Raw genomic sequence first — 120,546 nt, 5'->3', positions numbered from 1 at the left:
TTATAACGCCCCCACGGCTGAAAGGGCGAGCATGTTTGGTACGACCGGGATTCAACAAACCCGCGACCTTCAGAGTACGAGTCGAACGCCATAACCCACCTGGCCATGTCTTCAAACTTCAGGAAATGAAGTATACATATTCTACGTTTATGGTAAAAATCTATTACCTCTATTATTGTGTGGATGACGTATAAAGTACTGCATAAACCTCTATTCATGAAATAGCGAACTGTAAAACTTATAGCGCTGTTGTGGCATAGTCGTTATAATGCGCAATGTAAACCATCGTGCCTGCTAAATGATAGGCGAACTAATACATGCAAGGGTTGTGCACCTAATACGGTCATAAGTTTCAACAATCTTTTTCAGACACAAGTTCGTTCATGTACAACGTATAGCATTTTAAGTCGTAATATATTTTTCTTAGCTTGGTGTGTATAGTTCTACGTATGACAAATAATTACGTATATCACGGTACATTCATTTTCTAATTGTGACACGATCATTAGACATAAAAACTCTAATTAATACTTTTATTGTAAACCAGATAAATCATATATTTGTTTAATATGTCAGTAACTAATTCTGATTTATATACCTTCCAGTGGTACAACTGTACGTCCTTGGATTTACACCGCTAAAAACCGGATTTCGACACACATGGTGGGCAGAGCGCAGATAGCCCTTTGTGTAGCTTTGTGCTTAATTACAAACCAACCAACAAACTTATTTATATTTTTGAAAAAACTTATCTGAGCACTGTAAGAGCCTGTTTGTACAACTATGGATTGCTATAAGAAATATAAGCTTTGGTTCTTGATACTTTACATACTGTAGGGAATATCAAGTGTTGTATGGGTTGTAATTGTTGGTTCTTGATACTTTACATACTGCATAGAATATCAAGTGTTGTATGGGTTGTAATTGTTGGTTCTTGATACTTTACACACTGAAGGGATAATCGAGTGTTGTATGGGTTGTAATTGTTGGTTTTTGATACTTTACACACTGAAGGGAATATCGAGTGTTGTATGGGTTGTAATTGTTGGTTCTTGATACTTTACACACTGAAGGGAATATCGAGTGTTGTATGGGTTGTAATTGTTGGTTCGTGATACTTTACACACTGCAGGGAATATCGAGTGTTGTATGGGTTGTAATTGTTGGTTCTTGATACTTTACACACTGCAGAGAATATCAAGTGTTGTATGGGTTGTAATTGTTGGTTCTTGATACTTTACAAACTGCAGGGAATATCGAGTGTTGTATGGGTTGTAATTGTTGGTTCTTGATACTTTACACACTGTAAGGAATATCGAGTGTCGTATGGGTTGTAATTGTTGGTTCTTGATACTTTACATACTGTAGGGAATATCAGCTGTCGTATGGGTTGTAATTGTTAATTCTTGATACTTTACATAAAGTAGAGAATATCGAGTGTTGTATGGGTTGTAATTGTTGGTTCTTGATACTTTACATACTGCAGGGAATATCGAGTGTCGTTTGGGTTGTAATTGTTGGTTCTTGATACTTTACACACTGTAGGGAATATCGAGTGTTGTATGGGTTGTAATTGTTGGTTCTTGATACTTTACCTACTGTAGGGAATATCGAGTGTTGTATAGGTTGTAATTGTTGGTTCTTGATACTTTACATACTGTACGGAATATCGAGTGTTGTATGGGTTGTAATTGTTGGTTCTTGATACTTTACATACTGCAGAGAATATCAAGTGTTGTATGGGTTGTAATTGTTGGTTCTTGATACTTTACCTACTGTAGGGAATATCGAGTGTTGTATAGGTTGTAATTATTGGTTCTTGATACTTTACACACTGCAGGGAATGCCGAGTGTTGTATGGGTTGTAATTGTTGGTTCTTGATACTTTACATACTGCAGGGAATATCGAGTGTTGTATGGGTTGTAATTGTTGGTTCTTGATACTTTACACACTGTAGGGAATATCGAGTTTTGTATGGGTTGTAATTGTCCTTTTATTGTGTTTGGTGATTTATCCATGTTTGACTGGCATATTCGATCATTGGTCGTATCTATCATGCGTATATTTCAATAATGTTCTGCGGTAAGGTTTCTGGGTTCTCACCTCACAGACTCTTGAGTTTGTTGGATTAGTTCTGATCTAGTTAATACGTATTTTCCTGTTTAATTGAGAATCATATTTAATAACAAAGAATTTAGCTGATGTGACAATCTGGAAGATGTTTCCATTCATATACGATCTGGATGGGTTTCTTAGCACGTTTATCTTTTGAAAAATAAAACTGCCTGTATTTTATGGATGCTAATTTTAATCCAATGTTGTTGTTTTTTACCCAATATTCCAACTATTTGATTTAATAAAGGCTGTAAGCTTATGGCTGCTATTTGTCGCTGGTATGGGAGAGCTCCTTCAAATTGTCACGCCGCTTACAAGTTGTGAGATGAGGTAGAAATATGCGTCTGTTAATGGCATCTCACCTATATACATGATAAATAAAATAAAGCTAACCACCCCTCTCTGGGAGAAACGTGTCTTTGGAGTAAAGTACTCTGAGTAGATGTTTGCACCCCATACATTCTAAACCTGAAACCACTGTGTCATACAATATCGAATGATTTCTCTATATCGAGAAAACATGTGACAGTGCATTCATTTCTAGTTAAACTCTCAGTGGTTATTTCTGCTAATATAACTAGGTGGTCAGTTGTTTGCCGAGATTGTCTGAAGTCGTTTTGCACTTCGGATAATTTTAAACTATTTTTCACAAATATATATATATATTCTATTACATATTACTTGCTCTTATATTTTCCTATACAACTGGTCAAGATGGAACATACTTCATTCTTCGATAGAACATTTGTCTGCCTTATATATGCAAAAACGGCTCGTTTGGGTTGAGAAAATATTTTACATAGAAGAGCGAATAACGTTTCGACCTTCTTCGGTCCTCGTCAGGTTCACAAAAGGTTCTCAGTTACACAACCCCTTCCAAACATGTGGTCAGCTTCCGGTCAGTTACCTCTTTCTTTGTGAACCTGAACCCAAACGAGCCGTTTTTGCATATATATTTCTCTACAAGTGGGTTTTCTCGACATCACTGATTCGTCTGCCTTCCCAAGGTATGTAATATGCTTCACTATGGACCTGGCATGGCCAGATGATTAAGGCACTCGACTTGTAATCTGAGGGTTGCGGGTGCGAATCCCCGTCACACCAAACACGTTCGCCCTTTCAGCCGTGGGGTCGTTATAATGGCACGGTCAATCCCACTATTCCTTGGTAAAAGAGTAGCTCAAGAGTTGGCGGTAGGTGGTAATGACTAGCTTTCTTCCCTCTAGTCTTACACTGCTAAATTAGATACAAATTTGTTAAATTCCCAAGGTATGTAGTATGCTTCACTATGGACCTGGCATGGCCAGATGATTAAGGCACTCGACTCGTAACCTAAGGGTTGCGGGTTCGAATCCCCGTCACATCAAACACGTACGCCCTTTCAACCGTGAGGTCGTTGTAATGGTACGGTCAATCCCACTATTCGTTGGCAAAAGAGTAGCTCAAGAGTTGGCGGTAGGTGGTAATGACTAGTTGTCTTCCCTCTAGTCTTACACTGCTAAATTAGGAACGGCTAGTGCAGATAGCTCTCGAGTAGCTTTGCGTGAAATTCAAAATAAACAATGTGCTTCGCCATGAATAAAGAAAAAAATCATTGTGCTTGTAAATCGTTGTGTGTCGATCTTTTGATGTATCAGTGTAAAGCACTTCCTTTCTCAAATGTAAGCCATGTGCTTGTTATCTTAATGGTTGTGCTGAGGTGTTGTTGTTTGGTATTGGAACAACTGAAAGAAGTTCTTCACATAAATTAGTGCATAGTAACTTTTCTTGTTCTTAATATGAAGCTCATTCTTTGATTATTTATTTTTTTCTTTAAGAACAAAGCCGTATTAGATTATCTGCTATGTCGACCGTGGAAATCGAACCTCGGATTTAGACTTGTAGATATGTGGATCTAGCGAATATGATAGACGAATGTTCTAAATAAATTAGTGATTTAATTAATCGATATTTAGTTTTTTAGCTTACAGACTATTTCTATTTTTCCCTCATAAAGATCTTCCATTTAAATTAAATATTATGTGAAAATATTATTTAGCCTAACTCTAATTTATCTTTGCATACAGCAAAAAAACAATAAACAACAACTCATCCTCCAGCTATCACGATTAATGTTTTATTTCCTGTTAGTGGTGCGCTTCTCATCATATTAACAGATACGTAAGTACGTATTGATGTCAGAATACGATACTTAACTGAATACAAACGTTTGAACAATAGTTTGTTTCATAATTTCACAGTTTTGAATCTCAGAACGTCTAGTATGGGTATTAACACCTATATTGATAAGCAGAGAACAATGTTTCGACCTTCCTAGGTCATCTTCAGGTTAACATTTTTATTTCAAGTGGGTTTCTCGTCATCAATAATTTGATAGTTTTGTCTGTACTTTATTATCTATATTACTAACACTGATTTATTTAAGCATTTTACAATTAAATGGCAGCTGGCAAGAGAAGTAAAATAAAAAGTTAATATCTCTCGCTTTGAATCATTAATTTTTAGCAAATAATACTTTATTAGAAATTGTGTTTGTTTGTGCACAAAATACTTATAATTTATACAGAAAGCTGGCCAAATTTTGTGAAGATGCATAAATTGTATCCATTCGGACGATGTATCAATACGAACGTAAAGTGGCTTCATGATCCGGTATTCGTATCGTATCGCTGAATTGTCAAAATTGTAATTTCTATACTGATTTGTTTGTTTTCTCCTTGTTGTTGTAGTTGTTGTTAATCGTATGATCACTACAGGCCTAAGTTCACAAATAACGTTGTAACAGAAACATCGAGACTTACTATATTTAAGACAAACTTAGAGATAAAACGTTATTGTTAATAGATCGATTAACTAAACAGACACGATAACTCTTATGTTTAACACCGAATAACTTTTTTACATTGAATCACTCATTCACTACCCACTCAATATTTTACTGACTTCTTTTATTTATCCAAGTTAACATGAACTGTCTTTGGAAGTAATGTTGATATAAAGCCTAGGCTCTTCAGCAGGTTGAAAATTATTTTCTCAAATTACCCAGTTGGTCATTCTCTCATTAATGCACTTCCAAAGATGCTTGAGGTGGATAACTTCGGGTGTGGAGTGTCTGTCCTTTTTTAAAATCTGTTAGCTACATTCTTGATTCTTTTCAGTACAACATATGGTCCTTCCTAACACCTGCTTAACACTGGAGTTTTCATCCTTACTTGTGGCAGAGATACAGATTTGTTATGCTACCTCGATGGAATATAGTCTTATTAATATTAGCATTTCGTTTTATCAATAGCTTATTTAAACTATTTTTGGATAAATCCATATATGTCATCAACTGTGTTCCTCAGTCGTTTTTTGCATATTTTGTGTAAGTCTTTGTTGAGAAATAATCCTCTAGATGAGAGTACAAAAAGTGATAATAATGTATGGATTGTATCTTCATGTATAGGTAACTCATAATAAGTAGTAATCCTTACTTTTCAGATGCTCTTCCACGTAATTAGTTATTGTTTGAATGGTGCATTGTTATATATCTCCACCATAACATAGACAAAAGGCTAATGTCCTGTTTTTGGTATTTCAAGAATGTGATGCATTTCTGCAAAGAAGGCTGAGTCAAAGTTCCATCCCTGATTTAAGTAAAATTTTATGAGTACTTCTGAGCTTGCAAAAAAAAAATCACTGATTAATTTCGTTGCTGATGTTTCTTCTTCCTGGATAGGAACAACATGTGCCACAACCGTGATATACGTATTCCCACTATTGCTTTATGGCAGAGAAGCAGACACATTGATGGTAACTCTTTGAAGTGGTGATGATATTACTGTAGCTGTCAGTACTGTTTCTTTCATTGACGTTTTCACTCACAACATAGTTCACGCGATTTACACCAGTTTTCTATAGATTCTAGACATTCAACCCAGTAGAAGTATCTTCTTGATCCTTCCATTGTCTTGTTAATTCCTAAGTATCCAGCTATTGGAATATTATAGAGATAATGGAGTGTTTTGGAATTAGATACTATAGAAATATCATTTGTAGTTGCTGTCTTTGTCATTGATATCTTTTTATTTATGACATAGCATTTCCATCTTGTATACATAATGAATCTCATATGCTCAGTATATCTTCTTCTTCTGGTTCTATGGAGAAACTGGTTGGCATGCTATTTTTATAATCTGTTCTTAATGCATTCAATAAGTAGTTTAAAACTTTTATATTTTGCCTGAATATTTTTCAGTTGCGTGTTATAACATTATACCACATTATTGTTTCATCATCATTTATAGATGCCACATTTTGGACTTCGCTCGATTGTAAGATGGTCATTTTTATTATCTTGTGATACCTTTTTTTCTTTGTGTTTAAATTCTTCATGCACGCCTATTCGTCTAAATAATGCAGTAGCATTTTCACGGTTCCGTAAAAATGATGCATTATGGAATTTATACTTTTGAAGTTTCTAGAGCTATTATGCTATCTGGTCTTGTGGATTGTAAAAATTGGTTACGCAACTCAGTGATGCATGATTTGCTAGAGTTTAAACTTTTGTGTATATAGGTCACAACGAAGAAGTCTCAACTGAATTTTGTTTTTCGATGTCTGGTTGGCTTTTTATCGCTCCTTTGACTTTGGTTTGGAAATTCAGTTTCGAGGTATATTTTATTGGCTTATTAAAAGCTACCGATACCTCACAGTTTCAGCTGTAATAGTCAGATTACTCGCATCTATAACAGTTTCATTTTGATAGTATCCTGGAAGACAAAAATGCTAATGCAGCTGAATTACAAATAATAATATTTACCTAGAGCAAAGGGAACTTAAAAACATTCTTGAGAAATTTGTTATGGGGAAACTGCACAAATAACGTATTTTGATAAATTCGTATATTAATACCAGACGGTAGGGTAGAAAGGGTGTGAAACAATTATTACCACATAAGTAGTTCTCGTGTTTGGTCGGGAAATGCGTTACTGTTAGATTACGAGGTCTGTTCAAAAAATACGCGGACTGTTTGAATTGCGCGGCTCCAGTTGGTTCCAGGGAAATCCGCTTGGTGTTGCTAGGTTTGCACAGATCAGCTGATTACGACGCCATTTCCCGATTGCAAATATCTTAATTTGTGTATTAGCTACGCAATTTTAAGTGAAGTGCAATTTTTTCGTTTGGCGGATTTCAGAATGAATGACCTGAAGGAGCAACGACTTGCTGTGAAATTTTGTGCTAAACTTGGAAAATCTGCGACTGAAACTTTTGCTATGCTTAACACGGCTTACGGTGATGTGGCTATGAAGCGTACAGCATGTTTCAAGTGGCATGAACGTTTTAAGGATGGTCGACAGTCCATTGAAGATGATGAGCGTCATGGACGTCCTTCCACGTCAACTGACGACCCACACGTCGACAAAATCAACACCCTGGTGCGGGCAAATCGACGTCTGACTGTCAGGGAGCTTGCTGAAGAGTGTGGGATATCAGTTGGATCTTGTTACGAGATTTTGACCGAAAAATTGAAGATGCACCGTGTTGCTGCTAAATTGCCTCAGAACTCGTGAGTTTTTTGCGAAACACTTGATCACTGTTCTTTTCCACCCCCCTACTCACCTGACCTTGCTCCTTGCGATTTTTTCTTGTTCCCCAAACTCAAAAGACCCTTGAAAGGAAGAAGATTTGAGACGATTCCCGAGATTAAGGCAAATGCGACGAAGGAGCTGGAGGACATTACAAAAGAAGCGTAACAGGACTGTTTCACAAGTGGAAACATCGTTGGGATAAGTGTGTGCGTTGGGGAGGAGAGTACTTTAAAGGGGTCCCAGACCTGTAACTTCTAAATAAAGTACATTTTGTTTTATGACGTCAGTCCGCGTATTTTTTGAACAGCCCTCGTATAAAAAATAATGATTTAGTAAAATTTATTTCGTTATTTTTATGCCTAGATGGCAGTGATTACTTTTTGAAGGTATAGTATGATTATGTTTTTCTACGCGAAGCTACTAATAGTACTAATATAATACTTTTAAATGTAATTCCGTACGCGAAAGGGTATTGACGCAAATATTATTAACGAGTAAGCTTACTTTTGTCAGATAAATATCTGGTGAAAAGATATATATATGTATGTGTTCTATATTTTATTTATAGCTTGAGGATTCATAATTATATCGTAACTTGATTCTTCAGTCAAATTCAGGTACGTGTTTTGTAACTTGTATTTTTTTACTGACTAGTGATAGTAATACGCTTGTAATTACAGAATAAAACATGGTGCAATTGGAATTCACTGTCGAATACATACTTTCTTTTTAAAATGTTGTTTAAAATAAAAAGTGTCGCTCTTTTCGTTGTGTAGACTGAGACTATAGTTTAAATGTTATAATTTAAAGGCCTAAACTTTAGGATTTCTCATGAGTAAAATGTTAATAGCCTGGTGATTCTGAGTTTCCGTGTAATTTGAAATCATAAGTGCAGCGTTGTATAACATGCAGCACACATTACAATAAATTCTGATGCTTTCTGAACTAGACTAGCTTTACTGTACTATTAGTAGTACTAGTTGATTGAGTGATGTGATTTTATAATTATACTGCAAATTTGTTAAATTATGCAATAATATCTCTTTCCCAAATCATTTTTATCTTTAACTCTTGCAACCCCATCCTCATTAGTGGTTGATAATAAATCAAAAACTGCAGCTCCTGTGGTTGGGTCTCTGAAATCTTGTCTTGCTGCATAATATTTAAAAAAACAACCAAACAAACACCCAGAATCATTTCAAGAAACTTCCCTTCCAAGTTATATGACCCCATGCAGCCCCAATCAATACCAGTTTGTCTAATAGTAAAACACCTTGTAAGTATTGTATCATAAACTTAATGTTTTTCTTTTTGTAAATTCATCACAGCTGGGAGTATGATTGAACAGATGCAAGTATATTGTATTTTGAGAAACTAAATAGTTGTTTCCCAGACAAATACATTATATGATTTTTTGGGGAATTTTATGAAGTAGTGACAATTATTTTACTTTTTTTTCTGTATTTGTGTTTTAGAGAACATTTGTTTTAATCAAATATTTATGTAAATATAATTCTTTAAATATATTAAACATATTAAGTAAATACTTTGTTTTTACTGAAGATAACTTGTGTTTAATTAAAGAGCTTCTACAAGTAAAAGATTTAAGAATAGAAGTAATAAAGGTGGTAGTAGACTATTTAGCTAATCAAGGACATTCTTCTCCTAAGCAACACATCAAAAAGAAATTAAATACATGTGGATCATTTCAAACACTTTTTTATATGTACTTTTCACTTATTCAAAAATAGGTACGCAGGAAGTTTGGCTAACAACAAGTATCATATTGCAGACTTAAATTTGAGAGCACAAATAAATTTTTCTTAGTAAATTTGAGTCTTCACTGGAGCTGGGTGACTAGTGGTATTTGCTAATAATTTAATTAACAGCCTCATTTATTGATCACATTTGGTTAAACAATTAATACAGTGTTCCTCAAAACATTGTACATACAAGCATATAGCCAATCTATTTCCCTCAAGTCTGCAGTTCACCATCAATAACAAAACAAATGGTTGACAAAGAATGCTGTAGGAGTTCCCTGCCTTTTACTCAATCGCTTATCAACAATAAACAACAGAGAAATGTAACAAATTCTGCCCTCTAGTCAACAGTTAAAAGCTTGTGACATGTAGTCTTAGCAGCATTTCCATAACAAGGACAGGTCAGGCAAATTTACTGGTAATGGGAGTTGAATTTGGCACCCTGTAATCGTGAGAACCCCCACATGCACACACACATTCTCCAGCCCCATACTGGTCCAGGGTTTAGCAAGCTTTAACTTAAAAAAAAATGTATAGTGCCAAAAAATTGGTTTTAATAACTACAGTGGACGAAGCCATATGTAACTTTGTGCTTAACAGCGTCAGTATTTTGATTACTTGAGTTGGAATGATCAAGCACAGCAGTAATTGGTACAATTCACATTGATTAGTTGTTTATGTTGATGACATTCAAAGTAACTATAATGTCAATTCATTTAATCATAATTCAGTGTTAAGAGTTATTGAAAACAGTTGTAATTAGAAACACTATTTTTAATTTGTTTACTTGGTTATACTGATTAATCAATTAAATTACCCATTTCTATTGTACATGTTAAATTACCCATTTCTGTTGTGCATGTATCTTTTCAAAGTGTCAACCTCCCATGAGGTAATTTTATTAAATCAGTCTCCTAGAGAGATGTTGATAGGTATATTATCAACATCTTTAAGAACATTATAAATTTGGATTAAGGCATTTCTAATTCTTCTGAGCTCCATAATGAACAAGTCCAAAACTTAAAACATCCTATAGAGTGGTTTCAAAATATTATATTAAAAATTACACCCTACTCTTTCTAATTTATTGATATTCTTTTATAATAAGGGAGCTAAACCTACATCAGTAGTGTAAATTGGGCTTCATCAGAATTTCATACAGAGTTAAGAATGGCCTCTCTATTTCATAAATTGAAAAAAATCCTTTAAACATATCTAAAATTAAACCTTCAGCTGAATGATCCAATAATCACATCTGTATTAAATTCTTCTGTTCCACAGTGCCAGTATTTCTCATATGAGAAGTAAGTTTCCAATGTTCACATCCCAAGTATTCAACTTTACAGTTTACAATAATGAAACTTGTTTTTTCATGTTTTGGTTGAATTACCAAGTCTCAGATTTTAGGTCATTATGAACAAAGACTGAAGTATTGAGATAATTTTTCCTTTGTACTTTAGCATTATAAGCTCATTTAAAAATGTTACTTTCCATGAAACTGTTTTGTTTCTTTATATTAATAAATTACCCAAGTTCCAAATATATTTTGATGGACAATACTAATTACATCTACCAGTTGAAGAAATGTCTATTTATTATCTCTTGTAATTTTCTGCCACTAGGATTATTTGGAATCAGATGAAATTCTATATTTCAATGAAAAAAAATCATACTGCATGGAAAAGCTGGTCTTTTATTTATTGCATACATGTTTTTATTTTATGCTGACTGTTTTAGTTTTATTTATATTTCCAGTTCATGAATTTCAATGTTAAAATACTTGCTTTGGCTGAAGATTCACCCAATACTCTCCTTTTTAACCATAAAGTATTGAGTTAAAACTCTCCTAAGCTGATATGATTCAAGAATATATAACTTTCTATTTTCATATCATAAAATGTTTTCATTTAGAATGTGACTTCCTCAGCCGATATATAACCTGGTAGTATGAAATCAGTGTTATAACCTCAGCTTACCACAAGGCCAACAGTGCACACACAGATTCATACTTTCATTTTTATCTTGAGCCAAGAAAATGCATATCAAAGCCACCATGAAATTCCAAGCCTAGAATACACAATGATATATAATACTAAACCATACGCTATATAAAGCATGTACACAAAATATTTTATTCACTATATGTTAAACGTTGGTAGCAGAAAAGAACAAAATGATGACTAGTTGGAGATCACTGTTATGGATAAGAAATCTGAACTGATATGGAAACAGATGATTTGTCATTCTGATTAAAAAATTTTGAAGTGCTGTAGAAACTAATTTCAGTTACCACTGTATCATATAAAGATTTTTGGAGACACTTAAGAATGGAAGTGTTTAAAGGCTAGCTGGGCTGCGTACGTTTTCTGTTAGATATGAAATCTATGACGGGTGGAGGTTGTGCATATCACAAACTAATGATAGGCTGCTTTGAACATGAGATTTCGAGGCAAATGTTTGCTGATGTTTTCCAGTGTGTGTTGAAATGTGAATAATAATTTTCACAAGTTTAAGTTTTAACTTTGATGAATAAAAACCCAACAAGAATGCAATATAAGATGCATGTGGACTAGTGTTTACTTAATATCATATTCATAAATGTATACCACCAAAAGACAACTTCACTGTAGAATTTTATCTAAAGTACATTTCCAAATTTATTTTCATTCAATTCAATTTGTTAGTATTGTTATCATTACATAAATACTAATGTGATTATTTTTCTGTATTATATTGTCTTTGAAATATATGTTATCCAACTTTAACAAAAGGAATAATGAAGAAAGATTTGATATTTTACGCAATACTACATAGTTAAATTTTTAAGCTACTAATTTTGCCCCTATAAGTGAAATAAATGTAAAACTTCTTAAATTCATTAATACATCTACAAAATCTTGACAAAATCTAAAGTTCAACTGCAGGCCTGGACTTAAACGTATGGCTAGAGCTTTATTTAATAAAGTTTGCTGCTGCTTATACATCATCGGGTATATTTAGTTTTGTTTAGGATATTGAGGTATTGCAGATTAACTTTGCAAGTTGGACTGATGTTTAGCAAATGACCTTTAATTATAGTAAGTGTGAGGTAATGCATTTCAGCTATTAATTCAATCGTATGTTTACTATAGCTTGGAATTCACTTAGTAGTGTGAATGTAAAAAAGACAACAAAAAGTCTTGGAATGATAGTAGATAAATCACTAAACCATGAAGCAGTTGTTACTAATTGCAAACCTGATATAATTTTAGGGTGTACATTTGTATACGCACTGATTACAAGTCAAAAAAGGTGTTTCAGCACAAATAACTAACTACTTTAGAACTGTAAATAGTTACAAAAGGTGACCTCACCTTATTACACAGATAGCTTCTTTGCTATTTTAGTCAAATATTCTATCAAAGAGATTTGTAATCTACCAGTACAATGAAAATATTCAACTTGTGAATTTATGCCACTGCATGATTACATCATTATGTGGCAGAACATTCTCCCAGTATGAGTGTGACAAGCTTCCATGCATACTGACTCAATCTTCCCATTTTTAACTCAGCATTGAAAGGCATTGTTGTGTTTTGAGTTTTCTAGGATTTGTAATTTTTCATAAGTTTTCAGTTTTTATGTAATTGAATTTGTTATATTCAACATATTTACAACTTGATGTGAATACTTCTAAAGCTGATGTGAGTAAAGAATCTGATGCAATAGAAATTAACCATATTTCTGCTGGAATGTTCAATGAAACACATGATGGCCTTCCATTGTTTGGTGATGTCCACTTATACTTGGAACTTTCCATTTTCATCCCTTCTGATAACTTTCCCATTTATTTGCCTGAAACTGAAGAGACTCACTTTGAGCACCAATCTCCACCTACAGGTTTACATTGCGAACTCTTCCTTCTTTGGTCCCAGCTGGTTTCCTTTCACATTCCTCATGATATTTGCAAACCTTCAACGTCTTGAGAGAGGGTTCATAGGTCGCTCTATGGATTTTTTCTCTTACTTTTCTATTTCTTTAAAATCAGGGACTGGTGTCCGATGACTTACCTCTCTTCTCTCCATCACTTCTTAGTCGTAACACTTTATTGGATGGTGAGTTTTTTTATCTCCATTTGTGATTTCAGCCTTGCCTGTGGATGATCAAGGTTTATGTTCTAGATATCTTTCTCCACATCCTAATTCTCCTGTCCATGATTCTTCTTCACCCTGACCACATTTCTCTTTCACCTGGTAATTCTCTTTCACTAGTCTTAGCTGTGTCCAACCTTTCTACTTTTGATTACTAAATTTTTGTTTTCTAGTTGCTATGTTTTGCACCTTGCACTTACTTTATGTACTGAAAGTACCTCTGCTACTACATCCAGTGTTCTTTTACCTCCTCCTAAACTGGGCTTTCACCTAATTATGGATTCTCCTCTCTCACTCTGGATATATATCATCTCTGAATGATGGTATAACTTCTGGCTTTTAGTTCCTGAGAGGGTATTCTCTGCTTACCACACCTTTAACTTAATTACTATCTAAGAGGCATCCCTGTAATTCTTTCCCCCTCTTATATCAGCTGTCAAAGTAGCACATACTCTAGGTTTCCTTAGTTCCTGATTTTGAGTGAGTTTCATAACTAGTCATGTTCCAGGCTGATTGAACATTATCACAGGTTGTCTTTCCTCCATTCATATGTTCCCTGTTGATCTATTCTTAGCTTACTACTATAAATGCTTTTGTCACATCCATAAAAATCATTCTTCTTTTCTGGTGTTCTCCAACTCATCCTGCCAGGTTTGGTGTCATCTTTTTCTGTCCCTCTCTCCACCACCACCTCCCTTGGATCCTTACTCTGAGTTGGAACACCCTTTGCAGGATTCTGTTGGTTGCCCATCACTGTTAATCCCAACATCCTTGGTTTTCATAAAATATAGAGTAGTTTTGTAATGTGTTTTAACAGTGCGCTTAAAAATATCTTATTATTTCAGGTAAAGTCGACTATTGTAACTCTGTAATTATTTCTGTTGTTAATTTGTGTTAACAACTTTATGCCCATTTATCAAGACCAGTAAGATAATGAAGTATATTGTTGAAGATTGCTAGTTACTTTGTGTTAAAACTTTATTCTACAAGTAAGTTCTCTATACATTAAAAAAAGTTGTGAATTGTCTTTGTGTAAATACTGGCAGTAGTGTGTTAATATGTGTGATGTTATGATCACACTGTCTTGCTCATCATAGGATGCCAAGTGGGTCTGAGTAAGTATTTTATTCTTATAATGTTAGTCCTTTTGGTAAAATAATAAACAGTGAAATTAGCATTTAATTGTAATATAGTTACATTGGTCTTAAATAAAGTTGCTTTAGCTTTATGCTTATGAGTTTCAGGCTTTTCATATTGACATGAAGTTACATTTTTATGTATTTTGTTTTCTCTTTTGTGGTTAGATTTCTATTGTGAATATGGACTTGCTGATTTCTGTCTTGTTTAGTTTTACTAGTTTTGGTTACTTCATTTATTTCATATTTGGTTTCAGAAAGCATGTTTTGACATCTGAGGTTCTTTAAGTATAATGTTTGTAATTGTGACATTTGAATTATTACTGTTGGTACATATAGCTTTTAAATGTTTACACATAATGGTTTCAGAGTACTAATAATCTTTTAATTATAAACATAAACAATAAAAACAATAGCTGCTTGAAAGATTAGTTGTTGTTTTTTTTGTCTGTTGTCTTTTACAATCAATGTATATATCTACTGATAATATTATTTTAGAATAGTGTGCTTCAAGTTGCCTACTTTGGTAACATAAGGTAGAAATTAAGATTTATAAAAAGGTCAAACTTTCTTATAGCTTGAAAGTGAGTTCAACAGATTTTCTCCAAATAAGTAGTATTCCGTTTGATGATTTAGTCAACTGCCTTATTCATTCTGACTTCCTTTACATAAATTGTTCTTCTGTATTGAAGATCAAAACTAATACTGATACTTTTTCTGTGATTAAAATATGATAACATTTTAAATCAAAGTTGTTTAAATAAAGAAAGTTTTCCATGGGTGTTTGCTATGTTCTTTTCAGGTCATGCCTCTGTCATGTCGGTTCTACAGTCAACAGTATCCAGAAGTGGAAGATGTTGTCATGGTTAATGTTCGATCAATTGCTGAAATGGGTGCTTATGTACATTTGTTAGAATATAACAATATTGAAGGGATGATTCTTTTGTCAGAGCTGTCACGCCGACGTATTCGATCCATCAACAAACTTATTAGAGTTGGTCGAAGTGAATGTGTGGTGGTCATCAGAGTTGATGAGGATAAAGGTAATGCTGTTACAACACCAAGCATTTTAGTGTAATTTATCATTTTACAAAGTAGCCTGTTCTGCATTTAGTTTTATTGCTTTGGTTAACACTATTCTTGAACTCTCTTTTCAAATTCGAGAACCTATTAATTTACTACCTTGAGGCAACCCTGCTGTAATAGAATACATTTATTACACATCCAAAATGATTATATTGTAAGAACTACTTTCCTAAGAGGAATATTTTATCAGAGGCACATTGAGTTGTAAGTTCTACCCAGAACTATTTGGACATGATACAGTGTGTTCCAAAACTATGTTATAGTATGCACCTAAATTAGCTTTAATGTAACTTGGCATTGTTTTTTTTTCTTTTTATTCGGTATTTCAAAAATACAAGATTAGTGACAATAATAAAACCAGGATTGTTGTTTACTGTGCTGTGCAAAAATGGCAGTTGTGGCCCAGCACGGCTAGATGGTTAGGGCACTTATAATCTAAAATCGAGGTTTCAAATTCCCATCACACCAAACATGCTTGCCTTTTCAGCCATGGAAGCAGTATAATGTGATGGTCAATCCCACTATTCATTAGTAAATAAGTAGCCCAAAGTTGGCAGTGATGACAAGCTGCCTTCCCTGTAGTCTTTCACTGCTAAGTTAGGGAAGGCTAGCACAGACAGCCTTTGTGTAACTTTGCACAAAATTCAGAAAAATAAATAAACAAACAACAATGGAAGTAATATTTTACTCAAAAGATAATTCTAAAAAGAGGGTAGATGTCCAATTCCACACAATTGTCCTAAAATGTTAAAAAACTGATTTGTTACATCATGGAAACTACCTCTGTAAAACAAGATTCTTATTCAAACAGATATCTGTGGAAACAGAAATGAAGTTTGCTCAGAATACAAAAGATTAGGATGAGAAACATTTTGAGGCAAGGAGTGAAAAAGATGCTGCTCAAGATTTTGATTTGCAGATTTTTCACAAACTGGAAAATAAGGAAACAAAATCACTTAAGTCTGTAACTTCAAATGTCAACTTGCTGCTGAGGATGATTGATAATCAATCTTTGCAGTTCATCTTTTTGCGTGGCTTCTGGCCAGTTCAATAACTAAATGAAACATGGATACAAAACATCCTCTGGACAGACAGTGTGCATTGTCACCTTAGGGGGTATTTTCAATTCAAGAAGTACTATAACTTGTGTTCATAAACATCCACACACACAGTTTACCAGAAGCTGACTCATGATCAATGTATTACTGCTTATTATGGCTTCACCATCATTCTTCTCACAAGTCCTTATTTCTTTCTGGTTATTAAATGTTGAATGAAACTGGTTGTTCCCATGCTATTTTTGCAAATGAATTCCATTATGAAAAATGTTTGAAGTCTGCAACAAGGCAACAAAAACATTATTTCCAAATGAGATGAGAATCCTCTCATACCTATCATCCTGATGAAAAGCGTGTAACAATCACTTTTATTTGAGATGCATAAACTATTCATAGAGATTTAAAATCTCTAATATCCTAAAGGTGGCTTGTTGTCTTCTTTAAAATTAAAAATAAATATAAGTACAAGGCTTATAGATTTCAATGTCATAAATGTCATCAAACAATAAATATATTTTGAGCCATCTTAGTTTTTTTATATATCTTAATAATGTGGTTATATTATGTACTGAATTCTGCTAAAATACATCAGAAAGTCTTTCATTGAAGTCCATAAGTATTTAAATGATATATGTCAATGAATATTTCATTGTTAATTAGTTTTGTATGATGAAACAAATTCATTTGATTCTTCATCAGGATGACCCTTTCAAACTATCTTTCGTAGTTTCAATTAATGTGAAGTTCTTCACCTGTACTTGCCTCATGTTGAAATTTATTCATACTGATATCATATGTCAACTTGTTCAATTAACTCATTGGAGATATTTTCTTATTTCATGCCTTACACCAATGTATGATGTTTTTTATATATATAATGCTTTCTTATAATATAAATCAACTAGAAGCTGTAGTTACTTTGACTAATCAGACTTTACAAGATTTGGTTTAGAGATGTTAAAATGTGTTTTTGTAATGCATGAAACCAACCCAATGAACAGAAATATTGGTATGTTTGGATCTCGAACACCTTAGTAGTGCAGAGTTTTGTTTGCTTTTAAATGCAATGTAATACCAATTAAAATAATAATAACACTTGTCAGTAGCTATTACAATGAAACTGTCTTGTAGTGAAGTGTTATTGTTTAATAAATGAGGCCTTTTACATTAATTTTAGGTTATATTGACTTGTCTAAGAGACGAGTTTCACCAGAAGACATCATGAAATGTGAAGAAAAGTATGCAAAGGCTAAAGCTGTAAGTAATTTTACAAAACATAAAATTGATCTATTTATTACATAAATAACATTAATTTGAAACTTTAAGTTTTCACTTAAGAAACAAAACAGAAACTTGACAATGTGTATAGTGAGAAAAAGTGATATTCCGATATGGTATTTACCTCTTCACATGAGATTAGCTGTTCTTATTCAGTGCTGCTCTCTATATGCAAATGTTTTTTTTCATGCATGCCATATGCTTTCTGCTCTGCAGTCTATTGGAATAGAACAATTGCAACATGTTTCTCATGTAAATCTTCATGCATTACTTTACCACCAACAGGAAGGCAACATATTCACATTATGCGTGTGACTCCCTCCATATGCTTCTACCAGACTATTATTTTTTGTTTGGCAGCACTTGTGTTTTGATATGTTCATTTGTGTGTTTTACATTTGTCTGTGATATGCTTGCAAAGTGGCTTTCATTTGCCACCTTGTCTGGGTTAACATTTGTTCATGGACACATCCCTTCAGTGATGGGCTGCATGGGTCACTCACTCGAGGCTTTGTGTTTTTGGATTGGTGATAAGATGTCTTTGCATATCAGTGTCCTGGAACTTCTCACCATTTGTTAGTCTTTGAATTGCTTCCTTCCCCTTGCCAGACATTGTTTGGTGATGATTGATTCTCACTTCTTTAGTAGTGGCACATATTCATCACCAAGGGTCCAGATCTCTTTATTTTCAAATATTGAATCTCCTATGTTGATCACACATGCACCACATTAATCTCATTATTTGTCATGGTTTGGGTGTTTTCAGTCTTGTAGTGGATTGTTTTTCCCGTTTTGACAAACTTTCTTCAACAGAGTGGTATTTAGATCCACTTTATATTTCAATGGCTCTGCAGTCTGTGGGGTTTTCCTTATGTAGATGCATTTGCCACAGCTCTCAATTACACATTACCCCTATTTTGGTCTATAATTCCTCCCCATCAGGCTCTGGCTGTTAATGCCTTTAGTCAGGATCTCTCTGACAAGGTCTTTATATTCATCCTTTTATGCGATTATTTCATTGGGTGGCCTCTCTCATCCGTATTACCCCATGTCTGGTCTTCTGATCAATCCTCATTGGTTAGTGTACTTTGGTTTACACAGTTACACCAGCTGCAACATTTTTCTCTCATATTTCATCTTCATGCTTGGCTTTTATCTAGTTCTTGAATAGTAGATTTAGGTTTTTCTCATTAAGTAGTTTTTTTGTGTGGCTTGTTCCATATGTCCTTTTTCAGTGGAAATGTATCAACATGAATAGAAGGTGTTCCTCAGGGTCTGCAAGTTATGTATTATTTATGGACTGACCTACTGTGGCTTATGTGGCTGAGATTTTCAGATGTTTTTTGGTCTGAGAGTCTTTGGTCTTCTTGTTCTTAGGTTATTGTAGTTTCTTATATCATATCTTTCATGTTTGAAGATAATGTCAAGTTTTTACTTCCTCTGTCCTTACCATGTTACTACATTTTTTCTTGATTTGTTGTACCCCAGATGGCCTCATCTTCTGGACTTGGATATTAATGTAGTCCACAATTCCCTCACTTAACCTCCATTTTAACCTCTTTCCTCATGTGCCATCTTTTTCTTAAGATATATTTCCTTTTCCTCTTAGTCTGTAGAAGTAAAAGATCTGATGTGTTTGCCATTGATGTTTCACTTATGCTTTATCACCTTACCTATCTTCTCCTTCATCTGGATCATTCTTTCCTCCCTAAAACATTGGCAGCAAGGGAGGGTAACTTTTCCTTTTCCTCTGTTTCCTTTTCTTCCATTTTTCACCTCTACCCTTGTCCTGATCTGGACACACTTTTATGTCTGGTATGCACCCTTCATTACTATATTGCCAGCATGGCTTCCTTCGTTGGTACCCATTCACAACTCTCTACCCCTTTATTGTCTTCCCTGTGCATGCTCTTTTCACTTTTACCTTCACTAGCCGAGTTCATATTTTGATGCCATTGTCGTATTCTTCCTTGTCTTCTTCCCATTGGAATTTGTGGTTAGGATCACTATCACTGTGGTTAGGATCACCTATCACTGTGGTTAGGATCACTATCCTGAAACAATTTTCTCCCATTTGGTTGTGCTTCTCTTTTTCTGTTCCTTTTTTTCTCTTTTCTACCACACATTTTACAGATGGGTGAAGAGTATACTTTGCTTAGAAGTAGTATGGTTCCCAAATCAGATCTGACTCCCTCATTTCCAGAAGTATCCTTTGGTGGATGATTTTGGGGGTCACTTCTGACATTCCCTTGTATTCCTATTCATTGTGAAATTCCAGCTAGTCTTGTTAGTGGATGTAAGTACCATATTGAAAGATATAATTTTCCTATATTGAAGATATATTTCCATTAGGTACTTACCTCCTATTGCACTACTTCCCACTTTCCTTATGTTTTTTGCTAAACTTTGAAATGATAGTGCAGTAGAGGTATTAAGAGGGAGTTACATGCATAAGGTGAATATCGTGTTCCTCTTGGTGGAGAATTTACACACAATAACTTACATGAGAGACATGTTGAAATAATTCAATTCCAGTAGTAGGAAGTGGAAGGTTTGGGCTATGCTAACCAGGAGATTAAGCAGTTAGTAAATTACATTATTGTCCATCTCTAGTAAGGATGCACTGAATGATTTAATGTGAAGATAATTCACAAGAGAAATTACTTATTGTTGGTATTTATTTTCACTTGTCAGGTATGTCATATTTGTTTTCCTGTGGTAGGTATGGTTAGTGATGTATATCTGAGGTAATCTGTTCTGTTTGTTTAGCTGTTTTAACAATAAAATATTATTAGATAAAATTAAGACCACAATGTGTTATATTGAGTTAGAACATTTTGTTTGTTTTTTTAATCACTAAATTGACAGAAACACAGTTTAGAGAAGACATTTTATCTTAAGATTGTGTAGATATGAAAATAGAGAATGAAGTTTTGGAATATTGCAGTTTTAAACATGCCTGTTTAACCTATTCATTGTAGCTAGGATATATATCTTTTGGTTTAATGGGAAATATACATCTCAGGTACAGTGAAAGAGTTAAGCAAGATTGGATTATAAATTGTAAAGCAGAACACCTTAGTGAGTAGGCAACTAGAAGGAATTTTGGTCTTACATAACTTGTTAATTTTGAAGGAAGTTAATTATCATTAAGGATATGAAACGAAATTTAAAAATAATTTGGGTTCAATCTTGCTGTGAAAAATGTTATTGCATTTATTTAGAGGGAACAAGTAGACTTACACCTAATTGGTACTATTTTGATAAAACCCAATGAAATAGTTTATTAAAGGGAAGGAGCAACTGTACCAATGTTAGTGCATCTGAAGAATAGTTTGGTTAGAAAAGACTTCTCTAAGATGTGTAAGATTGGCTAGAATCTTTCTTTATTATGGTTATGAAGAACTGGAAAACATCAGTTTTGTTATAAAAGACTTGTCCAAAATCTTTTAGTAATTCTTTTTGTTTTCTTAAATGACCTCCATGCATAATTGGTTTAAAAACTGCTTTTATTTTATGTTTTTGTTTAAGGTTTGGCTTTCTGCAGTTTAATTATTATTCATATTGATAAATGGATACCAAGGTTGTTATGAGACTAAGAATGCCACAACAAGGTTTTTATTCTCTGAAAGTTTTAACCATAAGTCTTCAAGAGAATGCAACACCATAGATCTTCACAAGACTACGTACAAATTATTCTCTGATTAGCTTCCTGGTTGCTACACTGTACCATTCCCTAATTGGTTCATCATTGTTGGCTATCAATCACCACCTGACCAATCAGCATCCTGCTCTTGTGTCATTACGCTGACTGCTGTTTCCACCCACTTGTAGTCTCTCACTGTGTTATGTTATTTTTTAATAAGATGTAAGTAGCATTGCTTTCCTTTTTTCCTTTTCCATCCATTTGTTGATAATTTTATAGCCCTTCCATTTAAGTTGGTGTTTTGCTTCCTCTGCATGTGCTACTATCACTTTGATTGTATCATGTCATATGACATTTACTTTACCCTCATTTACTCTGGTTATCAGGCTTCTGCCAGTTTCACATATATCGACTGTACTGCATTCACCACATGGAATGCAGTACAGTATGCTGTTGTGTGTTTGTCTCATATCCTTTACTATCTCTGCTATTCTTATTTCTGTTTTTGTTATCACCTCTGTTGTTGTGTCTCATTAGTCTGTTGATGGGACTTGCATCCCAGTATTGGGGATCACTGTGAACTTCTTGTTTCTCTTTTCCTATCTGCTGTTGTCATTCCTTTTTATAGCATTTCTCAACTTCTCCTTTAGCTTTATAGAACATACATATAGGATATTACAGCTTCCATTTTGTGTTTATTTTCTTGATCTAAGAATTATTGATGACATATCCATAACACCCTTAGAGAAAAGCCAAATGCCATGTCTGTTTTCAGTACATTGTTATGTGGTGACAAGAAGTGTATGAAAACCTTTGTTTTTGGTTGGTTTTCTGTTCATGGAGAACTTGGGTTTCTTGTCAAGGAATGATATATTCACATCTTTTTCTTCTTCTATAGTGAACTATATGTTTTCAAGTATCCTTAGAATCTTGTAGTCAGAACGTTGAGAGAATAAAGATTCTGCTAAAGCATACTTGTCTTCATTGCTACCTTACTATCTATTTCTGTAGTTTGCAACAAACTGCTAAAGTTCTAGAATCAGAAATTACTTTTTTATGTATTAGTCTGTAAGAAAAGTCTTGTTTTGTGAGGCAACAAATTCTGTTTTTATTTCATTATAGTTTTGTTTAGAGTACATTTGTTATTCCCCTTGTTTTTCAGTTAAGCTGTGAATACTTAGTTTATATTTAAATGGTAGCTCACCATCTAGCTGATCATGTTGATTTTGAATAAGCTTGTTTGTGTTATGAGACTGACACCAATTTTCCATAATGGTGATGTAAAGATATCATTAATGAGTATGTAATTTATGGTCACCTGATATGTGTACTCTCATGATCTGACTACCAAATTAAAACCCTTTTATAAACTTTATCAAGTTAGTTCACGAGAGAGAGTTGAGAAGGTATTATTGGTCATTATTACTCAATATGGCTAAAAATTTTGTAGCTGTGTTAATAAGGAATATTATTATTGTGAAATTCATTTTTGTTTCATCTCAATCTCATTTTTTATTTTCCTAACTCCTCTATTTATTGAAATGTTAATCCTTATATTTATGGTATACAATTCTTAGATGTTAGTAGCAAGTCCTGGCTAGGCACACACATTTAATAACTGTCTTCTAAATGATTTAGAGTTTTAATTGTTTTTTATATGTTTATGGTAGGTAAAGTTTCACAAGTTTATATTAGGTGTTTGAATCCAGGTTTAAGTGGCTTTTTATTTGTGGTTTACTCTGTTACAGTTTTAAGTAGTATTGCTTTATATAGGTGTTAGAGCACAGACCCTGCTGCTGTAACACAAGCTTTTAATTAGATCAAGTGTGGTTAACTTCAATTTATAGTTAATAGAGAATACTAATAAAAGAACTAGAATATTTATTGTTGATTTTTGTGTAAATCTAACCTAAGTTATCATAAATTTTGGTATTTGAATATGCAACAATTTGTCTCAAAAGTGTTGAATGTAGTCATGGGTATTAACCTTATTTAATTAGGGTTCTTTCTTGCATTTATGAAGAGTAATGTAAATATGTTTGTTCTATTTTTTGTATCCTCTTCACGTGTTTCTTTAGTGGATTTGTATATGTACTGAATTAATGAAGTTGAACACACAAACTTTGTTGATCCAAAGTTTATTAATGTTTTTCTTTTGAAACATTTTTGTTATGATTAAATCACTGATATTGAAAACATACCTGTGTTTCAGGTAAACAGCATTTTAAGACATGTAGCAGGAATCTTAGGTTATGACAATGATGAACAACTTGAAGTTCTCTACAGAAAGACAGCATGGCACTTTGATGAAAAATACAAGAAGGCTGCAAGTTCCTATGATGTTTTCAAGCATGCTGTTTCGTACGTTACATTTGTGCTATTATTGTTTTATGAGGTTATAATAAGGCCTTCATTTCTGTATAATTTACATTCACTTTTGAATAGGATACCTAAAGCATTTCATACACAATGTACCAAAATCTGTGGCTTAAGTAGGAAACACCGGTATAGTTAAATTGAGAATATTTTAGTTACAAAATGAAAATTATCTTAAATATAAATCTGCAGCACAAAGTTATGAGAACATAAAGCTATGAAGTTAACTAAACAAGTAAACAATCCATTTATTTCAACAAAATGTATTTCTGTGCTTGTTAGTTACAAAAAACCAAGTTTTAAGTACTGTATGATATCTTTACTACATTTTAGTTGTGAGAGGTAATATGAATCTAGCTGACGACAATATTCCTCTTATAAGTAGTTTTGAAATTTGTATTTTATTTTTTATTGTTAGAAATATTACAAAATATTGTGAAAACTTTCTATTGATGTAAAAGGTATGAAAATTTAAACTATACTTGGATTTTGAAACTATGAACTACAGTATTAGTTTCAGTGTTTGGATGAATATGTGTAAATAAATTTTTACGTAAAGTTTAAGGTTAAAATGCAGTTAGTCTGTATTTTATCAACATTGACTTTAAAATGTTAGTAGTTTAAAATAAGAATTAAAAACAAATAAAAAATGTTCAAATAATGTGTGCCTTGTGAAACATAAATGTATTCCTTGTAATAGAATATCATGAACTTTTTGTTTTACCTTAGGCTTTGGAAGTAAAAAAAAACATTGTAGAACAAATTTTATACAAACAATATTTGACTTTTGTGCAAAACTTGAGTCTTCTTTCTTAATTGTTTTGTTGCAGTACAATGTGAGCATGACTTCCAGAATGATGTACATGTCATATTTTATTATATTTGTATGACAAGATGGGATACTATGTTAAGTCTTCGCGTACAGTATGTAATTCCTTGTGTAGTTAATACATTATTCAGCCTGGTGTATTTATTTTATGGCATGAAAACTTTTTACCATAGTTGATTTAAGAAACTAGTTGTGTACTTAAGAATGTGTTGATGAAATTTTCTGTATTGTCATTGTAATATTTCATTTTATTTCTAATATTATAGCAGTCTTTGATCAAATAATCCACTGAATAAAAATATGAAACTATTCAGCACTTTGTATTCTATTTTCTAGTGATCCATCCATTCTGGATGAATGTGAACTTGATGAAGAAACAAAACAAGTTCTCTTAACTAACATTAATCAGAGACTCACTCCTCAGTCTGTGAAAATAAGAGCAGGTACTGTGATTAGTTAAGTTAATTAAATTAAATTAAATAGAGCTAATAAATGTCCAATAAATGGTGGTGCTTTATATATTACGAAAAATAAAATAAAAAATATAATTTGATACCCCAAAATGTTACACACTGCTTTTTGTTTTTGCACTAGCCAAAAGAATCTGTCTGTTTTCCAAAGATATTCAGAGACCATTGTCATGGCTCCGACATTGTTTAAAGACAGAAGCAATTGTATTCAATTTTTCTGCAAGAGTAATTCATACTTGAATTTTTTTACTTGGTTCACTCACATGACGGTTAACTTTGTGTTTAACGTTTCTCACAGTTTCTGACCCCCCGCTAGTACAGCGGTATGTCTCCGAATTACAACGGTAAAATCAGGGTTTGATTCCCCTCGGTGGGCTGAGCAGATAGCCCGATGTGGCTTTGCTATAAGAAAAAAAACACACACACTCAGTTTCTGCTCATCTGGTCACCATTATTTATTTGTTTATCACTTAGGCCTTTTTAGAAATCTCAATAGCCTCAATACCAGTGGATTGCATGCAATGTTCAGTAGCCTCAACATCAAAATGTATCTCAGAACAGCTGGTATTGATAAGGAGAGAACAACATTATGACCTTCCTAGGTCATTTTCAGGTTAAGAAGAGAATTTGAATGTGATCGTTGAAAAACACGTCTTAGGAACAAGAGTATAAATGGCTACCGGATTGTAGGGGGCGTTGCAGGTGAATGTTAGGTTATTAATTAGTATAGGTATAAAGGTGTTCCTTTATATTCGTTTAATTTTGGCTTTAGTTGCTGTATAAGTCCAACTTCTTTGATTTTGGGTTTGTTAATATTTGTTTCCCTTCTTAATATCTGGGTGTTTTCTATGGTTATGTTGTGTTTATTTGATTTGCAGTGTTAGAAACATGTGAAGGTGTTTTTTTTGTTTCTTTGAATCTAGTTTCCTTTTGTCTGCTTGTTTCTCCAATACAGAAGTTGTGGCAGTTGTTGCATTATATTTTATAAATTATGTTGTGTTTGTCAGGGTAGTTTTTATGTGGTATGGACTTTAGTTTTGTACCTGGTTTTTGAATAAATTCGGTAATTACTGGAATGTTATGTTTTATCATAATTTTTTTCCAAATGTTTGTTATTTTTTCCCTACAACTGGTATGCAGCAGTGTAAGGTTTTGTAGTTTGTAGCATTTTGGGATTTATTGTTGTTTGTCTGTTGTTGATCTAGGTGTGTGCATATAATTTTTTCTACTGTTTTTTGAGGAAATTTGTTGATGCTGATGAAGTGTTGTTTTATTTTGTTGATTTAATCATTAATTATATCAGGTGAGCATGGTTTTGTGGCTGTGTTTATTTGGTTTTTAATATGTTGAGTTTTTGTTTTGTTTCGTGTGCAAGTCCTGGGGAATGTATGGTCCAGTATGAGCGATTTTTCTGTGAATTTCTGTTTTGAATTGTGTATCAGTTCTAGTGATTTTGACTTTGAGAAATGCTATTTGGTTAGTTTTTTTTCTGTTCACAGGTGAATTTAATGTTGGGGGGTATCGAGTTAATGTGATTGAAAAGACTAAATGTGTGTTCAGTAGATGTGAATTCAGCAATTGTACCAACATACCTGTACCAGTATAGTGGTGGGTGTAAGGCTGAATTGATCACTTCTGGTTCAATCTGTGTCATAAAAATGTTGGCTAGAACTGGTGACACAGGATTCCCCATACTAAGGCCATTTATTTGTAGATAGATTTTGGTTATCGAACATAAAGTTAGTTTTGGTGGTAGTGAATTCTATGAGGGGTTGTTAAATGATTGCTGGGGTTGTGTATTAATGGCTTGGGGTCTTGAATATAAAGTTCTAAAGCTGCCTTGCAGGCTTCAGTTGTTGGAACTTCTGTGAAGAGGGAGATTACATCAAAACTGGCCATTAAGGCTTTATGATTTAGTTGATTAAGATTATATTTGAAGTTGAAAGAGTCTTTGAAAATGGAGCCAGCTGATGTTACATATTTGGAAATGCCAACACTATATATTTACTGAGATTGTAGTTAAATAATTTCTAGGTCAACATTATGGGTTGTATTGGACAATCAGGTTTGTGAGGTTTAGGGGTGCCATATAGTTATGGTGTGCGTGAGTCGGTCTTTTGTAGGTAAGAATAAATGTTTTTTGAGATTGTGTTGTTTTTTTTTCATTTGTAGCAGTATTTTGTTTAACTGGTTTTCATGTGTTTTTTGTTGGATTTGTGTTTAGTAGTTTAAATTTGTTTGTATCTGACAATATGTTGCTCATTTTTTGAACGTATTAATTTGTGTTCACTATAACTATAGCAATACCTTTATCTGCACTCCTGATAAAATTTATGATGAAATCAACAAAATAAAACTACACTTCAAAATCAATAAATTTCCTCAAAAACCATGAAAAAAATTATACTCACACACCTAGACTAACAACAAGCAAGCAACAAGAAATCCCAAGATACAACAAACTACAAAACCATATCCTGCTGCATATCATATCTTCCTGACATCAATGAAGAAAATAACCAACATTTGAAAAAAATTATGATCAAACACAACATTCCAGTAAACACCAAATTTATTCAAAAACCAGGTACAAAACTAAAGTCCATACCATATAAAAACTACACTGACAAACACAACACCAACATAATTTATAAAATACAGTGCAACAACTGCCACAACTTCTGTATTGCAGAAACAAGCAGACAAAAGGAAACCAGATTCAAAGAAGACAAAAAAAAAAACACCTCACACGTTTTTGAACACTGCAAATCAAATAAACACAACACAACCATAGAAAACACCAGATATTAAATAGGGAAACAAATATAAACATACCCAAAATCAAAAAAGTCTAACTTATACAGCAACTAAAGCCAAAATTAAACCAATATAAAGGAATACCTTTATACCTATACTAATTAATAACCTAACATTCACCTGCAACGCCGTACCCTAAGATGTGTCCGTCAATGGTCACATTCAAACTCTCTCTTTCTTAACCTGATGATGACCTAGGAAGGTCAGAAGGTTATTCTCTCCTTATCAATAAAAGTGTTAATACCCATACCAGCTGTTCTGAGGTACATTTTTATTTCAAGTTGGTTTCTTGTCATCAAGAAAGCCTCAACATCAGTGAATTAGAAACACAAAATAAATAAATTAATAATAGTGCTTACACTAAACAGTGTTTTATATCTGACAGTGTGCGTGTCATGATCTTTTACAAATTACAACTTCATTATTGACTTATATTAATAAACTTAGCATCAAAATGTATGCAGATTTTAATATTATGCAACTTTTCTTGATACACGTTTCAATTTTCTTAATTTCAGAAAGAAATATTTAAATAAAATTCCTTTTTCTATGTATATGAAACAGGTTATACTATTTTTTTAAAATCTAAACTGTACATCTTAGATTACCATAGTACTGCTAATGGTCTTCTGAGTTTGACATTATGAAACAGATATGTATATTGTTATACTGGCCCGTCTTTTTGCATCACTCAAATGGAATCCAGAAAAGTCAAACTCGTATGACGTGACATCCCATGTCTTTAAGAATTGTCAGTAGTTTTTCTTTGACATTTGGTATTAGATTATTTATAACTAATAGAAAGAGAATACTGTAATTTATTTATTTCCATATAAGGCTAGCTCTTTTTATCAAAAAAGTTTTGAATTATTTAGAACATAGATTCGTTTGCTATCACCAAGATCATTGCAGTTAGATAAGGGAATTATTTCAACCTACTTGTAACATAGTTAGAAAACTGGTTAAATTATAATAGCTTTAAGTCAGTGAATCTTTTTGTGTGTTAATATTTGTATTTTTAGTTGCATATTTGAAGTAAATAAAAATATTGGGTTAAGTATGGGTGTCACACAAAAGTACTAAATGTTTTGTAGAAAGAATTAGGTTAAAAAATACTTTAACATGAGTACACCTCATGAGTGTAGCATGTCGTAATTTGATCTAGCATGCTGGTGACTTGAAGCTTCGTTTGTACAAGGCCATCCCACCACGGTAATTGGCTTTGCCATTGATCTATTTGGCAGTAAAATTACTAAATTACTGGGAGATTAGAATTTTATTGTCTTTGAATGCAATAATAACTGCTCTATAATTGTTTGTCACCATATGCAGTTATCCTAAAAATGAAATATGAAAACATTATTTTTTATTCTTAACCTAAAAATCACCTACTCAAACAAGTCAGACTGACTTTATAAACCAACAAACAGAATAATTAGTAAAAATACTTTATTTAGAAATCTGATTTTCACAGTGACTGAAAGTTGTTTATGAATATATACTTAGTAAATTTGATATTATAGTAAATCTTACTATATATATAGTTTAAAGAAATAGTTTAATGGTAGGTTGAATTCACCAATGCCATATATGTAAGGGTAAGGGGCACATATTTCCTAGATACATGCATTTACACATTATTTGTTTCCTGTTTTACTGTGACTGTCTTGATATTCCAAAATTATTCTTTACATGAAAATCATTAGGTAGAATATATATATATATATATTTAAATATGTGATAGTTTCACTACTTTTACTGTCTGTGGTAATTACTGTTACCAAATTTCTTAATTTTCTAAAAACAAATCATTATTTACCATTAAAAGTATAAGATTAGTGTGTGCACAGGCATCCTAAACTACATGCAATTAAAAAAAAACTTTATTTACATTTTTTGTTATGTTTTCATAGATATTGAAGTTTCGTGCTATGGATATGAAGGAATAGATGCTGTGAAAAATGCTCTTCGTGCGGGAATAGACTGTACTACAGAGAATATGCCTATCAAAGTAAGGTACTACTCCTGTATCCTTTGAAAATGTATTGCTAGAGATTATTATTGTTTTTTTTCCTTTTTCAGGGTTGATTATATTGGAAAACTATTTTTCTGATTTATACAAATTGTACTTCACACGAAGCAGAGCAACAGTAACTTTCTGTGCATTTATTAATGTTAAACGTACGTCCAGAGGCATTTTATTGTATATAAATTGTCATTTTTCACCAAACAACAACAGAGACTCGTTTCTTCTTTGATGCATAAAAACATCCAGCAGGTTGAGTTATCTTACAAATCAGTATTTTACAATGTTTGTCACGTAGTCCTGGAATCTTAACAACAGAGTTTATGCGTACAAGTTTATATTTAGTTTCCTGTTTTTTGAAATTCTTTGAAATCAGAGGTAGATGCACAAATTTTTTATTTTGGTCAATTTTAGAATTTCTGGCCTAAAATCTGAAAGTGGTAAATTATTTAACTTTGGTATTGTACATGATATTATTGTATATGAATACATTCATGGAATAAATATTTGTGCATGTATTCAGAACATTTATGAAGTATGTTTTGGTTGCATGGTGGTAACTTTAAAGTTAAGCATTGTTCTGAATTGGGAAAGGAATAGAGGATAGATGTGAGTGTTATTGTTAATATTTTGACTTGTATGTTATTTATCATAATAGATATTACTTAAGTATCCATTTGTTAGCTACACGTATTAACAAATTGAATAATTGTTGAATGTAGTTTTGGAAGGTTATGACAGCTGAATTGTAACCTGTAGAAAAATAACCAAACAGCTAATTTCTGTACATTTTTAATATATAAAACCAGGTAACATGCTGTTGTAAAAAGCTTGATTTACATTAATAAATGAATGTTATATTGTATGGAATTTGCATATTGTTATAAAAGGTATTGTACAGAGTATGCTACTAAATCCATATTATATAGTCCATTTACTTTACATGTTTTTTGCAGATCAACTTAATAGCACCACCTCTTTATGTGGTCACTACTACAACGATGGAACGGACAGAGGGTGTAAAAGTTCTTGGTGAGGCAATCGATAAGATACAATATGCTATCAAAGGATCAGGTGGTGTGTTTAATGTAAAAAACCCGGTATGTTAATCAGGATTTTAAGAAAAAAATTAGTTTAATTAGATATATCAAAGTATTTTCAATCTTATCTCAGAATTCAAATATAACATCGGAACTTGTGAACCTAAAACGTCAAAGGAAGTTGTTTCCTAAATATTGAAAATTTTCAGAATGGGCATGTTATGCTATGCCTCATATTGATTGAAACATATATCTTGTGATTTCTAGCCTTGTAAATAAATAAATATATATATAAAGGGACTGTGAGGGGGGAGAGGTGCCTGAAACCTTGTAAATGTTGTGAGTGTTGGTATAATAAGCATAAAGAAAAAAGTAGTGTGGGATTGCCTAACCTAGAATCAAGTGCACAAAATTTTCATGAGAGTAAAAATATTAATTCAATATAAACTTCAATTGTTTCTGAATTAAGATGTTTTATGTTATATCACAAATGTTTTAAATAAACAAACCTCCTTAATCAATGGAGTCTCTACATTAAGAAACCAAGATTATACTTTTGTTGCTAAGTAACATGATATAAGAGCCATTGTTGGAACATAGTATTACCAGAATGCATTGGCTTTTCTATAAATTAGGAGTTGTAAATCTAACTGATTTCTACTAATAATTATTCTACAGGGTGTTCGGAAAGTCACTGTGAACTTATGTATTTATTGACAGACAAAACTGCACAGTGACTTTCCAAAAACCCTATACAAATGTGCCATGAATTTACTTCATGAATAAGCTTACATTTGATTGGCATGTAAAGGAACTTACCAACATTTGACTGCCTCATCTTCGTTTTTCTCCCTTTGATGGCCAAGCTTGATTTTGCAAAATTAATTTATTTCAGTTCGTTATGAAATGTGAGGTCAGGGTATACAATGGGGTTTTGGTGGTAATACGTACCCCATCACTTTTGATGGGCTATATGCTAGTATGTATGTTTGTGTGTGTGCATTTTAAAACAGTCATTCAGAATATGCATGTGACGAAAGATATTTTAATGAACAAAACAAGTTCAAAGAAAAAATAAAATTGAAGATACAGCATAGATTAAACATAGATACAGACTATAATGTTGGATATAAAATGTGTCATGGGTTTTGGAGGTAACTACACGTTGCAGTGAGGATACACTTTCTGCCATTCTTAATCTCTGTTTGCCAGCTTCACATGTTGAAAATGTCAAACAAAATCATCAAAGATATATAAGTTAGGAGAGCAAGATGCTTCTACATTAATTTATTGTACTGTGTGGTAATTTTTATGAATAAAGGCCTTTGCTTTGTTATATTAATTTTATTTTACACTGTATTTTCTTAATTAGTTTAGGTGACATTTGTCAGATACTGTAGCTTTTAAAGTACTAAGATGCGTTAATTAAAAATGATATTTAAGAAAAATATGCGAACCACGTCCAGTTACCTATGTTGTAGTAAGATAAATGCTGAGGCTAGTTAATGTTTTTATATAAAATGTATAATTATTAAAGACAGTATTTACAACTAAGTTGGAGAGTGCGATTCCACTGACATCTAAAGCAGTTTATCACACCTTGGAATATTTTGCATTACATGTCTTGTCAGAATGTTCTAAAATCTTTCATTTTTGTGATTTTCTAGCCCAAAGTGGTTACGGAAGTAGATGAAATGGAGCTATCCAAACAACTTGAAAGATTAGAAATGGCTAACGCTGAGGTAGCTGGTGATGATGACGATGATGAAACTGCAGAAGCTGAAAGTGAAGATGACGAAAGAGAAGAGCAACCATAGGGTGAAATTATTTTAAAACTTCAAGCTGGTAACCAAACTGTGTGAATAATACAGGTGTCCTGTGTTAAAATCAATGTAAAACATCTAATTTATATTATTTCTACATTTTTGAAATTGTGTAATAGTTTGCAAAGAAATGGACATATAAATTATTATTTATGGGTATGCTAATATTATGTGATGTAAATAAATTTACATTTAATTGGATTAACTAACTGTATGAATGTTATTGATTAAGGAGTTCATCATTAATCGTGCCCTCTACACTTGACAATGATGTCAAATTAAAATCAGTTTTGAGAGAGATAAAATTTATATAGCATGCTGTTGTGTGAGACTTGGATATTTTATTCATTTTATGTTTACTTAAAATATAAAATTTTCTTATTCTAATACGTTTTTTATGTCGTATCTTTGGCCATAAAAGTATAACAAATGATTGGTATACATTCTTGCCTGGAGGGGATTAATTTGCTGTAATATTGCCCTCAATCACTCTTAAATCAGTTAAGAAACTTAAATGAATATTCTTCCACCCATACATTCAGTAATTTTTTTAAGGTTTTTGAGATTAAAAGTTTCTTTGATAACAATTGTGATTGTATATAAAAGCATGCAGAACATATAGTGCTGAACATAAAAAGATGTGATAGAATTCTAAAGATTACTGAAGTATATTCACACCATAATTCATGTATTTCTTGTTATACAAGATAAAGGTACAGTTTGTACTTAAATGAATGTTCTCAAAGTATACACAAGTTTTTTGTTGTTTTTTTATTAAGAAATATTGTTAATTGAGAGATTACATATAAACAAATAGTAGTTATTTTTATATTCCATCAAACTGTTAGTGATGTTCATTTATTTTCTCTAGCATAGAGAAAATAATGTTTAATATTTTGTTAAAATTTTTCCATTAATATTTTGTTGTACATTTTTTGGTACTTCTAAGTGTTTTTTGTTTCAAAATGCATATATGTGTTTTGTCTTCTTTCTTGACAGTTTGTGAGCAATATATTTTCAATAACAAGCTAAATGAACGAAAAATGGTTTCTTAACAATTTATGACAATTATAGCGTGTAAATTACAAAATGATACATACATATACGAGTATTTTTATAAACTTGTATTGTCGCTTTGTTTTTCTTGTTCTCTTGTTTATGCATGTAGAGGAAAAGAGAGCCCATCTTTTTCTCTTATTATCTATGCTAATAAATAGGTGAGGATTTGATATTTTTGTCTTTTGATGCAAAGTGGTATTGTGTAAAATCAACTTCTTCAATTGTTGACAATTTTAGAGATTGTGGTGGTGAAAGTTTGGGGAATGAGCTAAGACTTCTGTGGAATCCTGATTATGCTTTGATGCCATGTCATGGTCAAGTGATATGAAAGGCTGAGAAAAATACAGAAAGTGCATTTATTTTCTTTCTTGTTATTGTAGTGAGATGGAAGTGAGGTTTGAAGTTCGACTTATGAGAACAACGGGTAATGAGAAGAGACACCATATAGCTAATGTTTGCCACAGAGGGCTAGCACACCGTGTCCCAGACATAACACAAGACCAGAGCCCATAACTTATTGCTCGTTAATGACAAATACATAGAAAAGATGACATTCTATAATTACAGTTTACAATTTGAAATCGGATAACAGTAGACTTTAAAGCTGGAAAACTATAGTAATTTAAACATGTATATAATAATTCTACATTTTTATGTAATTAATATACATATACACTTGTAGTCCCTTGTTCCTTCATGTCATAACCTGTAAATGTGTTGGTTAAAGTATTAATATCATCATTTTCACTAACAACTTTTATGGTGAGAATTAGATAAAGTAAGTGACTTGTAATTATTATCAATTTTACTCAAGTTCATTTATGAAAAATAATTTCAGTAATTATTTATTTATTAATTTTCAACAGTAGTTATTTATTACTATTTTATTTAAATTAACTTCTATAATAATTCAGTATAACTGATGGACCATTAGGCTAGCCTTCTTGTTCTTGGAATGGGTCAAGCATACATAAAATCCATAAGAGAAAACTTAATTTATAACTCTAAGAACTTTGAAGTGAAAACAAAGAAGAAGTTTTAATAAATCAATCAAAACTACAATATTTCTGAAAACGCAAATCATATAATTGTTTTTAAGAAAAAAACTGCATACTTTTGTTCATATAATGTCAAAACATATTTTGAAAATTTTTCTTTGCTGTCACTAAATGACAGTTATATAGAATTAATTATGAGTAGAAGGATTAAAGATTGCCAAGCACATCTGTGTGTTTGAAACTTCAGCTTTGAAGTAATATATGGCAATATAATTGTAAGAAAGTTTTGAAGGGCTAATAGCACATGTGGTTGGTAAACATTGTGTTTATAATCTAAAAATAAGATGTGCAAAGAATCAGTTGTATTTCTTGATTAATTTTAAAGGAAACTAAATTTCATTTTAACTATTTCAAAAAGCAACATAAAACCTAGGTAAGAAAAATACAAATAATGCTCTTTATAGGTAGTGTTATAAATATATTAATATTCAACAAAACAGTTCTGGGCCCTTACTATATAACTTACAGTACATATAGCCATATCTGTTTATGCTCTTTCTGTTGACTATGTATATTGTCAGTTAGTGTGCAACATAGTTTCTATTGCAGTTGGCCATGTTTTAAGGTTATTATGTTCAAATGATACACACTTCTCCCCTACATGCTTTCTGTAATCTATTTAATATAAGATTATGGGCAGTACCCATTTCAGAAGTTCAGACACACAAAAATCTATAGGTGTTACATCCAGGAACTTAACTGGTATTTCTTTCCATGCAATACCACAAATACTTGTTTCATTTTCCATACATTTAAGGTATATTATAGTTCAATTGGAAGTGTGACTAGAAGCCTTATCTTGATGAACTTGTACCCTTTGGCTTTATTTCTAAACAGAGATCTTTGACGTTGTGTACTTGTGCCTGCGGCGTGTAGACAGTTTCTGCTATCAGTATTTGTGTTCATGGATTCTCACCTGTTTGCAAGGTGTCACACCTGGTTTTCCATGGCTTTTGGGTTTGACTTGTTATGAGTCTCTTTCTGGATGATTTTGGTGCTCTAACTTGATCCATGTTCCTTTTGTTTTTTTTACACAGTGCCATTATGTGTAACAAATATCTTGAAATTCTAAATTCCTGATTTGACCACATGTTCTCATCAGAAAGAGCAGTTACATACCTTTCCAGTTTTCACTCTACCTACAAAACACCAAGATGTATTTTAGACATTTGCCATTTCAATGCAACTACGTACTAATTATGGTGGTCACATGACTTGTTGATTAATATACCAAAAATTGTTTAATATAACATACAGAACTCTCTTAATATGTGGAGATCTACATAGAAGTTTTGTTATTGTAATATTGTAAATCTTTGTCCGAATGACCCCTGTATCTAAACTACAGATGTGGAAATTGAATTTTACTTTTAATGATTGATTTCATTGTGGCAAACAGAATTATTGCCAGATAATGATCAAGCAGCCATTTTAGAAGGTGTTCATCTTGAAACAAAGTGTGATGACACCTTATATTCAGATACATTCACAGTACTGCCTGCACTTGAAGATTGAGTAGCTGGTCTGACACCGTCCAATGATCAAAAACATAACATTATATACTATACTAATTATACAAGTGTAATTCAATTGTATTCCCATTTAATGAGCCATCTACTCTAGCAGTTTATAAAGTGAAACATGAGAATTTTGTACTTGAGATGAGAACAGCATCTTATGCTTAGAAACAGCCAGACTATTTGATGAAAATTTTAGTATAAATTAATTCCTCAGAGTTCCTTCCTACAATAAAAGGTTTAGAACTTGTGTCTAATGTCTTTAAACCAGAATCTGTTTATTGTTTTCAGTGGAAGCTCTTTACCAGTTCTGGTGCATTGTTAAATTCAAATGAACTACGATTGGAATGACCAGTCAGCCACATGAATGTAGTAACAGACATTTATATGTATGCTGAAATGGAAAGAACACTGGCATGAAAGCATGCCATTGACTATTAGTAGATTCATTTCATGAATGAGTTCTAGGTAGTGACACATTTATCACTAGGTAAAATGTACACAGTGAATTGATGGAGCATAATATACCATGTTTTTATCATGTACAAGTTTTCAAGGTGTTGCCCTAATCTCAGTCTTAATGACTCAGAAATGAAAAAAAATCTTGAAACATGGTAACCACTGTAAAAGTGTCTAAATTAGGATTACAATTTAGAGGTCACAATAAAGTTTCAATTCAAACAGAAAAGGTGATTATTGAATGGATTGCATTGGACATTTCCAAACATAGAAATTGTGCTAAGAATCTTTAAACTATTTCTGTTAGTAATGTTATATGTACAAGATAAGTTTATGCATTAAAAAGAATGAGTAACTTTAAGGAACATACTATCTCAGGATTGTTTATCTTCTCTTTCACTTCTGAATTTCGAAAACAAAGAATTAAAACATGAATTATAAAGACATTACTGATCAGTCTGCAGTTCAGAAAATAAGTAAAGTTTTGATATGAGTTAGGTATTTATCAGGCAGACAACAGCACTGTCTATGTAGGGATAGTAGCTTGGATTATTCAACTAAATGGTATTTTAAATATCTCCTCTATAGGTCATCAGAACTTTACAATACTATACAGTGTTGTTTCCTTTTATTGCAACATCTACTTAATAACCGAGTTTCTAGTTTGGGAATGACTGCAAATATCATAGCAGAAAGTTTGAATTCATTGATCTCCTTTCTTCTATTTCTTTTATATTGCATAATAACTCAGAAACCTAAACAATGGTGTCAACCAATTTCAATGAGGTAAGATAGTTCCAAATGGAGTATCTGCTTTTATAAGTATTATTAACTAGTAGTAATTTAAAAAAAAAATCATAATATTAGTGTTTAGCTTTCAGACAGAAATATGGAGTTCCTTTTTAAAGGTTTAGTTCAGGATGAAACTGGAATTAGCAGTCAATAATAGACGAACAATAAGTATTACAGGTGCAATGCATATAAGCATTATAACTTTGCAGTTACTGAGATATTGTAACATTTGTGTTAAATTACAATATTTTATCAGTAATATTGAAATACTGACACAAAAATGAATAGTTAATAAAGAAACTTTAATTAAAATGATTAAACTATTCTGTAACAAATATAATAATGTATTAAATAAATAAAAATTGGAGAAATTTTACTACACATTTCTAATTATTTTTAGTTATGAATAAGGTCACTCAAAAACTTGGCACTACTTTATGAAGATGTTCACCTTGCCACATATAAAGGCTTGTTTAGAGCATGATAGTTAAGGTAGACTCAATAATTGGGTGTTGTACTAGTTTATTCAGATAACTGGATGGGACTCTTCATACCAGTATAATTTGTTTACTGGACTACCAATGTGGGTCCTACTTCTGCTGTCACCTCCGAAACATAGTATACATTTTGTATCCCACATTATAACTTGTACCTTGGGATCTTTTTAATTAGTGCAGTAGTTTTTGGTTTTTTTTGGCTTGTAACAAACTAATATAATTAGTCAAAGGTTTGGATTTGCTGTTTTTGATGCAGTCTTTCCTTTTGATTTTGTTTACTTAACTTTATCAGTATTAAATTTCTCTAATAATATGTATATAACAATCTCAGTGGAGTATAATTTATCATATTTCTGTTTGTTAACATTCTACTACACGGTGATATTATATAGAGATGACTCAAATGCTATTTGTTAACATCATTATTGAAGGATTCATATTAGCCACCCCTGCATTTACTTTCTTTTTGTTTGAGTTTATATATATATACCTAATACAATATAGGTTACTTTAAAACCTTTATGAGTTACCTAAATGATTATGTTGAAAGTAATGCTAGCAATAAGGGTCCAAACTTGAAGTTGCATCTAAGGCTTCAGGATAGCTAAGTGCCGAGTGAAAGCACTGATGAAAGTAGTTTTAAAATCCTGAAATTGAGTTCAATAATTCTATCCTGATGACATTTTAAAATCATGAGTCCAAGGAACCAACACACTTGTTTTGTTTCCAGTAATATAATATTACATGATGAATACCAATTAAATGACAACTAAACTTAAGTCAGAAAATTCTGATGTAGTGACAGTTCTGTAAAAAAATATGTAATAAATTACTGACAGTTAGAAATATATTGTTGCTTAAATCACTAAATAATATCAAAGAAGTGATGAATGTATGTGCTGAGCTTAGGATCTAAAGATTTGGAAGGACTTTGGAGTTCAGATATGAGCATCCAAATGGTTAAACTGAACAAGACATTGAAGTAAACTTCTTCCTTGTGATGGTTACGTGTAGTCATCTCTTTGAATGACAGATTTAGTTGACTAAGGTTATTCCAGATAATATTTTACCTTTGTATCCAGTGTTTCTAGAAAGGAAATTTGAAAAAAAAGGAAAACTGGAAGCAAGATATGAAAAGATGATGGAACAGTTGCTAAGAGGAAATGACAGTAACAGCACGTGACAGTAATTTGTTGGGATATTATTTTTAAATCTGTGTAAGATTTTAGTTTAATGGCTCGTGCTGTTCTTGGTTGCAGACTGCACTGTACCATGGGGTAATTATTATACTAAGGACCATATATGAAACACCAAACAATTTAAATATCACCACTATACAAGGCTGTTTGCTTTGCTCTTACAAGCAGTGCTGAAGGGTCACATATCAGAAGCAATTAATCTATTGCAGCAGAAGTAGCAAATTAAAGAGTAGATAAGACTTCTACATTGTCTCTCTTTCACTGAAATTAAATTTTTGGTGCGAAATTCATAAATAGATAAGTTTTCTTTATATAGATTAAGTTTAATTGTATCATTATGTTTGAGATTGGAGTGTAGCATGCAGTTACTACATATTTCTGTCTTATTGTCCATGTATCATCTCTACAAAACTGTAATTTTTTTAAAGTTCTAATTCAGAAACTTAAGTTAATGAACAAAATGCAACCAGAAAAGATACTTTCTGTGGTCTGTTCAGTCAAACTTATTTACTGTTTTTTCCATGGAGGGCCACTGTGTAACTGTTGTATGGAATGGAGATACTTTCATATTCTGGTTAGTCAGTAAAAGAGAGAATGTGCTTTGTGGATACAGTTTTAGTACTTTCAAGAATGAATGAATTTGACTTTACTGAAGAGTGGTTTGAGATTGTTGAGGTACAGTTATTGTTTTGCTATACTTTTATCTATGTGCTAATCATTCACGTTATAGTTTATTTTGTTTTAATTTCTTCTCATGTTAGTAGTTTTTTTACTTCACAATATAGATATCCTAGTACTGCCTAATAACCATTTGTTCATTTTTCTTTGACCTTCTTACTCAGACTTCAACACCATATTTTGGCTCTCTTAATTGACTTATGACAAATTACTGCACTAGCCCTTACACATTCTAAATTCTTGAACCCTCAGGTGAGTGGTTAGTTTATATTTATCATCAACGACTTTTGTTGGAAAAGTTTGGAGTCATTAATCAGGATTCAGTTATTACCAACGTTTTTTTTTCAGTTCATCCAGATTATTTATCTCTTCTAGCAAGAACTTTAGCAGAGGAGGAGGAGAGTCTGGATAACCTCAGGACCCTCAGTTGATTCAACAAGGTCCTCTGTTCATCAGTGTATGTTTCCTCTCTCTCAGACTTCAATAGGCATCCTGAAGCTTCACATCTCCTTATTAAGATGACCAAACCACAGCTTCATCCATCAGGTGAAAATACTGCTAAGAATGGATTGCTAGCTATGGCTTCATTGATATCAGAAAACTACAGAGACGGTTATCCAATGTTGTTGATGCTCCTCACTTATTGAAGTGGTAAAGACAAGATACAGTGAGCACATAATAGTTGCCCACCCTCCAAAAGTGTGATTGCTATCATGATGAACCTTGGATAAGCTAGGTACCCATTTGTTGGGGGAAATGTTGAGACTTTACATTAACTGCAGTCTCCTGTTCAGGTGTATGTAGACATTACAAGCAAGGTCTGTAATATACAGCTTTTTTTTTTTGCAATAATTAAAGTACCAAGCAATAGGACACTTACAAAATATGATTGTATTGTTTTTCTCATGAAAATTTAATACCAATCTATGTGTCAGACATTTTGAACATAACAGCCACATTCCAAAGTATAGCTACAAAATAAGAGTTTTAGTTCAGCCCTCTGGATACTTATACACATGATTGATATCTCCAATATAACTGTCATTTATAATTTGGTAAGACATTAAAATTTTGTGGTAAAGTCTAAAAGATGTGTCTTAATGCTGGCTAGAGTTTTGGTGCATATAATTATGAATAAATGTAACAAGGAAGTCTAGATAATTAAGTTTTTTTTTACTTGTTCAACAAACAAACTATTCTGGAGGTAGTTCTTATATAGAGTGAATGTTAAAGTTCTCCATCCCAAAATAAGGACTTTCAACAATTTACAGTGGTATGAATGAGGTATTAAGCATATTATAAAAGCAATAAACTGATTGGTTTTACTCACTTATGTTATTGACCATAAACTTAATGACCAAATATAAAAAAACGTGGAGCATGAATCATTGTTAAATAGGGGATACTATTCTCTGTATCTTTGAAAAAATCGGGGAATTTGTTAAAGCATTGAAATAACACACAATTTATGAATAATTATTTTATTCCAAATCAATGGTATTACAATAAAAAAATTACACATGTAAAACACATATCTGGACAAATGGTTGTGATTTTATCATACTTAGGTATGAAAATTCAATTTACATTATACGTTATCTGTAATCCTTATTAGTGTTAGAGCTGTACATTTTTGGTAACATTCCACTGCAGATCTACCAACACAAATATCTACCATATTAGGTAAATTTCTTTGAAGTAATACCTTAGTGAAATACTATCACATATTTTACTAGACACTTGCTTTTGTGTAATTTTAATATTTTGTACACAAGAGTTTATGCCACATATAAAATGTTTGTATGAAACTGTATTGAAGAATCATTTTGGGAAAACACTTATAAATACTTAGTCTTAAAAGTATAGCTAGATCAAGAGAAACTCCAGGAACCATACAAAGTTATATACTTTTGTTACACATAAAGTGTTTCTTAAAATGCAAAGTTATGTAGGCTGCAACTATGATGTGGGTCCAATGGAATTATCAGATTCAAACTTGAGGTCAAGTTACTAGGAGGTCAGAATAGAGAAATGTAAACAAACGTGTTTACTTAAATGTATTATAGAAATAAAAGAAGACTTTAAAATGTGATGAATAGTTTACAACAAATTGTTTAAGGCACCAGTAAATTAGTGCAAAATTATGAAAGTGCTTAGATAAAAATAAAATAGCAAAGCCTATCAAATGAAAAAGTACTTAATATATTGATATACATTTCAAATATTTAATGTTATTTTAATACAAGGTGCTGATATATGTATCATTCAACACCTGCATTATAATTTTGACACCTCTCCCCCTACAATATTTACCTTACCAAAAACCACATTTAAATGCAAAGTTTTAGGTCTTTCATAAACAAGCAATGAAAGAATGTGACTAGTTTCTTCCTAAATAGAAAGCAAAACTATTAGGTAGCTTGTCACTAGGATTATCTTATTTTAATATAAATCAAAGTATTTTGAGCAAAGGAAATGCAATAAAGTGTATCCTTTTATACAAAATAATAAGAAATAAACTCCATTATTATTAAACATCAAATTAGCCACTGTACAATGACTTAATCATTAGCTGTTACAAAAAAAAAAAGTCTTATTAAACAAATTTCACACAATATACATATTTACACATTAGAACAAGAGCACCCCTTTCTAAAGGTTTAAAAAGAAAAGCATTACAAAATGATTTATATTGAAAATTCATGAGTGAAAAAACTTACAAAATATCTAAATTTAGACAAAGTTAATATCTAATATACTGTTTCAGTTCTAAAACCTAAAGACCAATCTCAAATCAATTTACATTTTGTAATTAGGTTAATAATTATAAACAATTAATGCATCAATGTTTTTAGTAAATATCTTACCTTTACCACCATTCATTAACTACATGGTATATTTTTGATGTATGTATACATACACATCAACATGTACACAAATACATTAAACTTACACTAAAACTTTTAATGTTTTTTCTTCCTCAATACTTAAAAAGATATAATGTCCCCAAGACCTTTTGGTTAAAGATAGATATCATAAAATTAGTTAATTCAGAATAGGGAGACCATTGTGTTGAATTTCGTGTGTAAAGCTACTCAAAGGCTATCTATGCTAGCCATTCCTAATTTAGAAGTGATAGACTAGAGGGAAGACAGCTAATCAACACCACCTGTCACTAATTCTTAAGCCTCTAATTATCAATGAATAGAGGGATTGACCATCACATTACAACACCCCTATAGTTAAAAGGGGCAAACATAATCTAGCAATGGGTATTCAAACCCACAGATTATGAATTGAGAACCCTAATAACCTGGCTATGTCAGGTTTAATAGTGGCCTAAAACTAGATAAAGCTTTGAATATTTTTCCCTCATGAAAGAAGTGGTAAAGAAACCATTGATAAATATGTTAGAGTAATTCCTATAAATGAGAAAAAAAATTTTAAATGTTCATATATCATTGAATAAAAGTGCAAATTAATTAACACCATTTTCTGTACATTGAACTACTACACTTGTTTAAAAAATAGATCAAGTACCTATGCAGATCACACTTAGTTAAGGCTAATAATTAACTATTATTTCTAATGGAAATAACAATAAATGTAATTATTGTATAACTTATTTTTTAATTATGGTAAATTTTCTCCATTGAACATTTATATTCTGTAACTTGTTTCCACAGATACACTTATAGTTTAAACATGTACTTTCATATATACACACATATACCCATTGGTCTGCTACATTTTAAGTTTCTGTGCTACAGATGTTTTTCAACTAGCAAAATGCAGGTGCTACCTGATCACTGTTCTAAGCCCAAAACATCAGTAAAATAAGACTACTTGCAGTGAATTTTATCACAAGTTTGACCTCTGTCTCCTAACAATTGTCTAGAAACGCAAGTCTCATTGTGTCAAAGTCAAAATGGTAAAATTCTTGCATCAAGATGGCCTTTATCTGCAAATTGTATCAAAAGCTTCCCAGGTTAAACATTTACATTTATATACATATTCAGATTTCTAACCTTTGCATTACTTTCTAGTCTTACTATCAGTAGAATATCTTCCACATTATCAGGTCTTTTGCATTAGAAGAAAAATACAAACATCTAAGTTTCATTACCACTTACAAATATGAAGTTAAATGCCTACAGATACTTTACTGTTAATAGTACCACAGATAATCTAGGATTTTATTTTGAAAGAGAGAATCTTAAAATAATCATTTTGTATTTACAAAAGGTCAATAATAATCTACATTTTATAAATATATCTCACTCTATAGTACACCAAATAACAACAGAACTGAGGACTTCTCTAACCTGGTGATTGAACTAAAAACAAAGCAGTAAACCTGCAGCATAACTTAGCAAACTGAAAGGTTCAAGAAACCAATGGAAAGTATGTTAAACATTTACATGTTATTCTTGCTTCTTTTTGAGGAAACTAAAATTTTACAGATATTTAAACATATCACTTGCATCTGCTGCTGCCAGCCTTTTAAATAAAGGTTAAATTTGACAAATTAGAGACTAAAACTTAACTGACATGGAAATTTGTTTCTAACAAAATCTCTTGCACAGGTGCTACATAATATATGGTTGATACCTATATAACTAAATATTGATGTATATTTCCAGTATAGTTGTTTTATACCTCCTACCTAATAATTAAGGATAATTTTACTTATCCTGTAACTGAAAACATTCATGTGTCATTGGCCATAATGAGTGTTTGCTTTAGGGTCCATGTATAAAAACCAAATTTAAGGATTGAATTTTACACTTCAAAGGAGGAGCAAAAACTTGTTTCTGTCAGCTTTTTATGGGATGCTATGCTCTTGAGAAATTATATAGATTTTAAAGGCCAAGCTTCTAAAAAAAGCAGGTTCTAAATATCTGCTGCAAGGCTTACATTTTTCCACCTTAGCCTTAAACATTTTTGTAACTTTTATATTAGCTCTTATTGGGATATTTATGCTTACTGTACTTCACAAATTATGTATTTTCTGTCTAAAAGATGCAATTAAATAATATAATGTTCTCCAAATGACAATCTTATAAAACTTAAGACTTCCCAGGAAGAAACCAAATTCTTAAACCAACAAAGTTTGTGTTCTCAGTTCATGTATCTTACTTTCCAGAGTGTCTGAACAGAGTATTTTACCTTTTTAAACAGATGAAAAATCTTTGTTGTCATTTTATCTTTAAAATATATATTCTAAACACTTGTCAAATGTTTTCACTGCCAACCCAATTTCAAACACCCAAAATCTGCAGGACCCATCTGCTTAAAGAATGATACACCTAAATATTTTTTTCACTTAACTCTTAACCACACCAGAGTCTACTGTGACCTCAGATTTGAAAATTGTAGCTCTAAATACACTGTTTTTTCTTCTAATATGCGTACATATATAACAAATTTGCTCAATCAACTTAGATAATTTTCAATTCTTAAGCTATTCTTTAAACTAAAAATTACAAAAATAATACATGGTTAGAACAATATGTAATTTTCTAAACTTAATCCTAGCAGTCACAAGTAATTTAAAACTATTACCTTATTATTAAAACAAATACCTAGGATCACAAATTCTACTATTTTAAACTAACTGTTTCAATGTAATTAAAGCCTGTTATCACATCATTCAATGACCTTTACTCACTTAACTTGTAAGATTGTGATGCTGAGTTCTGATGAAATGCTTAAGTTCTTTAAAGAAAAACCTTTTAAAAAGCTCAACAACTATAGTACTTATTTCAAAACAATGAAATAAAAAAATTCATAAATATAACTTTGAGATACACAAAATTCCCGATACTTGAAATTTTTAGAAATACAATTAAATAAGATTTAAAAAACAAAACAGAGGTTTTAAACAGATGCACAAATTCAAAGGTTATTTTCTGTTCTCCCACTAATTACTAATTCATTAGTATTCATACACACATTTCTTTTAGGAGTCAATTTGCTCTTATGCTGTTATATTAAACATTATTTTTAAGTTTTTTCTTTTTACTGTTATTAATTTATTCAAAAATTCTAATTATTTCTCATATTTCATGCCATATGCCAGAATTTTTTTTAAAAATAGAAACAGGTTTCACCATAACATTTTTACTTTACAATTAACTGATATTAACCTGAAAGGGTAATACTAAAAGCCAGGGGTGGGTCTTGAACCCATTTTTGGACAGTAGCAGCAACGTTACCATTTGTGTACCAGTAAATAATAACCTGATGCATCCTAGAATGAGGCTAGGCCCATGCCATTGACTTAAAGCTGATTAACTAGATGATAGATCAAGTGACCCCACCTACTTTTTTGGCTGGATGAAAGATATTACCACTCAAATTTAGCTACTGATCCCATAAGAAATATAACTTACCTCAGCTGACCTCTCATTTGCAGTTTATTAAAATACAGTAGAATATACAAGGCTAAATGGCATTCACAAGTACTTAAAGGGTTTCTCACAAGAACTAACAAGTATGAATAGTGGTTGAGAAAAATGTTGAAAACATACTGGCTTAGAGCCTTTTTATCATTAGTGTTAGGACCTGTAAAGGTCATATGGTTTCAGTGTCAATCATGGTAGTGCTACTTTAGATATTTGAAATTTTGACCACAGAAACTTGCTGTCATACTAGCAAGAAATATTTGGTTCAAGCTAAACAACTTGATGGATACAAATTACTGCTATTGTTTCCTTCCAAAATCCAACATAAACTTGTTTATCGCATGTCACAATTAAAAAACTACATGGTGACATTTAGTAACAGATCAGATTTCAAAGATAGTACTAAATGTACAGGTTACATACAATCCAAGCATTATATTTCCCCTATAACTTGTTCAGTGTCTTTCAATATGTGTTCAATATATTTGTATGCACTTTTCAAATAATATAATAATGTTACTACTGAAAGAGTATCATGTTAAACCTAACCATATCTTGTATAGTTTATATTTTTTTTACAGTGGCAATCTTTCACCAAGTGTACAATGTCAAACTATGAATCAGCTACAAAAATAGAAACTGCATTTATCAGTGGTACTCTAACAACAGATGCTAAAGTATCTTCATAAATCAAGCATTTACATTTGCCATATTTTGAAAATGTTACAAGTGCTAGGCAAGTTGCACTCACTTGTGATTATCACATTTAATTACTCTAAACTTGGCTCATTTACAATGTTAAAAAACATGATACTTGTATTGTCACATCATAAAAACCACCGAAACAATAATAATTATTACCCGTTTACTGGTAAACACTGTAAATATGAATGAAAAGATGGATTACAGAAGTATTTGAGCACTATCAGAGATTTACACACAAAACACCAGATGTTATTTTAATATAACAAATATTTCAAGCTAGTTCAATATTCAAATTACCAGTAACACTGAATGTTAGAGTGGCTATAATTACACACTGAATCTAATTTTAGTGTTCAACCACGTTAGTCATTTTGTATAGATCTTTACAAGTAACAAAGTAATTCTCTTAAACTTCATTTTTTTATATAAAAACCTAGTTTCTACAACAATGTACTCGACCTCTACAAAGTATTTTATTTAAGTTTTTAAAATTAAACACACTTTTCTTTAACTTCAAAAAGCAGAAATTGTCTTCTCTATAAAAGTTACTATCATTTAATTTTCATTATATTGTCTGGTGTCAGAATTTTCAAAGCATACGTAAAAAAATAATCAGACTGAACTGAAACAAAGTACGTGCATCTGACAACAACAGACAGCATATCGGAGGGAATGTGATACAATTTTGAAATCACTAGCTGAATGTAGAGTTCAAAATTAATGACAGTGGCAGACACCTTTAGCAGCTTTGCCATAACAAAGACAGGACAAGTAAGTTTGGTGGTAATGGTAACTGGATTCAACACCCTTGAAACAAGAGCTCCTACCCATTTCCAAATCACCAAAGCTGAACAAACTTGAAATAAAAAACATCACTTACAAAGTTGATATTGGGCAGAACATAGACAGCCTATTATGTAGGTTTGTGCTAAACAACAAAGAAATAGCAATGTTTTGAATGGTTGGAATAATAACTGAGCACATTAGCTTCAATTAATTGATTATTTTCAGGACAACAGAAATAATCATATCCTCAATTGATAAACAACTGTTGGAATATTTGAAAACAGTAATAATCAGAAAGACCAGTTTTGATTAATCAATCAGTTTATACAAAACTAATCAATTATGTAGGTTTATTGGTTGTATTTTTCAGCTCTACCTCGAAGGAGGTGTTTGCCTGTCTAGTTTAGATTCTGTGCCACACTCCCCCAAGTTTCAGATTCAAAACTGATATAAAATGTAATTAAAGCTAAACATAATAACAATAAGCATAGAAATAATTGTTTATAATGTTATAATAACTATAACAATATGAAAAGGGAAATAAAAAATCCAAGGAAACTCCATATTGTGTATGTTTCAAGATAATGTGTTGTTACACAATTTACTAATTGAAGTCTAGTAACATGTAACAATAGTAAGTATTGAATTTGATTAGTTTTTCCTAAACCTACTCCATTAAATAAGTGGGTCCCCCTTATAGTTCTGCCACCTGGATTGAAACTACCTAATGTATTTACATGCAGAGATTCTGCCACAAGTAAATTGTCCATCATGAATAATGAACCATATACAGGCAAAGGCAGTTTCAAGTGATGATGGTAATGTCCAACAGAAACTATAGCTAACAAAAGATTCATCAGTTGCGATATCAAGATACAAGATAACTCAAGCTGCAGGTAATTTTCTGAGCATAAACACATTAGTTAACTATTTAAAAACAACACCTGCATAAAAAGTGAGTAATGTCTGATGTATCTATTTAGTGAAGTATTTTCCAAAGAGCATCTGTGGATGAGTGCCACAACGAATGGGAACAGTTCTTTGCTGTACAAAATGAAAAATTTCAGATAGGAGAAACAATGGTATCTCATTTATGAAGAGTCTGCACAACTTGTTACAAGCATGTAGTGAAATGAAAGCTTTGTAGAAAACTATAGGAACGATATTGACACTTAGTATGTAGAATGAATGCACAGATGCATGCTATAACAGTTTTTGATAACAAAATATAATGCTTGAAAGAATCAACCATAAATAATTGCTTAATGATCTTCTGGCATGGACATGATATAGACCATTTTGACTGTTGGACAACAGTTGTATAATATGTAAGAATGAAGAACAGAAGATACAGAATGTCTACTGACACTTCAACATAAGCGAGAAGACTTAACTTTCTTATTCTTGGATACCAGATTACTAATTCCTTCCATGATCAATGGTTCTGCAATTCTCTGGTATCAAACAATCTATAATTGTACAGTCACCTATGGGAAAAGATTACTTAAGTCTGTATAATGATATACCAGAAGCCCAGTTGTTGTTAATTCTGGAGAGAGAAAAACGTTGCTTATGTATTTTACCACTGCAAAAATACTTATAATAGTTTCTAATTCCTAATCAAGCCAACCCAATGTAAACGTTTCACAGTTTAAAAGAGTCATTTCTTTGTTATTTGGAAGTAGTTTACACTAACACTAAAAGCACTACTCAATTCACAGCTATATTATTCACTGCACTAATATCTATCATGAACTATACATGATGTAAGCAGCTTTGGTTTTTTTAAAACGAATATTGAGTAATGTTATGTGAACAAATACTCTCGTAACTCTAACAAACGGACTTTGTAATAACATTAATAATTTTTACAAAACAATGGTTATTAAGCAAGATGTTTAACACAAATTACAAAATTCAATATTATTCCACTATCACTATGACCAATAGTAAAGAAAAGTTTCTCTTGAATGCAATCGACCAACAGAATTTCTGTATATAAAGCATTTGCATAAAATACTTTCACATGATAAATCCAAATGAATAACATTATACATAACATACCACTAAATCAAAACTTGTATTATACATAGTAATTTATTTAATTTTTAAAAATATTAAGGTTACACAAGCTTTAAGCACAATCAAGGCATTAAAACTGCATTAACACCAGTACCAAAATCAAGCAATTAGTTAAGACCAGTGACTTTTATGTTCCTAAGTAATGAGTTACAACATTGTTATGTAACTTTCTTAGTAAGAAATTATGGTTATAAAAATTGTAAAAGTGTAAAGAGATTTTTTGTGACCATATAATACATTTTAGTCAAACCAGAAGAAAGTACATTGATCTGTATATATGAAATTAATGATGTTATTTAAGATAAGTTCCTGTTCTAATATACAATAACACGATTAATTCACTCTAAAGTCTTGTGTATAATGCTAGCTTTCGTTTTAATGTTCCATGTTATCTAGATGGTGCACAGTTCATTAAAAGAATCTTATAAAAAGAACCCACCACTAGGAAATATATTCAATTGATGTAATATTTTGTAGCTGATTCTTTTAAAAATATTTCAAGAGATGACAAAGAGTAATTCAGTTTCTAAGAAACATCACATTAATATATTTACAATATTCCTCCTTCCTAGACTTTATTTCACAGTCACAAATATAGAATATGACTATTTTATTTGCAATTTCAGATAAGTGTATTGCAATATTTACTTCAAAATGCCAATCAATAAGCCATTGTTGCTTCCTTGTATTCTGAACTTTCATGAGTGAAGAAGTCTTCTAATTTCCACTGTAAGGTTTCAAAGGTAGGCCTCTTCAGAGGATCTTTATGCCAACATTCAAGCATAATGTCATATAAAGTCACTGGACATCCTGGTGGACAAGGCATACGATACCCATGCTCTACTTGGTGAAGGACTTCTGCATTTGTCATACCTGAAATTAAATAATTAGAAGAACTATAATCCACCACAATGAAAAGCAGTGTGATAATTTATTGATGGGATACTTTCCAGCAGCTCTTGTTGCTTGAGGGGGTGAATATTAGGTTGTCCAGAAACAAATGTCGGAATTCTCACAATGACATTTAGAAGCTGAATACTGAGTATCTTATTGGTGGCTGGGTCGTTTAATCCAAGGTTTGTCACTTACAAGGTATCTTAATTGTTTGCTGTTTGAATTCTATTCAGAGTAAGTTTTGCAACCCCCAAGGTTGCAAAAACAAGAAAGACTTCAAACTTGGATGAAAAGGTACTGAAACTACACAGAACATCAATCAGCCATGGATTTGTTACTGAATGTACAGCACAGTGTTGGTTTCAAAAGTTTCAACACTGAGATGAAAAGCTACTGAAACTACACAGAACATCAATCAGCCATGGATTTGTTACTGAATGTACAGCACAGTGTTGGTTTCAAAAGTTTCAACACTGAGATGAAAAGCTACTGAAACTACACAGAACATCAATCAGCCATGGATTTGTTACTGAATGTACAGCACAGTGTTGGTTTCAAAAGTTTCAACACTGAGATGAAAAGCTACTGAAACTACACAGAACATCATTCAGCCATGTATCTGTCACTGAATGTACAGCACAGTGTTGGTTTCAAAAGTTTCAACACTGAGATGAAAAGGTACTGAAACTACACAGAACATCAATCAGACATGGATTTGTTACTGAATGTACAGCACAGTGTTGGTTTCAAAAGTTTCAACACTGAGATGAAAAGCTACTGAAACTACACAGAACATCAATCAGCCATGGATTTGTTACTGAATGTACAGCACAGTGTTGGTTTCAAAAGTTTCAACACTGAGATGAAAAGGTACTGAAACTACACAGAACATCAATCAGCCATGGATTTGTTACTGAATGTACAGCACAGTGTTGGTTTCAAAAGTTTCAACACTGAGATGAAAGTCTTGAAGACCATGAAGGTCGTGGAAAGAAGCCATCCTAAGATGAAATCACATTAAGGGAAGCAGTTGAGACAGACCCTCACACAACAGCACGTGAGCTTGCAGAAAAGCTAGGCACAAGCATTGCCAACCACCTGAGTGCAATTGGAAAGACGAACAATGTGGGTGAATTCTGCATGGGCTGACTGAAGATCAACAAATTTGGCAATATGGAGACCTGTTGAGGATGACACTCCAAAAATTGAACAAATTGGAAATCAAGGTTCTGCTTCATCCACCCGAATATTCCCTAGACCTTTCCCCTACAGATTTGCATTTTTCAAGCGCTTTGACAACTTTTTAAACAATAAATGCTTTCAAAACTAGGTAGCTGAAGAAGAAACTTTCAGGGAGTTCAATGACCATAGAAACTCTGATTTCTACAGTAGGGACATAAACAGCATCGTTACACATTGGCAAAAGTGTGTTGATGTTTACTTTGATTAAAGCATGTTTTACAACACTGGTTTATACTTTTCCAAACTTCACAGTTCAAAAACGACATTTATTTCTGGACAACCTAATAATTAAAAGCACCTTTTGTTTTCTTTTTTTAACACCCAGATTACGACTGCTAACTTTGAATACTAAACAGTTTTAAATACTGTGTGCAATAGGCTAAAAGCAACAAAATAGACTAAAGGTAAATAATTATCATATGAATACAAAAAAATATATGTAAAGAAAGAAAATAAATTACAATGGAGGAATATATGGTATGGAGATATTTAATGGTGTATATCATTAATGGATAATAAAACCTCAGAATTGTAAGTTAATATACTTCTGATGATTAAAAATGATTTTCTCTTAAACTATAGCAGATTTACAAAATAATGTTCTAAGTTCAGATAAAAGTTGTACAAAGGAAATAGTTACAATATTAATTTGACACCTATGAAGTGCAGTCTCATTAAAAATGAACTTAAGTATGGTAAATGTATAAATAAATGTAATAATAAAACAGCATTGCAGAAAACTGAATTGCTAAGCATAAAGGTGGAAGTTGATGGGCAGTTCTACTCATTTAAATTTTAAAAACTACAGATACAGGGATTACACAATAATACTACCCAAGTTTTGGTTTGCGACATCCCATTCATATTAGTATGGTAATTTTCTGGCTATAGACAATGATTGACTTATATTTTCATTCATAGCAAAACAGAACTACTTTACACACCAAAACAATTACTGAAATGTGTTTTGTGGGTTTTTTTATTCTTCCTTTTAGTCAGAACACAATTAAACTGATTATTTCACACATCAGTCACATTTTATTTTATAGGCAACCACCTGGCCAATAACAAAAACAAAATATACTTATGAATAATAATAAGATTTCTGTAACCATTGAAAGGTAATGCACTAAAGCGTCATGGCTCGACAAACAATTAAAGATAGAGTTCATTTAAATTCACTTATTTTCACAAAAAATTTGAAAATAAAAAAAAGAGTCATTAGTTACCAGGATAGGGTATCCTTCCATAAGTGACCAGTTCAGTCAGTAAAATACCAAATGACCAGACATCAGACTTGATGGAAAATTTGCTGTAATTAGCAGCTTCTGGAGCTGTCCATTTAATAGGAAACCGTGCACCAACTCTGGCTTCATATTCATCTTCCTATTACCATAAAGAAAGGTCTTTTTAATATTTCATCATTTTTTTTGAAATTGGAGATTCATAAATTATTACTGCCTATTTGCACAAAAATACTAAAAAAAATAAATTGTAAATTCAAATTTTCATATTATATTTTGTTACAGTATGGAAAATTATCTTTAGAACAGCTTGTTTTGATCATTAGTGAAATTTTCTCCAGTCCACCAGTTTTAACAGTCAAAAATGTTTTAGTATTTAAATCAAAATGTAACAATGTATTTAAATTTTAGAATTGATAGCAGTTGCTTATGCATGTGCATCTCATACCAGTCTACATGAACTGACAAATTATTTATTTATGACTACACAGAAGAACCAAATAAAGAATCTATACATATAAAAAACAAAATGTAGACTGTTCATAAAATATTTGTTTAAGAACAGGAATGTATGGAGAGTAATGATCAAATACAAATACAGATGTACCTGAATATTCGTTAATTGTGGGATTATTCGACTTTATTAATAAAAATCTTAAAATCTTAATAAAAGCTTCTCTTTGTATACCTGTTCTGAAAAAAAAGTTCTTTACTATAAAATCTGTCACTTGTAATGAAATATACTAAAGTCAGTAAACGAACACGAAATGAAACTATAATAATGTCTTAGCTGTTACATTTAAAGTTCTGATCATCAGATTTTGATACTAATTTAATTGCATATTTAATTGCTAATAAAATAAATTTAATTTTTAGATTTCATTGAAAACAAAATAACTGTATTCCAAAACCTAGGATCTTTAAAGCATTGGTAAATAAAAATGTTTTTATCAGTCAAAAATCTTCATATTAATTAATAATTACACTATTTTGGTTTTAAGCTATGCAACTTCTTTTTAGATGGTGGTGAAACTTTATGGTAAATTTAAGTAAATTTTTTCCATGCTTTAACTGAATCTTACAGTAACTTCCAGGAGTATTTTGCAAAGGGTTGAGAAGTTATAAGCACATGCACAAAAACTGGGTTTATCATGTTTATTTATGAGCCAAAAGACCAAAAATGAAAACTATATGTTTTCCATCAGGAAAGCCAAAATTCTTAAAATCTTTTAACAACTTATTTTGAAGTTACAAAACTTGTGTAAAATATAAAGTAAGATATTTTCTAACTTTATGAATATATTATTACTTAGAAATCTGTTTACATATATATATATATATAACTTCCAATTAAACCTTTAATGCTTCATTCATAAACTTAAAAAATCCTAAACAATATTACTTCATGGATTATTTAAAAAAAAAGGATCTTTCAGATAATCAATAAATGGAGAATGTACCCTTTGATTTAAAAAAGTATACATTACATTACCCAGTCCAATGAACATTTTTCTATTTCAACGCATATTTCTCAACAACAATAAAATCATTACATTAGTTAATCACGTGTTCTGTGCTTTAATTTTATCCAACTCTGTAATATATTAACAACACTTACTCAAGCAATTATTATATTTGAAAAATAATTTAAAAAAAACTGTACAATTCCAATTAATAATCTACCAAACCACACAGATCTTCATATTACTAAATATTTGAATATCTCCTTAATCCAAACTCATTACCTTGATGATCCGAGCTAAACCAAAATCTGCTATTTTCACTAAGTTATTTTCCCCAACAAGAATATTTCTGGCAGCTAGATCTCTGTGGATGTAGTTCTGAGTCTCTAAGTAAGCCATGCCTCCAGCAATCATGGCCGCCATGTCAATCAACTGGGCAAGTTTTAAAGATCGTCCTTTTCCTAAATAAAAGTTGATGTACAAGTGTAAGCTTCACATATTAATAAACAAAGATATGCACACTAAAAAACTTTGTTAGCAATAAATTACTACCTATCAAGTAATAACTATACTCTTCTCAATATTAAGTGTACTATTTAAAACAGCCTATCAACAAAATCTTGTAAAAAAAAAAGACTATCAGCATATAGAGTCAAGATAACTAAAATCAACATGATACTTATCAGATGACCTTTTAAAATCTTATTATATGTAACTAAGGCAATGTCAAGAGAACTAATATAAATAGCTTAAATAAAACAATGTTTTAACTGCTTCATCATAACTAATCATGTCTCATCACAGAGCCACAGGTAATAGCACTAAAAATACAGTAAAGTTGATTTTGGGAATATTATTATTGTTTATATATAAAATATTTCTTTATCTGTTTCCAGTACAGAGTCTACATAAATATTTGAGAAATTTAAAAAAGAATTATTTTATACTCTAAGGCTGCTCCAATTTAAAAAACAAAAAGTAAAATGAATAACCCTAGAGATAAAACTGCTAAACCCAAATATTTATTTACAAACAACCTTAAAGCATTATTTTCCTAAAATAAAATCACTTATATTAAATTCTAGTCTCTAAACCTAAAAATCAGAAAAAATAATGTTTTTTTTTTAAAATAGTACTATTACAACACAGGTTTGACTGGTTATTTTAGAAATATGCATAGAAAGCAAGATACTTTACAATTACATTATGGATGTCCACTTAACAAAATACCTTTGTAGTTTCAATTAGTTTTTTATTTTCAATGAACTGTTATTTGGCTCAGTTCCTCAAGTAATCACCATATTAAGTTTAAAAGAGCTAACACCATAAAATTATCACACCAATATGGTGAAACTTATTTATTTGGTGCTGTTTTAAAATCATCATTAAGGTGCAGAGGAGAAATCAATTTAATAATAATTTCTAAATTGTAATACTTTCCCTCAGAATACCAATACACTGGTTTAAAACTATGCTAAGAACTTTGTCAAGTTACATTACAATCTGAGATGGAGGTTAGCAAGTGGCTCCTCACTGCTCACACTTTTAATAACTAAAAATGGTTACTGATTATCCTTACACACCCAAACAATCAAAAACAAGTTAATCCTCTTTCTGTGGTGATAGAACAGATAAATGTGCATTAGGGGTGTTTATAATTCATTTAATATACTGAGTGTATATAAACATTTAAGTTATTCACTTATTCTGTTTCACTTAAATGATCAAATGAGGAGAGAACATGGGATATACTCAACATATATATAAAAGTACTAAACGACAGAAAAACCAAAATTTTAAAGTTAATACAAAACTTCCTTTTTGAGCAAGAAAAAGAGAAATAAAAAAAAACTATACTTTTTCAAATACAATCCCATCGGAATAAAGAAAATTAAATTAATTATTACATTCTTTACACTCATGGCATAGTAGTAACAAAAAGAAAAGAGGAACTTAAACCTGAAAATAACTGTCAATATTTGTGTGTTCCACTTGAGATATCATCCAATCTTTGGACTTTCTTAAGATCTTGTGTGAATACACAATTGTATGAAAAAAAACCATAAAATCTCTTGAACTATATTTAAATATAGTGCAAACCACCAAGTCATTACATTCTTTTACACAATATCAAGATATCCTAAAGTGGATATAAAGCATCATCTGAAGTGTAGTTTCTGGGATTGATTGTAACATTATAACACCCACATGGCTGAAAGGGCAAGTATGTTTGGTGAGGCAGGGATTTGAACATGTGACCCTCAGATTACAAGTTGAACACCTTAACCCACCAAGCCATGACAGGCCGATAAAAATATATAATTAGAGAAGATGCGTCTGGGTAAAATATAGAAATCCTATCTGTTTATCAACTAATCTTTAGTTTACAAAGCTTCCTACCTTGAAGATATTCCAGCAAGCTACCGTTTTTCATTAACTCTGTGATAATGTAGATGGGTTCTTCAAGTGTACAAACAGCATAAAGCTGTACAAGTTTAGGGTGGCGTAACTTCTTCATGATCTGAGCTTCAGCAAGGAAGTCCTTAGGATCCATAGTTCCTAAGCATGATAACATTAACTCTTTTAATGAAATCAGAACTTCTATGGAAATTACAATACTAATATTTAGTAGCAACATGGCTGTCAATTTTTAATTTCAAACAAAAGTTAAAAAGTCATGAACCAAAATATTATTACAGTAAATTAACAAAATATTTCAGCAGTAGAGAAGCAAATATAACAATAAAAAATGTTGACAGCTTCTGTGGAATCTATTATTAAAATGTGGTAATGTTTTGTTGCAAACTATTATTAATTTCAAGTAAGAATTAAAACATATAAATAAAGCAATTAAAAGTTAAGAGCTACTAAGAAATTTTCCAATATGCAGACAAGGCTGCTCAGGTATAACCTTTTAAACAAGCACACAGCTTTTATCTACTATTGCAAGTGTGGTACTCTCTGATAAAAGTGGAATGAACAGTAAAATATTAAATTCCACAGTCAGGGCATTTAAGAGATAATGTTTGCTGTGAATAAATCCAACACAAACAGTGAAGGAGAGACTCAAACTGATAAAACAAACAATAATCCAATGTCATTCATAATTACATGACTGCTAGAAGAGAAGCATGTCTTCTCCCAGCCAAGATTAAAAAGGATTGTATCTATACTAAACTTTTGAGTCAGTACAAGTTCTGTTGTGATATCCTACAATCTTAGATTTGAGTCTAGGAGTTGGATGAAACATCTGTTCCTGTGGCATATTTTGAGGGATTTTTTTTTTTATTACAAATAAGTAGAGGGACTTCTAATAAAAGATTACAGTAATCTTTTCACACCCAGCCAGAACCTTTCAGAAGAGAAGTACACATCTGCATGTAAAAATAACAGCTATTTTAACTTGATATTTTAGAATTAGTATTTTGTCATTTTACAGTACTCATTTTGCATAACTTTCAAAGAGAAAGGTTTTATCCAACTAAAATTTTTAAGCAGCATTGATGAATATAGCTTATAAGTGACACAGTATTTTTCGATTTTACCACCTATCCCAAGACACAAGTTTATACTTTCTATTAATAATTAGATCTTCAAAGGTGGGTTTTAACACCTTGTTGTGCAGGTGATTTTCTTTCTCTGAAAATTGTTTTATTACTACAGTTCTTACTTCATTGAGTAATAATCTATAATTGTTTAAGATACTAGCTAGAGCTCCTATTATAGGGAACTCTTCAATTATTTTTCTAAGAGACCAAATTAGAAAAAAAAAAAATTATGAATAGACAGGTCAAAGTATTTCACTCCATACATTCTTAATAAACATAGTAATTATAGAGCAATGTTAGTATAATGAAAAGAAATGGGTGGTGTTGTGAGTACATTGCTTTGAGAGATACAAAAATAACACAAAGACATTATTCATATATTTGTGATGTTAATTTCTTTTTTTATTATTTATTTATTTATTTTTAATAATGTTTGTGCTGACTGTCAGAATATTGCTTGATTTTCCCTTGTGGGCCAGGTGTGGCCCAAATGCTGTCAGTTGAAGTATCTTGTTGTAGGGGTAACCAAACAAATTTTAACTGAAGTTTTAAACATTTAGGAATAAAACACAGATTTAGAAATGTTTTTATAGTTCTTTAGACATTATTTTTGTTCCTAAAAATCTGTGTTTAATTCCTTTAAAAGCTTCAGAAATCGCATACAAGAATACAACAATATGCTTACTGTATTGTAAAGAGAATAGTAAGTGACAACAAAACATTCAGAGATCTCGAATCCTTATCAGTTCAATATTGTTGATAAGCTTACCGTATAGAAACACACGCAGATAAGAGGATTTACAGTTTATTAAAAGTAAACTATATTTAATAGATTTAAATCTAGCCAAAAATATTGTTAGCAAAACAAGATATTTAGCCTGACAAATGTAACAGTGAAAATGTTGAAAGGTGAAGGTCTCTGATAAATCATTTACAGTCTTTTTTTTTTTTAATTATTTATAGCCATAAGCAGAGGCTACCACAATTTGATAGATAAGATAATAACAAAAGGCAAATATTCATTTAAAAACTCAAGATATTAGTTTAATATTGTTTACATTTTACCTTGTTTTCAGTATCCAATTTTGTTTTGGAGTACATGCAATATTCTATGTCCTTTAAAAATTACAATGCTAATTCAGACATAAAAACACTGATGTGTACTGCTGGTTCAATCAAAACTCAAAAACTCTCCACCTTGGGACATAATGCCAAGTTTTACATAAAATCAGGCCTTGCAAAGTGGTCACTCCCCTCAGAAGTATTTTAATATATTAATGAAATATGTCAATCACACATTTCAATCCTTAGAGCAAAAATACAAAAAAACTTGAACTGCTAAAAAAAAAGCTGGAGGTTATAATTATTCCACAAAAGAAATTTGAAACTTTTCTAATGCACAAAAGTATTTTCAACCTTCAAATCAAAATTACATTCTTGTTCAAAAGTCAACATTCAAAAAGAAGAAAGACATGAAAAGAACATTACTCAAAACCTGATATTTTCCACACAAATGCCTTGTTATGTTTACTGGTAACCTGAAACATATAACCATTGCAATCACCGAATACAAGGAAGTTCAGGAGTACTTAGATTTGGTTAGATACCCTGTAAACTATCAATCAGGAACTGAAGGAGAGAATGATATTAGCGACAGCATGGGAATCTTGTTACTGACAGTTCAATGAAGTTAATTTACCAAAGATATTTACTACCACCAATATATACACATTATAGGATACATGTCAGTCAAAGCAATCTTGTCACATAAGTTTGTGTGTGTAGCCTAATGTCAGTTTCAAACCAGTTAACTAATGAGTCCTTGAAGTGTGCGTACCAGGTTTTAGAGTTTTGATAGCCACTGGAGTAGTATTATTCCATAAACCTTCCCAAACTTCACCAAACTGGCCCTGACCAAGCTTCCTGACAAATTTTAAAGAGCTACGTTCTATCTCCCACTGATCTCTGGTATTGTGGGAAAGACCACTTGTTGTTGGTTTTTCTACCTGTGGACAGTAAAGAAAGAAAAACTGTTGAAAAATTACATTGAAATATGATGCAGTCATGCTAAGAAAGAAAACAGCTTTACTGATGGTAAGTAACGACTGTCACTTATGCCACACAAAGTATTTTCTTACCAAAGATTAAAACACATTCACAAAATGACTTATTCTAAGACAAAATCTTTATTCAACTGAGGCTCTATAGAATTATTTGGATTATTAAAGCTATCACTACAGCATCAAGCTCATGATACACATTTAGATGATCCTTTCAACAATCTCTACATGATATATTAATGGCTTGATATACTTTTCAATCACAAGCTTTTCTTGTATAATTCATAAACTGTGTGTAAAACTGTTTTCTGAAATAAACATGTGTGTAAAACCATTTTCAGAAATAAACATGTCAAGATCATTATAGCAAAAGTTCAATAAATCTAACTCTGTTATGTAATAAGTGTTCCCCAATACTTCCACATAGACAAAAAGACAACTATTCAGAGAAACTGATAAGCATGAAAGATGCAATTTTTATTTTTTTTTTTTTAAGTATAACTTTCCATTCTGTACAATATGCTTGATGAATATATTATAGTTATATCTATGTAACACTTTCTTTAATTACCTGTACACAAGGTTTCCGAAGGTTCACACACAGACCATCGGGATCGCTACTGTAATGCTCAACAAGTTCCTGAAGAGTACGAAAAGTTGTACGACGAGCTATGAAAAATCCTCCTTCATCCAACTGTCTGATACGATAATGTTTCACAGTGTCTCCATCTTTCACTGAATTCACACCACTTCAACTTAATTATTCTTAATAATTCATCATAATGACATACAACATTTAAGGTAACTCTAAGATTTAAAGATCAATCAAACTATAATACTACATTCCATCATGTTTCAGTTATTTCAGTCAAAATAGTGTATAGGACATAATTCTAGCATATTATAAGCATGAAAAGAAAAACAGAAAGAAATAAACATTAGAATTTTCAATCAAACAGCTACAATTTATACAGGCCTGAATCTACTGAATATTTAAAAAGGTGGTGTACAATGATTAAAGCATTATTTGAATAACAAGCACATTTCTAGGCATTACAATGTCATTCTAAATATTTGATAAAATTGTAAAATGTCACTAGGATGTTGATACAAGTCACATTTTACCAGAAAGAGAATAGTCATTCCGTCGACTTTCACTGTCCCTGATGAGGAATGCACCATGTTCGTTTTCTGATAAGAGAAGTTTTTTCTCTGCTTCTATCCTTTTAATCTTACCAAAATACCATCTGCATAAAAAAAAAATAGTCTTAGTACAAAATATCTTAAGAAAAACCTATATCAAAGCTTAATCTTATTAACTGAACACATTCACTAACTAGAAATTATTTATTTCTCAATATCCACCCTTTACTGATTCGAACTTTTACGTACTTGAATTCCAGCTAATTATGTTTCTATATGTACACACACACACATACATATACTGGATTACGTTCAATACAGCCTCAACAGTAAAATATATCAAAATGATTAACATCCACTAATTTTCAGTGTCACTTCAATTATCTCTGAAGTGTAATTTGTATGATCAGCTATTCATCTGAAGATGAGAGATTTATTTACTGTTTTGATGCAATTATTATTTTTGTATTTATTGTATAAAATATGTAAATGCTAAATAATTTACAAATCTTAACTGAAATTAAATTCTGTAACAAAAGAATATTGTAGCGTAGTAGTCAAGATAATTTTAGGTTCCTATACGCAAACTTACTTCAAATTCTTACAATATATCACAGAAAACTGTCACAAATTTTCATTTGCACATTCATTTTTCTAATGTATTCCAACAAATAACTTCAGTATTATCAGAGGTATACATGTATATTTTCAGAATTAAACACACACACTCATATTCTATGTGACTAACATTCGACTATGAATAACGAAAGAGTAAAAGTAGGTTCGATACTAAATTAGTGTAGTTTAAATCTAATTTCCTGTTTTTCCTAAATAAACATTTCTTCTCAGCATAAACCTACTGCTTCTAAGAAAAACCAACCATACTGGCTTCAAATCCATAAAAAACCTTACAAAATAATTTTAAAATTGTGCACAATGAAGCAAGTCTATTCATGTTAGTGTAAGAAGTCTAAAAGACAACATAACTACATTATATAAAGATAAAAGACTACTTGTATTATTTATATACAATAATATTATTATGAACAAGTATTTATTAACTAGGAAGACTAAACAAATGCAGTGATTGTGACTGAAGGACTATATTTCTTGTTGGAAGAATACACTGATGAAAGCTACTATTATTTGTTCTCAAATAAAAAGTGCAAGAACATAGTATTTTATATATTAGGAGAGATTCATCAAAAATTAATAAATACAACACTTGATGGACCATATTTACTCAATTAACAATAGCCACATTACCATAGTCTGTTATTCAAAGGGTCCTCAGATATATATGTACCAGTGCTACTTCAAAACTAATATGCTATTATTTCAGTGTTATGAAAGTTCTTCAACTATCAAGAAAAACTTGCATGTTCAAGAGAAAGATTACAACAAGACCATTGCTTATCAAAGGGTAGTACTGAAAACTTAATTAACATACACTGTTATTTAACAACATTGGTTAGGAGATTTATAGTAATCCTAACTCCATATAGAATGAAAATAAAAGGCTTGAATACTGAAAATTGAGAAATTTTGTGGAGCATCTATTAACAAGAGGACATTATATATACAAGAATCAGTGACACACCAAGCCAATTTTTCAGTTGGTAAAGTTCCAATCATTTAGTGAAGTATTTGAGCTAGTGTTAATTACCATGTACATTTAGTTGGCCAAACAAATTAGCCATGAAATAATACAAGTTTATTTGTGTGTTATTCATGGTGCTATTACTTAGTAAATTTCTGATGAGAGTGAAATTATTATTTGTAAATTTAAACATACAACTGTGTACTAGTGTATTATGTAGCAAATGTTTAAGAAATAAAGTAGTCTGTTAATTGTTAGGTGTACTGACTTTGCATTATATTTACCAAATAATTTTAAAATTCTACACAAAATAATGACAGAATTATAACAATAAATACTTGTATATGTATTTGATAATCTAGCTCACATTAATAGGTTGGCTTTTTCAGTCTAGACATAAGTGAGAAACTTACACTGATCATAAGTTAATATCAATTATTGTCCTAGATAAAATGTGTTACAAAATAAGTTTTTGAATGTAATAAAATCTGTTGAAATAATTTCCTAAAAACACATCACATTAATTAGTACTGTCAGAAACAAATAAAAGAAACTGTTTCAAAAAATAAAATGGTGATTCCATCAAGAGAATATGGTGAAATGATTCTTCCTGAGAGATGTACTTCACTACAAGATCTCCACTTGTATGTTACAAGTTTTAAAGAGTAGTTAAAATAATGAAGACAGATATCATACTTTGTTAACTTGAAATAACACCAGCAAAATTTCAAACTAAGAAAAAACATTCAATTTTTCCAAAATAAATCCAAATTAGAAATAAGAACATATGGAACACCAATATAAAAAGTGTATTAGGATTCAAAACAAAATTATAAAGAATACTAAGTTGACCTAATGTCCCTAACCCTACATTCTATATTTAGTACTGCTAGCTTTCAAGCTCATTTATGAGCACTTTAATTCACAAAACACTTAAGTAGACTTTCACCAAATAAAGATTACATGAATATGTTTGTTTAAAACTGACAGAATAAAGAAGCAGTAAAAAATGGTTGTAATATCATACCTACACACACAAGAAGTTTATTTACATTCTTGACTTAAATACCCGACCCAGATTTATTCTGGGTGTAAAACAAGTTGATATTAAGAAAACTGGTATACTATACAAATTCTTAAGAATTAAAAAAAAACGTTTGATATTTCATATATATATTTCAACTTATTTCACAAGGAGAAAATAAATACACAACTCAATCAGAATGATTTTGGAGAAATGGCTAAAATTATGAATTCTAAGATGGTTAATAGTTTTTAAAATGACCACACGTTATTTCATTGGCAAGTATATAAAATTTCCATTACATATCACATTAAAAACAGACTTTAAGATGCTTCTATAGTCTAAACACAATCATTTCTCAATACAAGATCAATTAGTTACAAATTATGATTAAACTTTATTGTTGGTTGATTATTGTACTATTAACAAATTATAACGCAATTCCCTCTTGAGAGAACTGAATTAACTATAGAAAAACACTAGTTTTGCAGAATATTGTATATTTATAGGCACAATGTATTTTTCCTCAAAAAATTAGGCTGTTACATTTATGAGCTCGTATTAATCTCATCTTTGACAAAAACTATTTTTATACTTAAAGCACACGTATTTACCTGATAAGTGTTTGTAAAGTATTGTAGAACCAAAAGTCAAACTAATGAAAATATTAAGAACTTATTGTCTGTGCGTTTCCTTTCTTAGTGAACTCAATGTGCATGGAGGTGTTTTAGAAAGACCTTGTTGATGCTGAATACAGCATGAATGGTATATTGATACATAATTTCTCTAGTTTCACTCCTAAGTTCACAGACTAGTCAAATGATAATTTCAAAATAAACATTGTAAAGGATTTAATATTATTTTAACAAATGTTTGTTTCAGTTTAGTATATTATTTTAGAAATGTATGTAACTTGTATTGTTAAATATGTAGTGCGCAATTCCCGTCTGTTTTCTTAATTTGTAAAAGTTCTCGAGTATAAGAATCAATAGCATATGTTTTACAAAAACACTAGCGTACCTCAGAATATTGTTAAAGAATTAAGGAGAACCTCGTGAAATAAGTATAAAAGGTAACTATCAAAAGACGCGGGAGACGTCACACTATAAGCTTTGGAAGCTTTAATTGTAATAAACGCTTATTAATCAGAAAACTACAAGAACGTTTATACGAATAAACGTTATAAATTTGACCAGAAACGCTTATAGATTTTAGAACATTATAAACCGTTCAACATTAGTGAATTAACTTCGGTCGTTAAATATCTTCGTTGTAAGCGAAATGAGCCAACCATGAATAGACAGCTAGTTAGCTTAAACGAAATGTAAGAATATCAACTTAAAATTAATTCACTCTTTGTAGACCTGGACCAGAAATAAAATACTCAGTACTAGACCGGATAGAAGACTTATCATAGCTTGTAAGTTTGTACAACTTCTGCATATAAATCCTCATTTATAATAGCCATTTTCATAAAATGTATTGTTTGTATATTAAAAATATATTTGTGTTAAGAAAGAAAATTGTGTGTATCAATCTTGTTGGAAAGTATAATAAATGTGATACATATCGACATGCCCTTTCAGCCGTGGGGGCATTATAATGTTACGATCAATCCTACTATTTGTTAGTAAAACAGTAGCCCAAGAGTTGGCAGTGGGTGGTGATGACTAGCTGCTTTCCCTTTAGTCTTACACTGTTAAATTAGGGACGGCTAGCGCAGATAGCCGTCGTGTAGCTTTGCGAGAAATTAAAAAAACAAACAAAAACATACACACATTCAATTAACTTCTAAATTCGAATTCCCGGCTATTTGAAACAATAATACGTAAAAGTAGGCTACAACATTAACATTGATGTAGAAGAAAGCAGTATACTAGATTTTGTAAACATGTTCTCTTTTTCAACTCATGATACTAATGGCATGCCTAATTCTTGTCAGATTTTCTTGTGCGATAAGTTATGCCTAAAATTTGTCACTTTTGGGTTGACAGTCATTAGAAACCCCACATTTGAATTATTTGCTCATATAAACATTTTGATGATTTAAAAAAGACACAAGATAATTAATGAGTTCATCTAATATACGACTTCCGTGTATAAAATAAATTATCGGGACAATTTGCTGTTCAGCTGGAATTGATTATTAATGCTAGTTGTTACTAGTAAATAGGCAGGAAAAATATATCTGAATGCAAACTCAGCATATCTTTCTGAAATTGTATTTATGAAGTAAAAGTTAGCTCTTACCAGTAGCGAATAATTTAAAGAAATGTTCAGTTATAATAAAACATATCTGATAAAGCAAATTAAATATAATTCTCGCGCCTGTGCATTTACTCATTCATTTAACAATATCATACGTATACACAAGTATTTATATTTCCGGGTAACTCAGAAATGAGCTGGAAACAGCTTACCGGAACACACACGTACATGTATAGGGCTGTCGATTATTAATAATACTTAATACGAATTCAAGACCAGGGTAGACGGTGCCCGAACTTCCAGTTAGCAAGGGTATTAACCCAAACAACAACGCTTGAGAAGTGAAGGGCGTAAACCGAAACGTCACGCAACTCTAAATTTTCGGCTTAGTGTACTACTAATAATATAATTAACAAATAAATAATACATAAATTGTGATTAAATCAGAACTGGATGCTAATCTAACTTGGAAAAGATGCATTCATTGCTAATTTCTTAATAATGCACTTTTCATACCTTTATTTTTTTCGTTACGGACATAATTTGACCCCATTGTTACACGAGTACAGAACAGTGGTTCTTCCATGTATCATATTTAATAGTTTTAAGATCTCTAGCTCACACACTGTTCTAACATAGAAATATGAGGCACTTGTAATGAGCTTCATAACATTATCGAATTTTAAGCCTAAATTTACACATTTTATATTGAAGGTCACACCTTACATTAAATGATAACACTACTAGTCTAACGCATGTTGATAGCAAAATACAACTCAACATTTTACTTAATCTACACAAGGTACGACAGAATATTTCAAGTGCTAAAATTCAGGTTAAGAACCTAATACAATTGCTTCACCTTATAAGTTTTAATACTCCTATATAAATATATTCAAAAATATACAATGCTAAAATTGTATCTGTAATCGTAAGTACTAAACGTAAGGTTGCAGCGATGGAAACTATTTCAGAAACAAAATGGTTTATATGCGCAGACACACACACGCATGTGCACAGAAGTTTTATTTATCCTAGCTAACCCCATTCTCACTGTATACACACACAGAGCGACATTTTAAAATACTTAATTTTAATTTTAACTACTTTTATGTCTGTAACTAACTGGCTCGGTCAGATTCCAAGTTTCAAGCACAATCATTCTAGATGGAAGGCACCACAATATTAATTTGATTACAACTGACATGACGAACAGTGAATGAATATTGTTTTTACTGTTGTTAAGAGCAGTACGTTGAAACATGGCCGAAACCGCGTTTAAATTCATTATCTAAACTACCAATCATTGTTTAAAATATATTATTCCAACCATAGCATCAATTATTTACTGTGACTGGCCGAAGGTGTCACGTGATATGAAACGTTTTAACTGTTTTGAAAAGTTGACCAATACATTTCATCATTGTTGTTATTCGATGGTATGGTAATATCAATTGCAATGCGTACACAAAGTCGTAGCAGAAATTTACAGACGACAGTTTTTTGCAGCATAGTAATAGCAAGCTAATTCATTTAGTCCTAATTACAACGTCGGAAATTTCGCATCACTCCAGGCACGTTTCTTGGTATAGTCATACATTGACGAGATGTTATTACAAACCCTGTCTGAGCCGGAAGCTGCATTAGGGCGAAAACCTGTAAAAGCCGGAAATATCAAAATTTTGCAAAATTGTCTTAAGATACCTCTTATAAAAGGCCCTTTATATGGCGGACGGAAAACCTACCTCATCTATCAACAAATAAGATTAGAACCAGAGTAAGGCGGAAAAAGTGTTTTAGATTAAAAATTGATTTCTTATTTAATTCATAATTTGTTTAAATATTAATAAATTCTCGGACTTTTGGTTAGACTAAGTATTGGTTAAATATATTCTGTTCTTTTTTCTACCGTCATTATTTTTGTAGTTAAATTAGATTGATGATTTGTAGAAATATATTTGTCTTTTAAGTGCAAAATTCTACTCTTTAAATAGTTCTCACGAAAAAATAAATTCTTATCTTCCCTAATTTTAAAAGATAGTGAGGGAATAGAAATTCCTTCTTCATCGCAAGTGTTATGTTAACGTTATCAAATTGTATGCACAAATAAAGGGGGAAAATGAACTTCATGAAAAGGCCGTAGAATTGTAGTTCTTCAAATAAATTTGATTAAGATTTTGTGTACTTATGTATATTTTAAATGTCTGTTTTGTTCTTATTCTAATAAATATAGCATAAACAGCATAATAACTTTATTCACAAACGTCTTACTTCCCTTGAGTTAAACAAGTATAACGTTCCGCTCAAAAATTATATATAATTAAGGAAATGCACGTTCACTATGCCTAATCGGACTTTTTACTCGGTCCCTTGCGATTCCGCATTAGACAGGTTTTACTGTATATGGAAAATCAAACTTCTAAATCTTACTAACATATTAATTCTTGAAACAAGATTAAAGCATTCTACGTGATTTATGTACAAGTTCGGAGATGTAACGAAAACATACTGACACAGCGCTTATTAATCAGATTTTAGTCAAACTGAAAACAAAAAAAGGGTTGGAATACAATTATTTACTGAAGACTTTTGGCAGACCACCTGACGTTCTCGTAAGTGGTCAAAATTGTTTAACGTTTCCTGGTTTTAAGAAGGAATACGTCTTCCCACCTATTACAAGCTGAAGGTTTGCTTTTGAACACTACAGGATGGCCCGTAAGTCCCCACCCATCCATATATCTCATGTATCTGTGTGCTGTCCCTCATTCTTGCTGCATAATATTATGCGACGCTATGTTCTGTGAGACATTTTCAAGTGTAAATGGGCTTACATCGGCCATATTTCTCTGAAAAAGCAAGAAACAAATTTATAATACATGCGTAATTGAATATAACATAACATATGGATGGGTAGGGACTCACGGGCCACCCACCCTGTATATACGGCAACAAACAGAATTGCATAATTAATTTCTTAAACTCTCATACAAAATTGGTTAAGTCGTTTAATTAACTCTTTCCTTATAAACTATAGTTATTTCGAAATTTCATTAAATAGCATTTTACTCATAATGTCGTTATTGTAAGTATTTAGCATTTTCCTTTGTAAGATTCATTATATTGTACATAATATATGTAAATAAATGGAAAATTATTAACAGTTCCTTTTCAGTTATAGAAATTTAAACGACTGATACGGACATATAAAAAACTTTCTCAGGCTTGTATTTTATGACAGAGTACTATTTGAAGAGTGGCGTCTCCTCCTTCTGCAACTGTAAAAGGCAAACCGGGAAAAGTAAAAAAGATTACAACTCTGATCTGGAATCGATTCACAAGAATGGTGATGAAACTTGTTATATTTGCCTACACTTCAACTAAGTAATACCTTGTTCTCATAAAAGTGTACTTCTCAGTTAGTACCAGAAATTCAGTAGAGAACTCGAAATTGAGTTTATGTATACTGATCTAGCATTGGAGTTCTGGCTAATTTTAATCCAGCGTCGTGATACCGCCTACTTGTTGCCATCATGTCTAGGTAAATAAAAAGAATAAAAAAATCAGAAAGTGTATGACAGATGAGGAAAGTGGCAATGTCTGACAATGTGTGTGACAGAGTGCATGTCACTAATATTGTAATTGCTCGCATACTACGTTGTGCTATTTTAACGACATTAGTGACACACAGTTCACACACTGGCAGATCAACAAACCAAGACAAGCATTAAGCATCCTTTCCAAAACATTACAGAGACAGCTAGTCAGAACAACAGGTTGGATCTTTCCGAAGCTTAGGGAAATGGACAACAAAGGTCAACAGCATAAATTGAGAAATAATTCCTAAATAAAATCTAAACGAAATGAAGAAGACTAAGAAAAGTAGAGTAGAAATGACAATGTCTCGTAATCCTATCCAACTGAAGTGTTGCCAAACGGATAAAAAGAAGGCTTCAGTTTCACCCGAATGAATGGTGTGTTATAGACTAAAACAAAAGGTGAGATTCTTTTCGAGCACTGATGGCCAGAACGACAAGAGAACAGGTAGAGGTACTCAATGATGTTGACAATACTCTGTGTAACAAAAACCTCTTGGCCATTGGGTTGCAACTCGGAAGGTAGATCCCATTCACCTTTCAAATATTTTCCCCAATAATGGTGGAACTGGCTGTGAAAGAAATATAGGTGAATTTAATCTCAAATTTCTCGTTGCTTTGAAGTCTCATTTGCCAAACACAGGCATGAGCCTTATGAAAAACAATATTGTTAGTCTGTTAGAAATTGATGTCTGCAGGATATATCCTAAACTCAGTTCTGACCCTTTCATACTCTTAGGCACTGAAATATCTTTTGAAGATTAGGGTACTGTTAGAACAGTAAGTGCAGAATTGATTAATCACTATTTCAAAGACGTAGAGCAAAACTGTAAACAGCCTTATATTCTAGATGTGATGCCAGATGGGATGAATCTACCTACTCTGCAAACAACCAAAAAAAAAAAAAGGCAGAAAAATTGGGTAGAGGTTGAATTTTCTACTGGGCTGTCCATGGATAAACACAGATTCCTACCACAGGATAAAACTCAGATGAGGCACAGAGATATCTGTAAATGAACTAAAGTAGTACAACACGATATAGAAGCATACCTCTGTTTCAAAACTGGTGAGGCCAACGTTTCTCACCACAATAACTTACTGAGCATCTTAAAGACACTGTATTTAATTCTCTTTCTTCTACTTTGAACTTAAGAGATGTGTGAGCTTTGACAATTAACACAGAAAAGGGTCAGATGTACATATAGTACCATCATGGTCCTTACACCCCCACTACCCATGGTGCACAAGCAGGAGAATTTTGAAATACTTGACTATACTGGAGGTTACAAATCTGAGTAGATTTAATAAATTGCTACATTAGAAACTTCAAATATTCCAACTTGAAGTAACAATCAAGACAAGGTGTCTGGATAATATTTCCCAGCCAGCCATAACCCACTGATCTTTCATCGTGAAAATAATTTTCTCCTCCAGAAAGCCAAGACGATTAGCTAAGATAATCACTGCCTCAAAGGAGTTCAAGGTTTTATGCGGGGTGGGAGTGGAATTCTCAAAGCGAACCTCACCATGAGCCTTAGATGCCAAAGAAGTTTGTTGTCCTGTGTTTAATATGTTTCAACAATAACATACCCCCAAGCATTTTTTAAATGATAAATAAAAGCCAACAAACCCCTCTAATTATTGTTTTGGACAAAAAAAAATGACACTATATACATTTCTGCCAGATAAAGAATAAATGATAAGATGGCAAGGCACAAGTGATGCATTTAATAAAACAGGCCCATCAATATGTAATAATGTTTCAGATCCCATTGGAGAGGTTAAATGTTACACCGCTTCGTAACGAAAAAAAGGAGGAAATTAGGCACCCACTAACACCACCCATTATGGTGAATTGCTATATTGTTCAGACACTCATTGCACTAAAGACAGTGAAGCAATGTTAGGGTTTTGTGGTCATTTCACATGACCACCAGTACAATAAATAAATTTTACTTCTTTTTGAAAACATCCAATACTGTCACAACTGATCGGCAGAATGACCGTCTACACATAATGTTATGTTATTAAAACCATCGAAAATACACGTTGTTGGAATTTTTTCATTATTTGAAATAAATCAAAACTTTGGATATCTGATTTCTTGAACTGATTATGAATCAACATGTAACTGTTGGATATACAAGACTGTTTAAGTGTTATTATTTCGTTTAGTTGGTGATTTAATGTATAATTTACTTTTAATAACAAGAGAGTTAAAATTAATTTCAAAATCAATAGTTATGACAAGTTTGGTTGCATAACCCTGGACAAGTCGTACGTTGTGTTTGCAAAATACTTTGTCGTCTGGGCTTTACTAATACTGTTGGATGTCATGTTACAAGAATCGCCGTTATATTTCTCGTCACCTTAAATGGGTTTTGTTTAACCAGCGCCGATCGCGTACCTAACAGAAAGTTCCAAACCTTAGTGACTAATGTATAAATAAGTGACAAAGCAAGCACAAGTTAAAACTACAGTATTAAGTAGAGAAAACACCAGAAGTTCAGTAAAATGCAGTTAAGCCAGTAAATTACTCAGAAAAATTTGGTTTGTTTTTGAGTTTTGCGCAAAGCTACACGAGTGCTATCTGCGCTGGCCTTCCCTAATTTAGCAGTGTAAGGCTAGAGGAAAGGCAGCTAGTCATCACCACCCACCGCCAACTCTTGGGCTACTCTTTTATCAACGAATAGCGGGATTGGTCGTCACATTATAATGCCCTCACGGCTGAAAGGGCGAGTATGATTGGTGTGACGGGGATTTCAACCCGCGACCCTCAGGTTACGAGTCAAGCGCCTTAACCACCTAGCCATGCTGAGCTTACTCAGGAAAAAAACGTGAACTTAGCCAGAATGCGAATGATCAAACAAAGGGCAATATTTTAAAGGGAGTTTTACAGCTTAACAGACATAAGGAGAATAATTTGTCTTGTCAAAGTAACTGAACACGTCTGTTTTGAATATGACGAAAAGAAGACAATTATTATAACCCACTAATACGATAGCAATAAGAGCAGAAAAAAAATAGTTCGTCTTGTTATTTGTATTCTAACGCAAACGAATCAGCCCAAGCAAACTTTTGACATGAAAATAAAATTTAGAGTGTTAGATAAAATTGTGATTTCCTATGCTGTAAATAATTCTTATACATACCTTTCAATTACTTTGAATATATATTAAAACAAGTGGATTGTGTGCTGTCCATTTATTGTTCGAATTTATCGTCAATGAGCCACAGACAGCTACTGTAAAAAAAAAAAAAGAATCCTAGCCAATATACATAAAACCATGACAGTATTACCTGTACTGTGTTTCACCACTCGAATTTAAAGTTTAATTCTCATTAGTGTGCAAGTCATTTTTCAATTAAGAAATAACCAAATTGGAATTTCAGGACAAAACACAATAAAAAAAATTCAAACTTGTTACTTCGTCCAATAAACTTCATTTTGTTTGTGTAATATGCATGTTTAAAGCCACATATTAATCTAGCAGTTTTGCCTCAACACATTCTCTGTAAGTTGTTTCTGAAACTACAAAATCAACTGGATAAACAAACCGTTCTTTTAACGTTCTCTGTCGTTATCTGAGTATGTTTTTTGTTGGTCTTTTTATCCTATATTTAAAATTTAAGTATCACAGTAGTTGCATCCTGTTTTCCTATTGGCTATCTTAATCTTTTATTAGTCCTTGTTTCCCTTTAACTACGTGTGTTACTCTAACAATCTTCGTCAATAATTTGTGGCTTACAAGTATGCTAACGTTAAAATAATATACCTTAGACTTTTAATAGCACGAATACTTCCGTTGATATCTGACTCTCAAGCACTCGTTACCATTGAAAGAAGCTGTCACGTGATTTCAAGCTAGTAAGCTTCAGTTTCTTTTTAAAACCTTCACATCAATGCTACTTCCTGAACTGCATTTTTACAGAATATTTAACACTTATCTATTATTATTTTACAATGCGCAGATTAACAAATCATTCCTAATACATAAGGCATGATATTAAATATTATAAGCTTATTAACAGTTACAGAATTATAAATGAACGGATAACACTCGCTTTAGTATGGTAATTCATTGTTCACACACACAGAGTTTGGTGAAAAAAGGCGTTGATTCATCACTGTGAATAATAGAGAAACAATCTCTGCTCTCCTACACAACCACAAGTGTATTGAAAAGCACGTGCAGCACCATACTTCAACTGGAATGTCTGGTACTTTGAGGTGAGGTAAGGAGCAGTTGCAATATTTGATCTTTGAAATCAAATTGAAACGCAACAGAATAGATACGTGGAAAAATTCCTGAGAAGCTGAAAAACAAAACAAAAGAAAAAACAGCTGGATACAGTAACAAACGGCTGTACTACTGTTTATTTGTTCGACCACGTTTTCGTTTCAAAGCTGAAGATTACAATAATTAATTAGAAACTGTTTGCCTTTGGTATTTGGCAAACCACCAGAGATTACTGTAAACGGATTTAGTTCAATAAATTTTCTATTTTAACGACAAAACCTGGAACCACGAAGCAAGAACAAAACTCGAACGACCTTGAATCTGGGCTCGGTATACGCATGAAATGGAGTCAACGAGGAAGCAAGAGCAAATAGAACGGGCATGAACGAAAAGAAACTTACAAAGGGATAGATAATGTTATACGTGTCTCTACCCGGGCTGGTTGATACTCACATGCCTTGCGGTAACTATTATACGTGTTTGTTTTTCACAACATGCAAAGTGCTAACATTTTGTTGTTGTTTGAATAAGAAACTGGGCAGATTTGTTTGTATTAAGGTTCACGAAAAAACTTTAAGTAGATGTACTTTCAGCACCAAAGGACGAAAGCGTAAGTTATATGTTTTATTTTCACGAGCTTTGAGTACGAGATTAACAACGTATTTTCTAGTAGATGGAGTACCCATTCTCTAGACGGGAAGTTATGTGAATTCATGATTGATGGGAGGTTATATTTACAGGACATGAAGAGTTGCTGCTGTTTCTTTCATACAGGGTGGCCCATAAGTCCCTACCCATTCATATGTTATATGCAATTACGGATGTATTATAAATATTTTTTCAGAGAAATATGGCCGATGTAAGCCCATTTACACTTGAAGAAAGTATTGTGACAAGTACGTGGGTACATGAGCGCAAGAATACTAGTGACAGCACACACATACACTGGATACACAAGATATATGGATGGCCACTCTGTATGGAATTCTGCAACACGCATAAACAGCAAAACCGAAAATTTGTATCTAAACCCCACATGAACCACCATACCAACAGACAGTACTGTTATATAGATAAGTAGGTCACATGGAGAGACAACAGACAGTACTATTATATAGATAAGTAGTCACATGGAGAGACAACAGACAGTACTATTATATAGATAAGTAGGTCACATGGAGAGACAACAGACAGTACTATTATATAGATAAGTAGTCACATGGAGAGACAACAGACAGTACTATTATATAGATAAGTAGGTCACATGGAGAGACAACAGACAGTACTATTATATAGATAAGTAGTCACATGGAGAGACAACAGACAGTACTATTATATAGATAAGTAGTCACATGGAGAGACAACAGACAGTACTATTATATAGATAAGTAGTCACATGGAGAGACAACAGACAGTACTGTTATATAGATAAGTAGGTCACATGGAGAGACAACAGACAGTACTCTTATATAGATAAGTAGTCACATGGAGAGACAACAGACAGTACTGTTATATAGATAAGTAGGTCACATGGAGAGACAACAGACAGTACTGTTATATAGATAAGTAGTCACATGGAGAGACAACAGACAGTACTGTTATATAGATAAGTAGGTCACATGGAGAGACAACAGACAGTACTGTTATATAGATAAGTAGTCACATGGAGAGACAACAGACAGTACTGTTATGTTTATATTTATCTAGAATGTTCGCACAGGCAATAGAGTTCTATGTCAATTGATCAGGTTTTTTGGTTCATATATGAATCCGAGAGAGAAAAGGTCTACATACTTCAAATCAGCTCATTTCAAGTGGTTGTTTACTGTAGCAGGTATATTAAAATGTCACGAGTTTTCAGTAAGCCCTTCTGAGAAAATGAAAGGCATCTTTATATATTAAAATTTATAATGTGTTAAAAGCCATATTGCCTTAACCTTATACACTTTCTTAATTATACATACTTTGAAACAGTGAGTGTCTAATTCAAACGCACTACAGAAAAATGTTTACATTGTTGTTTTGAAGTAAGCACAAAGCTACAAAATGGACTATCTGTGCTCTGGCCACCACGGGTATCGAAACCCGGTTTTTAGCGTTGTAAGTCTGCAGACATACCGCTGAGCCACTGGGGAACAAAATGTTCACGAATAAAATAATAATGAAAACGAATGGGTGTTTTGATTTAGTTATCTGGTGTTTCGTTTTAACTTTGTTATAATTATCTAACCACGTGAAGAAATGTTTGCTGCTACTAACGTTGTAGGCCTGGCATGGCCAAGTGTGTTAAGACGTTCGACTCATAATCCGAGGGTCGCGGGTTCGAATCCCGGCCGCACAAAACATGCTCGCCCTTTCGGCCGTGGGGGCGTTATAATGTTACGGTCAATCTTACTATTCGTTGGTAAAAGAGTAGCCCAAGAGTTGGCGGTGGGTAGTGATGACTAGCTGCCTTCCCTCTTGTCTGTCTTACACTGATAAATTAAGGACGGCTAACACAGATAGCCCTCGAGTAGCTTTGTGGGAAATTCAAAACAAACTAACATTGTATAATAAACACGACTGTGTAAACTTACATTAGATTTATCGGTAATTACACCAACACCAAAGTCCTGATATGGCCTTCAGAAAGACGATGCAAAGTTTCATTTACGGGCGCTAAGTAACCAAATCTAAAATTCTTTGTAGATCAAATAAGCTTCGGCAACCTGGACACAACATAATTAAAGTATGGAGACCGTGGAAACTGAGAAACGGGGGATTAAGACAAAAGAAAATATGAAAAGTCATAGGAAAATATTTCTTGATAACGAGAAATCCACTTGAAATAAAAATGTATCTCAGAACGACTGGTATGGGTATTAACACTTTTATTCATAAGCAGAGAACAATGTTTCAATCTTCCTAGGTCATCTTCAGATTAATAAAGAAAGAGTTTGCAATTGACCGTTGCCGGACACATGTCTGAGGGACGAGAGTATAAACAGGTACAAGATTGTAGGGGCGTTGCATGTGGATGTTAGATTACTAATTAGTATAGGTATAAAGGTGTTCCTTTATATTGGTTTTAGTTGTATAAGTTGGGCTTCTTTGATTTTATGTTTGTTTATATTTGTTTCCATACTTAGTATCTGGTTTCAATTTTTCTGCTTGTTTCTCCAATACAGAAGTCGTGGCAGTTGTTGCATTGTATTTATAAATTATGTTGGTGTTGTGTTTGTAAGTGTAGTTTTTACATAGTATGGATTTTAGTTTTGTACCTGTTGTTTGAATAAATTTGGTATTTACTAGAATGCGGTGTTTTGCTACAAGTTTGTGTTGTTTTTATTTTTCAAGTGTTAGTTATTTGTTCGCTAATGTCGTGAACATACGGTATGCAACAATATGTGGTTTTGTAGTTTGTTTTTGCTCTAGGTGTATGCGTATAATTTTTTTTCTACGGCGTTTTGAGGAAATTTGTTAATGAAATGTTGTTTTATTTTGTTGATTTCATCGTTAATTTTATCGGGTGAACATAGTTTTGTGTCTGTGTTTATTTGGTTTCTTAATATGTTGAGTTTTGGTTTTGCTTCATGTGCTGAGTCCCAGGAAATGTATAATCCAGTATGGGTGATTTTTCTGTGGATTTCCGTTTTGAATAATATGGGTTCTAGTGATCTTGAGGTTAAGAAATGCTATTTGGTTAGTTTTTTTCCTGTTCACAGGTGAACTTAATGTTGGGGTGCATCGAGTTAACATGATTGAAAAAACTAAGTGTGTGTTCTGTAGATGTGAATCCTGTATAGTGGTGGGTGTAAGGCTGAATTAATCGATTGTTGTTCAACCTGTGTCATAAAATAATTAAAATAAAATTGCAAATATCTGCTTATGGGGAAGGGAGAGGTCGTAGGTGTATCTAACCCTTGGAGATTAACAAAACAGTCGGCCCTAAAAGTCCGATGCAGCGATATGCCGACAGTTCACTTGGGTGTATACAGTGAAACTTCTGTTTGTAATTATAACACACTTTAATATATCCGTGATGACGAGAAAACCAACTTGTAGAGAAAAATATGTGTGTAAAAACGGCGGGTATGGATTGAGAAAATTCGATATAGTGGAACGAACAACGTTTTGACCTTCTTCGGTCGTCGTCTTTGTGAACCTGACGTTGTTCGCTTCTCTACATAGAATTTTCTCAATCCATACCAGCCGTTTTCATATATATACTTTAATATATGCCAATTGTTTTACTTTTGATAATTCAAATACTTCAAAAAATAGTTTGTACACTAGACAGTTTCACTAACAGTAATAAACAGAATATATATATATAATTTACAGCTTTTATCCATTTTCATTAAGTTGAATCGTTTCGCAACTTGTTCTCAAATCAAAGTTTTTCACTAAATGGCCGAGCTCGTTCGGATTTAATGTTTTCAAATGAAAGTTAATACAAATAAAAACACGCATGAAATTCGTAAATCGTCCTGTATAAGTTAGATAAGATATTAAACAACATACACTAATTACAAACATGGGCGACTGCAGGAAGGAGGAGAAGGTATTTCATGTAGGACAAAGTAGAGTGAAATTGTGAAATGACTAAAGAATCCAGTTAAATAATGTTGATTGGTTGCTTGTTTGTTTTTGAATTTCGCACAAAGCTACTCGAGGGCTATCTGCGCTAGCCGTCCCTAATTTTGCAGTGTAAGACTAGAGGGAAGGCAGCTAGTCATCATAACCCACCGCCAACTCTTGGGCTACTCTTTTACCTACCAACGAATAGTGGGATTGACCGTCATGTTATAACGCCCCCACAGCTGAAATTAAATAATGTTGAATAAATAAAGAATTATGTTTTTCGGTTTTTTTCCAGAGGAAAGTGACACCCCCCCTGCGGTCACCCATGATTACAAGATTTCTGTTTCACTACAAAAACACGAACCCGGATTTCTTTTTTCTTACGTTATAAGCAATGTTTAACGTGAACATGCTTCGTGTTACCCGACAGAGGCGACCGAAAATTGGAAATTTAAAACCTCGTAGCGTACAACATAAACAATTCAGTTATGCTTTATTCAACACATAATAATTATGGCACTAGTTCGTGTTATCTGGTAATTAATATTTGGCAATGAATATTGTTAAAAACAAGTATATCGATAATACGACACGCTTTAGAACAGGTCTATGAAATGCCTAGCCAAATGTTAACTTGTTATCTCCACTACCCCTCTAAAAAATAAAGTTAAAATTTAGAACATGGATTTGGAAATATTGTGATAACATCGAATAGCAGTTTTGAAGTTTCATTGTGATTCGTAGTTGCTATATTTAAATTAAATATAAGTTTTAAATTAAATTTAATTCTTGTACCCTGGTCAATATATAAGAAACAAAATGTATTTAAAAGCAACTTCTCAGAAATAATAATCAGTGATGTTGAGAAAACCCACTTGTAGAGAAAAAAAATATGTGTAAAAACGGCTCGTTGGGTTATCGTCAAGTTCACAAGGAAAGGAAGAGGTAACTGACCACATGTTTGAAAGGGGTTGTGGAACTGAATGTCCGAATGTAGAGGGCGTGCTTAGATGTTTAAATATATAATTTTGCGCAAAATTAAAGAAGCCTTACTTATACAACAACAACAACTGAAGCCCAAAATAAACCAATACAAAGGAACACCTTTATACCTGTATTAAAAATAATAACAAATAATAATAATAAAAAAATAATATAAAATTATATAATGTTTGCTAGAGTTGTTCGCTCCTCTACGTAAAAAAAAAAAAAATTATCAACCGAAACGAGCCGTTTTTACATATATTTTTAACTTCTCAGAAAGTTGTACGAGGGGAATAACTTATCACGAATAACTGACTTGGTATTTATGGTAAGTAAAACCACTATCTTGATTTTCAACCGTAAGTAAAATTTATCGTTTTCATCTATAACCTTGATTTGTTTCACATTATTTACTCTAGCCTTATCTTTATCAACATGCACGTCACGTTACTATCAAGGTGAAAACTTACTGTTATGTCCCGTTATAACAAACAGCATTGAAAACAAGAATGACAGCAGAATCACAGAGTGGTATTTTTCTCTTATGCGTAAATATGAAAGACTTGTTTGGGTGTACAAGTGCCATTTTTCTATATATTCATCGCTCTTTACTCCAATAATCCACTTTAATTTGAAGCACTTCATTTTTCACTCGTGAACTATATAACAACTCAATAAACAGTGATAAACGTTCATGTTTTACTTACGGAACGCACACTACGTCCTGATATATACTTTCTGAAGAACACAGAATGTAATACACACTGAAAAAGCGCAGTGGAGTACCACAAGACAAGTCAACGAATACATTCTGTGTATATTCCCAAACACTGACTTCTTCACACTTAGCCTGACCATTTCTTTCGTAGTAGATTATTAGGTCATGTAATTGTTTGTTCTCTTTTCAGGCTATTTAAATATTTAGCCTTTTTCGTCTTCTTTCTTTACGTCAGTCGTTATTAAACGATAGAAAAATTATTCCAACCCGAGAACAAAGCAACACGTGTCCACAATGCCATGAAAGAGATGACTCACGTATCCTAGCAACGCTTTAGCTGTTAATACATGCGGAAATGACTGTAGTAGTTGCAGTTTAACTAAAGCGCGAGAGCAGTTATAGAGGATTCTCCAGACAAAACGGTCAACAATGCGAAGTAATATTTAAAAAAAAAACAAAAAAACGTGAATAAATAAACATGTTTTAAGAACTGATAACGAGCCAAACCTAAGGGTTTTATTTGACGCATTTAGGTGTTCTTCGAGTGTACATTGAACCACAGCGCAGATAGCCCTCGTGTAGCTTTGCGCGAAATACAAAAAACAAACATTGAACCACCCTGTCACAACTATTTCCAACAACAAAAAAGAAACAACAGATAATGTGTCAACATTTTAGAGACAGGCCGAACAAACTTTCAAAGATAAGGCCTCGTTAATAACAATATGCAAAAGAAAACGTGACATACAAAGCTCGATAATAAATAAGGTGTGGCAATACAAAGTCCAAACGTTTCGTAACATACGAATATTTTTATCCATACATTATAATTTTATGTTTTCTACATACCAAGTTACATCCACCATCAAAACTGTTAGCACAATATTGTGAAAGTTGAAGATAGCATCGACTCTTATCACTAAAATATTATCTTAAATATTAGATCTTGGAATATATTCAGATGTGATAAGTACAATTCTAAAAGCGTAGTGTTAACTTGATTATTTTCATTTTGAACTTAAGTTTACTCTCCAGCTATTAGGCTGAAACGAACAGTAATTCAATCGGTTACCATTATGTTCGTTATAGTTTTTGTTCCTTCTGTCCCACCCTGTATGTTGCTGTCGGAGCTGAACGTCTCTGTGAACTCCCTACATAAAACAGCTAACATTACGTGTAACGACAGAACCTTTGACCACCTTTACGAGATTCAAGTTCTTTCGTACGATTTACTTTAAACACGTGAAGTCAATTTTAATGACCTTTCATATATGTCAACTGAGGCGAAGTATGATGGGAAGATAATTTGTTAATTTTTAGCCGTGACGTACAACAGCTCCGAGTTGTTGTTTTTTCTTTCGTGTACAAACATTTAGCTCGTAACTGTTTCATTTCTTGACCAATTTGAAAATCCAATTGGTTTTGGACTCAGAAGATCCAATCCTTTCGACTGATGCATTTGGACTAATTTACTCTTATCCTTCTTAAAAGAATTTCAATTTGAGGGTAGGCTGGTAAAGGTCCCGATGAGTAATAAAACTGAATCGGGTATATGTGGACCCCACAGTCCTGATGAGTAATAAAACTGTATATGTGGAAAACTGATGTAATAAAACTGAATCGGGTATATGTGGACCCCACAGTCCTGATGAGTAATAAAACTGAATCGGGTGTATGTGCACCCCATGTTTGATATTGCTGACCCACAAAAAATTCGGTTAATACAAAATGTCTCGCAGATTATCTCTAATCCTGCTTAAAATAACACCAAGTACCAAGGCTATTAAGGATTCCCTCTCATTTTCTGAAAAAAAAAAAAAAAAAGAATTGTAGCAAATATTTTATAGTCATTTGTGTTAAATATTTGACATCACACATTTAAAAGTTACTTATGACTCGGTTGCTTTTTCAAAATTTGCATTCATTTATCGAACATTTTTATAACTGCTTATTATTTTACTTTTACACTACAAATATGCTCAAGTTAGATGCATTCAGGTATGAACATACACTGATATTTGTATATGTGGTTCCATAAGGTAAAAAAAATTACAATATTAAGTTACTCCTTTTAATATTTGGGATTAGAAAAACTGACTGTGTAAAAGTGAGAACAATGTTTTAAATATGTATTTTCTTTATTACAATTTTCTAAGTTTGAACTGTTTTGATTTTTTTTATAGAAAAAACTATGATATAATTTTTATTTATCTGATTTGCATTCTAGAATTTAGAACACCATGATAAAGTGTTATAACTGTGTAACTTGGAATAACCAAAAATTCAAACGATATCTAATTTTATTAATTTACTCATAATACACATGTAAATGTATTTGGAAAATGAGATGCTATCATGAATTATAAGACTTTCCTAATATTTTTCAGCAATACAAGGTTTTGGTCTTAAACCTAAAGCTTTTTATCGGCTAGCTGTACATGAAAAGAAATCTAACCAAATCCTATATTTGGGTCAAATGCTTGTGACATTAATTGTTCACCGATATATATATATATATATATATATATATAAGTGTATTGTATATTATGATCCTAAAACAATTTTTCTGCACAAATCTGTAGTGCATACTGAAAGGATTTTCACATTTTGATAAACAGGTTAGAAAGAAATGACCTTTGCACTCCAGATAATTACAAAAGAACTTTTTTATTTTAACCGTCTCACCTTTATGGCTTCATCAGCGTTAGTACATGTTGTATAATGAAACTGCAGAGGTAAAACATTGGTTAAATGGAAAGTTCACTTATAATCATCTGGAAAAATAGCAGTTTTTCCTTTTCATCAAATTTGTTTTTCTTTCACAAACTATGGAACTCATTGTTCTTTACAAAAATTTAGTTTTATTTTATAAAAGATTTACCCATCCAAGGTAGTTTGTAGCTTAATAGCATGAGCAGTTCTTGAACCAATCAAACATGCGAATGTCAGCAAATGAAAGTACAATCACACTTTCATCAGAACAAATTACCTACAAAACTGTGCAATATAACATCATTGAAGGAAAGTGGCTTCTTAAGATTTTCAAAAGGCTTATCACAGTCATCTGTAAGCAAGACTGGTTAAACTACATGAAGGTATTACAACATGCTACTAACAAAACTGAATAAATTAAAAACTTTACAAAGAAAACTAATAGTATAAGTAGTGATTTTATCACTGATTATAGAAAGTAATTTGTATTTATATATAACTTGAAATATTTTAATTTTAATAACTATGATTTGTGGGGAAACAACAATTTAACATTTATCAGGTTTTTTTTTTTTTTTTTTTTTTTTACAAGTACACTTTTATGTATTTCATACAACATTCACTAAATCTGATATTGAAGTATCTGTTATAACCTTGTGTATGTAATATTTAGCACAATATACAACAGAATAATGAAGGTTACTTATCATTTGGTAAATTTTTGGATGCTACAATTCACGATTTTAAATGCAATAAACTTGATGCTCAAATAAACAAATATATATCTTAAAATTCTGATACACATTCATTAATATACTCTTTTTAAGAAAAATCACATTATTAAATTTAAAATAACAACTACTGTACACAAATTCATCCTGATATGTATGAATGGATAAGAAATTATCATTTTTCCTAGGGTTCAAGTGTGCTTCTAGTGGTATAATAAAATATGTGTGCTTCCATGTACATGATTTTGTCTACATCTGGTAACAACCACTAGGTACACATGCTGTTGAAATTACGAAACCTGTAAACAGCTTGTGCTAATTGGTACAAGTGTACTGTAATTATGTTATAGTTTAAAGCATTACATATAGATTGTTCTAAAAATCATAGAAACAATTCTAATATTGCTTGCTGATATGGTATGCAATATGTAAAGAAATAGTAAATATTTAATACATTTTTATCTGCACAATAATAATTTAATGTTATGGTGTAACATACAGATGATTACACAGTTGTTCAAAATGTGGTTACATGTTATGTAACATTATTATGTCTACTTTCTATCTGTGTATATCCAAATAATAATGAGCTTATATCAATATATTGAGTGTTCTATCAAACTGTATTTTATCGATTGCATATCATAACTGACATTGTTCAACCTAATTTTCACAAAATAAAAGATTAAATTATGCTGTTTCTTACATATCTGTTGAAACAATTAAAAACTGGATAGAAAATCAACTATCTGGTCAAAAATGGGCTGATAAACACGTATTCTCCAACTAGGAAAATGAAACTAGTAGAAACTCAAGGGTCTAGATTAGAAATTATATTGTATATTATTTATGTCAGTAATTCTGACAGCTTTATCAATGCTGATAATTCTGAATTCGATCAAAAATCTATTTAACTGTTTTTGAAAATATGAAGCATACCCTTAAATGACATTGTAATATAATGTGTATAATAAGAAACCAAGTTTGTATAAGATACAGATCTTGTAATAGCATTAGCAATTGTCTATCAGCAAAATATTATTTCAGTAGATAAAAATAATGATGAAATAAATATGTACATATACACACATTTATATCTAATCTGTAACAAAAAATATAACTGTCATTTTCTACTCTTGATCTACTCAATGTTAGACGCTGCCATGCATAAGTTAATACTGACAGAATTGGCAAACAATAAACATGAAACTTATATTTTGATGATTATAAAAACCACTTTCTAATTAGATATTTTATATTATAGAAAACCGTGTAATGTTAAATTTCTGTCTACTTCATTCTATTATCATAAAAACAAATACAAAGAAAGATTAAAAGAAAAATTATAAAAGCCAATCTTAAGAGTATTACAACAACAAAAATAACACCCAAACCCCAAGCTTATTTATTACAACTGGCTTGTATATCAAAAATATCAGTATATACTTACGGTTCTGCTTCAATGGATTTCAATTTGGCAACATAATTTGAAGGAATATAGCCTTCACCTTTGGTAGCTCTTGATCTTGCAAACCACCAATCCCCTTGAGTATCATTCAGTATTTCTAACTGTTCCCCCTTCTTAAAACTCAGATCTTCATCTGTCCTGGCATCATAATCATATAATGCAACAAAAATCTTTGGAATAGCCCCAGATGCACTGTCTGTTTCCGACGGTGTTGTCTGAGAAATTGGTCCATTTGCTCTTACAATATCATGATGTACCTGACGCAGAGGATCATGTGTTTGCATTCCAAGTAAAGGATTTAATGTTGGTGTATTGGTTTCGATTCTTTCCAAGGGAACTTGGCCAGTGTGTGGATCCCCTCTCTTTACATTTTTGCTCCCAGCACGACTAAAACAGTTCCCCATTTTTAAGGTCTATCCAATGTGATGGTTGTGTCTCTATCTATCACTATCAGCAACTCTTTTGATTTAGTTAAGGTTAATAAAGTTAAATTTAAACTAGAAATGTTTATATCGTATATCAAACTGAGAATTAACTATCAAGTAGCACTAAAGGCTGTAAGCCCTCAACTGTGACATTCAAAGATTCAATAGTATTATTAATACTAACGTTAGTAACACTACGCTCGCAGACCTAACCCTAGCAATAGCAGTCGGAGTTTTACTACTACTGATTTTAGCAATCCTTAGTTATATTACTCTAATTATAAAACTAATAAAGATCACTCACTCTACGATCATGATGGTTTGTTTAATCTAGTGATTTTAGTCGCCATAACTTTTAAAGTACAAAATGATCCAGCTAGTCCTGCGCTTAAATATTAACATGACAAAACCTACATGCAACTAACGCCTCTCTTCTACAACAGTTTACCCTAAAACTCGCGGAAATAATTAAATTTCCTCGTAAACTACAAACTACACATACATACGCGCTATAAAAAGTAGTGCGTAAATATTAATACATTTATCTATCTATGTTTTTGAACATGTAACTAAACGCTATGTTGATCAAGTATTAATAAACACTTAAATACCAATATATATGCATTTACAAAATATCCACAATAAGACAGTTTTGTAGTTTTTGTTTTCTTGCGACCACTTATTTTCTTAGTTCCTTAAATTGTGCATCTCCGCGTTTTAAGTACATGTGATTCATATTAATAAGTGGCGTCACCTGTCTACACTACAAAGAAATATTTCTCTTGACACATTTCTAAACTCTTGTTTTTTTTCATTTTCATTTTTTTCGCACTTTCTTTGAAATTATTTCATATGCTGTATTTATAAAATTAGAAATAATAATTGCTTTATATTTTGTTTGTTTGAAGTTAAGCACAAAGTTACAAAATTAGTTGTCTGTACTCTGCTCATCACAGGTATCGAAACCCACTTTCTTGCATTGGAAGTCCGCAGACGATTTTATAAACGTATATATATATATAATGTTGTAGATCCCACCGCAAGAAACCAGGTTTCGATACTCGTGATGGGTAGAGCACATATAGCGCATTTGTAGCTCTGTACTTAATTACATACAAAAACAAAATAATTTCGTAGTTTGTTAGCTGGAGAAAACTGTTGTGTACTAGTTTGAAGGAGCTGAAAGTCGTTACTAGTTCGGAATGTTAATATAGGTTTAAAACTTCAATAAAACTCTAAGAATGTTAGTAAGTGTTTTATTGTATTTAAGGTACAGCAGATAGGACAGTGTCTAGTGATTTTGAAGTTAGAGAGTGAATCAATTAGTACGTCAGCTCGCATGGTTACTTTAGATTTAAACACGTAAGTTCATTTGCTCTACCTTAATATGTATCACGTAGGCCTACAATAAGTTTACAAACTTGAGTGTTCTAATTTGCAGAAACGTTATTAAAAGAGGAAATAAAAACTTGTTACTTTCAGTTTGAAAAAGAATGAATTATTTTCACTTGATATTTCAAAGGATCTCGACAAGAGAAAAGTAATTACTGTAATAAAAATAAGCAACGTAGGCAAATTAGGGTTACTCCTTTTAGTCCAAAGAACTAACTTTAAAACATCTACTCAATTAAAAATTACCTTTTTCGGGAACAGTTCTCCATTTCCACCTCTGATGTCATACTGGAAGCCACCCACTGACTCACCTTTATCTACAATCGAATTCCTGTTTCAGACACTTTGTAGAGATTCTCCCTCACTAAAATTCCAAAACATTTCAAGACCGACCCAATTCCAGTGTGATGTGCCCATACCAACATCCAAACTGGAACAAATGAACACAACTTATAACTAAACGTCCGTAAATAATTATATTTGGTAATACTTTAATGTCTAAAATATATACCTTCCCCTTCACACACACACAGTGGCTCAGCGGTAAGTCTGTAGGTTTATAATCTAAAAACATTATGTCTCATTTCCCGTTGAGGGCACTGATGAATAAACATCTGTATAGTTTTTGTTGTTAAACCCTAAATAAGTTAATAAATAATAAAGACAAATGTGTTGAAACTCATTTAATGACATTTTACTCTTATAAGATATGAAGGATTAAAGCACTTCATTAGGCTCACGTGTTTTCAGGTTTAGTATATTAAAATAAATAACACTACTACTTGGATTCAACATTACTAATCAGTTGAAAGATATTCTATGGAGAAGAAAATAGTTTTCTCTGCTTGTCAAATAATACTATTTTTATTCATTGTATTGTTAGGGTTTTGTTTTCCAAATTATTTGATTAAAAATAGTGCAAAATCAGTCCAAATAACAAAAACAAATTATTTTATTACATCCTTAACTTTTGCTACAAGTTACTATCGCTTATACACAGTTGTAGGTTTAAGTTTACAAATAACATTTTCACTTTAAACAGAAATGTACTTGCAAATAATACTAAAATTAACATACAAATAAACTTACTTGTATGCTTCTGTGACTGATCCATTAAGTAATTAAATATACGTGATAATTAATTATGGTCTGAATATTTTGCTAATATTTAATCACTGACTGAAATGAAAAGTATTATAATTCAATGCTTTACTGATTCTAATATTTATAATGTAATATTGTTTCTAGATACTTACTAGAGTTTCTCAATTATTAAAATTCGTGAACTTTCTGATGATCCCAAGATGACATTTATAAAATTACTTGATGTTAGCATTATTCACATTCTATAAGACAAAAAATTAAAACAACGAAAATATAGCTTACAATGCTTCTCCTACCTGAATTTTAAAGTTACTTTAACAATCTTAACACATGGATAAAGCAATTCATTGAACAGTCTGTTCACGATGTTTTTTGTGTTTTTATTTTTCCAAGGCTTATGTAATTCAAATGTGATGATATCTTGTACTTTATCAGCTCTATCTTTGATGATTTTCTGGAAGCAATTCTCAAAGAAAACCTCGAACTTCACATTAGGCTGACTTTTCACTTCACAATTCCTTCCTGGAGTTGTTTAGCTGGTCTCACCAACGAACTTCTAAAGACCACGGTAGATGACCTTTGGCTTGGATTATCCCTCTATCTGGATTTTGTAAATCCAAACATTGATTGTTTTTAGTATAATATATGGCCCTTCCCCAACCAGTTCGACCATAAAGTTTGTCCATTCTTGTGGTATAGATTATACAACCATTACATGTCATTTCAGTGGAATACAGTGTTATAAGCTTCAACATACTAATGACTTTTTATTTTATCACAAGCTGATTAAAGTATTTCCAAATCTTAAAATAAATACATTGATGAACTGCCTTGTTAGAGTTTTTGCTTTCTGGTTAGCAACAGCATGTACTTCTTGATGCCTGATGAAATTGTCAGTGACAACCATGGGGTACTTATATCTATTGTTACTATGTAGCAGGGAACCAAACACGTCAACTCTCTCAAGTGGTGCTCCAACACAGTACTGTTATAGCTGATCCTGGTGGGTTTTTTTAGAAACCTTTACACTCACAGCCTAATTCAATAGTTTCACTTCAATCCTCTACAGTTCCTCAACACTCAACTCAACAGAAGAATTCATTTTCTCCACTAGTGCCTTTTTAACATGTAAATGTCCAGTTGTTGGAAAGTTGTGGAAATGTTGGAGTACCAAACCTTCTTGTAAGTGTACTAAACTCCACTGTAGCTAATACTTTTTATGTCTTTCATCTTTATGGAATTACTATTTTTCCATGAGGGTTTTTGTGTACATTCTTGATTTAATGAAAAACTGGTTTCAAACTTGTATCTTTCACTTGAACATCTTTCAGTTGACTGTTGGGCAACACTACTGCTCCATCGTCACCTATAAATGTCTCATCTTGGATTATACTATATTGTATTTAATTAGATTGACCATCTTTATTATATTGTGCTTTCCTTTCTTCAGTGTTTACATAATTTATTAACACATAGCTCCAGGACAACGTGTCAAAATTTTCACGGCTTCGTCTGAATGCTTGGTACTAAAGTTGCGTTCTTAAACGTTTTGGAGCCATCATGCTACCTAAACTTTTGAATTGTAAAAATTCGCCATGATATGTTCGAAATGTAAACTTTTATCCATGCAAACAATTGATTGGAATAAATTTGTGTTTATAATATGTTTCGTTGGTCTTTTCACATCGTAAAGTATCTTTTTTCTGTAGCATTTATTGCTCTGTTATAATGGGCAACCAAATGTGTGTTTTTTTCATGTTGTATTTGTGACAACACTGCTTCCACTACTAAATCACTGGTATCTGTATCCCAAAGGAGTGGATCATCTGCAGTTGAGTATGATTATGCAGGAGTAGAGATTAGTTCTGATTTGGTTTGAATTGTTTTTAATTTCGCGCATAGCTTTACGAGGGATATTTGCGCTAGCCGTCCCTAATTTAGCAGTGTAAGACTAGAAGAAAGGCAGCTAGTCATCACCACCCAACGCAATCCCTTGGTTTACTTTTTACCAACGAATAGTGGGATTGGCCACCACATAATAACGCTCCCACGGACGAATGGGCGAGCATGTTTGGTGGGATGGGGATTCGAACCCGCGACCCTCAGATTACGAGTCAAGTGTCTTAACCACCTGGCCATGCCGGGCCCGTGATTAGTACTTTCTTCATTTTGTTGAATTCGTGTTCATAATCAATAGTCTAACAAAACGTATTTTGCTTTTCAAGTAATAGTTTTATATAATAATGATGGCATGAGCACACTGCCTACAATCGTATCTCACTCTGGTTCTTTATCGATAACCAGTTCCAGTCAAAGTCTATTTTTGATATGTCTATAAACACTCCCTTTCTGCTGACTGTGGGCCACAGAAAACTCATTTGTTTATGGATTAATTCATTTAGCTTAAGGTTTTCTTTCCTCGATTGATACAAAACTTTTCTTAGCTCCACATAAGCATTATAAAAGGTATTTCTATGCATTTATGCCTTTTAATAATAGCTGCATTACGTAATCAAAATGATGGCCAATAAACGGCCACAATCTACCACATCCAGTGAGGTCTGTTTGGTCTTTACTTGCTTTGTCGACTTTCACTTGCCAGTATCTACTTTTAAGATTACTAATGTTGAAAACAGCTTTGATCCAAATACAGCATCCAATGTAATGTTAATCTTTGGCAATAGATAAGGATCTCTCTTTATGACTTCATTCGCCTTCCGTTATGTGACGCAGAACCTCGCAAATCCATCCTATTTCTTCACAAGATGATGCTCATTTACTAGTACTGGATTCCATTACTTGTTTCTTCATGGCCTTATTTTTGTTGAAACAACCAGCTTGCTTAGCAAGTGGAAGTCATTTGACTAAATAATGAATTGGAGGCGTATCACCAGTTCCAATCTTCTGAACTATTTTGTTTGTTTAATCTAAAATATGTCTTGACATTCTATGATATAATGTCTTTCATTGAGCACCTTCATTTATTCAGCTTTTTTTAAAAGTTGTAAACCATCATTTTGTGAGGATTTGATATCAAATTTCTTGCATCTTTCTTTAACTGTAACTACTACTAATATGGAAGTAATTCCTGTACAACTTTACATCTTCCAATGTTCCATCAGAACTGACTTGAATATCATGTTTTTGTTGTGTTTAAGACCCTGATGATGACGTCTTTATTCTTCAAATTCAAGAGAGTTCTGCTATCCATTAATCATCAGAACATGCTGAAGTATTTCTTTCTATTACATTCCAGTAACTAGATGTAATAAATGTAAGTTTATTTTTAACAAGTCCTGGTGTGACTATTTCACTTCTTGATGGTTGAGTGGCTGGTTTCTTTACTGCCACAGAAATTACAACATATTGTGTAGTAATTGTTACGTAGTGCACCAGCAAGCCTAAAATAAGACAACAAAAGGTAATACAAGAGCTCCATGAACCGATAAAAAACAAAATAAATAAAAAAATAAAACAAATTTCAAAAATAAACATTAACCCTGAAGAAGATGGAAAGCATAGATTACAAAATCAGGTATCATAAATTATTAAAATTACAAAATAAGGGAAGTTAAAGTTTTGCACATACTAAGTCCAGACGACGTGAATAAGATGAAACATAAATAAATGTCAAGAACAAAACAGTAGTGAAAGAAGAAATAAAAAAAACATTAAACACTATTTTATATAGATACGTAGAATGTTTACAAAATTGTACATCTGTTCCAGCTACTAATGTAAGCTTCGTACCGTGTCTGAAGGTTTCACTTATTGTTGATGCATGACTTGTTTAGTATTATTTTCCAGAATTTGAACCATGTTTATATCACCAATATTGACCATGGTTGTTTCATTACACACCATCCATTGTCAGGACATACACACAATCAGAAAGTTGTAGTGAAGCTACAATGTACGCACATGCGCTTGCATTACTTTGAGATCTATTGAGTGGTCTACCACATTTTTCTCTTGAGTGCAGTAGTGCCTGGTGATTCACAATATTCATAGTTTCTTTAGTAATTCAGAACTGAGAAGTCCAAATCAATTCAACCTGTGGTATGCCAGATGCTCGATCATGAATGGGAGATAAAATGCCATGCCTAAACACCCAACCTGCATACAGATGTAGCACACATGCTTTTCCTTATGTCGTTCATAGCAAAAATCACTCGATAATGACGCAAAATTAATCATGTTACAAACACTAATGAATGTCAAATCCACATTGTTTCCTACGTAACATTGTATGTTTGTATGTGTAACTAGCTACCTTGGCTAGACCCTTAAATGTTCCAACTCCATTAGTCAGTAAGGTTAACCATTTCATGTAAACGTGAGCCCTTTCACTGATGTCTGATTGTCAAACGTGAGCCCTCAGGTACAATGCGAAGGTGGGATAAAGTACAATAAAACACCTTACAGTGGTAAGTGTAATAAAGTAAAATATTTTACAAGGAGCGACCGAAGGTTCTGAGCTTCATGACTTCTTAGCTTATTAGTTCTCAATTCTGACATGTAATCTCATACACGTAAAGTACAATCTAAATAATTAAGTAACATTGTGACCGATTTAAAGACAAATATAAAATTACACATGCGCAGTCCATACAAAACTTGTATTATAATTATATAACTGAATACACTTTACACAAAATTTTTAAATGAAAAGTGCCTTGTTCACGAAATAAAACTAAAATGTTCAGATAAAACATTTTGTAATATCTGCCAAATATCATAAGTTGTTCGAGAAGAGAAATGAAAGATATTTTCAAATAAAAAGTTCAGAAATTGTTCAGTCATAAAAATCAAATGTACTTCTGAATCAAAGACACTTGTGAACAGTAAGAACACTATGTTTGTTTTAATTCAGAACTAAAATATGATCAGTTTGTTATTTTCATTTTTAAAGACAGGAACATAATACATGAACATACTAAATGCGAAAACCGAAAGATATTCGTTTACCAACACCAGTTAAAACGATGGATTCGCTGTGTTTATTACCTCGTGTGACATAGAATTTATAGTACTTCGGGGTATTTCGTTGTGTAACAGATTACAACTTACAGATATTACAGTTAGAGATCAGGCTGTATATATTTTTTTATCTGCATGCACAGAAACTAGATAGCTCATGTTTTATATTTCTTTATGGTCTAAACTAGTCATTACAGGTTTATTCACTTTCACAACATTTCAATATTCCAAACCGCTATTACTTTTAAGCCTGAGAAGTTGTACTCTCTATATATTATGCCCCCCAGTGGCATAGTGGTATGTCTACGGACTCACACTGCTAGAAACCGGCTTTCGATACCCATGGTCAGCAGAGTACAGATAGCCCATTGTGTAGCTTTGTGCTTAATGACAAATAAACAAACAAACAAAAATCTACATATTATATTTTTGTGTATATATTTAAATATACACATACTGATTTAGATATGTGAAATAAAACACACTTGTGCTGTAGCACTCACAACCAACAATGTTATTAACCAACACAAATTTGAAGGGCTCAGCATGGCCAGGTGGTTAAGGCACTCGACTCGTGATCCAAGAGTCGCAGCCTCGAGTCCTCCTCACACCAAGCATGCTTGCCCTTTCAGCCGTGGGGGGGTTATATTATGATGGTTAATCCCACTATTCGTTAGTAAAATATTGTTTGTTTGTTTTTTGGAATTTTGCACAAAGCAACTCGAGGGCTATCTGTGCTAGCCGTTTCTAATTTAGCAGTGTAAGACTAGAGGGAAGGCAGCTAGACATCACCACCCACCGCCAACTCTTGGGCTACTCTTTTACCAACGAATAGTGGGATTGACCGTCACATTATAACGCCCCCACGGCTGGGAGGGCGAGCATGTTTGGCGCGACTCGGGCGCGAACCCGCGACCCTCAGATTACGAAGCGCACGCCTTAACGCGCTAGGCCATGCCAGGCCCGTTAGTAAAAGAGTAGCCCAAGAGTTGGCAGTGGGTGGTGATGAATAGATGCCTTCCCTCTAGTTTTACACTGCTAAATTAGGGACGGCTAGCGCAGATAGCCCTCTTGTGCGAAATTCAAAAACAAACAAACTTGAAGTAAATGACGTAACCATTCAACATCTGGTCTAGTTTTGATGTTAACCAACGTCACAACAAGTCATGCTTTCCATGCGCACCAAAACACCAATAAAAACGACCAAATGACACCTTAAAAATTTAGCCTTAGTTTAACATGAACAATTATGTTCTATTCTACAATCAGCATCCTCTCAGACCGCATTTTGAGAGGTCAAAATACATGCGCATAACGGCATTTCAATGTAGAAGACACAGAAGGGATACCAGTAAATAACTTTTGTCATCATGACATCGCGGTCGGTCAAAATCAGTACATCAAATAAATTCAAAATATATTTCAATCAAAAAAAATAGCAAAATGGTACATTTTTTGTCTCTTTTATTTAATTAATTCTAACCTTTCTGGCAGCGTTAGAACATAACTCCCTTAATAATAGTCTGGAACGTGGTAAGCACTAACCAGATTTCAGGATGCAATCTTATATAGTGACACAACAAAAAGTGTGCCTGACGTTCGCGATTTGAATCAGGAACTCTTTACAGAAAAACTTAATCTGAGTACTCAGAAAATAAAGCTTCCAAAGTCCTTTCATCATATTTTTCAGAATCTATGGAAGATTATTTCAACTTTAAATTTCTCTAGGACTTTCATCTGATAATAATATTTATCCTAATTATCTATCTATTGGCTTTTGAATGACCTTCTCTATAGGAGCTTGACTGCAACTTATTAGACAGACAGAACAATTCTTGCAAAATATTTCACCAATGGTTTAGTCATATTAGGTCATCCCTTAAGCGATGTCTGATTTTAGGTTCAGAAAAATAGAAAGGGTTTCAAACGCTTTTAATGTTATTTAATCAATAATGTATGTTCTATTATTATTAATTGCTTTCTGCCAACGATTCACAAGCTTCTGAACGTCACTTCTTGGCGTTTGGAGGAAAAGAATGTAGAGAGGGTAGTTTTGACATCTTCATGTGTTCCAGATTGTTCTGCAAACATCGGAATAGATGTTAATCAGATGGGGAAGGTATGGAGAATAAGGAGTATGTGGAAGTTTTTCCCAGTCTAGGTCTTCAGTCTTTCCAGATGTGATCCTTGTTGTATGGGACAGTGCATTATTTTAGTGTAACACAACACCTTTAAGACTAATCAAAGAAGGCCTCTTTTCGTTCACTGCAACATTCAAGTGCTCTAACTTTTGACAATAGATGTATGATGTAATTGTTACATTGAGTAGCAGGAAGTCAAAGTGAATCATACAAACAATATCCCACCAAACGCTTAACAAGACTTTCCTAGGTTGGAGGTCCATTTTAGGCTGTGCTTTAGCCAGTTTACCTGCACTGAGCCATCATCTACGGCGCTTAACGTTTTTATAAAATATCCGTTTTTCATCTCCAGTCACTAATCTGTCCAAAAAAGGTGAGTTACGTTCACGAGAGTGCAAATATCCACTCTTGCTCTAAGGTTGGCTTATGTCAAATCATGGGGGAACTATTTTCAAAGTTTTGACACCTTTCCAAGATATTGCAGATTATGGTAAACTGTTGAATGGGTTGAATTAAGTTTCTGTGGTAGTTCTTCAACTGTTGTAGCACAATCTTCATTAAGTGCAGGCAGCAGCAAGTCATCATTAAACGTAACAGGACTACATGAACTTGGCGCATCACTTAAGCTGTTGTCACCTGTTCTGAACTTCTGAAACCACCTTAGACATTTTCTTTCATTGAGAGACTCCGCACTATAAACACCTTGAATGTTTTTGTAGTTTCTGCTGCAACCATAAACACCTTGAATGATTTTTGTAGTTTCTGCTGCACTATTGCTTTTTAAACCCATAAAGCATTATATGCCTAATGTGTTCCTCAGACACATCCATCTTCATAAGGGTTTATTCCATTAATGATCTGAAAAAGTGGAGTTGGGTTAGTTTTGTTTTTATTTGTCTGAACATTTTTATACATGCCCTTCCCATATTGTAGCCATTAAAGCCTCCTACAAAGACAGAAATGATGATGCACTTTCTGTATTAAATTTTCGGACATTACCTATGGGGTGACCTGATAAATATAATTTGATAGCCCGGAAAGTAGAAATTGCTATAATTTGTGAGTGTTCAACATTTCGACTAACACCTATAGCTGTGAAACAGTCACACAGCTATCACAAAACGTACAACATGCATATCTCACCATATAACATCACTTGATAGCTCAAAAAGAAAGGAAACCCACTTCCTTCCAATCATTGATTTTCCAACCAATACTGTCCTGACTGTCAAATGAATGTAACGTATTACAATTTCAAATAGTCTGAAACTAAGTTAAATGATAATTTAAATTTAGAAGATAAATAAATATTGATATGTATCCAGTTTATGACATTTGCCAACAAGACTGATACATATAGTTTTCTTTCTTAATACAAATATATTTTAATATATAAACAATAATACAATTTGTCATAACGGTTATTATAAATAACGATTTATATACAAAAGTTTTACAAACTTACAAACAATATTGAGTTCTCTCTCTGGACGGAAAGTGGATAACTTATCGAGGGTTCATGACGAGTGAATTAATTTTAAGTTGATACAGGTAAAATCCACTTTAAATGGAGCTAGCTAGTTTTGATATTTTCGTACAGTTTTTCTCCGATGAAGTTATATAATGTTTTCGTAAAAAATATTAACGTCTGATGTAAATCCACTCAACTTGAGTGGTTTGTAACTTTCAAGATCTATAAACGTTAATGATAAGTATATCTGAAGTTCACGATTAATAAACATTAATTAAAGTTATAGCTTCCGAAGTTTATAGTATATCAACTATAGCAAACCAACAATATATAATGTCTTTCGGCGCGTCGTGTTTGTTACATTTATAGGCGTCAGGAGTGTTTCTAGAAATTTCACTCTGCACAACAATACTGACGATACGCTAATGTTTACGTATATACATATATTGTCAATTCTTACGTTCTAGAATCCTCCAAAGATGTACTGAATAGGCGGGAATTTTGCAACACGGATTTAACAGTATAAGTTATTTACATTTCTAGCTATAAATTTAACTTAAACAAACTTGTTTGTTTGTGAATTTCGCGCAAAGCTACACGAGGGCTATCTGCGCTAGCCGTCCCTAATTTAGTAGTGTAAGACTAGAGGGAAGGCAGCTAGTCATCACCACCCACCGCCAACTCTTGGGCTACTTTTTTACCAACGAATTGACCGTCACATTTTTACGCATCCACGGCTAAAAAGGAGAACATGTTTGGTGTGACGGCGATTCGAACCCGCGACCCTCAGATTAGGAGTCGAACGCCTTACCTCACTTGGCCATGGCGGGCCTAAACAAACTTCAGTATTAAAATAGATATACAGTAGTAAACCCATCAATGACAGTTGTACAATATCATGCATAAATTGCCCATAAACATCACTTGATAGCTCAGAAGTCAAGAACTACACTTCCCTTCAGTGTTTGATTGCAAGCCACAGGCCACTTAGTTGTTGGTCAAGCAGTTAATGCTGCTCATAACAATCAGAAGACTGGTGTCTTGGTTGACCAGCAGTTCAGAGTAACTGTTCCAATACAGTTATCTCTTCATCTCACTCTTCTTGAACAGAGATATGTGTGATACCAGTTTATTTCTTCCTCACCACTTCACTCCTGGCGTAACTAGTTTAACGTGTTCAAAAATGATATAGAATTTGAGCTTTTCAACAAGTTTGACATACGCACATGCGCAGTACAGGTGCTGTAACTTATAATTAACATGATTGAGCTATCGATAAACAAGATATGGACCAGTCCAGACAGAATTCAGTTGTTTCTTCGCTGCAGACATATACCACAACTATGCTCTGTCACCAGCTCCGAATTTTTGTTCCACCTATTGTCCTCTTCCACCTACTGGATACTGTGGTATAATGATGAACATTAGAATGAGGGTAAGAACGACAACAAACATTTAATTTTTTGAACATTTCGCAATGTACACATTCCTTTTCTTCATATCTAAATGAGAGTATTAGATAACCAGCTTACAACATCTGTTTACAGTAAAAAACATGTACATGTTTACATACTTGTTTCCACAGTTTTATTCTGTATTTCTTAAAACACACAGGTCCGGCATGGCAAAGCGTGTTAAGGCGTGCGAATCGTAATCTGAGGGTCGCGGGTTCGCATCCCGGTCGCGCCAAACATGCTCGCCCTTTCAGCCGTGGGGGCGTTATAATGTGACGGTCAATCCCACTATTCGTTGGTAAAAGAGTAGCCCAAGAGTTGGCGGTGGGTGGTGATGACTAGCTGCCTTCCCTCTAGTCTTACACTGCTAAATTATGGACGGCTAGCACAGATAGCCCTCGAGTAGCTTTGTGCGAAATTCAAAAACAAACGAAAAAAACCTTAAAAAAACACAATCTTATACACAGTCTTGTCAAAAAGGCATATAATATCCGTTTTGACTACATATCCAAACAACTAGCTTACAGAATATTGTAATAAACAACAACAATTTATACAAGCCCTAAAATGCAATTTCCTTTCTAACAAAACTGAAACCCACAGAAACCATATTCTGTAAACAAGTACTCATTAAGACTCGTCATCCTTTCTTAGATAAACAAAGTTCTATATTAAAATCACGAATTTTAAGATTAATTAAATTTTTTATCCACAAGTTGATTGTTGTTTCGAGTTAAGCACAAAGATACACAATGAGCTATCTGTTTTCTGCCCACAACGGGTATCGAAACCCGGTTTTTGGCGTTGTAAGTCCGCAGACATACTGCTGAGCTACTGGGGAGCCCACAGGTTGAGCTACAGATTTTAAAAATAATTAATTTTTTTATCCACAGGTTAAGCTACAAACGATATTTAAAACATCTTTTAAGATTCAAGATCTATCAAGTCTAAAACTTGTCACCTATCCCTATGAGTTCCACGATTGTGTATAAATACATAAGTGATGGCTGTAATGTCCCTTACGTTGGCAAAGCTATACACCAAATACACATAAGAGTATCAAAGAGAGCTGGCAAAAGCTATTAATCCATCAGACTCCACAATTCATAAACATATTGAAAACAAGAACCACTATATCGTGATTACCAATTTCAAAGTCATATCATCTGGATCATCCAATATCGAACATTTCATTACAGAAAATTCATCTATTATAAATTAACTTTCAAAGTTAAATAATAAAACAGTTTCACTGCAGTTAAGTTGGTTCTGAATACTTGCATAATATTGCTACAACTGTTGCACTATCCTGTTCTTTCTTGTTTTATTTGTTAATTGACTTCATCCTTTTACTCAATATTCTAAATATTCCTTACAACTTGTTTACCTAATATGTTATCATGTTCACTACAGCTTTCAAGTATTAAATGTTTAACTTACAGACACGTATCAAATTCTCGTAGTTGCTGCCGTAGTTCAATTCTACATCATTAGATTCGATTCCCATCTAATGAATCTCTTACTTCTGCAGTGGGTGGAGAGGCGTACATAAGATCTACTTGCAGTTGTACTTCCTGTCCGAACATCAGAAGATTTTAAGAACAATAGTTGACTATTGTTCTATTGTGCTGTTTGTTATCATGGCACACAGTGTATGCTCATCACTATCAGCTTAATTAGGGTTTGAAAACTTAGGAAACACATATCTTTTTTCAGCTAGACTATCAGATTATAGATGATATGGTGAACTGCTTGTTTTTGCTACACCCAACACCAGATGAACTATGCAAACAACTATCTATTTCAATTAGCCCATAGAACCTTGTGGCAAGCAAAAGTATATAACAGATTGTTCAGCCAAAATATTTATGACAGACTGTGCTAACATATATAAGTTTCAGATCATTTGGTGAAATAATTAGTAATAACTGTCAAATGCCAGTTATATCTTTCAGCTATGGGAAAAGGACAGTTACATCTAGGGTGGTTCTCTAAAGATGCAGCCATCTTTCCTTTGAAGAGTGCAAATATTACAATATCTACAATATTGGTCAATGTCTTGGTACAAATGCGATCAGATAACATGTTTATGTTGCACAAAGCTTTCAATATTTGCTGCTTTAAAGCTCTATAAATCATAAAATGCAGCAAAGATTGGTTAGTACATCTCAGTACTTCTTAAATTTCCTTTCCAGTGTCTTAAAAACAGATGTAATGAGTGATAGGTTTCAGGTGGAATCAAACTCATCTAAGCAACACCAACTAATGTTAAAAGGTTGCTCCGATACCTTCGGTTCAACTTCATATTGGCTGGGGTTGTTACGTGACTTTCCTACACGCTTATTCAACTTTTACAGTATAAAGAAATCATAGATTATCCTACATAAAAATAAAGAAAACATATAGGAATGTTTATATTATTTAAATATTATTACTATATTTGTAAGAGTTGAAATCTGCTAAAATGTACTTCTGCCACTATAAGATATTGACCTCGTTTAAGTATATTAAATAATAGTTTCCTGTGTTTTATATTTAGTTAAGTACTTTTAAAATGCATATAAACAATTGTGAACTTGATTTAATCCTTGCTTTGACCTAGGTTATATGTCACAATGATCATTACATACATCGTATATTCAGTTGGCCAAGGTTAACTGTCATTCATCTCATCCTGGTATGTCGACCATATTGAAGTGGTTCTGTTTTAATAAGTTAGTATGAGCTGAAACATAATTCTGTTCTGAATATTTCTGGTGAGAGAAATCATTAAGTGTAGGTGATCTAGAATTGTGAGATACTGCACTAGGTATATTCTTAAACTTTAAAAAATAATATCAACACAGTCTTTTCTTATTGATGGAAATACGCTTTCTTCTCTTGGCCCAGGAATCACATAGTTAAAATAGGTATTGAACCTCTCACTTATAAAAAATAAGAACTCGATGTGTATGATGGATATTTTATTTATTTAATTTGTTCAAATTTTGGAAAATACTGTATTTTCAGATCACTTATAACGCTGTAAAAAAGAAGATACATATTAGAGGTCAGTATAACAAACCATTGAATTGGTTTGTTTCACTCATCAGTATAAATGTTACAGAAGTTCGGTTTCTCTTGAGTAGCAAATGACTGACAATCAGTTGCAAGAAACACAGTAGTTTCGTTTTTAAAATGTTTAATTAGCATCTGGTCCCCCGCTGGTACAACGGTAAGTCTTCGGATTTACAACGCTAAAATCAGGCGTTAGATTCTCCTCGGAGAACTCAGCAGATAGTTCGATGTGGCTTTGCTATAAGAAAACACACATTAGCATCTGTGTGAATGTAAATTTATATTCCATTCCTTCTTTAATGCTGGTTATGTCAACGTTATCAGGTAAACAAGTTTCATATAATGTCTTTCTGTCCACTGTCCACAAGTATTTTAACCTTGTAAGTACGTAAACTCACTGCTTGCCAAAAAGGACTGCAGACAGTGTAAATAAAATACGTAAAAGCGGTTACTAACACTGTTTTTGAAGTGCTTACGTGTTCTAATCACTTTATTCGGGACAAAATTAGGCTTAAGAACAAAGCATTTATTGGGAGAAATACGTGTAATTTGGATCTCGTATATTTTTTTATAAACATCGGGTAGCGGCTTATTATATTATTAAACCATCTAATATAATGTAAATTAATGTAACGTTATGACTGTGATTTTCTTTTGCACATAAATGGCCATTCTACTTAGAGTCCTCGCTAGATGAATAAGGTTTAAATAACAAGTCGATTTATAACACGCAGTTCGTAGCATTATAATGTCTTTCTAGGTGTTAAGAACAGAAACGAAGTAGAAACTTATATTTACCTGAAGACAGTTAATTTTAGCTTTAGCATAGGACGTAACAGAAATAAACACGTTTTCATTTTGATTATTTGAGGTAGCATGGAGTTCTCAGAATCTTTCAGGCACCTGACTGGTTTGTTCGAGTTTGGTGATCAAGTTGTTTTGGCGAGTTATTTTCTCTGTTGGATAAACGTCGATTTTCTTGTAATTTTTGCTTCAAACACTTTAAAATCAAACTTATTTTTAACTTATTAAGTGAACGTATTGAAACGTTGAATGAGCTTTTGCTTCCAAAGCGATTTTATTTTTGTTCACTGCCAGTTAATTACAAGTTTATAGAAAATACAACAACAACTAAACAACTTAGCTCTCTGTTCACCAAGTTTCTTAGTGCTTAAAATTAAACGTTTACAAAAGTGGCAAAATTTGTACTCATACAAGCGATTTTGAACATTACATTTACTTTGTATAGAAAAAGGAGATTGAAGTGTGTAACCTGGTTACAATATTAAATGTTGATCATACTATACAAATAATAATATTTTACAGTCAGATTCTCAGATCTTTGTTCCTAACATCTAATATTAAAAGGTCAATAACAGGTGCCTTTATTTTTAGCCATTATAGAACAAATCAGTATTAGTAAAACAAGATCTGGTTTTACGAACTTAAAGTAAATCTCTGTAAATGCACGTGTCAAGGACATCTTACGTTGTATTTACAATAATTTCGTGCACAAAGTTAAACAATGGTACGTAGTTGAAATTTTGTAATACCTAAGTTTAATTGCTGTTCCTATTTTTTGTTCCTAGTTCGTGTTTTCCTTGCTCAACTTCGAAGGTACATTTACACCTGTTATTACTAAAGGATTTCAAAAACCGGTAGTTTTGAGAGAGAAATATTTTCCACGAGATTAGAGATCACTGGTTGACCTTCAGTTTGCTTTTATTCGCAAATTCACATGAATAATATTAAATGAAAGCTTGTTGGTTGCTCGATAAAACCTTGCATATCCGAAATCAATAAAATACCGGTACAGACGTATACATAATAGCCAGTATGCTACTCGTATCACTGACATACAACCTTATACAGCGTTTGACATTGAATTCACGGCATTCGTAATTAGTATGCGACTTTTAGCGCATAGCATTGTTGCATCAAAGACAATGCTGCAAACAGTGAATCACTAATACCACTTTTAACTACAGTCACATTTCACGTGGTGTTAACATTCTCGATATTAGCTTCGTCCTTTAGCCTTTTAAATAACAAACAATGTGATAGATGGAATTTAGAAATATTAGTTGTTTTTCAGTGCAAACCCAAAATGAAATGAAATTCCTTGAATCACCGACTATATATACGTATATATTTTTAAACGCGAAAGCTTCGAATGCCAATGAACGACCATAGTAGAGGAACCATTGGAAATACGAAACATTTGACGTTTCAGTTGGGCATTCTATACTTGACCGAAGAATAAAATTCTTCGAAAGAAATAAAATGATATTTAAAAATATAAAGTTACTAACTATTTACAGTGACGTAAGAAGCAAGGACGGTCCAACTTCTTTAATTAGTAAAACTATACTGCAGGTAAAGCATAACACTTGATCCATAGTCCCAGAGAGTCCAGAGTCTTAAGGCAAACTCTAGACCCCGGCTGTAATGGGTTCGTCTGTGACACACTTTCACCCATTTATTTTTAATCTATCTCTTACTTACAGCTCTGTTTTAGTTTAGTGCAGCACAACTTTTAAAGCTGGGTCCTTTACATTTCTTATAATAGAAAGATAATTCAGTGAACAATGGTTTTTATATCAAACAAAACTAATCTGTTCCTTATGCTAGGCTCGGCATGGCCAGGTAATTAAAGCACTAGACTCGTAATCCGAGGGTCGCGGTTTCGAATCCCCATCACACCAAACATGGGGACGTTATATGCGACGGTCAATCCCACTATTCGTTGATAAAAGAGTAGCCCAAGCGTTGGTGATGGGGTGATGACTAGCTGTCTTCCCTCTAGTCTTACACTACTAAATATGGTATGGCTAGCGCAGATAGCCCTCGTGTAGCTTTGTGCGAAATTCAAAACAGACCATCTAAATCCTTATGCTTATCCAAGAAAGATTTCTGTTTGAAATTTCCAAAGTTATGCTTCAGACGGTAAGAAGTATATAAGCGCGTATTCTTTAAATCATTACGTGCGCAAACTTTTGATGTCAAAGTAATAATTTACCTGACTAAACATATTCTAATCGTATCAACTCGTGCATCTGATTGCGAATGCAGACATTAAATATAAAGTTCTACTGTTAACATTATACGGTTTTACACTTTTGTTACGCGAAATTAAATATATATACATCTTAGGGTTCGTGAAAATGGCCTCCCGCTAGTACAGCGGTATGTCTCCGGATTTACAACGCTACAATCAGGGGTTTGATTCCCCTCGGTGGGCTCAGCAGATAGCCCAATGTGGCTTTGCTAAAAGTAAAACACACACACACACATACTCGTGAAAGTGAATTTCCAGTGGATGGTAAAGTCTGATTTTTAGAGCTGCGTTTTGTTATCAACTGGAACCCAGACTTCAACTGCCGAGGCCCGGCATGGCCAAGCGTGTTAAGGCGTGCGACTCGTAATCTGAGGGTCGCGGGTTCGCATCCCGGTCGCACCAAACATGCTCGCCATTTCAGCCGTGGGGGCGTTATAATTTACGGCCAATCCCACTATTCGTTGGTAAAAGAGTGGCCCAAGAGTTGGCGGTGGGTGGTGATGACTAGCTGCCTTCATTCTAGTCTTACACTGCTAAATTAGGGACGACTAGCGCAGATAGCCCTCGTGTAGTTTTGCGAAATTCAAAACGAACCAAGCCAAAAGAAAAACCGGATATCGTACACAAGGGAATATTTTAAGGACATTCGCAATAGGAGTTTTAATGGCACAACGCCATATTAAAAGAAAATAATTTCGACGTTAGTTGAACCTGTTCAGCCAGGCAAAGAGCAGTTTTTCAAAAGTCTCATGATATATTTTTTAAATTTTATTTTAATTCTAGTTATACCATTACAGCCTTTTTTGAACGTACCAAAATTTTACGTGCATTTTCTATTGTCCATTAAAATCAATATTTTAGGGCCTAAGTTTTTTTTCGTAGATATAATAAGACTCTGTCCTTTTGTTTTGATTAATGATAAGGTCAGATTGCATTCTTACGAATGTAATGTTCTCCTAATTCACTAGGCTTTGTTTGTTTTGAATTTCGCGCAAAGCTACTCGAAGGCTATCTGCGCTAGCCGTCTCTAATTTAGCAGTGTAAGACTAGAGGGAAGGCAGCTAGTCATCACCACCCGCCGCCAACTCTTGGGCTACTCTTTTACCAACGAATAGTGGGATTGACCGTCACATTATAACGTCCGCACGGCTGAAAGGGCGAGCATGTTTGGTGCGACCGGAATTCGACCCCGCGACCCTCGGATTACGAGTCGAACGCCTTAACACACTTGACCATGCCGGGCCATTTTACTAGGAATAGAACAAGCTTCAAAACTTACAACAAACGAGTTGTCTTGTGCGAGTGTTGGCCCGCAAGACGCGAGATAACTTTATATTTTATCCAATAATTATATTTGATGAGGGACTTAACAATTTCAGTCAATTATAACTATTAAAGTTGAATAATTCTTCTGGGGAATATTTTAATACGTGTTCGTAGTTTGAACACAAAGATATGCAATAAACTATTTGTATTGCATCCGCCATTGATTTCTAGATCTGTTTGCAGAGTTGAAAGTTCGTAGACACATGTCTGTGCCACTTCAAAGTTCAATGCTCACTATTCAATCAAAAGTTATGCCGTAAGATATTAAAAAAAAAACCACAAGAGATTCATCTAATTCCTGTAATATTATTTGTGCTCTCTTATAATTGCAAGCTGTAAGGAAGTAGTAAATTCTAAAAAAAACTCTTAAAATAATAATAAACATATTTGTCTACAGTAAACGGTAATTAAAAGGTAGAACGTGACGAAATTACCATAAAACTTTACGCTTAAACTGGCTAGTTAAGTAAATATGAAACGAAACAGGTTCTTGTATCATATAACCTTGTTCAGACAGAAACACATAACTTTCTGTGTTTTACCTTGCACATTAATTGGTGTATTTCGACAACATAAAAAAACAATGTTAAGTACGCATGTAATATCAGGGGTGGTAAACAAAGTTAAGTTAGAGTAAATAGTTGAACATAGTTGCAAAATTTTATCTTACCATCCAGTTAAATGACAAGATGGTAATTAGAATAAATGACAATAATTATGTACAATTTTGGAAGTTTATAGGCGAGTAGATATTTAGGATAAAATTGGTATTTTCTCATAAATAATATCTGGTCCATCTAACAACTTGGTTTCAAAATCATACTTATTTTTCCGTAAAATGCAAGTTTCACAATCAGGAAAGTCCTGTCACTCACATATATATATTTACCCTTCTTGTTGTTTAGTATCACTCTCTTCGAACAAAGGAAATCTTGGTAAGTAGAGATATTGAGAAGTATTTGAATACTTATATTAGTATGGATTTCAAGAATTTCTTTGAAAAGAATACATTACTGAAAACGTTTTGTAATTAGCGTTTTACGATCATCTTAATCGTTGTGTGTTATAAACCATATTCTTTAATATTAACAACAAAATTATTTCACTAGAAAACATCTTCACTGCCTACAGTTACGGTTGTATTCTGTATTCGAAATGAGTAAGTGGTTCATTTTGGCATCAGTATTGCTGCTCACACTTGGTCTGGTTGACATAGTAACTGCTGTGGATGCCATTCCGATAGTAAAGGCACATCGATCCTGTTTGAGGTACCATGATAAGGTAATAAATATACGTTAATTTTTCTTTTTATTTCCTTATCAAAAGTAAAACCGAAAGGAGAATCTGTGACGTAGAGGTCTAATGCCTTTTTTTTTTTGGTTCGTTTGTTTGTTTTGATTGGCTGTACTCATGTTGTGAACTGCAGCTCCGCCTTATCAAGGTTCATCAGAACGCCTTAGGCTAAAGCTGACAAACCGAAGAACGCCTTATCAAGGCTCATCAGAACACATAGAACTAAGGCTAACAAACCGAAGAACGTCTTATCAAGGCTCATCAGAACACATTGGGCTAAGGCTAACAAACCGAAGAATGCCTTATCAAGGCTCATCAGAACACCTTGAGCTGAGGCTAACAAACCAAAGAAATATATCGATGGCAAAAATGTTTGCATAATGTTCTATATTGACGTTATTGTTTACATGCATGAAGTAGTTACTGATTGAATACCCGACTAATAACAGAGAGTTAGTGTTAGATCAGGCAAACATGTAAGAGTTATTATTCTGGTTTGTTTTGAGCATTTGTTTGTTAAAACGAACAAACATGCCTGTTATGTGTAGAAGGGTGTGGTTTTGATATAATCTTTTTCGAAACAGATCAACGCTTTGTTCAGACAGTTTCTCTGTAATTGGTGTAGAGTTATGCCTCGTCACGTGCCAGAAGTTACAGGGCGTCAAATTGTTCGACTGTCCAGAAAAGGTATGGAACAAACGGACATCACCAGAGTAGTAGAGTACTCTCAGTGTTATATACTGTATCCAGAATCCTGAAACGTCATTGGATTACAGGAAAGTTTTCTGGTAGACACCGAAACACTGGTGCCAAAGATGACTGGGTTTTGATTAGGTTAAGATCGAAAGAAGTCTTGTAACTTCTTACAATAAGAATAGCATAAACACATTCATTTCAGGGTATCCTCCCAAAAAAAAGTGAGTAGGAGACTAACCAGAGAATGTCATTTTGCAGAAAAGGTTATCTGCAAACCGATATGAACCAAAAGTCACCACCGTCACCATGTTACTTGGGTAAGACAGCTTGTCAACTTACAGTTCAGAAACTTGACAACATGTCATATTTTAAGGTGAGTTCCGTTTCCGGCTGTTTTATGGTGAGATTCGTGTTCGTCGTTTGTCGACAGAACAGTTGCGGGAAGACCATTTTTCTAAAGGAAAACACATAGTAGGTGGTGCAGTTCATAGTTGGGCGGCTCCGTATCTTCAAGGAAAACGTCAATATCATCTCTCACATGCATCATATAGAGATGATATTTTTGCATATACCAGAGTAAGGTTGACAATAGTTTTGTTCCACGATGACAGTGTCACTGCTCACAGTTCGCATGTTGTACAGGGTTATGTCGACCAGGAGGACGTTACAAGAATGACAAGTATTCAAATTGTAATCCACTTGAATCGAAAAGTTACTAATCACATCATTACAACAACTATTGTAACTGAGTTACAGCGCTTTCTAGTGACAAATTGAGATGAAATTACGGTGGATTACATCAAAACCTCATTGACAGCATGCCACGTTGCCTTACGGAGGATATTAAATTACGAGGAGGTACAACCAAATACTAAAGGTTTAGTTTGAATTGATATGAGGTTGCAGACGCTACATCTCATAATTTGACATTATCGTTTGTCATTATATATGTTTCGATAAGGTTTTTTGTTGTGGTAGGGGAAACACTGAATCACAAATCTTTCTACAGATACCTGATAAAATTGTTTTCTGTGATAATACGTAAATCGTTGACGATGTCCATAGAACCTGTCTCATTATGATTAATATAACATGTATTTTTCAGTTTGACAGCACTAGGTGTATTTGTATTTCATTTTAATTATAATGATCTTACTTGTTACAAAATATATAAACATTTTGACCAACAGTATACAATTAGGCTTCTTATAATGGTAATTTGTGCATAAATCTTATGGGTATTTTGAGGTTAATTTAAGTTGATTTATTGACGATTGAAATATTTACGTGCTGAAATTATCTGAGGTTATTTTCTGGTGATAAAAATGACTTAAAAACCCGTAAATGTTTGAATAAGTTTCTATATCTGTTTAAACAATATTTATGAACGAATACGTAGAATAATTTCTCGTGCAAAAACAAAAAAAAAAAATTTGTATGAGCTAACAAATAATAATGTTTTCTGAGAAATATAACGTAGCAATTCGAATTTTTCGTTCAAACTGTATTACATTGCAAAGTAATCATCTACTTAGAGTTTATCTAAAAATGGAAGGCAAAAACGTAGGTTTAATAGTTAAGATATATAGATACGAACAGCTTGTTTATCTTACTGCATTTTCATAACGTCTTTAAAATGCTTCTCCAAAATGAAATTAATAATAACAATACTACTGAATCTCTTAGGTTTCAAATAATAAATTATTTGAAGCATCAATAAATTTTGAAACGTTTTGCTAGGATAAGAGTTAGTTGAAATGACAGCAGAAAAAGTGAAAGACAGATTTCCATACACGTGCTTTAATCTTTTTCCCAGTGTGAAGATGGCCAGTGTTGTGAAGGTTACACCTGCTTGTCAGGAACATGTACGCCTGATATTAAATAGCCAATCCTGGTGGTCATCCTGTCGTTCAAAGCAGATAAAAAAAAAATAATTATAAGCCAGATATATTTACGGTTGCTTCAAGGACTTAAGTATGACGAAAATGTTTTAACCTAACAATATATTTACATTAAAGTCTATGCTATACATTCGCACTTGTATCTGAATAAATTCTGGATGAATACAAGCAAACTTGAGTGTTTTTATTCTGTTGTGTTTAATAACAAAGATTAAAAGATCCTTTTCTCAGAATATTTGCCAGAAACATTTGAACAGAATCGTATATTATCTGTTTTATCCTGTATGAAAAATAAAGAATCCTCTTTCGGTCTGAACTGGCGAAGTGAAATATTGTACAGTCTAAATGGTGGAGTTAGTTTGTTTTCCATTTGTATGACATAACTAGATTCGGATCTTCTGATAATTGATTTCTTACTTTTGCCTTTAAAATATTTAAATTGTCATTCTACAGGGTGGCCCGTAATTCCCTACCCATCCATATATCTTATGTATCCAGTGTATCTGTGTGCTGTCTCTCATTCTCGCTGCATAATATTATGCGATGCCATGTTCTGTGAGACATTTTCCTCAACATAGCAGGGGTTATTGTTCCAAATACCGCGGTAACAGCTGCCTTCAAGTCATCATTAGTATTATAACGTTGTTTAGACACAACAAACGGATGGGTAGGGACTTACTTGCCACCCTGTATTTATTCAGGTTCCACCACGTTGTTTTTGGAGCCAATACTACTTTTTGTACAAACCAGTACAGAAGTCTAGTTTCGTGAAAACCCCTTAACAACAAAAATCCCGAGTTCTTTTCCCAAGTCAATACTTAAAATGGAAACTTAAGAACTCCATAAGACATTTCCTAGTTTATTTCACAAAGCTATTTTAAAATTTATTGTCTTAAAATGATTTAGAAAAGTAACTTAAGAACACAGTCTATCGGACATATGTGGATCTTTTAAATTAATAAAACGGGTGCCGCGATGGTACAGCTGCAAGTCCATGGAGTTACAACTATAAAATCAGCGGTTCGATTCCGCTCGCTGGACACACCAGACAGTCCGACGTGGTTTCTCTCTAAGAAGAACACAAATCAGATGGTTAACTATGTTAAACAGAGTTTGTAAAAGGTGTCGTAATGTGTCATTAATCACACATTTAATTTTCAAAAATGTAACGTATTTATATTTGTTTATTTTAAAACAATATTTTTCTTCGAGTTAAATGCGAAAAATGCAACAACTTAACATATTACTCGTATTGTATATTATCGAATTGCTAAAAAATTGTTTAGTCTTGTCTAACAATGAACATTTCCTCCCTCGTTTTCATTCGAGTTATGAAAATACTTTAAAACAGTTGTAATATACGTGTGCCTTAAAATAACTATTATGTTTAGTTTTACATGGACTGCGTTTATTTCTGTACTAAAAACCCTATTTGGCCAGGTGAGTTAAGGCGTGCGACTCGTAATCCGAGGGTCGCGGGTTCGCATCTCCATCGTGCCAAACATGCTTGCCCTTTTAGCTGTGGGGGCGTTATAATGTGACGGTCAATCCCACTATTCGTTGGTAAAAGAGTAACCCAAGAGTTGGCGGTGGGTGGTGATGACTAGCTGCCTTCCCTCTAGATTTACACTGCTAAATTAGGGACGGCTAGCACAAATAGCCCTCGAGTAGCTTTGCGCGAAATTCAAAACAAACAAACAAACAAACAAAACCCTATTTATGTAATGAAAACTTTGTTAACAGCTTTAGAAGGTTCTTCAGAGATGAAATCTTTTGTGAAACACTCTCAGGAGAAAGATATATCCTTGATTATGCCTTAGAAACGATTTCTTTCCTTAAATGCTAGGCCCGACATGGCCAGGTGGTTAAGGCGTTCGACTCGTAATCTGAAAGTTCGAATCCTCGTCACACCAAACATATTCGCCCTTTCAGCTGTGGGAGCGTTATAATGTGACGGTGGTAATGACTAGTTACCTTCCCTCTCGTCTTACACTGCTAAAGTAGGAATTGCTGGCGTACATACCCCTCATGTAACTTTGCTCAAAATTCAAAGAAACAAATAAATATTTTTTAATTCTTCCAAAGGAAACAAAGAATAATTAGGGTTAACGTGGAGGAAAGTTTACCATAAAACTGGTAGAAGTTTGTGAAACTAAAGGTCTCATAGGTTCATACGTTACTTCACGAGTACTATTAGTTAATAAGCCTACCTTTATTTACTCGAATACCGATGTATGTTTGTTTGTTTTTGAATTTCGCAGAGAGCTATCTGTGCCAGTCCTTTCTAATTAAGCAGTGTAAGACTAGAGGGAAGGCAGCTAGTCATCACCACCCACCGCCAACTCTTGGGCTACTCTTTTACCAACGAATAGTTGGATTGACTGTGACATTATAACGTCGTTTGGCGCGACGGGGATTCGAACCCGCGACCCTCAGATTACGACTCGCACGCCTTAACACGCTTGGCCATGCCGGGCCCGGATGTTGTTGAGTTTGCGGATCATTGTAGGCTAGACATTATTTGCAGTTTGTCACTGAAAACAATACGGATAATGAAGTTAAAAATAATATTTACCTTACAGATACATTTGCTGACAGAAGTATAGATCTAATTAAATTAGAATTTGTTACCAGATGCACCGCTATACTACAGTTATTACATGAGATTTACAAAAGTAAATGCACAATTGTTAGCTATTCTTTGAAAAGGTTTATTGACAGGTAAAACCCTTAATTATAATAAAATGGAACTCAACACAGCCATTAAGAAATTATAGAAAATGTTAAACACTCTTAGTTAACATAGTTTGTTTATTTACATATATTTTTCCATTTATCAAATGTTCACATTTACGTCGTAACTAATGTAGATTTGCGACTATTTTATGTGCGGTAGTAGTTAACATTAGAGATCGATGTGGATTCCAAAGAATTCACGAGGCCGAAGAACTTGTCGAATTCCCAAGCAAAACACCGACCATTGAAAATGTTGGTTACGATATATTACACGCATATTTACTACTAATACGTTAAATAGATTTCTAACATTTCCGGAACAACAATCCAAAAATTTATAAAACAGCAACTCTTTTGTCTACTACCTACCTGATCACGTTAGCGAGGCTAGCGCCTAGATGGATCGAAACATTGCTTAAAGATTTCTCCAACTTACTTGCATGATTACTTGTGTATGTATGTATATATATAAAAGCATTTTTATCGGAATATCAATAAGCAGATAAATATCTTTTCAACTCAACGGATGCTGCTACATATCAATAGATTGACATGCCACAGTTTCTAAAGGTAAAGTATATACTTTATATAAATATAGTATATCGTTTTAGTTTGTTTTATGAATTTCGCTAAAAGCTACTCGAGGGCTATCTGTGCTAGCCGTCCGTAATTTAGCAGTGTAAGACTAGAGGGAGGCAGGTAGTCATCACCGCCCACCGCCAACTCTTGGGCTACTCTTTTACCAACGCATAGTGGGATTGACCGTCACATTATAACGTCCCCACGGCTGAAAGGGCGAGCATGTTTGGTGCGACCGGGATTCGAGCTCGCGACCCTCGGATTACGAGTCGAATGCCTTAACACACTTGGCCATGCAAGGCCACTCAGATATGACGTAACAGGCGGACAAACCAGAGTGTTAAACAATTATGAAATTTAAAATGAAGTAGGGATCCTGCTAAAAAAAGTAACAAAACAAGAAGTAAAACCACAATGTATGAAACTTAACCCTAACTTTGGTGGTTTTATACACTCATCTGAAGATCAAAGTAAGGATTAAATGTTATATATTTGTGATTGTGATTTTATACAGGGATTTTGCTATACTTAAAGTTTGTACATGTTGTATCCATTTCATGGATGTTTAAAAACTGAACAAAAAATTTCAATTTTCTTTACATTTCTATTAATGAGTAAATTTCTTTAATTATGGGAACTTTCCCAAAAGTAATTGGTTTTGTTTGTTTTGAATTTCGCGCAAAGCTACACGAGGGCTATTTGCGCTAGCCGTCCCTAATTTAACAGTGTAAGACTAGAGGTAAAAGAGCTAGTCATCACCCCCCACCGCCAATTCTTGGGCTACTGTTTTACTAACAAATAGTAGGATTGATCGTCACATTAAAATGCCTCCACGGCTGAAAGGGCATGTCCATATGTATCACATTTATTATACTTTCCAACAAGATTGATACACACAATTTTCTTTCTTAACACAAATATATTTTTAATATACAAACAATACATTTTATGAAAATGGCTATTATAAATGAGGATTTATATGCAGAAGTTGTACAAACTTACAAGCTATGATAAGTCTTCTATCCGGTCTAGTACTGAGTATTTTATTTCTGGTCCAGGTCTACAAAGAGTGAATTAATTTTAAGTTGATATTCTTAAATTTCGTAAGACTAGAGGGAAGGCAGCTAGTCATCACCACCCAACGCCAACTCTTGGGCTATTCTTTTACCAAAGAATGGTGGGATTGATCGTCACATTATAACGCCCCCACAGCTGAAAGGGCCAGCATATTTGGTGTGACGGGAATTCGAACCTCTGATCTTCGGATTACGAACCTGGTACCTTAACCATGCCAGGCCCCCAATTCAATTGACATAAGATTAACATGTATTAAACGCATCAGCGATATCAAATATTAAATTTGTAAAATATTCAAAATTACACATGAAGTTCATCTGTGAACAATAGGTATACATGAATATACTGCTCTTACATTTCGTAAGACTAGAGGGAAGGCAGCTAGTCATCACCACCCAACGCCAATTCTTGGGCTATTCTTTTACCAATGAATAATGGGATTGACCGTCACATTATAACGCCCCCACAGCTGAAAGGGCCAGCATGTTTGGTGTGACGGGAATTCGAACCTCTGATCTTCGGATTACAAACCTGGTACCTTAACCATGCCAGGCCCCCAATTCAATTGACATGAGATTAACATGTATTAAACGCATCAGCGATATCAAATATTAAATTTGTAAAATATTCAAAATTACACATGAAGTTCATCTGTGAACAATAGGTATACATGAATATACTGCTCTTACATTTCGTAAGACTAGAGGGAAGGCAGCTAGTCATCACCACCCAACGCCAATTCTTGGGCTATTCTTTTACCAATGAATAGTGGGATTGACCGTCACGTTATAACGCCCCCACAGCTGAAAGGGCCAGCATGTTTGGTGTGACGGGAATTCGAACCTCTGATCTTCGGATTACGAACCTGGTACCTTAACCATGCCAGGCCCCCAATTCAATTGACATGAGATTAACATGTATTAAACGCATCAGCGATATCAAATATTAAATTTGTAAAATATTCAAAATTACACATGAAGTTCGTCTGTGAACAATAGGTATACATGAATATACTGCTCAAAAAATTAAAGGAACAAGTACATATTTCAGTATATTTTTGTCATAACTAAATTTATGTATGAAAAACATATCCGTTCGTCTACAAGTGTATTTTTAAGCTTGCGAGTGAAGTTTGAAGCAACTCAAACCAAACTCGCCTCACTCAAGGATAATACAACTCAAGGTATCCTATATAACGCTGTTATGTGAAACTATGTATTCCTCATTAATTCTCGAAACAAACACCAACATGGATCTTTTGCGGCTCGTTTTGTCAGTGTGTACCTTCATCTTGTGTACCCAAGCAGTAAGGCGCCATCTGACAGAAAACAAGGTGGCTAGAGCGGTCCAGATGGCCAGACCAAAGGAGGGTGGCACAGCGCGTCGGTGTGTCACCAAGCGTCATCAATCGACTGTGGTAACGCTACCAGGAGACGAACTCTTATAGGAGGAGACCAGGTCAAGGCCGTCATCGCTGCATAACAGCCAGACAGAACCACTACATCATGACTACCGCTCTGCGGGACGGGCTAGCTACGGCTTGGTCACTGCGAACTGACATTCAGCATTCCACTGGAACCCGTGTGTCGACCCAAACAGTTCGCAATCGTCTGCACGAAGGACGTCTTAGGGCCAGACGGCCTGCAAGAGACGTTATTCTGATAGCGCGATACCGTGCAGCCAAGTTGGAGTTTGCTCATCAGCACCTAGACTGGGAACTTCGTCAATGGGCCACCGTGCTGTGGACAGAGGAGATCAGATTTATTGTGTCTCGTGATGATGGACGTGTGAGAGTGTGGAGACGCCAAGTAGAGCGATTTTCCACCTGTAACATTCTGCAAGTCGACGCTTATTGAGGAGGTTCTGTAATGGTCTAGGCAGGCATATGCTTGTGTGCTCTGAACGCAAGACGATATAGAGACGAAATTCTGGAACCCATTGTGAGGCCTTTTGCCAGTGCTGTCGGCGATGGGCTCATTCTCATGCAGGTTAACGCGCGTGCACACGTCTCCAGACTGTGCATGGACTTCCTTGACGAAGAAGGAACAGGGACCTTTGAGTGGTCCGCCAGATCTTCAGATTTAAATCAGATTGAACATTGTTGTAATATATTGTCGAGGCGTGTGAACGCTAGCACCCTCCTCAGATCGGTGTCAGGAGTGTGTCACTTCCTGTGGAGATCACACTGCATATTGAATGTTTCAAACATTTCTTGAATAAGCGCATGTAAACTGTTTAAAGTGCTGTTTCATATGGGATATCAGTTTTGGTGATATTGGCCATTTTTAAAAATTTTATTTCTCCATATTTTACCGCTCATCACACATTAAAAATGGATACAGATGGAACTGAAATGAGGCAAATTACCTAAAAAAAATAAAAATATTATCACACTTGAAACACTGAGATAAATTATATAAGGAAACGTACTTGTTCCTTTAATTTCTTTGAGCAGTTTACTTTTAAAATGAATAAAATCTACGTAAGACCACCATTTTAGCGTGTTTGTCCAGCCTGGCTATAAACGTTGCTTAATAAAATATTCAAAGGTCAGTATTATATAAAGCTTTCAGAGAACCTAGAGGCACATTCACAACGCTTATACTTTTTGTTTTTCTGACGAACATACTTATCAATATTTGCTAAAACAATTTCCATAAAAACACAATGAAATTGATCCATTAAGTGATTTGGATACATTAGTTATATATGATAATATTAGGGTTAAGTGTTTATTAATATTTACTCTAGACTCCTACTTAAGATTATCTAATACTAGGTGGCACTGTGTTTCAAACATTATCTGTATTCGAAATTTAGATTCTGGAGATTTCTACGAGGAAAAGTGCAAGCAAAGTTTGTTAATCAAATGTGTTTTTTGTAGTGCAGGTCAAAGAGTGTGCTTGAAAATGGACATGTGACAATAAAATATTTCTACAGACTCATAGTTTTTATTAGTTATTTTTATCGGTTTCACGTCTGTAAATTAATATAATATCGAGGTTAAGGCCTAAATCATTAAGAAGAAAGATATCAAACTTACACCTAACCCTCAAAGGTTACCCACAACCTAAACCTTAAACATGGAACAGATCTATTACTGGCAACTATACGATTAGCGTCGAGTTTTAAATAACTATCACGAATTCGTATATATATGTGGTTTAAAATATAATATTTAAACTATTTTAGAACTTCGCTACAGTGAGTTTGTCACAATTTTGTTTTATGGCTGTGATTCTTGACAATAGTACTGCAGTACAGTTTCTATTGCGTAAAGCTCTGTCATCTTCAAAGCACACCCAACTTACCTCTACGTGTTCTATAATCATATCTAATGTACGAAAACGATAGTTTCTCAGCTCTTTCTTTAACAATACGACGTCATTAAAACCCATTAGCACTGTCCAGCAATCGAATTGTGTGTCTTTATGTAAAATAGCATAAATATTTGTTTCATTCTCAAGTTGCTTGAGGTGTGAGGACAGGATGTGGTGTGGAGACGTTCCATGTGCACGTGACTCCTGTGATATTTCCGGATGAAGATTTGGTTTGGTTTGAATTTTGTGCAAAGTTACACGAGAGCTATCTGCGCTAGCCGTCCCTAATTTAACAGTGTAAGACTAGAGGGAAGGCAGTTAGTCATCACCACTCACCGCCAACTCTTAGGCTACGCTCTTACCAGCGAATAGTGGGATTAACTGTCACATTATAACACGCTCACGGCTGAGAGGGCGAACATGTTTGGTGTGACAGGGATCCAAATCTAAGACCCTCAGATTACCAGTCGATCCGGATTAAGATTCTTTTTGATTATGGTGCCTGGGACACGTTTCACTGTTGGCCTTTGTATTCGTCAATTGTCACGAACTCGCACGGTAAGTTCGAGAATTAGATGATCCTTACTTATCATCTTATGACCAGTTTACAAGAAAGTCTCACATATTGGTGTACTTCCAGAAAAGCAAACAAAAAACCCAACATGTATACTTGTACGTGTTATTAATTTTCCTCCAAAGAAGAGATACCCGGAAGGAAACAGTGCAAGCTAATTAAATTATCCAACTTAAACATTTATTTACCAGAGAGCGCTAACAGTAACAGTTTGGTGAATCAGCCAGCTTTTGAAATATTGCTCATGAAAATTCATCCGTTATACGCCAACACATTGAATACACTAACATGTTAAGTGAATCCCAATTGCTCAACGCTAGATGCACTGATTGCATAAATGACGAATTCATCATATATGTTAATTAGCTAAACAGTTTATTAATACAAATAAAATAATTTTAGCCTATTATACACATAATAAATAATTTAAATGCTCTGCTACAAAATTACATCTTAAAGTTCACAACATTTCTTTAAAATTTGAAACACCTTCACTGGAAATACTGTACACTGGAACATGTTGTTTGTTACCATTTCTGTATTTTAATATTTAAAAACAACTCAGGTTATTTATATAATACATTTGTTTGTGTATTGTTATTACGCACAAAACTACTCTTTGATAGAATAATTTAGGAGTATTTTTGTTTAAGGAGATAAACTGAATGATGAAAGCAAAATATAATCTTGATTATTATGATAAAATTACTGTCGTGTTTTTTTTAATACAGCCATGAATAACAGTTCAGTGTCAAAGCTATTTAAACGTTCCGCCAGTTCAGAAATATTTGCTTTTGAATTTCGCACAAAGCTACTCAAGGGCTATCTGTGCTAGCCGTCCCTAATTTAGCAGTGTAAGACTAGAGGGAAAGCAGCTAGTCATCACCACCCACCGCCAACTCTTGGGCTACTCTTTTACCAACGAATAGTGGGATTGACCGTCACATTATAACGCCCCCACGGCTGAGAGGGCGCGAACCCGCAACCCTCGGATTAGGAGTCGCACGCCTTACGCGCTTGGCCATGCCAGGCCCGCCAGTTCAGTGTCAAAGCTGTTTAAATGTTCCGCCAGTTCAGTGTCAAAGCTCTTTAAATGTTCCGCTCATACGTTTAATATAAGAAAACAAAGACAAAATTTGTCTTTCTTCTATTTTTTTAAATAAACAAATAAGGCGATAGAAAAATTCGGACAGGCTGAAATATTTATGTCAGAAAAATATTAGAATGTTTATTATAACCTTTCGGATGTTACTTTCATTTAGAGTTAAATAGAAAGCCATAGCAATCAAATGTATCTATTCTGAAATACAAGTATGACTAATATAGTCACGAACCTTCCTTTTTTTTTTTTGAACGAATAATTTGTTTTGGTCCATCTTTCCAAATAATATTATATATGAAATAAAACACATAATGTCAAATACGCTTGCTTATAGGGGAAAAAAAAATCCCAGTTAGAGGATCCGAGGGCAAATAAACTGGCGAATCATTAGTGTTACAACGAAACGGAGCATGACGAAACGCTATTCGGTTCGTCGACATCACCTCTTGTTCCAGACACACACACACACACAAAATAACAATAATTCTTCCTCTTTTTTTTTGTAGTTGCAGACAAAGCTCTACAACGGACCATCTGTTCTCCGCCAAGCACGGGTATCGAAAGCCGGTTTCTAATGTTGTAAGTTCGTAGACATACCGTTGTGCCACTGGAGAGCGACAAGAATCCCCCTTACAGATGCACCCCTTTACAACTATAAATATATTGGTTTGACAAAGTTTTGAAATAATTCTAACAAACCGTTGTTTAAAAGTTATTATCTATTTTGATCATTTGAATAACTTTCATGTTAAAGAAAAAACTAAACCAGCGACCACAGTAAACGATTGTTAAAAACTGTGCAAAATAAACTTAAGACACGTAAACAAAAATATATATATACAGTATTCTAGCTAACTCTTCGTAGTATTTGTTGTTATACTTTTTATATTTTATTTCTAATCTCAATTTACAGTATATAAAGTGTGATTAGATAGTTTGCACTGAAGAGAATCGAACATGCATTTTGACAAAAAAATACTAAAATTAATCGCTTCCATATATTTTCACCCAACGTGTT

The 120,546-nt window shown here is 33.0% G+C and overlaps 2 protein-coding genes and 1 long non-coding RNA gene across 5 annotated transcripts; 2 read left to right on the top strand and 1 right to left on the bottom strand.

The window, feature by feature from the left end:
- Positions 1-7,953: 7,953 nt before the first annotated feature.
- Positions 7,954-34,396, top strand: LOC143229900 (eukaryotic translation initiation factor 2 subunit 1-like). Of its 3 annotated transcripts, none has more exons than XM_076462764.1 (8): positions 7,954-8,075; positions 15,521-15,761; positions 18,040-18,119; positions 23,999-24,147; positions 25,328-25,434; positions 30,192-30,289; positions 31,261-31,404; positions 33,012-34,396. In XM_076462764.1, exons 2-8 carry the CDS (start codon positions 15,524-15,526, stop codon positions 33,159-33,161), a joined length of 966 nt encoding a protein of 321 aa, XP_076318879.1. In that variant the 5' UTR covers positions 7,954-8,075; positions 15,521-15,523; the 3' UTR covers positions 33,162-34,396. The 3 variants fall into 3 exon arrangements, with proteins under 3 accessions (XP_076318879.1, XP_076318878.1, XP_076318877.1); XM_076462763.1 differs by lacking the exon at positions 7,954-8,075 and adding an exon at positions 8,076-8,306; XM_076462762.1 differs by lacking the exon at positions 7,954-8,075 and adding an exon at positions 8,906-8,965.
- A 7,495-nt stretch (positions 34,397-41,891) lies between these two features.
- LOC143229899 (tyrosine-protein kinase Src42A-like) lies at positions 41,892-86,689 on the bottom strand. Its single transcript, XM_076462761.1, has 8 exons — positions 85,825-86,689; positions 61,983-62,104; positions 61,429-61,592; positions 60,635-60,803; positions 57,650-57,808; positions 55,532-55,710; positions 53,772-53,928; positions 41,892-51,279 (listed from the first exon to the last, which is right to left on the bottom strand). Exons 1-8 carry the CDS (start codon positions 86,244-86,246, stop codon positions 51,068-51,070), a joined length of 1,584 nt encoding a protein of 527 aa, XP_076318876.1. The 5' UTR covers positions 86,247-86,689; the 3' UTR covers positions 41,892-51,067.
- A 20,350-nt stretch (positions 86,690-107,039) lies between these two features.
- LOC143229898 (uncharacterized) lies at positions 107,040-110,313 on the top strand. The gene is made up of 3 exons (XR_013016117.1): positions 107,040-107,185; positions 107,360-107,531; positions 110,056-110,313. It is a non-coding gene; the product is annotated as an uncharacterized LOC143229898 (long non-coding RNA).
- Positions 110,314-120,546: the final 10,233 nt, after the last annotated feature.

This window comes from Tachypleus tridentatus, chromosome 10 (assembly GCF_004210375.1).
Source record: "Tachypleus tridentatus isolate NWPU-2018 chromosome 10, ASM421037v1, whole genome shotgun sequence".
Lineage (NCBI taxonomy): Eukaryota > Metazoa > Arthropoda > Merostomata > Xiphosura > Limulidae > Tachypleus > Tachypleus tridentatus.
The sequence above is the reverse complement of the archived record's forward strand: the minus strand, read 5'-3'. Positions and strand labels throughout refer to the sequence as shown.

Coding starts and splice junctions, on each gene's coding strand:
- LOC143229899 (XM_076462761.1), bottom strand. CDS start 86,246: ATGGGGAACTGTTTTAGTCGTGCTGGGAGCAAAAATGTAAAGAGAGGG. Junction 60,804..61,428: donor TTCGGAAACCTTGTGTACAG/GTAATTAAAGAA, acceptor TACTGTCCACAG/GTAGAAAAACCAACAACAAG. Junction 57,809..60,634: donor TATCAAAACTCTAAAACCTG/GTACGCACACTT, acceptor TATCATGCTTAG/GAACTATGGATCCTAAGGAC.
- LOC143229900 (XM_076462762.1), top strand. CDS start 8,921: ATGCAGCCCCAATCAATACCAGTTTGTCTAATAGTAAAACACCTT. Junction 24,148..25,327: donor GTTTTCAAGCATGCTGTTTC/GTACGTTACATT, acceptor TCTATTTTCTAG/TGATCCATCCATTCTGGATG. Junction 31,405..33,011: donor TGTTTAATGTAAAAAACCCG/GTATGTTAATCA, acceptor GTGATTTTCTAG/CCCAAAGTGGTTACGGAAGT.